Genomic DNA, 140,189 nt, shown 5'->3' on the forward strand with positions numbered 1-140,189 from the left:
TGCTATGGATCATACATGCAAAACAGATCTAGTGGTGAACAACCTGAGTGAAGTGTTCAACAAGATGATACTGGATGTTAGGGCTAAGCCTATAAGGACAATGTTTGAAGGGATTAGGACCAAGCAGATGATCAAGAGGCAGCAGACCAGAGAGAAGTTACAGATTAGCAGGTGGACAATCACACCCAATTATGCAGAGATTTTAGAAGAGAACAAGAAATGTGCCAAGTATTGCCAGGTTGATAGAGCAGGTGAAACAATATGGCAAGTTACCAGCAAAGAAAAAAATATTCTGTTGACATGGAAAAATGTACCTGTGATTGCAAGAGATGGAACATGTCAGGAGTACCTTGCAGTCATGCCATATCTGCAATGACAAAGCAAAAACTGCATCCTGAGGACTATGTTAGTGAATTTTTCAAGAAGACATTATATTTTGAGACATACAAAGAAATTATATACCCTATCCCTGGTCTAGATTGCTGGCCTCAAACAAACACACCAGACATTAAGCCTCCTGAAAAGGCAGGGAAAAAACAAACTGCAAGGAGGAAAGGGCAGCTTGAAGTTCCAGGTCCAAGAGATAGTAGTAGGATGGGGACTATAACATGTAGCAATTGTGGGCTAGAAGGGCACAAGTATACAAGTTGCCAGAAGGCTCTGAGGCCTAAGCTTCAGATGAGGAAAAACAAACATCAGGTAATTACATGACTTACAAGTTTCCTTTTTCCATGGTATTTACCTCACTAAATGTGTCCTGGTTCTTGAATGCAGGAAAACAGGGCAGTTTATGCAGATACACCAGCTACACCAGCTCAAGGCCATGCTACAACTGAAAGAAGAGCCAATCCTACCATATCAGTCCCTGCTGCAACAGCAAATAGAGCATCATATTCTGCTCCAGGACCTTCTGCATCAGCACCAGCCCCTGTTGGTACATCCAGAAGGGGCAGGCCTGCAGGTAGAGGGAGAAATTCTGGTTTCAGTGCACCAAGATCTGCCACAACTTCTGCACAAGGTTTGGCAGGGACCAAAAGGAAGAGGTATTCAAGCTCCAAATTGAAGGGCTACTTCTATGCAAGTGGTAACTAATGGTAAGTCTGAACTTAGTTTCTGAACTTAGTTTCTGCTCTTAGTTTCTGCTCTTACTTTCTGCACTTGTCTGAACTTGTCTGAAACTGAACTTGTGTGAAACTGAACTTGTCTAAGATGGGCTTGCTGCCCTGTTATGCTTTATTAATTTGGGCCTGGTACTGGGCTCGGTTATTGGATATCTCTGCCCACCCCCCTCCCAAGCCTGCCATTCCGTCTACAAAAGACGCAGCGATCGTACAACATCTTTCCCCTAGCCCAAAACCTAGCCACCGCGGAAGCACGCGGACCCTAGTTCAGCCAGAGATGGATCCAGCATTAGGAGAGGTAGTGGATGACCATGAGGAGGTTGATAGGGCTGCTGTGAGGGCCAATCGCAGAGCGCGTGCGCTGGAGCGACGGCGGAGGCTGGCTGCCAGGATTATGGCAGAACGCAACGCCAACGATGTCAAGCAGTTCAATGAGGCGTTCCCAGAAGGAACACACATCACAGATGACCTTGTCATCTGGTGGGCAAGAGACAGGGCAAGCTTCCATCGATTCCAAGTAACAAGGACTCGGTGGACTAGGATGTTGGCTGCGTCCGAAGCAAGAGAGGATTAGTTCTCCGCATGTTCTCTGCTTGCTCTGTGTTTTCTGTTTATGTATGTCTCTGAACTTATTTCTTCCTTCATACTACATTTGCCTGCACTTATTGTTGTTACTTCTGAATGTTCAGAGCGGCGTCATCTTCGTCGTCCGCAGAGTGAGAGAGCATGCAACAATGGAGATGCGGCAGCAAATTATCGTCATCTTCGTCGTCTGTATTAGTACTAAGTTTGCTTAAATCAGCTCGAACTATCTATGTTTTATGCGTTTTAATGCGTGGTACTGAAAGTTTCGTCTCTATCTATGTCTGAATCTGGTTAAGGATCATGCTATCTAAGCATTGCTGAATGTTTCTAAATTTGGTTTAAGTTTATGAATTAGCTTCACGTTCATGAATGTCTTGTAAATACTTGAGAATCTGGTTTGAGAGCATGCTACCTAACTTTCACTTTCCCGATGAGAAATGGCAGCAAATTATCACAAGTTTCAACACACTGAAACTGTGAACATTAAATACAGCACATCTACCACCTGTACAGACTAGTAAAATCTCCTCACTATTACTACTCCACTGCCACACAACACCTCCTCCCACTTAACTCCTCCATATAACTACTACTCCAGCACCTATCCACCTCACTTCTGCCGCACCCACAACTACTCCTCCTCTCCTTAGCTCCAACCATGGCTGGTTCTTCCTCTTCCCCTTCCCCAGACCCATGGCTAAACCCATTCCCAACTGGCAAGGGATGGGTTGCCATGCTTCTTGGTTCAGCACGCAGCGACTAAGAACTCTTCCTCGACTACATGAAGGTCGCCATGAGGTACACCAGCGCTATTGGGCTGGTAGATGCAGCAGAGGCAGTGAGGAAGAAGGCGACTAGCGAGGAGAAGCAGCGCATGGAGCAGCGCTATGGAAACCCAGGTAAGGTGGTCATGCCCATCGATATTCTCCTATGGGCAATGAAGGAGGCCGACTCCGGTGATGCTGGGCAGAGGCAGCGGTGGGCAGACCACCGCTATGTCGCTCCAGCACAAGCTACATCAAATGCAAACACAGCAGAGGTGCACGAAGACGACGATGACCTACAGATCGTCGCACAGCCAGCTATGCAGGCTTGCCGCCGTCCTCCTCCCATCATCGTCATCGATGAAGACGAAGAGGAAGAGGAGGTGGAGGTGCAGCCAAATCCCACCCAACTGAAGCAAGAGGTACGACGATCCGAACGCTTAGCAGGACAGACAACTAAGTGAATCTGAAACTATAAGTTTCAGATTCAGTTTCGTCAGTAGTTGAACTGTATAAGTTTCAGATTCAGTTTCGTCAGTAGTTGAACTACCTATGTCAGTTTCGTTAGTGTCAGTAATCTTCAGTTTTAGCAAGTATTGTGCTATCTATGTAATGCTACCTATGGTGCCTCCTATGTGAACTACCTACCTTTGTTCAGTGTTACCAAGTTTGTGCAATGTGTGAAATGTTACAACAAACTTCTCAAGACCATATTGCAGGTAGGATAAAAAAGACAGATAGAAACTGCAGCAGGCTTAGATAATAAGGTTCTTAACTTAGCATCAGGGCATTAAAGATAACATCATCTTAGAGCATTATAGATCAAGGCCATAACAACACCCCACACCACAACCAAAATGATCTGAAACCATAGACAATTCTTAGGCTTAGGCAGCTCATTAGCTAATATTAGTACTGAGATGCATATTTGCATCAGACTCCTTCATTGCTAGGCCAGTTATATATAAAGGCCTCATATTTACTTACCAACCATGCCTAAAAAATCACTCCTCCATGACAACTTCTTTGATCTTGTCCAGCTTTTCCTTGCACCCATGACCAGCCTTCAGTAGCTCAGAAATGACATGCTCTAGCTTCTTCTTCTCTTCTTTAAGGAGGTCTCTCTCCACTTGTATCTCCTTCATGGCCTTCCTGGTGTTTTGAATGATATCAGCTTGACTCTGCAGGATGCACCTCTGTTCTTTCTTCAGCTTAAGCTTCTCCATTTGAACCTCAATCTTTGCCTTCTCATCAAGCTAATGCTTCTTCTCCTTAAGTTCATTGATTGCCTGGCTTGTGTAATCCATGTCATGGGATTTCTTCCCATCCTGGTAATCAAATAGCTTGGATACATCATCCACAAGCTGACTGTACTGATTGGCAAGAGAATCCAGCTCCTTCTTCAGTTTCTCAGCCTCTATCTCATGAGCTTCTTTGTCTTGGACTCTACCAAGGTTCTCCTCATGATACATATCCCACAGCTTGGTTAAACACCTCTGCAGAATTACTGGCCAAGGGGCATCTACCCACTCCAGAACACCACAGTTCACACCATCCTGAAAATGCAGTGAAATATTAATGATACCTAAATCCAGTAAAATTCAGTTACATAATTCATACATACATATCAATGTTTGTCTGAATGCAGTAACAAAGAAATTCAGTTAGACCAATTTTAGATGTTCCCTAAATTCAGTTCCTATCAGAGATTTAGCTAACACATGAACACCACACCAGCTTTGTACTTCAATTTTCAGTAAACAGATACTGAAACAACAAGAATATCAATGTTGTTTGCACTATGTACCACCAAATAAATCTATACATGAAAACCACTAACAATTAGTTGCTCTTACCATAGTAGCACATCCAATGAATCTCCTTCCAGTGTCAGTCCCTTCAAATGCCACAAACCTGCCTGGTCTCTGCCTGTGCAGGATGCACCTACGGTCAGATTCAACCACAAGCCCACTGAAACTTGGATCTATCACCGTGTCAGGAGTTTGCTGCAGTACCAACCCCATATATATCAGCCACAACACCTCACACATAAGAACTACATGGAAGAGCAGAGTGAGCTCAAACCCTAACCCTAACCCTAGCATAGGAGAGAACAGAGTGAGCTCACTTACAAAATACTCCATTTGCATGCTGCTGTACTCATCCATGTACTCGTCATCGTCGGCGTCGGATGTCTCGTTGCTGTTGGGCTAGGAAGGCATCCTCGCGCCGCCGCATCGCAGTCGCCGGAGGAAACAGAGGAAGAAGAGAGAGCTCGGGGAGAGGAGTGAGTGAGTGAGGGTCGGCCGGTCGGTCGGTCATTTTGACCTAGCCCCTGGCTGGTTCCGACCGAGCCGGGCCACTAACGGCCGCGAGCGGCGTCCGTTAGCCGTTAGGGCCGCCATCGGCCTGCCATGTGGGCCATCCCTGTCAGTTAAGTGGTTAAAACGGCTAACTGGACGATCAACACGACTTGGTAGTTTTTTGCCACAAAATTTGAAATTTTCGGTAGTTATTAGTCACTTTTTTGAAAGTGGTAGTTCTGTGGGACGGATACCCCTAATGTGGTAGTTTTTTGTCAAATACTCCAATTTCTGTCTTGTCCAAGACAGGGGAATAAATACATGTACTTTGCTTCGAAAATAAAAACCGGGGTTTACTGCCTTACTTAAACTGGTTTCCTATTCCATGTATAAACGTGTAATTTTATGACTCAGCCACAGAACTCAAGTGCATGTAATCTTTCGGCAAATTTTTATGCCTGATGTATAGATTCTCTGTGTAGCAACGGTGCCACAGTTTCCATAGTACAATTAGCAAGCCTCACAATGTTCTATTTGGTGCTAGATTTCTGATTATTGACAGATATTTTTGTATACTGTATGCCCAGATATTTGTGACGGGTTTCTTGATCATACTTTTTAGTCTTGGAAGAAGACAACAAGGTGATGTTAGGTATCTTATATAGCTTTTCAGTATGTGATGTTGTTGTGTTGTTTAGGGTGAAAGTTGGCTTTCATAGTTTAGAACAAATAAAGCCTAGGAACATAATGGTCTTCAATGCCATTGGAATAGTTTTATTCTTACAATATTCATATTTGTTTGTACTCAGTGGTTTCAATTGTTGGGAAAAGGGGGGATGGATAGGGAAGAACAAAGGATATCGTATACTCTCTTTGGATTTAAGGCTAACCAATTTTTTGTTATTGAGTAGTGATACTACATAGAATCCTGTTTATTGCATTATAGTGTGTGTTCTTATGTGGTGTCTCCTTAATATAAAATGTATGTCATATTAGTATTGTGATGATCGTGAATTCTGGAAGAGGACTTGTCACCTGTACCTTTGGAATATTTACATGTCCATCACTCATTTTATTATCTATTATATTAGGGGGCAGGCTATATATCCTTTAGATTTGTCGACCCACGAAATAAGTAGCATAACCATCATTCTATCAGTGTAAATAGTATTGTGAGGTAGTTTAGTGGTCAACAAGGATTGTATAAGGATGGAAAACACACATTTAAGACAGTGTTCTTATTTTGTATTCTTCCTTAGCAGGCACTTCTTCTTGATCCTTCTCTGTTCTATTTCTCCCCCTTGTCATGGTAATATCTTGAGTCATCTTTGCAAGAGCTGCTAACAAAAAGTTGAAAATCTTAACAGGCTCGTATACCCAAAGTGGAAACTTGTTCCAGTGAACAAGTTCTCTAAGTTGAATATCTATGCAGTTCTGATTCTGAATGAGCATTTCTGAATGTATTAATTAATCACTTCTGAATCCTTCACAAACACCACACTGTAACCCTTGAAGTCATGTTAACGTTACTTCTTCATACTGGATCTAAACTTTTGGCTTTAAACTTCAATAGATATTTATTCTTCATACATGCCCATCTCATTTTATGTGTACGGAGGCTAACCACTATTTTTGTAATTCTGAATTGCAGGTCCATACTTGTCCTCTGTAAATGGTCATTCCATCAAAGTTAACATTATCGTGGTCATCATTGAGAAGCCGAACGGTAGCACCAAAATATAAAGTGAAGAGACCCACTTATCCAGAACAAGGTAGGTCATCATGCTGTCATACCATACATCAAATGGTATGCCACAAATACAATCGCCAATCTTAGAAAACTCAACGAACAGTAAGGAGATTGGCTTGTATGGACTCCCCATTCGCCCTCTCAGTACACAATCACCAATCTAAGTTGTTCGAATAAGAACTACTTCTTAGTTTCCATGTTCTGTTATAATGGTCCCTTTTTTTTCAAATCTGCAGATTTTAATTATGAATCTAATTCAGATTTGTTCCATGTTTTTTGTTTGTAGTAAAAATCTTACTAGAGGCAACTGGATATAGGAAACAAAGTGAACTACCAGTTTTCCATTGAACAATCACTACTCTGGTTTTATTGTGACGTGTACCTAAATTTATTCTTAGAGAAAACTTGACATGCAGACTGCATGTTCTTATGTATTGTTTTAGTAACAATGATTGCATAGTAATTCAGTTATAACTATGTAACAGAAGATGGCAGGAACAATGCTACAAATTCAAGTATGTACATGCCAAAGTTGATAGGTTTAACTCTAGGCATTGCATTACTATGTCATGTTGTACTATTCTTTAAAGAATTTGTAGGGGGTACTAGAAAATATGACTCGATGAGGGATGCATTGATTTAAAAAAAAACGGCCTGAAAGTATTGAGTTTAGTAAAATATTGTATAGCCTTCTCCTAGAAGTTTGATACACTTTTCAAGAAAACAATTTTTTTAATCATTAATCTATAACTTTTCTCATATTTGAACATCAGTGTTATTTGAGTTCGGTTACAAAAAGTGGCATGTTAAAAACTTAAAATAGGTGGCTTGATGCAACTTTTGCGAAGTTTGTTAAAAGAAACGCAATGACGGTGCATTTCATTCTCATATGTGGTCTTTTTACAGTCCAATGCATCCTTTGGAATGGGACTTGAGCAGGCAAGGGCAAATCGACAGATCTCACTATGGTGGTGTATCATAAAGCTCCCCAAGCAATTCAATTGGATATTTCTAGAGATCAATTACGGAAAATCATATAGGTACCCTCAGTTTATCTCATTTTGCGGTTATTTGAATGACTATGTATTGTTGTATTGCCGTGCTCCGCGGGTTGGCGTTGGCCGCCAACAACGACGAGGCTGACGGCTCGGGCGCGGGCGTCATCAACCTTAATCGGTGTCCTGTTTTTTCTTTTGTTTTTAGTTTTTGTTATGATCAGTGTCCTGTTTTTTTTTAATAAATTGCAATGAACGACCGAAGCTCGACGAAGATGTTCTAATCTCATTGTATTTGAGTGTCATTTATTTAGCTCTTCCAAAATTTATAATGTGGCTTCTTGTAACATGTCATTTTCATGTGTTTATGAAGATTGCAAAAAAAACAACAACTAGAATGAGCGATTGCCAACTTGACACCGCCCCAACTTCCTTTGAGGAGGCGCCACAAGGTGGCGCCCCAACCCTAGTACAAGATAGTACTGCACTATGATTACCCGCAAAAAACAAAAAACATAGCACTACTACTATGACAAATCAAAGGCCAATCTACGACCGACTGATCGATGCCGATCATGTACGTGCTGGGCCATGGCCGCCTTGCAAATCAGCAGTCTGCGCAGCGTCGTGCCATGCATGTTGCCGCAGCTGTGTCGGGACTTTACCCAAACCGCGTCCGTGCCGCACAGTAATACACCTCTGTAGACTTTACCCTAAACTACTACAGAACTATAAGACTTTTCGGATCAGCATAGTAGCACAGATTGTATGTATTGAAAGTGGAAGAACTGTCTTTTATTTATCAGCGGGCAACACAAGGGGCACGTGAAAGGTTGCACTGTGGTACTAGAAGCACTGGTTTCACAATATCTTTGAATTTTACACTCTTTTTTCAGCATGGCTGGTTCTCAGAATAACATTAACATGCTTCAGCGTTCTCCAGTATTCGCATGGCTTCCAGAAGGCCACTGCCTAGAGGGCAATTTTACGACCAATGGCCACCAGTACAACAAAGGGTACTACCTAGCTGATGGTATTTGTCCTCGGTGGTCAACTCTTGTGAAATCAATATTCAATCCGAAAGGAGAGAAAAGAACGAGATTTGCCCAAGCACAAGAGCTTTTGGTGTGCTTCAATCTCGATGGGCTATCGTTCGACACCCTGCACTAACATGGAGCATCGACAAACTTTGGAAGGTGATGACTGCTTGTGTGATCATGCACAATAAGACCGTGTGGAGTATGAGCGTCATGGCAACATCTACGACCAAGGGTTTCAATTTCAAGGTGGAAATGTTGTGCCTGAGCATCAAGAACAACAACGTTTGCACAATTTACCCAATTTCATCACAAAATGTGTGATTGGAAAACTCATATGCAACTTCAAAATGACTTGTTTGAGCACATGTGGGATCACATTGGCAACCGGTAGATGTATCGGTTCATTTTCTTTCAATATATGTTCGTGACAATTTAAATTTGGTTATAAACTTTATGTTTTTTATTTGGTTGTGAAACTATTTATTATTATGGTACTATGTGATTTATTTGGTTGTAATAAACTTATATGTAATGTTTCTTTTTAGTTAAAAAATGTCCGGAATCACACGTTGGAGTTAGACCTAAGAGCATCTACAGCCGGACTTGGCAAATCCACCCCTCAAACGCCAGCGGACATGCCTGGGCGCGTCCGCGGGCGTTTGAGGGGCGGATCCGCGGACAGTGACCAGTCACGCCTTAAATATTTGATTCTATAACCGAACACCTCAAATTAGAAACCTCAAATCCATATTATTACATGCAACACAAACCGATCTTTAAGCGGAGCTTGTCCGTTTCCATCGTGCCCATGTCCGGCGGCTGGCTGCGCTCTGCAGAGTGTTGGTCCGGTCGCTGGCGAGGTAGATTAGGGCATGAGACATGAGCCGGCTCATGGGACTCAAGGCGCCGCCGTCTCCCATGCCCTACTCTTCCTCGTCGGACCCCGCAACATGAACGGTGCCAGTGGACATCAGATCATCGAAGGATCCATTCTGGGACAAGCCGGCGACATCCAACACGACGCGGTTGCGGCGCCCGAACTGCTGCACCATACAGGGCGTTCGGCTATATGTCCTATATGAGGAGGAATATAAGTAAGGTCGGGTAGGCCATTGTGAGCCATATTCGATGTGGCGGACCCATCCAGACACCCCATACTCGTCCCATATTTCAACTGGATATAAGGGGTGCCAGTCAGTCCAAATGTTTGAGGCACATTTAAGACGCTCGTCTAAGTCAAATTTTCGCTACCGGTCAATGCCCAGACGTTCGTCTCGTACGTTTGAGGCGGGTTTAGGGTCCCGTCGTAGACGCTCTGAACACACGAGCAAAGTGGACATGCAGTAAAAAGATACTCACTCCATTTCAAAATGTAATGCGTCTGCACTTTTCAAGGTCCAACTTTGACCATAAATTTAACCAACGAGACCGATTGCGGTGGAAGCAAAAATTATACGGGTGAAATTGCAGCGGGAAAAAAGTTATTAGGCTATATATCGAGAGCAGCGATATGGCTCGTACTTGCATATATTATCATTATCTGAACCGTTGGATGGACCTGGTTGGTAGGTCTGGGAGCATTAACGAGGCATGTGGCGATCTGTGGAAAAGCATGTATTCAAACGAGCGTCTTACAGAGACGTAGAGGTATTCGTGTATCTAACAGCACTCGGCCCGCCTGTAGGTTACGGACGTGACGGAGTGGGACCAACGGTCCTTCTTTGATGGTGAAGTTGGACCATGGTCCAGATTCTTTTTCCCACAAGAATCGTGTCTCATCAAAAATTAAAAGGGCGGTGCTTCTTGGTATTTTTTACCAGACCTTAGCGAAATAGGCGAAATTCGTCATTTCGCAAAATTTTCGGAAAATTCCGGACGAAAAGGGTAAACCAAAATTTGAAATTTGGAACAAAAAATGGCCGAAATTTGAACGAAAAGGATCGAAATTTGCAAATCCTATTGAAATTAGGTAGAACAAGACTATAACACGGAAATTGTGGCCATGCTTGATGTTGTTGGCGCCGCCGTCGACTCACTGGATGCCCAAGTGCAGCCTCGACCTCATGTGGCCGCGATCAACGGCCGCCGTCGGCAGGGTTGGCGCGTGCACAGGCGCTGTCACGGCCGTGATCTGCAACCTCCATGGGAAGGAGGAGTGCTCGAGCCTTGAGGAGGGGGGCTATTGAAGGAGGAGGCTTGGCGGAGGCGGAGGTTGTGTTGACTATAGCCGCCACAGAAGGGAACAAAGAGAGGAAACGCGGAACTAGGGTTGGGGCTGGTTCAGCTTGAGATTTTATACCATAGAGAGGTGTGTGGGCTACTTTGGGCTGGGCTGGAAGTTCTACAAAGGCTGAAATATTTGACCGGCAATACTCCTACCGGGCCCAGGCGAAAAGGGCGAATTTCGGATGAAAATCGAAGATTCCGGACGAAATCCACTATGAGATTTGCAAAAAAATTGCATGGCTGATAATTGTTCGTGTGTGTGTTGGGTGGGGTGGGGGTGGGGGGGGGGAGGATGCGGTCTATGAGGGGTTGTGGTTGGATGATGTCAGCAAATCTTATGTTGTTGTAGGAGCTGGATGGCTGGCTCATGTGGGACGCATCGATGAAAACTACAGCTGATTTTGTCCCATGTGAAGGAAATATGCCCTAGAGGCAATAATAAAGTTATTATTTATTTCCTTATAATCATGATAAATGTTTATTATTCATGCTAGAATTGTATTAACCGGAAACATAATACATGTGTGAATACATAGACAAACAAAGTGTCACTAGTATGCCTCTACTTGACTAGCTCGTTAATCAAAGATGGTTATGTTTCCTAACCATGAACAATGAGTTGTTATTTGATTAACGGGATCACATCATTGAGAGAATGATCTGATTGACATGACCCATTCCATTAGCTTAGCACCCGATCGTTTAGTATGTTGCTATTGCTTTCTTCATGACTTATACATGTTCCTATAACTATGAGATTATGCAACTCCCGTTTACCGGAGGAACACTTTGGGTACTACCAAATGTCACAACGTAACTGGGTGATTATAAAGGAGTACTACAGGTGTCTCCAAAGGTACATGTTGGGTTGGCGTATTTCGAGATTAGGTTTTGTCACTCCGATCGTCGGAGAGGTATCTCTGGGCCCTCTCGGTAATGCACATCATTTAAGCCTTGCAAGCACTGCAACTAAATGAGTTAGTTGTGCGATGATGTATTACAGAACAAGTAAAGAGACTTGCCGGCAACGAGATTGAACTAGGTATTGGAATACCGACGATCGAATCTCGGGCAAGTAACATACCGATGACAAAGGGAACGACGTATGTTGTTATGCGGTCTGACCGATAAAGATCTTCGTAGAATATGTAGGAGCCAATATGGGCATCCAGGTTCCGCTAATTGGTTATTGACTGGAGACATGTCTCGGTCATGTCTACATTGTTCTCGAACCCGTAGGGTCCGCACGCTTAAGGTTACGATGACAGTTTTATTAGAGTTTATGCATTTTGATGTACCGAAGGTTGTTCGGAGTCCCGGATGTGATCACGGACATGACGAGGAGTCTCGAAATGGTCGAGACATAAAGATTGATATATTGGAAGCCTATGTTTGGATATCGGAAGTGTTCCGGGTGAAATCGGGATTTTACCGGAGTACCGGGAGGTTACCGGAACCCCCCGGGAGCTAAATGGGCCATGATGGGCCTTAGTGGAAAAGAGAAGAGGCAGCCCTACATGGGCCGCGGCCCCTCCCCTCCCTTGGTACGAATTGGACAAGGAGAGGGGCCGGCCCCTCTCTCTCTTTACCCCCCTCCACAAGTCCTATTCCAACTAGGATTGGGGGGGGGGGAATCCTACTCCCAGAGGGCCTAGAGGCAATAATAAAAGCATTATTATTATATTTCTCTGTTCATGATAATTGTCTTTATTCATGCTATAACTGTATTATCCGGAAATCGTAATACACGTGTGAATACATAGACCATAATATGTCCCTAGTAAGCCTCTAGTTGACTAGCTCGTTGATCAACAGATAGTCATGGTTTCCTGGCTATGGACATTGGATGTCATTGATAACGGGATCACATCATTAGGAGAATGATGTGATGGACAAGACCTAATCCTAAGCATAGCACAAGATCGTGTAGTTCGTTTGCTAGAGCTTTTCCAATGTCAAGTATCTTTTCCTTTGACCATGAGATCGTGTAACTCCCGGATACCGTAAGAGTGCTTTGGGTGTATCAAACGTCACAACGTAACTGGGTGACTATAAAGGTGCACTACAGGTATTTGTCTGTTGGGTTGACACGATGGATCGAGACTGGGATTTGTCACTCCATTAGATACTGAATGTCAAGTATCATTTCCTTAGACCATGAGATTCACTGTTCAACTGACTCCGGATACCGTAGGAGATGCTTTGGGTGTATCAAACGTCACAACGTAACTGGGTGACTATAAAGGTGCATTACAGGTATCTCCGAAAGTGTCTGTTGGGTTGACACGGATCGAGACTGGGATTTGTCACTCCATGATAACGGAGAGGTATCACTGGGCCCACTCGGTAATGCATCATCATTATGAGCTCAAGGTGACCAAGTGGTTGATCACGGGATCATGCATTACGGTACGAGTAAAGTGACTTGCCGGTAACGAGACTGAACAAGGTATTGGGATACCGATCGAGTCTCGGGCAAGTAACATACCGATTGACAAAGGGAATTGTATACGGGGTTGATTTAATCCTCGACATCGTGGTTCATCCGATGAGATCATCGTGGAGCATGTGGGAGCCAACATGGGTATCCAGATCCCGCTGTTGGTTATTGACCGGAGAGTCGTCGGTCATGTCTGCTTGTCTCCCGAACCCGTAGGGTCTACACACTTAAGGTTCGGTGACGCTAGGGTTGTGAAGATATGTATATGCAGTAACCCGAATGTTGTTCGGAGTCCCGGATGAGATCCCGGACGTCACGAGGAGTTCCGGAATGGTCCGGAGGTAAAGAATTATATATAGGAAGTGCTGTTTCGGCCATCGGGACAAGTTTCGGGGTCACCGGGTATTGTACCGGGACCACCGGAAGGGTCCCGGGGGTCCACCGGGTGGGGCCACCTGTCCCGGGGGGCCACATGGGCTGTAGGGGGTGCGCCTTGGCCTATATGGGCCAAGGGCACCAGCCCCTATAGGCCCATGCGCCTAGGGTTTCCATGGGAGGAGTCCCACTAGTGGGAAGGCACCCTGAGGTGCCTTGGGGGGGAGGGAAACCTCCCCTGGCCGCCGCACCTAGGAGATTGGATCTCCTAGGCTGGCGCACCCCCCCCTTGGCCCTCCTATATATAGTTGAGGAGAGGGAGGACTTCATACCTCAGCCTTTGGTGCTTCCCTCTCTCCCCGTTACTGTCTCTCTCTCGTAGTATAGGCGAAGCCCTGCTACTGTGACGCCCTGCATCCACCACCACGCCGTCGTGCTGCTGGATCTTCATCAACCTCTCCTTCCCCCCTTTCTGGATCAAGAAAGGAGGAGACGTCATCCGTTCCGTACGTGTGTTGAACGCGGAGGCACCGTCCGTTCGGTGCTAAGATCATCGGTGATTTGAATCACGTCGTGTTCGACTACATCATCCCCGTTCTTTGAACGCTTCCGCTCGCGATCTACAAGGTACGTAGATGCATCTAATCACTCGTTGCTAGATGAACTCCATAGATAGATCTTGGTGAACGTAGGAAAATTTTGTTTTCTGCAACGTTCCCCAACAGTGGCATCATGAGCTAGGTCTATGCGTAGTTCTTTAGCACGAGTAGAACACAAAGTAGTTGTGGGCGTTGATTTTGTTCAATATGCTTGCCGTTACTAGTCTTATCTTGATTCGGCGGCATCGTGGGATGAAGCGGCCCGGACCGACCTTACACGTACTCTTACGTGAGACAGGTTCCACCGACTGACATGCACTAGTTGCATAAGGTGGCTAGCGGGTGTCTGTCTCTCCTACTTTAGTCGGATCGGATTCGATGAAAAGGGTCCTTATGAAGGGTAAATAGCAATTGGCATATCACGTTGTGGTCTTTGCGTAGGTAAGAAACGTTCTTGCTAGAAACCCATAGCAGCCACGTAAAACATGCAAACAACAATTAGAGGACGTCTAACTTGTTTTTGCAGGGTATGCTATGTGATGTGATATGGCCAAAAGGATGTGATGAATGATATATGTGATGTATGAGATTGATCATGTTCTTGTAATAGGAATCACGACTTGCATGTCGATGAGTATGACGCGGACAGATGATCATGGAGCCCCAAGATGGAGATCAAAGGAGCTATGTGATATTGGCCATATCATGTCACTATTATTATTTGATTGCATGTGATGTTTATCATGTTTTGCATCTTGTTTACTTAGAACGACGGTAGTAAATAAGATGATCCCTCAACAATTTCAAGAAGTGTTCCTCCCCTAACTGTGCACCGTTGCTAAAGTTCGTCGTTTCGAAGCACCACGTGATGATCGGGTGTGATAGATCCTTACGTTCACATACAACGGGTGTAAGACAGTTTTACACATGCAAAACACTTAGGTTACTTGACGAGCCTAGCATGTACAGACATGGCCTCGGAACACAGAAGACCTAAAGGTCGAGCATGAGTCGTATAGAAGATACGATCAACATGAAGATGTTCACCGACGTTGACTAGTCCGTCTCACGTGATGATCGGACACGGCCTAGTTAACTCGGATCATGTAATACTTAGATGACTAGAGGGATGTCTATCTGTGGGAGTTCATTAATAATTTGATTAGATGAACTTAATTATCATGAACTTAGTCTAAAATCTTTACAATATGTCTTGTAGATCAAATGGCCAACGTTGTATTCAATTTCAACGCGTTCCTAGAGAAAACCAAGCTGAAAGACGATGGCAGCAACTATACGGACTGGGTCCGGAACCTGAGGATCATCCTCATAGCTGCCAAGAAAGATTATGTCCTACAAGCACCGCTAGGTGATCCACCGTCCCACAGAACCAAGACGTTATGAACGCTTGGCAGACACGTGTTGACGACTACTCCCTCGTTCAGTGCGGCATGCTTTACAGCTTAGAGCCGGGGCTCAAAAGCGTTTTGAGAGACATGGAGCATATGAGATGTTTGAAGAGCTAAAAATGGTTTTCAAGCTCATGCCCGGATCGAGAGATATGAAGTCTCCGATAAGTTCTTCAGCTGTAAGATGGAGGAAAATAGTTCTGTCAGTGAGCACATACTCACTATGTCTGGGTTGCATAACCGCTTGTCTCAGCTGGGAGTTAATCTCCCGGACGATGCGGTCATTGACAGAATCCTCCAGTCGCTTCCACCAAGCTACAAGAGCTTTGTGATGAACTTCAATATGCAGGGGATGGTAAAGACCATTCCTGAAGTATTTGCTATGCTGAAATCAGCAGAGGTAGAAGTCAAGAAGGAACATCAAGTGTTGATGTGAATAAAACCACTAAGTTCAAGAAGGGCAAGGGTAAAAAGAACTTCAAGAAGGACGGCAAAAGTTGCCGCGCCCGGCAAGCAAGCTGCCGGGAAGAAGTCAAGAGATGGACCCAAGCCTGAGACGAGTGCTTTTATTGCAAAGGGAAGGGTCACTGGAAGCGGAACTGCCCCAAATACTTAGCGGACAAGAAGGCTGGCAACACCAAAGGTATATATTGATATACATGTAATTGATGTGTACCTTACCAGTACTCGTAGTACTCCTGGGTATTTGATACCGGTGCGTTGCTCATATTTGTAACTCACGCAGGAGCTGCGGAATAAGCGAGACTGGCGAAGGACGAGGTGACGATGCGCGTCGGGAATGGTTCCAAGGTCGATGTGATCGCCGTCGGCACGCTGCCTCTACATTTACCTACGGGATTAGTTTTATAACCTCAATAATTGTTATTTAGTGCCAGCTTTGAGCATGAACATTGTATCAGGATCTCGTTTAATACGAGATGGCTACTCATTTAAATCCGAGAATAATGGTTGTTCTATTTATATGAGAGATATGTTTTATGGTCATGCTCCGATAGGTCAATGGTTTATTCTTAATGAATCTCGAGCGTAATGCTACACATATTCATAGTGTGAATACCAAAAGATGTAAGGTTGATAATGATAGTCCCACATACTTGTGGCACTGCCGCCTTGGTCACATAGGTGTCAAACGCATGAAGAAGCTCCATGCAGATGGACTTTTAGAGTCTCTTGATTACGAATCATTTGACACGTGCGAACCATGCCTCATGGGAAAATGACCAAGACTCCGTTCTCAGGAACAATGGAGCGAGCAACCAACTTATTGGAAATCATACATACTGATGTGTGCGGTCCAATGAGTGTTGAGGCTCGCGGTGGCTATCGTTATGTTCTCACCTCACTGATGACTTGAGTAGATATGGGTATGTCTACTTAATGAAACACAAGTCTGAAACCTTTGAAAAGTTCAAGGAATTTCAGAGTGAGGTTGAGAATCAACGTGACAGAAAATCAAGTTTCTACGATCAGATCGTGGAGGAGAATACTTGAGTCACGAATTTGGCACACACTTAAGAAAATGTGGAATAGTTTCACAACTCACGCCGCCTGGAACACCTCAGCGTAATGGTGTGTCCGAACGTCGTAATCGCACTCTATTAGATATGGTGCGATCTATGATGTCTCTTACCGATTTACCGCTATCATTTTGGGGCTATGCTTTAGAGACTGCCGCATTCACTTTAAATAGGGCTCCGTCGAAATCCGTTGAGACGAACCGTATGAATTATGGTTTGGGAAGAAGAACCTAAGCTGTCGTTTCTAAAAGTTTGGGGATGCGATGCTTATGTCAAGAAACTTCAACCTGAAAAGCTCGAACCCAAGTCGAAAATGCGTCTTCATAGGATACCCTAAAGAAACTATTGGGTATACCTTCTACCTCAGATCCGAAGGCAAGATCTTTGTTGCCAAGAATGGATCCTTTCTAGAGAAAGAGTTTCTCTCGAAAGAAGTAAGTGGGAGGAAAGTAGAACTTGATGAAGTATTGCCTCTTGAACCGGAAAATGGCGCAACTCAAGAAAATGTTCCTGAGGTGCCTGCACCGACTAGAGAGGAAGTTAATGATAATGATCAAGATACTTCTGATCAAGCTCCTACTGAAATTCGAAGGTCCACAAGGACACGTTCCGCACCAGAGTGGTACGGCAACCCTGTCTTGGAAATCATGTTGTTAGACAACGGTGAACCTTCGAACTATGAAGAAGCGATGGCGGGCGGATTCCGACAAATGGCTAGAAGCCATGAAATCCGAGATAGGATCCATGTATGAAAACGAAGTATGGACTTTGACTGACTTGCCCGTTGAACGGCGAGCCATAGAAAATAAATGGATCTTTAAGAAGAAGACAGACGCGGATGGTAATGTGACCATCTATAAAGCTAGGCTTGTCGCTAAGGGTTATCGACAAGTTCAAGGGGTTGACTACGATGAGACTTTCTCACCGGTAGCGAAGCTGAAGTCCGTCCGAATCATGTTAGCAATTTGCCGCATTCTATGATTATGAAATATGGCAAATGGATCTCAATAATTGTTATTTAGTGCCAAGTTTGAGCATGAAAATTGTATCAGGATCTCGTTTAATATGAGATGGCTACTCATTTAAATCCGAGAATAATGGTTGTTCTATTTATATGAGAGATATGTTTTATGGTCATGCTCTGATGGTGAATGGTTTATTCTTAATGAATCTCGAGCGTAATGCTACACATATTCATAGTGTGAGTACCAAAAGATGTAAGGTTGATAATGATAGTCCCACATACTTGTGGCACTACCGCCTTGGTCACATAGGTGTCAAACGCATGAAGAAGCTCCATGCAGATGGACTTTTAGAATCTCTTGATTACGAATCATTTGACACGTGCGAACCATGCCTCATGGGTAAAATGACCAAGACTCCGTTCTCAGGAACAATGGAGCGAGCAACCAACCTATTGGAAATCATACATACTGATGTGTGCGGTCCAATGAGTGTTGAGGCTCGCGGTGGTTATCGTTATGTTCTCACCCTCACTGATGACTTGAGTAGATATGGGTATGTCTACTTAATGAAACACAAGTCTGAGACCTTTGAAAGGTTCAAGGAATTTCAGAGTGAGGTTGAGAATCAACGTGACAGGAAAATCAAGTTCCTGCGATCAGATCGTGGAGGAGAATACTTGAGTCACGAATTTGGCACACACTTAAGAAAATGTGGAATAGTTTCACAACTCACGCCGCCTGGAACACCTCAGCGTAATGGTGTGTCCGAATGTCGTAATCGCACTCTATTAGATATGGTGCGATCTATGATGTCTCTTACCGATTTACCGCTATCTTTTTGGGGCTATACTTTAGAGACTGCCGCATTCACTTTAAATAGGGCTCCGTCGAAAACCGTTGAGACGACACCATATGAATTATGGTTTGGGAAGAAACCTAAGCTGTCGTTTCTAAAAGTTTGGGGATGCGATGCTTATGTCAAGAAACTTCAACCTGAAAAGCTCGAACCCAAGTCGGAAAAATGCGTCTTCATAGGATACCCTAAAGAAACTATTGGGTATACCTTCTACCTCAGATCCGAAGGCAAGATCTTTGTTGCCAAGAATGGATCCTTTCTAGAGAAGGAGTTTCTCTCGAAAGAAGTAAGTGGGAGGAAAGTAGAACTTGATGAAGTATTACCTCTTGAACCGGAAAATGGCGCAACTCAAGAAAATGTTCCTGAGGTGCCTGCACCGACTAGAGAGGAAGTTAATGATGATGATCATGAAACTTCAGATCAAGTTGCTACTGAACTTGGTAGGTCCACAAGGACACGTTCCGCACCAGAGTGGTACGGCAACCCTGTCTTGGAAATCATGTTGTTAGACAACGGTGAACCTTCAAACTATGAAGAAGCGATGGCGGACCCGGATTCCGACAAATGGCTGGAAGCCATGAAATCCGAGATAGGATCCATGTATGAAAACGAAGTATGGACTTTGACTGACTTGCCCGTTGAGCGGCGAGCCATAGAAAATAAATGGATCTTTAAGAAGAAGACAAACGCGGATGGTAATGTTACCATCTATAAAGCTCGACTTGTCGCTAAGGGTTATCGGTGTTGGAAATATGCCCTAGAGGCAATAATAAATTAGTTATTATTATATTTCCTTGTTCATGATAATCGTTTAGTATCCATGCTATAATTGTATTGATAGGAAACTCAGATACATGTGTGGATACATAGACAACACCATGTCCCTAGTAAGCCTCTAGTTGACTAGCTCGTTGATCAATAGATGGTTACGGTTTCCTGACCATGGACATTGGATGTCGTTGATAATGGGATCACATCATTAGGAGAATGATGTGATGGACAAGACCCAATCCTAAGCATAGCACTAGATCGTGTAGTTCGTATGCTAATGCTTTTCTAATGTCAAGTATCATTTCCTTAGACCATGAGATTGTGCAACTCCCGGATACCGTAGGAGTGCTTTGGGTGTGCCAAACGTCACAACGTAACTGGGTGGCTATAAAGGTACACTACAGGTATTTCCGAAAGTGTCTGTTGGGTTGGCACGAATCGAGATTGGGATTTGTCACTCCGTGTGACGGAGAGGTATCTCTGGGCCCACTCGGTAGGACATCATCATAATGTGCACAATGTGATCAAGGAGTTGATCACGGGATGATGTGTTACGGAACGAGTAAAGAGACTTGCCGGTAACGAGATTGAACAAGGTATTGGGATACCGACGATCGAATCTCGGGCAAGTATCGTACCGCTAGACAAAGGGAATTGTATACGGGATTGATTAAGTCCTTGACATCGTGGTTCATTCGATGAGATCATCGTGGAACATGTGGGAGCCAACATGGGTTTTCAGATCCCGCTGTTGGTTATTGGCCGGAGAGTCATCTCGGTCATGTCTGCATGTCTCCCGAACCCGTAGGGTCTACACACTTAAGGTTCGGTGACGCTAGGGTTATAGAGATATTAGTATGCGGTAACCCGAAAGTTGTTCGGAGTCCCGGATGAGATCCCGGACATCACGAGGAGTTCCGGAATGGTCCGGAGGTAAAGAATTATATATAGGAAGTGCTATTTCGGCCATCGGGACAAGTTTCGGGGTCACCGGTATTGTACCGGAACCACCGGAAGGGTCCCGGGGGTCCACCGGGTGGGGCCACCTGCCCCGGGGGGCCACATGGGCTGTAGGGGGTGCGCCTTGGCCTATATGGGCCAAGGGCACCAGCCCCAAGAGGCCCATGCGCCAAGAGAAGAGGGGAAAGGAAGAGTCCTAAAGGGGGAAGGCACCTCCGAGGTGCCTTGGGGAGGATGGACTCCTCCACCCCTTGGCCGCACCCTTCCTTGGAGGAAGGGGCAAGGCTGCGCCCTCCCCCTCTCCCTTGGCCCTATATATAGTGGGGGGGGGGGAGGGAGGGCAACGATACCCAAGCCCTGGCGCCTCCCTCTCCCTCCCATGACACATCTCTCTCCTCCTGCAGTGCTTGGCGAAGCCCTGTTGGAATCCCGCTACTTCCACCACCACGCCGTCATGCTGCTGGATCTCCATCAACCTCTCCTCCCCCTTGCTGGATCAAGAAGGAGGAGACGTCGCTGCTCCGTACGTGTGTTGAACGCGGAGGTGCCGTCCGTTCGGCGCTAGGATCATCGGTGATTTGGATCACGACGAGTACGACTCCATCAACCCCGTTCTCTTGAATGCTTCCGCGCGCGATCTACAAGGGTATGTAGATGCACTCCTCCCTCGTTGCTAGATGACTCCATAGATAGATCTTGGTGACATGCAGGAAAATTTTGAATTTATGCTACGTTCCCCAACAGTGGCATCATGAGCTAGGTCTATGCGTAGTTTCTATGCATGAGTAGAACACAAAGTAGTTGTGGGCGTTGATTTTGTTCAATATGCTTGCCGTTACTAGTCTTATCTTGATTCGGCGGCATCGTGGGATGAAGCGGCCTGGACCGACCTTACACGTACTGTTACGTGAGACTGGTTCCACCGATTGACATGCACTAGTTGCATAAGGTGGCTAGCGGGTGTCTGTCTCTCCCACTTTAGTCAGATCGGATTCGATGAAAAGGGTCCTTATGAAGGGTAAATAGCAATTGGCATATCACGTTGTGGTCTTTGCGTAGGTAAGAAACGTTCTTGCTAGAAACCCATAGCAGCCACGTAAAACATGCAAACAACAATTAGAGGACGTCTAACTTGTTTTTGCAGGGTATGCTATGTGATGTGATATGGCCAAAAGGATGTGATGAATGATATATGTGATGCATGAGATTGATCATGTTCTTGTAATAGGAATCACGACTTGCATGTCGATGAGTATGACAACCGGCAGGAGCCATAGGAGTTGTCTTAATTTGTTTATGACCTGCGTGTCAACATAAACGTCATGTAATTACTTTACTTTATTGCTAACCGTTAGCTGTAGTAGTAGAAGTAATAGTTGACGAGACAACTTCATGAAGACACGATGATGGAGATCATGGTGTCATGCCGGTGACAAGATGATCATGGAGCCCCAAGATGGAGATCAAAGGAGCTATATGATATTGGCCATATCATGTCACTATTATTTGATTGCATGTGATGTTTATCATGTTTATACATCTTATTTGCTTAGAACGACGGTAGTAAATAAGATGATCCCTCATTAGAATTTCAAGAATGTGTTCTCCCCTAACTGTGCACGGTTGCTAAAGTTCGTCGTTTCGAAGCACCACGTGATGATCGGGTGTGATAGATCCTTACGTTCACATACAACGGGTGTAAGACAGTTTTACACATGCAAAACACTTAGGGTTAACTTGACGAGCCTAGCATGTGCATAGACATGGCCTCGGAACACAAGAGACCGAAAGGTCGAGCATGAGTCGTATGGTAGATACGATCAACATGAAGATGTTCACCGATGATGACTAGTCCGTCTCACGTGATGATCGGACACGGCCTAGTTGACTCGGATCATGTAATCACTTAGATGACTAGAGGGATGTCTATCTGAGTGGGAGTTCATAAGATGAACTTAATTATCCTGAACATAGTCAAAAGGTCTTCGCAAATTATGTCATAGCTCGCGCTTCAGTTCTACTGTTTAGTTATGTTCCTAGAGAAAATTTAGTTGAAAGTTGAGAGTAGTAATTATGCGGACTAGGTCCGTAAACTGAGGATTGTCCTCATTGCTTCATAGAAGGCTTATGTCCTTAATGCACCGCTCAGTGTGCTGAACCTCGAACGTCGTCTGTGGATGTTGCGAACATCTGACATGCACGTTTTGATAACTACGTGATAGTTCAGTTAAACGGTTTAGAGTTGAGGCACCGAAGACGGGTTTTTGAAACGTCGCAAAACATATGAGATGTTTTGAGGGCTGAAATTGGGATTTCAGGCTCGTGCCCACGTCAAAAGGTATAAGACCTCCGACGATTTTCTTAGCCTACAAACTAAGGGAGAAAAGCTCAATTGTTGAGCTTGTGCTCAGATTGTCTGAGTACAACAATCATTTGAATCGGGTGGGAGTTGATCTTCCAGATATGAAAGTGATGTTTCTCCGAAGTCATTACCACCAAGCTGCTAGAGCTTCGTGATGAACTATAATATATCAGGGACATATATGATGATCCTTGAGATATTCGCGATGTTTGACACCGCGAAAGTAGAAATCAAGAAGGAGCATCAATTGTTGATGGTTGGTGAAACCACTAGTTTCAAGAAGGGCAAGGGAACAAAGGGATACTTCATGAAACAGCAATTCAGCTGCTGCTCTAGTGAAGAAACCCAAGGTTGAACCCAAACCCGAGACTAAGTGCTTCTGTAATAAGGGGAACAACCACTGGAGCAGAATTACCCTAGATACTTGGTAGATGAGAAGACTGGCAAGGTTGATAGAAGTATATTGGATATACATTGTGTTGATGTGTACTTTACTAGTACTCCTAGTAGCACCAGGGTATTAGATACCGGTTCGGTTGCTAAGTGTTAGTAACTCGAAATAAAAGCTACGGAATAAACGGAGACTAGCTAAAGGTGAGCTGACGATATGTGTTGGAAATGCTTCCAATGTTGATATGATCAAGCATCGCACGCTCCCTCTACCATCGAGATTGGTGTTTGCGTTGAGCATAGACATGATTGGATTATGTCTATCGCAATACGGTTATTCATTTAAAGAGAATAATGGTTACTCTGTTTATTTGAATAATACCTTCAATGGTCTTACACCTGAAATGAATGGTTTATTGAATCTCGATCGTAGTGATACACATGTTCATGCCAAAAGATAGTAATGATAGTACCACACAAATGTGGCACTGCAATTTGAGTCATATTGGTATAAAACGCATGAAGAAGTTCCATGTTGATGGATCTTTGGACTTACTCATTTTTGAAAGGATTGAGACATGCGAACCATGTTTGTTGGTAGATATGCATGAAGAAACTCTATACAGATGGATCGTTTGGACTCACTTGATTTAAAATCACTTGAGACATGCAAATCAACCACATGGGCAAGATGACTGAAAGCCTCGGTTTCAGTAAAATGGAACTAGAAAGCAACTTGTTGGAAGTAATACATTTTGATGTGTGCAATCCAATGAGTGCTGAGGCATGTAGTGGATATCGTTATGTTCTTACTTCACAGATGATTTGAGTAGATGTTGAGTATATTTACTTGATGAATCACGAGTCTGAATTATTGAAAGGTTCAAGTAATTTCAGGGTGAAGTTGAAAGATCGTCGTGACAAGAGGATAAAATATCTATGATATGATCATAGAGATGAATATCTGAATTACGAGTTTGGCACAGAATTAAGACATTGTGGAAATTGTTTCACAACTAATACAGCCTGGAACACCATAGTGTGATGGTGTGTCCGAACACCATAACTGCACCCTATTAGATATGATGCATACCATGATGTCTCTTATCAAATTACCACGATAGTTTATGGGTTAGGCATTAGAGACAACCACATTCACTTTAAATAGGGCACCACGTAATTCCGATGAGATGACACCGTATGAACTATGGTTTAGAGAAACCTAAGCTGTCATTCCTTAGAAGTTTGGGGCTGCGACGCTTATGTGAAAAAGTTTCAGGCTGATAAGCTCGAACCCAAAGCGGATAAATGCATCTTCATAGGACACCCAAAACAGTTGGGTATACCTCCTGTCTCAGATTCGAAAGCAATAAGGGATTGTTTCTAGAATCGGGTCCTTTCTCGAGGAAAAGTTTCTCTCGAAAGAATTGAGTGGGAGGATGGTGGAGACTTGATGAGGTTATTGAACCGTCTCTTCAACTAGCGTGTGGCAGGGCATAGGAAGTTGTTCCTGTGGCACCTACACCAATTGAAGTGGAAGCTTATGATAGTGATCATGAAACTTCAGATCAAGTCACTACCAAACCTCGTGGGATGACAAGGATGCGTACTACTTCAGAGTGGTACGTAATCCTGTCTTGGAAGTCATGTTGCTAGACAACAATGAACCTACGAGCTATGGAGAAGCGATGGTGGGCCCGGATTCCGATAAATGGCTCGAGGCCATAAAATCCGAGAGAGGATCCATATATGAAAACAAAGTGTAGACTTTGGAAGAACTACTTGATGGTCGTAAGGCTGTTAGGTACATATGGATTTTAAAAGGAAGACGGACAATGATGGTAAGTATCACCATTAAGAAAGCTCGACTTGTCGTTAAGATGTTTTCCGACAAGTTCAAGGAGTTGACTACGATGAGACTTTCTCACTCGTAGCGATGCTAAGAGTCTGTTGGAATTATATTAGCGATTACTGCATTATTTATGAAATCTTGCAGATAGGATGTCAAAACATTGTTTCCTCGACGATTTTCTTGAGGAAAGGTTGTATGTGATACAACCGGAAGGTTTTGTCAATCCTGAAAAGATGCTAATAAGTATGCAAAGCTCCAGCAATCCTTCTAAGGACTGGAGTAAGCATCTCGGAGTTGGAATGTATGCTTTGATGATGATCAAAGATTTTGGGTTTATACAAAGTTTATGAGAAACTTGTATTTCCAAAGAAGTGAGTGGGAGCACTATAGAATTTCTGATAAGTATATGTTGTTGACATATTGTTGATCAGAAATGACGTAGAATTTCTGGAAAGCATATAGGGTTATTTGGAAAGTGTTTTTCAATGGAAAGCCTGGATTAAGCTACTTGAACATTGAGCATCAAGATCTATAAGGATAGATCAAAACGCTTAATGGTACTTTCAAATGAGCACATACCTTGACATGATCTTGAAGGTGTTCAAGATGGATCAGTCAAAGAAGGAGTTCTTGCCTGAGTTGTAAGGTATGAAGTTAAGACTTAAAGCTCGACCACGGCAGAATAGAGAGAAAGGACGAAGGTCGTCCCCTATGCTTAAGACATAGGCTCTACAGTATGCTATGCTGTGTACCGCACCTGAAGTGTGCCTTGCCATGAGTCAGTCAAGGGGTACAAGAGTGATCCAAGAATGGATCACAGGACAGCGGTCAAAGTTATCCTTAGTAACTAGTGGACTAAGGAATTTTCTCGATTATGGAGGTGGTAAAAGAGTTCGTCGTAAAGGGTTACGCCGATGCAAACTTTGACACTAATCCAGATTATTCTGAGTAGTAAACTGGATTCGTATAGTGGAACAGTTATTTGGAATAGCTCCAAATGTAGCGTAGTAGTTGCATCTACAAGATGACATAGAGATTTGCGAAGTACATACGGATCTGAGAGATTCAGACCCGTTGACTATAACATCTCTCACAAAGCATAACATGTTCAAACCCAGAACTCATCGAGTGTTAATCACATGGTAATGTGAACTAGATTATTGACTCTAGTAAACTCTTTGGGTGTTAGTCACATGGGGATGTGACCTTGAGTGTTAATCACATATCGATGTGAACTAGATTATTGACTCTAGTGCAAGTGGGAGGACTGTTGGAAATATGCCTAGAGGCAATAATAAATTAGTTATTATTATATTTCCTTTGTTCATGATAATTCGTTTTATTATCCATGCTAGATTGTATTGATAGGAAACTCAGACATGTGTGGATACATAGACAACACCATGTCCCTAGTAAGCCTCTAGTTGACTAGCTCGTTGATCAATAGATGGTTACGGTTTCCTGACCATGGACATTGGATGTCGTTGATAACGGGATCACATCATTAGGAGAATGATGTGATGGACAAGACCCAATCCTAAGCCTAGCACAAGATCATGTAGTTCGTATGCTAAAGCTTTTCTAATGTCAAGTATCATTTCCTTAGACAATGAGATTGTGCAACTCCCGGATACCGTAGGAGTGCTTTGGGTATGCCAAACGTCACAACGTAACTGGGTGGCTATAAAGGTACACTACAGGGTATCTCCGAAAGTGTCTGTTGGGTTGGCACGAATCGAGACTGGGATTTGTCACTCCGTGTGACGGAGAGGTATCTCTGGGCCCACTCGGTAGGACATCATCATAATGTGCACAATGTGATCAAGGAGTTGATCATGGGATGATGTGTTACGGAACGAGTAAAGAGACTTGCCGGTAACGAGATTGAACAAGGTATCGGGATACCGACGATCGAATCTCGGGCAAGTATCGTACCGCTAGACAAAGGGAATTGTATACGGGATTGATTAAGTCCTTGACATCGTGGTTCATCCGATGAGATCATCGTGGAACATGTGGGAGCCAACATGGGTATCCAGATCCCGCTGTTGGTTATTGACCGGAGAGTCATCTCGGTCATGTCTGCATGTCTCCCGAACCCATAGGGTCTACACACTTAAGGTTCGGTGACGCTAGGGTTATAGAGATATTAGTATGCGGTAACCCGAAAGTTGTTCGGAGTCCCGGATGAGATCCTGGACGTCACGAGGAGTTCCGGAATGGTCCGGAGGTAAAGAATTATATATAGGAAGTGCTATTTCGGCCATCGGGACAAGTTTCGGGGTCACCGGTATTGTACCGGGACCACCGAAAGGGTCCCGGGGGTCCACCGGGTGGGGCCACCTGCCCCGGGGGGGCACATGGGCTGTAGGGGGTGCGCCTTGGCCTATATGGGCCAAGGGCACCAGCCCCAAGAGGCCCATGCGCCAAGAGAAGAGGGGAAAGGAAGAGTCCTAAAGGGGGAAGGCACCTCCGAGGTGCCTTGGGGAGGATGGACTCCTCCCCCCCTTGGCCGCACCCTTCCTTGGAGGAAGGGGCAAGGCTGCGCCCTCCCCCTCTCCCTTGGCCCTATATATAGTGGGGGGAAGGGAGGGCAACGATACCCAAGCCCTGGCGCCTCCCTCTCCCTCCCATGACACATCTCTCTCCTCCCGCAGTGCTTGGCGAAGCCCTGTTGGAATCCCGCTACTTCCACCACCACGCCGTCGTGCTGCTGGATCTCCATCAACCTCTCCTCCCCCTTGCTGGATCAAGAAGGAGGAGACGTCGCTGCTCCGTACGTGTGTTGAACGCGGAGGTGCCGTCCGTTCGGCGCTAGGATCATCGGTGATTTGGATCACGACGAGTACGACTCCATCAACCCCGTTCTCTTGAACGCTTCCGCGCGCGATCTACAAGGGTATGTAGATCCACTCCTCCCTCGTTGCTAGATGAATCCATAGATAGATCTTGGTGACACGTAGGAAAATTTTGAATTTATGCTACGTTCCCCAACAATCGGCAAGTTCAAGGGGTTGACTACGATGAGACTTCCTCACCGGTAGCGAAGCTGAAGTCCGTCTGAATCATGTTAGAAATTGCCGCATTCTATGATTATGAGATATGGCAAATGGACGTCAAAACGGCATTCCTTAATGGTTTCCTTAAGGAAGAATTGTATATGATGCAGCCGGAAGGTTTTGTCGATCCTAAGAATGCTGACAAGGTGTGCAAGCTCCAACGCTCGATTTATGGGCTGGTGCAAGCATCTCGGAGTTGGAACATTCGCTTTGATGAGATGATCAAAGCGTTTGGGTTTATGCAGACTTGTGGAGAAGCCTGCGTTTACAAGAAAGTGAGTGGGAGCTCTGTAGCATTTATCATATTATATGTAGATGACATACTTTTGATGGGAAATGATATAGAGCTTTTGGACAGCATTAAGGCCTACTTGAATAAGAGTTTTTCAATGAAGGACCTTGGAGAAGCTGCTTATATATTAGGCATCAAGATCTATAGAGATAGATCAAGACGCCTCATAGGTCTTTCACAAAGCACATACCTTGATAAGATATTGAAGAAGTTCAATATGGATCAGTCTAAGAAGGGGTTCTTGCCTGTGTTGCAAGGTGTGAAATTGAGCTCAGCTCAATGTCTGACTACGGCAGAAGATATAGAAGAGATGAGTGTCATCCCCTATGCCTCAGCCATAGGTTCTATTATGTATGCCATGCTGTGTACCAGACCTGATGTAAACCTTGCCGTAAGTTTGGTAGGTAGGTACCAAAGTAATCCCGGCAAGGAACACTGGACAGTGGTCAAGAATATCCTGAAGTACCTGAAAAGGACTAAGGAAATGTTTATCGTTTATGGAGGTGACGAATAGCTCATCGTAAAGGGTTACGTCGACGCTAGCTTCGACACAGATCTGGATGACTCTAAGTCACAAACCGGATACGTGTATATTTTGAATGGTGGGGCAGTAAGTTGGTGCAGTTGCAAGCAGAGCGTCGTGGCGGGATCTACATGTGAAGCGGAGTACATGGCAGCCTCGGAGGCAGCACATGAAGCAATTTGGGTGAAGGAGTTCATCACCGACCTAGGAGTCATACCCAATGCGTCGGGGCCGATCAAACTCTTCTGTGAAAACACTGGAGCTATTGCACTTGCTAAGGAGCCCAGGTTTCACAAGAAGACCAGGCACATCAAGCGTCGCTTCAACTTCATTCATGAAAATGTTCAAGATGGAGACATAGATATTTGTAAAGTACATATGGACCTGAATGTAGCAGATCCGTTGACTAAACCTCTCCCTAGAGCAAAACATGATCAACACCAGAATTCCATGGGTGTTCGATTCATCACAATGTAACTAGATTATTGACTCTAGTGCAAGTGGGAGACTGTTGGAAATATGCCCTAGAGGCAATAATAAAAGGATTATTATTATATTTCCTTGTTCATGATAATTGTCTTTTATTCATGCTATAATTGTGTTATCCGGAAATCGTAATACATGTGTGAATACATAGACACCAACATGTCCCTAGTAAGCCTCTAGTTGACTAGCTCGTTGATCAACAGATAGTCATGGTTTCCTGATTATGGACATTGAATGCCATTGATAACGAGATCACATCATTAGGAGAATGATGTGATGGACAAGACCCAATCCTAAACATAGCACAAGATCGTATAGTTCGTTTGCTAGAGTTTTTCCAATGTCAAGTATCTTTTCCTTAGACCATGAGATCGTGTAACTCCCGGATACCGTAGGAGTGCTTTGGGTGTACCAAACGTCACAACGTAACTGGGTGACTATAAAGGTATACTACGGGTATCTCCGAAAGTGTCTGTTGGGTTGACATGGATCAAGACTGGGATTTGTCACTCCGTATAACGGAGAGGTATCTCTGGGCCCACTCGGTAATGCATCATCATAATGAGCTCAAAGTGACCAAGTGTCTGGTCACGGGATCATGCATTACGGTACGAGTAAAGTGACTTACCGGTAACGAGATTGAACGAGGTATTGGGATACCGACGATCGAATCTCGGGCAAGTAACGTACCGGCTGACAAAGGGAATTGTATACGGGGTTGCGTGAATCCTCGACATCGTGGTTCATCCGATGAGATCATCGAGGAGCATGTGGGAGCCAACATGGGTATCCAGATCCCACTGTTGGTTATTGACCGAAGAGCCGTCTCGGTCATGTCTACATGTCTCCCGAGCCCGTAGGGTCTACACACTTAAGGTTCGGTGACACTAGGGTTGTAGAGATATGTATATGCAGTAACCCAAAAGTTGTTTGGAGTCCCGGATGAGATCCCGGATGTCACGAGGAGTTCCGGAATGGTCCGGAGGTAAAGAATTATATATAGGAAGTGCTATTTCGGCCATCGGGACAAGTTTCGGGGTCACCGGTATTGTACCGGGACCACCGGAAGGGTCCCGGGGTCCACCGGGTGGGGCCACCTATCCCGGAGGCCCCCATGGGATGAAGTGGGAGGGGAACCAGCCCCTAGTGGGCTGGTGCGCCCCCCTTGGGCCTTCCCCCTGCGCCTAGGGTTGGGAACCCTAGGGTGGGGGGCGCCCCACTTGCCTTGGGGGGCACTCCACCCCCCTTGGCCGCCGCCCCCTTGGGAGATTGGATCTCCAGGGCCGGCGCCCCCCTGGGGACCCTATATATAGAGGGGGGGAGGGAGGGCAGCCGCACCCATGCCCCTGGCGCCTCCCTCTCCCCTCCAACACCTCCTCCTCCTCCGTAGAGAACGGCGAAGCCCTGCTGCGGTGACTGCTGCATCCACCACCACGCCGTCGTGCTGCTGGATCTTCATCAACTTCTCCTCCCCCTTGCTGGATCAAGAAGGAGGAGACGTCACGCTGACCATACGTGTGTTGAACACGGAGGTGCCGTCCGTTCGGCGCTAGGATCTCCGGTGATTTGGATCACGTCGAGTACGACTTCCTCATCCCCGTTCTTTGAACGCTTCCGCGCGTGATCTACAAAGGTATGTAGATGCAATCCGATCACTCGTTGCTAGATGAACTCATAGATGGATCTTGGTGAAACCGTAGGAAAATTTTTGTTTTTTGCAACGTTCCCAGTTCACCATTGAAAGCTACTCCATTTCACGTGATGATCGGTTATGGTTTAGTTGATTTGGATCACGTGATCACTTAGAAGATTAGAGGGATATCTTTCTAAGTGGGAGTTCTTAAGTAATATGATTAATTGAACTTTAATTTATCATGAACTTAGTCCTGGTAGTATTAGCATATCTATGTTGTAGATCAATAGCTCGCGTTTAGCTCCCCTGTTTTATTTTTGATATGTTCCTAGAGAAAACTAAGTTGAAAGATGTTAGTAGCAATGATGCGGATTGGATCCGTGATCTAAGGTTTATCCTCATTGCTGCACAGAAGAATTATGTCTTTGATGCACCGCTAGGTGACAAACCTATTGCAGGAGCAGATGCAGATGTTATGAACATTTGGCTAGCTCAATATGATGACTACTTGATAGTTTAGTGCATCATGCTTAAATGGCTTAGAATCGGGACTTCAAAGACGTTTTGAACGTCATGGACCATATGAGATGTTCCAGGAGTTGAAGTTAATATTTCAAGAAAATACCTGAGTTGAGAGATATGAAGTCTCCAACAAGTTCTATAGCTAAAAGATGGAGGAGAATAGCTCAAGCAGTGAGCATGTGCTCAGATTGTCTGGGTACTACAATCACTTGAATCAAGTGGGAGTTAATCTTCTAGATAAAATAGTGATTGACAGAATTCTCTAGTCACCATCACCAAGTTAGTAGAACTTCGTGATGAACTATGATATGCAAGGGATAACGGAAACGATTCCCAAGCTCCTCGTAATGCTGAAATCGACGAAGGTAGAAATCAAGAAAAATATCAAGTGTTGATGGTAGACAAGACCAGTAGTTTCAAGAAAAGGGCAAAGGGAAGAAGGGGAACTTCAAGAAGAACGGCAAGCAAGTTGCTGCTCAAGTGAAGAAGCCCAAGTCTGATCCTAAGCCTGAGACTAAGTGCTTCTACTGCAAAGGGACTGGTCACTAGAAGCGGAACTGCCCCAAGTATTTGACGGATAAGAAGGATGGCAAAGTGAACAAAGGTATATTTGATATACAGATTATTGATGTGTATTTTACTAGTGTTCGTAGCAACCCCTCGGTATTTGATACTGGTTCAGTTGCTAAGAGTAGTAACTCGAAACGGGAGTTGCAGAATGAACATAGACTAGTTAAGGGTGAAGTGACGATGTGTGTTGGAAGTGGTTCCAAGATTGATATGATCATCATCGCACACTCCCTATACTTTTGGGATTAGTGTTGAACCTAAATAAGTGTTATTTGGTGTTTGCGTTGAGAATGAATATGATTTGATCATGTTTATTGCAATACAGTTATTCATTTAAGTAAGAGAATAAATTGTTGTCCTGTTTACATGAATAAAACCTTATATGGTTACACACCCAATGAAAATGGTTCGTTGGATCTCGATCGTAGTGATACACATATTCATAATATTGAAACCAAAAGATGCAAAGTTAATAATGATGGTGCAACTTATTTGTGGCACTGCCGTTTAGGTCATATTGGTGTAAAGCGCATGAAGAAAAACCATGCTGATGGGCTTTTGGAATCACTTGATTATGAACTAGTTGATGCTTGCGAACCATGCCTCATGGGCAAGATGACTAAGACTCCGTTCTTCGGAACAATGGAGTGAGCAACAGATTTGTTGAAAATCATACATACTGATGTATGTGGTCCGATGAATATTGAGGCTCGTGGCAGGTATCATTATTTTCTAATCTTCACAGATGATTTGAGCAGATATGAGTATATCTACTTGACGAAACACAAGTCTGAAACATTTGAAAAGTTCAAAGAATTTCAAAGTGAAGTGGAGAATCATCGTAACAAAAATAAAAGTTTCTACGATATGATCGCAGAAGTAAAATATTTGAGTTACTAGTTTGGCCTTCAGTTAAAAACAAATGTGAAATTGTTTCACTACTCACGCCACCTGGAACAGCACAGTGTAATGGTGTGTCCGAACGTCATAACCATACTTTATTAGATATGGTGTGATCTATGATGTCTCTTACCGATCTACCACTATCGTTTTGGGGTTATGCATTAGAGACAGCTGCATTCACGTGAACTAGGGCACCATCTAAATCCGTTGAGACAACACCATATGAACTATGGTTTGGCAAGAAACCTAAGCTGTCGTTTCTTAAAGTTTGAGGTTGCAATGCTTATATGAAAAAGTTTCAACCTGATAAGCTCTAACCCAAATCGGAGAAGTGCGTCTTCATAGGATACCCAAAAGAAAATGTTGGGTACACCTTCTATCACAGATCCGAAGGCAATATATTCGTTGCTTTGAATGGATCCTTTCTAGAGAAGGAGTTTCTCTCGAAAGAAGTGAGTGGGAGGAAAGTAGAACTTGATGAGATAACTGTACCTGCTCCCTTATTGGAAAGTAGTTCATCAGAGAAATATGTTACTGTGACTACTACACCGATTAGTGAGGAAGCTAATGATGATGATCATGTAACTTCAGATCAAGTTACTACTGAACCTCGTAGGTAAACCAGAGTGAGATCCGCACCAGAGTGGTACGGTAATCCTGTTCTGGAGGTCATGTTACTTGACCATGACGAGCCTACGAATTATGAGGAAGCGATGATGAGCCCAGATTCCACGAAATGGCTTGAGGCCATGAAATCTGAGATGAGATCCATGTATGAGAACAAAGTATGGACTTTGATTGACTTTCCCAATGATCGGTGAGCCATTGAGATTAAATGGATCTTCAAGAGAAAGATGGACGCTGATAGTAGTGTTACTATCTACAAAGCTAGAATTTTCGCAAAAAGGTTTTCGACAAGTTCAAGGTGTTGACTATGATGAGAGTTTCTCACTCGTATCTATGCTTAAGTCTGTCCGAATCATGTTAGCAATTGCCGCATTTTATGAAATCTAGCAAATGGATAAACAAAACTGCATTCCTTAATGAATTTATTAAAGAAGAGTTGTATATGATGCAACCAGAAGGTTTTGTCAATCCTAAAGGTACTAACAAAATATGCAAGCTCCAGCGATCCATCTATGGACTGGTGCAAGCATCTCGGAGTTGGAATATACGCTTTGATAAGTTGATCAAAGCATATAGTTTTATACAGACTTGTGGTGAAGCCTGTATTTACAAGAAAGTGAGTGGGAGCACTACAGCATTTCTGATAAGTATATGTGAATGACATATTGTTGATCAGAGATAATGTAGAATTATTCTACAAAGCATAAAGGAATGTTTGAAAGGAGTTTTTCAAAGAAAGACCTCGGTGAAGCTGCTTACATATTGAGCATCATGATCTATAGAGATAGATCAATACGCTTGATAAGTTTTTTCAATGAGTACATACCTTGATAAGATTTTGAAGTAGTTCAAAATGGAATAGTTAAAGAAGGAGTTCTTGCCTGTGTTAAGGTGTGAAGTTGAGTAAGACTCAAAACCCGACCACGGTAGAAGATAGAGAGAGAGAGAATGAAAGTCATTCCCTATGCCTCAGCCATAGGTTCTATAAAGTATGCCATGCTGTGTACCAGACCTATTGTATACCCTGCCCTGAGTTTGGCAAAGGAGTACAATAGTGATCTAGGAGTAGACCACTGGACATTGGTCAAAATTATCCTTAGTGGAATAAGGATATGTTTCTCGATTATGGAAGTGACAAAAGGTTCGTCGTAAAGGGTTACGTCGATGCAAATTTTGACACTGATCCAGATGACTCTAAATCTCAATCTGGATACATATTGAAAGTGGAAGCAATTAGTTAGAGTAGCTCTGTGCAGAGCATTGTTGACATAGAAATTTGCAAAATACTTACGGATCTGAATGTGGCAGACCCGTTGACTAAAATTCTCTCACAAGCAAAACATGATCACACCTCATTACTCTTTGGGTGTTAATCACATAGCGATGTGAACTAGATTATTGACTCTAGTAAACCCTTTGTGTTGGTCACATGTCGATGTGAACTATGGGTGTTAATCACATGATGATGTGAACTATTGATGTTAAATCACATGGCGATGTGAACTAGATTATTGACTCTAGTGCAAGTGGGAGACTGAAGGAAATATGCCCTAGAGGTAATAATAAAGTTATTATATATTTCCTGATATCATGATAAATGTTTATTATTCATGCTAGAATTGTATTAACCGGAAACATAATACATGTGTGAATACATAGACAAACAGAGTGTCACTAGTATGCCTCTACCTGACTAGCTCGTTGATTAAAGATGGTTATGTTTCCTAACCATAGACATGAGTTGTCATTTGATTAACGGGATCACATCATTAGGAGAATGATGTGATTGACTTGACCCATTCCGTTAGCATAGCACTTGATCGTTTAGTTTGTTGCTATTGCTTTCTTCATGACGTATACATGTTCCTATGACTATGAGATTATGCAACTCCCGTTTACCAGAGGAACACTTTGTGTGCTACCAAACGTCACAACGTAACTGGATGATTATAAAGATGCTCTACAGGTGTCTCCGAAGGTACTTGTTGGGTTGGTGTATTTCGAGATTAGGATTTGTCACTCCGATTGTCGGAGAGGTATCTCTGGGCCCTCTCGGTAATGCACATCACCTAAAGCCTTGCAAGCATTGCAACTAATGAGTTAGTTGCAGGATGATGTATTACGGAACGAGTAAAGAGACTTGCCGGTAACGAGATTGAACTAGGTATTGAGATACCGACGATCGAATCTCGGGCAAGTAACATACCGATGACAAAGGGAACAACGTATGTTGTTATGCGATCTGACCGATAAAGATCTTCGTAGAATATGTAGGAACCAATATGAGCATCCAGGTTTCGCTATTGGTTATTGACCGGAGACGTGTCTCGGTCATGTCTACATTGTTCTCGAACCCGTAGGGTCCGCACGCTTAACGTTACGATGACAGTTTCATTATGAGTTTATATATTTTGATGTACCGAAGGTTGTTCGGAGTCCCGGATGTGATCACAGACTTGACGAGGAGTCTTGAAATGGTCGAGACATAAAGATCGATATATTGGACGACTATGTTTGGACACCGGAAAGGTTCCGGGTAAGATTGGGACAATACCGGATCACCAGGAGGTTATCGGAACCCCCCGGGAGGTATATGGGCCTTATTGGGCCTTAGTGGAAAGGAGGGGAAAGGAGCAAGGGAGGGGGCGCGCCCCCCCAAGCCCAATCCGAATTGGGAAGGGGGCCGCCCCCCTTCCTTCCTCCCTCCTTCCTCTTCCTTCCCTCTCCTACTCCTAATAGGAAAAAGGGGAGTCCTACTCCCGGTGGGAGTTGGACTCCCCCCCTTGGGCGCGCCACCCTCCTTGGCCGGCCCCCTCCTCCACTCCTTTATATACGGGGGCAGGGGGGCACCCCAGAGACACAACAATTGATCATTGATCTCTTAGCCGTGTGCGGTGCCCCCCTCCACCATAATCCTCGATAATATTGTAGCGGTGCTTAGGCGAATCCCTGCGACGGTAGAACATCAAGATCGTCACCACGCCATCGTGCTGACGGAACTCATCCCCGACACTTTGCTGGATCGGAGTCCGGGGATCGTCTTCGAGCTGAACGTGTGCAAAAACTCGGAGGTGCCATAGTTTCGGTGCTTGATCGGTCGGGCCGTGAAGACGTACGACTACATCAACCGCGTTGTTATAACGCTTCCGCTTCCGGTCTACGAGGGTACGTAGACAACACTCTCCCCTCTCGTTGCTGTGCATCACCATGATCTTGCGTGTCCGTAGGAAATTTTTTGAAATTACTACGTTCCCCAACAGAGCCCACCAAGCTCCATCTCCTCAGCAGCAAACTTGAACGGGCACACCTCGAGGATCCTCGGCGGCGCCGCCATGGGAGAACGAGCGCGGGAGCGGCAGCGACGGCTGAGGGGTAGGATGAGGCAACCATGGCGGCCCGGTGGCTGGGGTGAGGTGCCAAAGCTGCCGGGGCAGCGGGGAGGCGCGGGATCTAGCATGAATCGGCCATCGACGACGGCGAAAAGGGATCATCAATTGGGAACTTTCTTGGTGGCGGTTGGGTTGTCGTGCAGCTGGTCGTTTTGTATCTGGCTTTACATCACCGGCGGTTGGTAATGTAAATTTGCATCGTGAAGTGTTGTATTTTACATCACTTAGAGCAGGTGATGTAAAAATTTATACAGAGATACGTGATTCAGGACTATGGTTCAGCCGAACCTATGGTCTATGCCGTACGATTTAACATCCTACTACATGTAGATCTGTGACATGCATGCCAACGGCATTTTTTAGTCAACCATGCATAGATCCACATGAGTAGACATGCATGCCAACTGCATTTTTTAATCAACCATGCATGAATCCTCATGAATAGTGTCTAGAAATCAATGGTGTCGAGCATAGGTTCGACTGAACCATGGTTCCGTAAAACATTTTCGAATTTATACATCTATATCAATCGTTCAAACAACGTTTTTAAGTTCTGATGATGTAAAATATAGTTATTTATGCATTTAGATCATCTATTAGAGATGCTCTGAACTTTTGGAGCAGATGTACATTGTTGATCGTCGCCGCTAGGGATTTGATCACACGTAGGACCTGGTCTTCAGTTTGGGACAAGGTGATATTTCCTTTGAGGCTCGTACTATACCAGATGTCATGCCCTCCCGCTGGTCTCCTGTTTGCCTACGTATGACCCGGTCGTACCACATTTTCTTTCCTGCGATAGATCATTGGTGATCTCTAATTGATTCGTACGTGCCCGCACTAACTACGCAACAAACAAGAAACCCTAGCACGCACGCACGCACAAACTCTTTCGCTTCTCTCCACCCAGATTGTTGACGCAGACGGCGGCCGCCGGCGACGAACCGGAAGCGAGGCGCGCGCGTACAGGGAAGACGATCATGCGGCGGCGCTGGTCGTCCGCGTTCCCAGACGACCTCCTCGCCGTCGTGTACGGCATGGTCGCCTCCCCGCGGGGCCGCGCGCGCTTCGCCGCCGTCTGCCGGTCGTGGCGGGCCGCGTCGCGTGCGCCGCCGCCCGCCGCCGCGCTGCCGTGGCTGCTCCTCGAGCCCTACGACTGCAGCAGGACGAAGCGCGTGCACATCCCCGAGGACGGCGCCATGGTGCGGCTCCGGCTCCCCAAGAGGTGCCGTAGGCAGCTAGTCGGCTGCCATGACGGCGGCTGGGTCATATCAACCGCGCCGCTCAAAATCGTCAACCTCTTCTCCGGCGCAAAGGTGGAGCTCCCCAAGGAGTGGTGGGTGGTCTTCTCTGAGAGCAAAATTGTGTTCTCCAAGCCGCCCATGTCGGATGACTGCATCCTCGCCGCCATGACCGAGGACCATGGCATCGTGCTCTGCAGGGTTAACTGTCCCAACAGCGTCTGGACGGGGCAACGATATGAATCCCGCATGACAATGGAGGACATCACGTCTTGCAATGGGGAGCTGTATGGCGTCACAAAGTACGAAGGGGAAGCCATCAAGTTCGAGATAGGCGTGAATGAGGATGGCGCGCCCGTGGTCACTGCCGAGACCCGGCTCAGCTGCTCCGTGTGGACGGATATCATCGGGTGGAAGACCAGTTACGTATTTGTTTTACGCGGCAAGCTTGCAATGGCGATGAGAACCTTGTGGTCACTAGACCATGAACCTTTCTTCAAGGTGTTTGAGCTCATCGACATCCATGGCGATGGACTAGCAGTGTCTTACAAACACAAGTGGATAGAGGTCACAAGCTTGGACGACCATGCCTTGTTCTTGGGGCGAACCTTCTCTATGGCGGTGCCCGTGCCGGCTCACAAAGGTGGCCATGTGGAGAGAAACCACATCTACTACTCATGTTGCTTGACTCAAAATGATATTGTCGCCGGTGATGCGTTAAGAACCTTCTCGAAAGACTTCAGCGACCAGACATATTACAGGGGAGACGACGAGAAGAAGGACAAAGCCAGCGATGGCGTGAAGAGGATCAAATCGACAGGATACTTCGTGAAGAGCAGTCCTTACGGTAGCACGTGGAATCTCCCTCCGATATGTAGCTAGTCTAAACTCTAGAGAGTCTCCGCCGGCGCTGGGAGGCGAAGAGGATGAGATGAGAGGAGAAGAGTGTGAGAGGAGAGGAGAAGAGGTGATGAAAGGAGAGTAGAGGATATACCATTTTAATTTGTATATAGACATGTCAATTAATGTGTAGTAGAGTTTAGCAGTATTGATAAAATAAAATAAAGGGTACAGAGAAAAGAATGAAAGGAAATTCTAAAATGAGAAGAAGTTGGTCGTACACAAATGTTATCTTTTGTTAAAATGTGGATATGCCTGGAAATATTTGCTAGTTATAGTTAATTGTTACTGTCCCCTAGACGGCGGCTAGGGTTTCATCTCCTCTCGGCGATTCCTGATCGCTGCTGAGTGCTATTTGGGTATCAGTGTTCAGAGAGAGTTCCCGTGTAGGATCGTGGTGATGGCGGCCCCCTCAGACGCTTGTTCGGCAACACGCGGTGGTTCTTGGGGAGGCAAGACGGGAGACCTAGATGACTTTTTTGGGCAACTCGATCTAGAGGACGAGGAGTTCGATGATCTGGTGGTCGAAGAGGAAGTGCCGGAGATCAACGATCGTGTACGATGGATGACTCTTGCTCGTGTGCACACCAGCAAGACCTTTAGCCAATCGGCTTTCTTCAAAGATATGAGGGCGGCATGGAATCCGGCGCAGCCGGTCAGATTCCGCCCGGTGGGTGCCAATCTCTTCGTGGTGCAAGCTTCGTGCCTGGGTGACTGGGAGCGGATCATGTTTCAGGGACCATGGTTATTCAGATTGTGGGCAGTACTGTTGCACCCGTATGATGGTTTCAGTAGAGCAGAGGATGCTCATATTGTACACATGCCTATTTGGCTCCAGATACACAAGCTACCAGATGGGTATTGTAGCCAAGACATAGTGGAGAAGCTGATTCGTAAAGCTGGGGAAATCTTGGAGTTTAGGCTCTCGGGGAACTCCAGAGGTGACTATGTAAGAATCAGAGTTAAGCATGATGTCAGAGTACCACTTACTAAGCATGTTAGCATCATCAAAGGGAAAGAGAGACAGATTTTTGCAGTAAGATATGAGAAGCTTGCGTGTTTTTGCAAGCATTGTGGCAAGATTGGACATGAATTCAAAGAGTGTGGTTCTGGTGTGTATACAGAGAAGGAATTAAAATTTGGGGACTGGCTATATGCAGATCCACCAAATATGAATAGAGCAGATAATAGAGGAGGAGGCAGTGGTGCAACTACTATTCCTAATGCTGTTGGTGGTGAGGTTCTCAGGGATACCGTGAGCAGTCCTATTAAGAATCGTGCTGATTGTTCTGGGTTTGCTGCTAATATAACTGTAGATCCGGCAAGTGAGAACATGGATGAGGACAAGGGTGAAAGGAAACGTCTAATGCTTGAGGACAATCAGGAAACTGGCAAGAGGAATTGAAGGAACACTTGTTGGCTATAACTTCTGGGAACGTTGAGGATAACCAGACTTCTTCCCCTACATCTAGCTCTAGTAAGAGAGTGCGGACAGGGTTGAACTCTGGTGTATTTTTAAGCACTTCGGCGGGTTCCCGAGAGGAGCCACGCCGGGAACAATGAATACCCTATTATGGAACTGCCGGGGAGGGGGGAATCGCCGGACAGTTCGTGAGGTGTTGGCCCTCGCCAAAACCAACTCCCCAAAGCTTGTCTTTCTTAGTGAGACAAGGCAAGCTGCTGAGAAGATGGAAAAATTGAGATGGAGGCTGGGTTTGAAAGGTTTTTGTGGAGTGAGTAGTTCTGGTTTGAGTGGTGGACTTGCATTATATTGGGATGAGGCTTTATTGGTAACAATATTGGAGTCTTGTCAACGTTTTATTGATGTAAGAGTGGATGATAGAGGAAGTGATAAGAAGTGGCGTATGACCTTTGTCTATGGCGAGCCAAGGGTAGAAAACCGTCACCTCATGTGGGATCATCTTACTCGTTTGAAAGCAATCTCGCAGGACCTGTGGCTCGTTTGTGGAGACTTTAACGAAGCCTTATGGCAGCATGAGCACATGTCCAAAAATCTCAGATCAGAGTCTCAAATGGCGGCGTTTCGGGACTGTCTTCAACTTTGTGAGTTGGAGGACTTGGGTTTTTCAGGAATGCCCTTCACATATGATAATGGGCACCTTGGTAACAGTAATGTGCGTGTACGTTTGGATCGGGTCTGTGCGGATGAAAACTGGCGGGATCTGTTTCCGTCAGCGAAAGTGTTACACCTGGTGTCTTCTTGCTCAGACCATTGCCCAATAATCATTGAGATGGTTCCGATGATTGTGGATCACAAGTGGAGAGGGACTGCTAGATACGAAATTATGTGGGAAAGGGATCCTACCCTGCCGGAAATTATTGCAAACGAATGGGAAAGGAACAAACCTCTTGGTAACTTGGGATCGGTGGCCACGTCGCAGAAGGAATTGTTGAGGAAGTTAAGGGAATGGAGCAGAACGAATTTTGCGCATGTTTTGCGAGATATTGAAAGACTGCGGTCTGAACTATCGGACCTACAGGGAAGTATTTCTGCCCGGTCTTTGATAAAACAGAAGATGAAGGAACTAGATGAGCTACTCTATAGGGAGGAAATGCTATGGTTGCAACGTTCACGAATAACTTGGTTGAAGGAAGGGGAGAGGAACACGGAGTACTTGCATCGAAGGGTCGTTTGGAGGGCTAGACGAAATCATATTCAGCGGCTGCGCAGAACGGATGGCACATGGTGCAATGCTCCCTCCGAGATGGAATTGATGACACGTTCCTATTTTCAGGAAGTGTTTACGAAGGACCCTACTCTAACTCATGATGTAGTGCTTGATTGTATACAAGAGAAGGTAACAGCAGAGATGAATGATATGTTGTGTGCTCCATTTTCCGAGAAGGAAATTTCAGATGCACTGTTCCAGATCGGTCCTTTAAAGGCTCCTGGTACGGATGGTTTTCCCGCTCGATTTTATCAACGTAACTGGGCAGTTGTGAAAGGTGAAATAATTGCAGCAGTGATGGATTTCTTCATAACGGGGGTGATGCCAGAAGGAGTAAATGACACGGCAATTGTTTTAATCCCCAAAGTTCAATTCCCAAAAGAACTCAAGGATTTCCAACCGATTAGCTTGTGTAATGTTATTTATAAGATAGTCTCCAAGTGCTTGGTTAACCGTTTGCGCCCTATTCTTTCTGCTTTAATTTCGGAGAACCAAAGTGCTTTTATTCCTGGGAGGCTAATCACGGACAACTCCATCATTGCATTCGAGTGTATGGATTATATTCAGTCAGTTGGAGATAATTCACCGGCATGTTGTGCATATAAATTGGACCTGTCCAAAGCATATGACAGGGTGGACTGGATTTTCCTTGAGAAGGCCCTAGGCAAGTGAGGTTTTTCTCAGAGATGGATTTCTTGGATCATGGCTTGTGTGTCTTCAGTGAAGTATTCTGTTAAATTAAATGGAAAACTTTTAGAGGCTTTTAACCCTTCCCGTGGCCTCAGACAAGGTGATCCTTTGTCCCCATTTCTATTTCTCTTTGTTGCTAATGCGTTATCTCGGTTGGTGAACAAAGCTGTTTCGGAGGAGGGTTTAGAAGGAGTTAAAATCTGTCGGCGTGCACCAACGATTTCACACTTGTTATTTGCGGACGATTCATTACTGTTCTTTCAAGCCACAGAACAGCAAGCTACTATGGTGAAAGGTTTGTTGAGCACTTATGCAAGGGCGACGGGTCAACTTATAAACCCATCAAAGTGTTCCATCCTTTTCTCTAGTAATTGTAATGAAGTGGTATCCTCTGAAGTGAAGAAGATCTTGGATGTTACAAGTGAAGTCTTTGAACCTAAATACCTTGGGTTACCAGTACCAGAAGGAAGAATGCACAAAGGAAGGTTTGAGACTACACAGGAAAGAATTCGTAAGAGGCTAGTTGACTGGAGTGAGCAGTTTATGTCTATAGGTAACAAGGAGATTTTGATCAAAGCAGTAGCTCAAGCGATACCCACTTATATTATCAGTGTTTTCCGATTACCTATGTCGGTTTGTGATGAACTCACCAAGATGATAAGGCAGTACTGGTGGGGAGTTGACAAGGGTAAAAGGAAATTGGCATGGTTGAGTTGGGATAAGTTGAGACTCCCCAAGTGCAAGGGGGGTATGGGGTTCAGAGACATGCGCGCTTTCAACCAAGATTAATTGAAACCCCTGACAGCTTATGCGCTCGTCTACTGAAATCAAAGTATTTTCCAAATGGCAGTCTACTGGATACTGTTTTCAGTGGACATTCTTCGGCTGTTTGGAAGGGCATATTGTATGGACTTGATCTTGTGAAGAGAGGTTATATCTGGAGGATAGGGGATGGAGCCTCAGTCAGAACGTGGAGGGATCCATGGATTCCCCGACGTGGTGATTTTAGACCGATTACTCCTAAGCGGAATTGTCGTTTTAACAGAGTTTCAGATTTTCTGGACAACAGTGGTGCTTGGATAATGGAATGTCTTGAGGAACATTTTTGGCCGATGGATATTGTGGAGATTGTTAAAATACGCACTTCCCCTCGCAACAGCAGTGATTTCATTGGATGGTTTCCTGACTCCTGAGGCACGTGGTATGTTTACGGTGAAGTCGGCGTATAAATTAGCAACTGAAGCTCATGACGAGGCTTTCGCTGGTGGGGCGTCTAGTGCCAGCCCAAATGGCAGCCGAACCATATGGAGCTCTATATGGAAGACTAATGTCCCACTTAAGATGAGGATCATGGCGTGGCGTACAGCAACAGGGTCTCTGGCCACTAACCTGGCCAAGAGTACAATATCCCAGGTGTTAGTACGTGTCCACTGTGTGGAGTTGAGCAAGAGAGCAGTTTTCATGCGCTTATTGCATGCAGGCATGCTCGGTGTGTATGGGAAGGTGTACGTAAGGTTTGGCCTTTACCTGATGATTCTATGCTAGTGGACATAGGAAAGGATTGGGTGCTTCAGCTTTTGGTAAAATGTTCAGAACATGTAAGAGACCTTGTAATTATGACTATATGGCGGATTTGGCAGCTACGCAATGACAGAACGCATGGGAAGGGTGAGTGCTCAGTGCAGGCAACAGTTGATTATCTGGACAGCTATTATAGATCTTTGAATCTTGTTAAGAAGTATAGCATGGAGGAGATTATAAAGGGGAAGATGGTGTCTGATGTGTGCAACCAGACTTGTAAGAACAATACCTGCCATACTCCCGTCAAGCATTGGCCTCCGCCATCGACAGGATGGGTAGCGCTTTCTGTGGACGGATCCTTCTCGGTTCACTGACGGGTGCGCGTCCGCTGGGATGGTACTTCGGAGTGAGAATGGTAAGTTGATCTTCGCTGCCTACAGATACATCTTCAACTATAATGATGCCTTAGAAGCAGAGATCCATGCGTTGATGCAAGGTATGGCATTGGCTATTCAGCACTCGGACAAGTCTGTCATTGCCCAATCAGATTCTATAAATGCCCTGGCCACTCTTGGAGGAAACACTTTGGTTAGATCGGCCTTCGGTCACTTAGATGCTGAGATTAAAGCTTTTATGGTTGATCGAGAGTTTGTTCCACTTAAGATTACTAGAGATCAAAATAGGGTAGCACATCAACTAGCTTTTTTATAGCCGTACTGAGGCTTGTACTGCGGTATGGTTGAATTCGACTCCTCCGTGTTGTGAGGATTTGATGGCTCGAGATTGTAACCCTATCATTATGAAATGAAACTCTCTTTTACCCCACAAAAAAAAAATTTGTTACTGTACATTGTTAGCTAGCTAGATACTCCCTCCGTCCCAAAATTCTTGTCTTAAATTTGTCTAAATACGGATGTATCAGGTCACGTTTTAGTATTAGGTACATCCGTATCTAGACAAATATAAGACAAGAATTTTGGGACGGAGGGAGTATATTAGTTGCTAGTTCGAAGACCTGTTCTCTCTGAGAGTTTAGGCAAGTTGGCTTATGAGCTTGGACTTCCACCACCTGAGGGAATAGTGATCCCATTCCCATGTATGGCACGAGGAGCCAGGGAAATGTGGATTATCCATGCCAGAGTCGGAAGACCACAATCTTATCCAAGGACGAAAGACTAAAGCAGGCTATGCAAGCACGAGATTCCAGAGGATTTCTCATTTCTGAGTACTGAACTGGAGTAAATTTGCGTCCAACCTAGTATGAAGGAAGACAAGTCAATGGACGAACCCTTAATAATGCTCAAGTATCTATTTATGTTTATCCGAGCATATATACTGACCGCAGTTTACATGGGAAAATCAATCGTCTGAACCTACCTTATATATACTGACTGTTGCTCTATACTACTCCCTTCGTTCCATATTACTCGTCGCAGGGAGTACTACATAAGTCATAATTCAAGATCATTACTAAGTGGCAATTTCATAACCTTTTTTTCGTGTGCAGAAAATCCAACCAAATGGGACGAGGAACCGAGGCCCTCTTACCTACAAGCGCATCATCATCTTTTCGGCTCCGTCAAATCCTTATTTATGTGAACAGCTCTTCAAAAAAGAACCAACATTACACTTATCTAGTTCAATCAAGGGGACAAAACAGGTTGTGTTGATTTCAGTCAAGGCCTCGCAGCCTCTCTGTCGAAAGAAATATGGTTGCAGGTTGTGGCACTCACAAGACACCTGCTGATGGTGCTGCTTCCCCTGCTCCTTCGCCCAGGAGGTCAGGACCGCCGACGCCTACCGGATTGTGCACTGCTTCGGCGGAGATGACGACGACCGAGAAGAACATCCCAGCAGCAGCTCCCGGGTCCAGATGCAACGACCACTGAGGTTTGCAGGTGTTTTTGCTTCAGATAGTGGGGTGACCAACGTCAACCCCAGTATCAGTATAATACCCTCTGCTGTGCCTGTTGGGATACATAAACAGCAAGTAAGATGTATGGCTAGATCACTAGGCTTAACTGTACATCTGAAAATTCACCCCCTTTTTTTTGCATTGTTGTACATGCCAACAAGGCAGCACGCATGAAAATGCAGTTTGGGGCACTCTTGTTGGGCAAAATATCAGTACAGAGTTTGTTTGCAGCAGAACAAAAAAAGAAACAAAAGAAACAAAAAACAGGAAATGCGCCCACCGTGGGGCTCGAACCCACGACCACAAGGTTAAGAGCCTTGCGCTCTACCAACTGAGCTAGACGGGCTTGCTGAGTGCTTGCTTCCAAGTAGATATATAATCTCTGCCATTCACGTGCACAAAGAAGAGATTATCTGCAGTTTCTCTCTCTCTCAACAAAGAAGAGATCACCTGCAGAAAATGAGGGGGAAAAATATTATGATGGATCAGCACACTGCTTCAAAGAAATGAAAGCCATGATGGCATCTTCAGAAAGCTCTGTCACCGAATGAATTCGAAGAAGAAAGAGAAGTGCGATGCCCCTTGGCTCCAGCGCCAATAGGACCATGGAATCTACTCCTACTAGAGGAACAACCCCTGACCGATAGAGAAAAATTATGCCTCTAGCTGGTTATCCCCGACAAATAAAAGCACACGCATTTTACAAATGATGATCAGATTTTTCTAATAGCTTGTTCCTGTTGCGCCTCAAATGCACGCCTTCTCTTCATAGTTAGGGCTGCCGCAGGGATCCCAGGAATTTCTCGCTGAACAAGTTCCTGATATCCATCATCTCTTGCAGTAAGAAGGTAGCATTAAGCCGCTAATGATGCTTTTGAACAGAAAGCAACTAATTATGTCAAAAGAAAGGTTGAGAAAATGGACAGATTACTATGATGGTTAAGAGTCTAACTTCACTTGCTGATTAGCTTTTCTAATCTCCAGGATAGGGAAGTGCGCAGGATCATATTTGAGACACCATTTCATTTCATCAACTGGACTATCTGATAGTTCAGAATTCTACAACTGATGATACTAAGCATGTACCTCTGGGATTTCTACTAAAAATGCAAGTTATATTTGTGTTATTCTAGCTTGACTGCGTACCAAATCCTTTGTAACATTGTTAATAGTTTCCTGTGACCTGGAGCGAAAGCACTAACGCCAACAACAATTCAGTGTCATCTTGGTTTGCAAATTGAAACCTACAGAATCAGATCTTATTTAGATCATACCATCATTATACTGAATTTGCTTGATTTGGAAGAATAGCACATTTACATGCCTTGAGATTTTCCTTTTGACTTCATGACACAATCACTTTGGATAACTCTTTGTGAGGGCAAAACTTGCAGGAACATAGAAACTTGGCACCTCAAAGGGCATTCTGTTGAAGTTCTAAATGCTCCACTATTGAAGGCATGCAACTGAATGACTGATACAAGACAAAACTGAGAGGTCATGTACCGGACTGTAGTATTGCTGTCACCAAAAATCTCCACAGCTGCATTGCCCATTCTTGAAATGATGAAATCTATTGGCATCTCTGACGATTATATCCCTTCTCCTGACTAAGCTCATGTACTTGATAACAGTATGGCAATCTCCACACACACGGAGATTCTTCGTAACAAAAATGGTCTTATCTTCACTAAGTGTGAGGACACCAAAAGCTATTGCTAGCTTTTCGCTGTGATAAAGAAGCGCCTTCTCCTTTTCCTCTTCCTCAAGATCTTGGAGAACAAAACTTGTATCAGCCTGGTAACCCAATTTATTAATATCTACCAGGATGTTATCCAGCTCTTGATATATCTCAGGTGACCGTGGATGAGATCTGTCCCCGCCAATAAATGCATGCAGAGAGCCATTTATCTCGATCCAACTGCAGCCAGGGCTCTTCTTGAACCCCTTCTCCTTCTGTATTATTCGAACTTCTGCTGCCTCGTCAAATCTCCCAGCCGCGCTGAACATGTTGGACAACAGAACAAAGTTACCAGTCCCCTCAGGTCCTAGTTTCTGGATCATCCTAGCTACTTGCTTTCCTAAATCGATGTTCTTATGAACCCGGCAAGCTGCAAGCAAGGCTCCCCATACACGAACATCTGCTTTCATTGGCATGCTCTGGATAAACTGATAGGCTTCATCAAGGAAACCCCCCCTCGCCAAAAGATCAACCATGCTGATATAGTGCTCCATCCTTGGAGTTATACCATACTTATGTGCCATCATGTGAAACCAGCGTTTCCCTTCAGTCACGAGCCCGGAATGGCTGCACGCCGAAATTAGGCAAATGAATGTGACGCCATCAGGTTCACAAGCGTGATTGTTCATGTCCAAGAACAGCGCAGTGGCTTCTTTCCCGAGCCCATGGATTCCGTATCCCGCAATCATAGTATTCCACGACACAATATCCCGAGCTGGCATGACATCAAAGATCTGTCTGGAGAGATCAATCCTTCCACACTTTGCATACATATCCATCAAGGCATTGCAGATAGAGGTCTCTGGTGCCATTCCACGAACTATGACGGAACCATGGCTGCACTTGCCATGCTGCAAAGCCGCCAGGTGTGCACACGCTGGGATGAGTGACACCATTGTGGCAACATCCGGCTGCACGTTGCAGGCCTGCATCTTCCTGAAGACGAGAAACGCTGCATCCGCCATGCCATTCTGCACATATCCTGATACGAGTGCACTGTAAGAGACCGTGTCCTTGGCCGCCATCTCATCAAAAAGGGCAGTAGCTTCGTCGATCAACCCAGCCTTGGCATACATCGAGAGGAGCGAGTTCCCGGCGGTCAGGTCAGAGTGGAGGCCAGATTTCGCAAGCAAGACATGAAGCTGTTTACCGATGTGGAGATCGGCCAGGCTGGCGCAGGCTCTGAGAGCGCTGGCGACGGAGGTCGGGGAAAGGAAGCCCAGTCCTTGTGCCAGCATGTCCTTGAACAGACCGAAGGCCTCCGTCATCCTGCCGCAAACCACAAAACCTCCAATGATGGCGCTCCAAGTAACATCGTTCCTGATGGGCATGGCCTCGAAGACCCTGCGTGCGTAGAGCAATTCCCCGCACTTTGCGTACATGTCCAGCAGCGCGGTGCCGACGAGCACCCCGTCCTTGTCGTGGAGAGAGGCACGGACGCTGTAGGCATGCACCGACTTTCCTTGACAGAGCGCGCTCTGCTGGGCGAGCAGCGGGAGGAGGGCGACGAGGGTGGAAGCGTTGGGCCTGAGGCTGGCGCATCCCTCCTGCATGCGGAGGAGGCACTCGAGCGCGTGGTGGTACATGCCGTGCAGCGCGTAGCCGGCAAGCATGGCGTTCCACGCGACGGCGTCCCTGGCGGGCATGGCGTGGAAGACGGCGGCGGCGGGGACGAAGCGGGCGCACTTCATGTAGAGGTCGATGAGGGCGGTGCACACGAAGAGGTCGGCGTGGAGGCCCGCGCGGGCGGCGTGGCGGTGGATGGCGCGGCCCGCGCGGAGGTCCTGGAGGACGGAGCAGGCCTTGAGGACGAAGGGGAAGGTGTACTTGTTGGGCGGGCAGCGGGCGTCGCGGAGCATGGCAGCGTAGAGGGCGAGCGCGCCGGCGGCGTGGGCGGGGCCGCGCCAGGAGTAGGCCCGGATGAGGGAGTTGTACGCGCGGGCGTCCGGGTCCGGCATTCGGTCGAACAGGTGGCGGGCGCGCGTGAGGTCGCCCCGGGCGATGTGGTCATCGAGGTCGAGCTGCTGCTGCTGCTGCTGTTGCTGGAGGTGGCATGGGTCGGAAGGTGGTGCGGCGGTGGAGAGGAGGCGGGCGGCTGCCGGAGGAGGAGGCGGGCGGCGTGGTGGTGCGGCGGCCGGTTTGAGTTTGGTGGCGGGAAGTCGCGGCCGCATCGCATGGTTTCTTTGGAACTGGACGAGACCAGAGAGGAAAGAGAGAAGACTTTGCTTCGTTACGTTTTTTTAGCACACTTTCTTTCGTCTAGTGGCCAGAAAGGGCCCATGCTTTGTCTGCTTGGGCCACTTTGGTTAGTATATGGGTCCAAGTCCTCGTTTAACCAACCTTTTTCTCTAAAAATGTGGGGTTTTTTAACTACATTGACAAAGTCACCACAGATGCATTTATATATATACAAGAAAAAAAAGATAAAATCACCACAGATGCATTTATTTATTTATTGGGGAGGGAGACCATCATGGCTAGCTTTATTAATATCAAACAAGAATTACATCGTTCACTAGTTGGGGAATTGAGAACCCAGGAGGTTCATACATCTAACTTGTCTGACACTTATTACAAAAACTGAACTTAGCTAGCTCATCATGGGCTACTGAATTTGCTTCACGAAAGCAATGGGCAAAGATGACCACATATGCATTTACTTATACAAGAAAAAAAATGGTTTCACTGATGTTTCCCCTTTCAGTTTTGGGAAGGTTTCGGAAGATTCCGCTGTTTTTTTCTGTGATTTTCTAGCTGTTTTCTTTTGGTTTTCATTATTTCTATTTTTTGTTTTTATATCTTTAATTCATGAAAAAATTGTGTATTCAGGAACATATATTTTTTTAGCATTTTCTAAATTCATGGATATTTAAAAAAATGTTCTCAACATTTTTAAATTCATAGGCATTTTTAAAAAATGTTTTCTAAATTCATAGCTATTTCCACCTAGTGGAATATTTGCTATCATGGGAGTAGGAAGGAAGGCCACTTTGTCGAGCATTACGCTCAAGCCACATCGAGGGCACAACGAGTATAATCAACTCGTTGAGCTGGTTTGTGTTTCAACTGTTAGGTTGATCTCTCTCCCGTTCGAACCCAACGGGTCGAACGGGCCTCTGACTCGCGCCCTGATCGGGGGCGCCCAACCAAACGAAGGTTAGTGGTCCTTGTGGCCCGCGCTATATAAACAGAGGTGGGAGCTGGGGCACGACTTGAGAGGTTGATAGTTGCCATAAACCCCATCGATAATTCCTTCCGATCTAGGGTTAGCGCGGCGCTCGCGGGAAGCTCCACCACCGCCACCATCCACTCTCTGCCATCACCGGCCACCGTCACCATGGCCGGCACCGGGAGTTCCTCATATGGACAAGGAGAAAGGTAGGTTCACCGGAAGATCTAGCCTACTCTGATCCAAAGAGATCTATCATCAACATCCAAGTAAAGGTTTGTTAAATCTTATTATTTCGGTGAAGTTTTGCAGAATATTCAAAGAGCAAGCCACTTTTCTAATCTTCCATACCTGGAAATTCGACAGGTGAATGGGGTACAAATTTTGGTTGCTCGGGTAGCACGTGATTAGTAGTTTTTTCTTTTTGTGACGATGCAAGTAGTAAAATTCCTGGACATGTATATTTACCAACAAAAATTATAGCATAGAAATATAAAGGTTTGATGCCATTGGTGGAGTACTACTCTACAATCCGTGTCGACGTGTCGTAACCGAGTAGGAGATACGTTGGATCTTTTTTCAGATGATGTTGGAGATTTCCAATCGATTTCGTGCATGTACCCAACAAACAAGTTAAACCTAGTTTGCGTTTTTCTCCACGATAGGTTTGTCCACTAACGATCGATGTCGAGGGAAAAGAAGCGTGCGCGTACAGCGAGGCCGGCCGCGCGGCGGCGCTGGTCGTCCGCGTTCCCGGACGACGTCCTCGCCGTTGTGTACCGCATGGTCACCTCCCTGCGCAACCGTGTGCGCTTCGCCGCCGTCTGCCGGTCGTGGCGGGCCGCGGCGCGAGGGGCGCCGCCCAGGGCCGCGCTGCCGTGGCTGCTCCTCGAGCCCTGCAATTGCAGCAGGTGGAAGCGCCTGCACTGCCCCGAGGATGGTGCCATGGTGTGGCTCCAGCTTCCCCGGGGCAGTAGGCGGCTCATCGGCTGCCATGACGGCGGCTGGGTCATCTCAACCGCGCCGCTCAGAATCGCCAACCTCTTCTCCGGCGCAAAGGTGACGCTCCCTGAGAAACCGGCGGGGGTCTTCTCCGAGAGCAAAGTTGTATTCTCCAACCCGCCCTCCTCGGGCGATTGTATCCTCGCCACCGTGAACGAGCACCGTGGCATCGCGCTTTGTAGGGTTGACGGTCCGGACAGCGTGTGGACGAGACAAGCATGCAAATCCTGCGGCACAATTGACGACATCACGTTTTGCAACGGCGAGCTGTATGGCCTCACGAAGTACAACGGGAAGGTAACCAAATTTGAGATGGGCGTGGATGAGCAGGGAGCGCCCGTGGTCACTGATGAGATCCATCTCATCTGCTCTGTGTGGATGGACAACATCGGGGAGAAGACCAGCTACATCTTTGATTTACGTGGCAAGCTTGCAATGGCCATTAGAACCCAGTGGTCACTAGACCACGAACCTTTCTTCAAGGTGTTTGAGCTCGTCGACATCCATGACGATGAACTAGCGGTGTCTGACAAGCACACGTGGATAGAGGTCACAAGCTTGGGTGATCACGCCTTGTTCTTAGGACAAACTTTCTCTAGGGCGGTGCCCGTGCCGGCAGACAAACTTGGTCACGTGGAGAGAAACCACATCTATTACTCTTGTTGCTTGAATCCAAGTGATGATGTCCCTAGTGGTGTGTTAAGAACGTTCTCGAATGGCTGCAGTCGCCAGAAATATTACAGGGGGGACGACAGGAAGAAGGACATCACCAACGATGACGTGAAGAGAATCAAATCAACAGGATATTTCGTCAAGGGCAGTCCTTACAGTAGCATGTGGATTCTCCCTCCGGATATGTAGCTAGTTTTTTTTTTTGCGAAAATTCTTGTATTACTCAAAACTCAGAATTACAATCACGGCGTACAATATCAAGGACTTCTCCGGGTCCTGACCCAAGCCATACCGCAGTATGAACTTGAACCCTACCAAAGTTGGCCATAAAATGACTAGCTAGATTTTGACTACGTCGAATATGAGTAACACAAGAACCACGTTCCTCTAGATTATCCTTGATCTCTTTGACCAAGAAAGCAAATTTAGACCTATTCGTAATAGCACTCTGCACCATCGTTACGGCTTCCAGACAATCAGATTCAACTTGGATGGGTAGATTGCTCTATTGGGAGGCCAACGTTAGGCCTTCCTTCATTGCCAAAATCTCCGTCTCTAGAACATCATCACAGGAGAATAGATGCCAACCTGGATATGTAGCTAGTCTTGATTCTAGGGAATCAACACATTAAGCTATCTTCAAGAGATACCGTATGCTTTGTCCGATCTAAAATGCAGAACTTTCGGGACATGCACATTGTCTTGAAGATGGTAATTTGACGTTACTTGATGTGAAAATAGTGTTGCCTTGCAGAAAAATAATTGTCTTGTAGAGCATGACATATACTTAATCGATTCCAAAATGCAAGCCCTTGTAGGACATGACATATCATGCTTACTTTCTTTGGTCCAAAATATACTCCTTGACATGCCATTGTGTTCAAGATCATGACATATGTCTTCTTGACATGCCATTGTGTTCAAGATGGTAGAGTATTTACCATTAGTTTACGTGCAGACATGTTGCAAATTCGTGTAACAACATAAATGACAGAGATAAATACTGAAATTAAGCTGGCATATATACACAAAGGAACTAGCATGACAAGCACCCTCGTCCAATAATCAGATCACACATGCAATAATTGACTACGATGTTTTCAAGATTATCAATCCTTCGAGATACTCCCTCCTTTCCGGTTTATAGGGCTTGTCTCAAAATCTTAGTTTTTTCATTTTATAAGGCTCAATTTGGTTGTTCCCCATCACAAGTTCAGATTCTAAGGTGCATTAAATAATTGCATATAAGTATTAAGAGAAAATTGACCAATGCATGTATTTTATGCATGCATGCATTGCAATTAATACATTGGTAAACATAAATTTTTGAGGAAAACAAAAACATTAATTTGGTGCTTTTGCAAATTACAAAAAGTATTCCACCACTCACCATTTACCTTGGTTGATGAGATTTTTGAATTGAGCTCTATAAACCGGAAAGGAGGGAGTAAAACCCAAGCCCCAATCAGGCAGTAAATGCCTACTTGTGTCCCCAACAATCCTAGTGAGGGTTACAATGTCACTGGCTTTCCATCACACAAAAAAAAACAATGTCACTGGCTTTGCTAGTTTAACAAGTAATTGGAATATTATGATATAAAGCCTATGTGTGTATATTTAGAATAAATAATTATTGAAAATTTAAGTGCAAGTAATGAGAATTTCAAGGTTTTCTTATGGAGGAAACTGGAGTGGGGCTCATACCATGAAATTAGTGGCACATAAATATAAGTATAGGCGTGCGAAATTGGTCAAATAGACAATAATAGCAAATTATGATATGTATAAGTTGGCTCATTTTATATAGGTAGTACATCCATAAATCCTAAATAACAACATCTATTGTATCTCATGGCTAATACTCCACACAAAGCAACTGAAACCAACGCATACATCCGAGTATCAAGTAATATTTCATTCACTCCTACGTCAACCCTGTTTTCATCCTTGGTGAGGCAAATTCGTTATCTTTTCTTCTCTTCTTATCACCAAGAATATTTTGCCAATTGAGTCTAGTCATCTAATGTGCAACGCTCCCACTACTGTTGTTTCATCTAAAGTGGCACATGATTAAACTCAAGAAGATGTGTGTAAAGTAAACACATCATCCACCTCCTACACGCATCTGTCCACTTCCTGTCTTCCCACACCACCCGCGTTGTCAACTACATTGATGTGTTTTGAACACTCTGTCACTGTCCCACTTAATTTGTGTTAGAGCAACTCCAACGCGTAGGTCCAAACGATTTTTTTTGTCCATTTGGATCGGCGTGTCCATCCCTTCTGTGTTTGGGTCGGCATTGCGCCCAACACGCGAACGCATTTTCGCCCTCACCGCCCGTTTGCGGCCATTTTTTAGCTTTTTTGGTGACATATAAAAAACAGGCCCAAATTCACATAATTCAAACAAAGTATAAATATCTCATAGTTTCACAACCAAATAAATATGTCATAGTTTACAAGTCAAATAAAAATATTGTCTCAAATACATTTGAAAGAAAAAATAGCCGATACATCTATTGGTTACCAACGTGAGCCACATGTGCCCAACCAAATCATCTTGCAGTTGAATGTGAGTTTCCCAATTACGCATTTGATGATGAAATTCGGTGAACTATGCAAGCGTTGTCGCTCCTCCATGCTCAAACACAACATTGTCACCCTGAAACTGAAGTCATTAATCGTAGATTTCATCCGGACACTCATCCTCTACAATCATGTTGTGCATAATTACACAAGCAGTCATTACCTCCCACAACTTCTTGGTGCTCCAAGTTCTAGAAGGATACCGAACGATGCCCCACCGACATTGAAGAACACCAAAGTCACGCTCCACATCCTTTCTAGCACTCTCTTGTGCTTGGGCAAATCTCTTCCTCTTCTCTCCTACAGGTTTAGGGATTGTCTTCACAAGAGTAGTCCACTGAGAATAGATATCGTCAGCTAGATAGTATCATTTGTTGTAGTGGTGGCCATTGATCTCAACATTGACCTCCGAGAAGTTGCCTTCTACAAGCCTTGCAAAGACCAGAGAGCGCTGAAGCACATTGATGTTCTTGTGAGATCCGACCATGCCGAAGAAAGAGTGCCAAATCCAGGGATCTTGTAAAGCCACGGCCTCAAGTATGACAGTGCAAGCTTTGGCATGGCCCCTATACTGCCCCTGCCAAGTAGAAGGGTAGTTCTTCTGCTCGTAGTTCATACAATCTATACTACCAAGCATCCTCGGAAAGCCCTTACTCACATTGATCGCCAACAACAAGGTTGTATCTGTAGCAGTTGGCTCTCCCAAGTACTCCAGGCCAAACACTTCTACCACATCCTTGCAGAACTTGCACATGGAGTTTGGCACGTGGACTTGCTCATTTGGATATACTCATCAATGAGATCACCGGGTACTCCGTATGCAAGCATCCGAATAGCTGCAGTGTATTTCTAATAAGAGGAGAAGCCAATTTTTCCCATGGCATCCTACTTGCACTCGAAATAGTTACAATACGCCACCACCCCCTCCCAGATACGGTTGAAAACATGTCCAGCCATCCGGAAACGGCGCCGGAATAGGTGGTGTTTGAAGAGCGGGTTAGGGGACTCGAAGAAGTCCTGCCAGAGTAGGCAATGGCCGCTCTCTCGGCTGCGATTCAACGTCGGAGTATGCCCCGGGATCGAGCCCCTGAACATCGGTCGCTGCCTACTAATGTGGTCATGGACGACCAAAGCAACATCCACAATCTCCTCATCGTCAGATGAAGAATCATTCGAATCGCAAATGAAATTATGGAAAAAGTACTCGTCGCCGAAGTCCATTTGTACCTTGCGAGCAAACCGTTGAACACCTTGTGGGCGTTGTGGAAGAAGCCAGCCGCTGAAGAGTCTCGCGCCTCTCCGAGACCAGGTAGCAGGCCTGTCGGCATGGTGCGAATATGGCGGCGTCCGACGAGCGAGGTAGCTGCGCTTGTGTGATGCCGGCAGGGGAGGCGAGGGGTAGTGGTGTCCACGTCAGGTTGCTGTGACGGCGGAGAAAACAATCCACCAAACGCCAGAGTATGGGGCCGTCGGGGGGTGGCGTGCTGCTGAGGGAGGTATGTGGGTGCAGGCGGCCGGCATCGGGCACCGAAACTGGGCGGCGGCGACGACGGATGGGGCGGCCCGGTGTGCTGGCTGTCGATGGGAGGAAGGGGGGAATGGCCAATATGCCACCGACTGACAGGCCAGGGGGTAACAAGGGCGGGCATGGCGCGCGTCCGCTGCGTGTTTGCGCCAACACAAACGCGGCTCAAAATGGGTCACGCGCAGACAAAAAGCGGACACTGATCCGTTTGCGTCGGCGCGTTGGGCTGACTTTTGTGTCTGTTCCAACCCAAACGAATCCGTGCGGGCAGTTTGGGTCGGCGCGTTGGAGTTGTTCCTATGCTTTGTGCAATGCAATATGTATGTCAAACTGTCAATGATGGTGATGGGCCTTGTGGAACATAAAAGTTCATACTTTTTGAAAGTTGGAGACGTAGGTTTTCATGAAGTTCCCGCTAATAGGTACCTGCGCAAGATGGATCAAACTCAACTGTTCCCATAAGGATCCTTCGTACTCTGTCCTCTTGGCCAGCCGGGAGAGCGGATCTGCTTTACCACTGAAATCGTTGCATCGATCATTTCTCTGGGACGCGACAAGACACTGAGCGAAACAACACTGAAATTTAATAAGGAGTAGTGCTGGAAATTGACAAACCAACTGAAGACCGAACCAAGTGAGTACATAGCATATAGCATAGCATGTCTTCCTCTCCTCTCCTACCTTGAGACAAGTAACAAAACATGCATATTATTGTACAGTACATAAAAAGCAAAAGATCACAGTGAAGGATTTCAGACTTCAGAGAATTCGACTTCAAAACCAACCTATTAGAATATATAGCACCTCATCTTGCCGCCGAGGATTTCAGACATGAACACGTTCGTACGCAGCACACATCCTCTCCTGAGAAGAAGAAAAAAAACGGAAGGAAACATTGACGAGTGAACTAACAATGGCATACCAGCTAGGATATGGTATCATCATCTGGTCCGTCCCTCTCCATCGTGGTCGTGGTCGCAGCTTCACCTGTAGATCTCTGCGTTGGAGGGGCTGCGCACGCACACCTTGGCGTACCTGTGGCAGGCCACGCAGTGGAGGTGCCACGTGCCCACGGACACCGTCGACGACGCGAACCGCGCGCCGCAGTGCACGCACTGCGCCGGGCACGGGAACCTCCTGCTGTTCCCGCTCCCCTGGCGCCCGGCGGCGTGTGCGTGTCCGTGCCGGACCCCTCGTCCTTGGGCGTGTGGGCGGCGGAGGCTGCCGGTGGCGGTGGTCCGCTGTGGGTGCCGGGCTTCGCGTCAGACGCCGGCGCGTGACGCGTCGTGTCCGCGCTGGCTCTCTCGGCCTTGGTTGCGTGGGCGGCTGGTGGCGGTGGCCGGCTGTGAGACGTGTCTCCGGCGCCGGCTCGCCGCCTGTCGTCGTCCCTGGGCGCGTTGTTGGCGGCGGGCGGCGGTGGTCGGGTGTGGTTGCTAGGCTTCGCGGCAGGAGCGGGAGGTGGTGGCGGGCGGGATCGCGGCGACGGCGTCGGGGCAGAGCGCGGCCTGGTGACTCCCGTGGCGCTGGCCGACCGAGAGCGCCCCCCACGCCTGCTGGAGCAGCTTGAACGCGCCGTCGGCGGCGGCGGAGCGGTTCTTGTCGGGGTGAAGAACGAGGCAGAGCCGGCGGTACCGCCGCTTGACGTCCTCGTGCGAGACACCGACGCCGCCACTCGGCAGCGACGTCCGGGCGCCGACGCTGAGGACGGCGTACCAGTTCCTGCCGCTGGCGCGGGAGACGGCCGCGGCGACGTGGACCTCGTAGGCGGCGAGGGCGTGCGCGAGCCCCTGGAGCGCCCGGCAGCGCGCCTGGGCCTCCCGCGCCGCCCGGAGCGCCCCGGCCACGTCGCCGACGAGGAAGCGCTGCTCGGCGAGCCTGTGAAGCCTCTCCGCCGCGTCCACCGCGTTGCCGCCGCTGCTCCTTCCGCCGGGCGCCATGGGATCGAAACCAAACATGTACTGTACGGACGTTACGCCGTGTCCATGGGGCAGCGCCCACCATATATGGAGTCCCGGAGCTCCGAATCCGATTCATATGTGAAGCTGAGGTACGAGGAAACAAATCTAATTTAATCCACGTCACTTACAAGATAGAGACCTCTTTAGTTTTAAAAAAAATCATAGGAATTCAGAGGAATCCATTCCGTAGGAATTTCTCTATAAATTTGGTTTAGTTTGTAGGAATGCAAACCATATGAATCTTCCCTATTTAGTTTGCATACAATTTCAAAGAAATTTTGCATCTGAGTACAACCTCATGGATATTTTCCTTTGTTTCTATTACCTTCGTTCGAAAATAACTGACGTGGTTTTAGTAACAGAGGGAATAGGAGTATATAACAACTATGGCATGCACCTAATCCTTCAGAAAATCTCCTACATTTTTCCTATATATAATCAAACAACTTGTACTACAAATTCATGTATTTTTTCAATTCATGTAGGATTTAACATGGCATGGTATCTCAATTCTAAGTTTTTTTTATATATCTATACATTTTTAGAATCATGTGAATCAAAGACACCCCAAGTCCCTAACACATTCATAGAAAGTGAGGCAAAGATAGTTTCCATATTTCACCTCAGCTTCTCACCATTATATTTTTCATATCCTTGCAAGAGAATTATATTTATTTTTTTCAGAGCACAACAGCATGGTACTCTGTTAAAGTCGATAGTGCATACACTGGTGTGATGCTTGTTGAGCACATGAGCACTATATATGTTGAGGCCGTGTCCTTTCGACATGAACACCTTCCAGTGTATCGTGGAAGATACACATGCGTTATTCTTGAAAGAGAAAACAGGCTATCGGGATTCGATCCGGTGCTGGATGCTCCCGTTGTCATCTGTCTTCATTGCAGTTCGCCGACTGGAGCTTCGTTGAGCCACAGGAAATGGATGAAATCGTAGAGCTGGGCGCTCACGCTCACCTGATCAAGAGGCGCGCAGAGCGCGTGTGCATGGTGAGATTGAGATGCAAGGGGATCAGATAAGTGACATCAAGCTTAACAGTAATTGATCGAACCTTGTATGGTGTTGGATTTAACTTCCTCAGATGGTCCGGCCTCATCCGTTCCAGCTGACGCATGCACCGACTCCTGTTCTCATTGAGGGATGGCAGCTCCTCCCTTTGTACGGCTTCGGCATTGACAAGAGGATAAAGATTGGGATCAATGTCCTTCTCAACTTGAGACACACAAGTTATGATTTATGACGTATACATTCAGATGGACCAGATTCAGTAGAAGCTACTCGAGTGGATACACATACATGAATGTCCAGGCCAGTAGCACTTCAACAACTCCTCGACATGCTGTGGAACAACATGAGCTCTCTTTGACTCGATGAAAGGGTGACGACACAGAATCCTCTCACCAACCTATCAAGGAATGCAATAATGATCAAGCCCACGAACATATAAATATCTGCTAACTAATTATAAGTAAATGTTTGGTAGCAGAGTTCTTAAGTGGACACATTATTTGATGCAGGCTTACTGCTCAAACGACATGAATATTGTTTACCTTTGGGCTTGGCTCGTCTTGTCCGGTCATTATATCAACTAAAGGATAACCTTCTTTTCCATACAATCTGTAGCATCGTTTTTTACATGGTATCGATACCTGGAGCACAGACCTACAAATTATTCATTCTGGTACACCAGAGGTTGCTAAAGCTATATCTTTTCACTTTGAATACTAGTAATGGGTACTAACATATATACCTTTGTGACATCTTCAGAGAGTTTAATACGAGGCTGTTTGTTAATTTCAACTAACTTGAATACACAACCAAGTGCTGCTTGTGCATAGCAGGTAACTAGGTAGGTGCCAATGCCAAATGAGTCTACCTCATGACCCTAAACAAAAAGTCAATAGTCATTCACCAAGCCATCTACCATGGTGAAGGCAGAAAAACAGATGTCTTTGAGCAGAGCAGATGTCTTCCATCAAATTCACAGGCATGTTAAGCGCTGGATTTCAATACAGCAAAAGTTTCATTCAGCAGATGATAGACTGATACCAAGTATTTTGAAGCAAACCTTAAACTTTGTAGTAAGTTGTCAATTGTCAGGACCAGCTGGGTAAGTTTTCTCTTAATATTTATCTAAAATTAGTTTTACAATTCTGGGCATACTTTTTACTCACTTTCATGGTTAATTAAAACCAACAAAGACTATCAGATGGCAAAACCACCAAATGACCAAAACCATTAACAAGTAGCAACCATCTGAATGTAAAATTGTTGAAAAGCTTTCAAGGTATTTCACTAGATAAATATAGAAACTTAATAATAGCTCGAAAGGTGTGGTATGCAGCAAACTATCTGGACTTCTAGAGTACAGCTTACCTGCTTGTTCAATGCATCAATTGTTTCCTCATTGAGATCATTGCTTGCTGTAATATTCGTTTTTCCAAAGCCAACAACCCCAAATTCTTTTTCAATTGCACAGAAGAACTTGCGTGTCTCAATAGACAGATATGCTAAATCACCAGAGTCTAACCTAATTCCAACTGCCTTATACCTGAAACGAAAAGTTTTCATTAATGCTTAACAACTAAGGTTTATGAATCAACAATAGATCCAAATTTCAGCTCAAATACGTAAGTGTGATAAGGAAGTCGAATATAGTCACTAGCCAGACCTGTCAACTAAATCCATCCCTTCTTTTAAATCATTTGTTGTTCAAACAGCAGCTAACATGTTGCAGGCAGATCTTACTCCTAAAGTTCAGCAAGGGATGTAATTAAATTCCTAAAGTTCAGCAAGGGATGTAATTAAATTCCTAAAGTAACCAAAAAATGCAATCAAGAAACCTAAATTTCTAAAGCAAAGGGATGAGGCGGTATAACCAGTTGGTGTTTCTGCTTATGCTCAAGATGCTTGTTCAAAATAGATGAGAGACTTGATAATAATTAATGTTACATATCACAACAAGGGTGCATGGTTGGTATCAAATGTCTACGCTGTGAGGTCTAGGATCAACAAGTTAGGCATCAGTGACCCATTAGGTATGAAAAATAAAGCTAGTCCAAGCATATGAATTCAAACATGCAACTTTTATGTATAATAATGGAAGAAAAACTCAAAATAAACAAACTATACGTATGTAGAAACTAGAAAGTATCTGAAAAGTATTAGCAAGGAAACACACCCAGGAGAAAGCTTCATTTTATTTTGTGTTATCATCAGCTATAACTTCACATGTAACAGAAGCAAGTTGGGCAAATAAGAAGAAAATACTAAAATATAAAGAAGTGGTGAGGCAATAGTACCCCATATCATTGAGAGCTAAAGCAACAGCGCAGAAGTTTGGCACTCCACTTCTCATGACCTAGCAACAATACATACTTAAACATCAACCATGCCCATATATAACCTGAGTTAATGCATTAGTTCTGTCAAGGTCAGTCCTGAAATAACTAGAGTTGTTAAAGTCAAGGGGACACATTTTCAAAAAAGGAAAATTATAGGGGAGGCCCCTACAGTAGCACATTTTAAATTTGCTTGGATAATAATTTAAAACAGTTACATGAACAGAAGATTCAACATATATGGGCTAGATATACATATTTTAATCCATAACCAGAAAAGAAGGAACATACAGAAACAAGTCAGTTTAAGCATGTCACCGAAAACATGTTTTAAGTAATGCCGTAGAAATCTGTAAGGCCATGCCGTGAACATACAGAAACAAGTCGGTTTAAGCAAGTCAGCTTAAAAAAAAACTCCTGAACAGATGAATATGTAGGCCATGCCGTAGAAAGCAAGTACACTAATGCAGAGCAAGATTAACTAACATCGTATGTGTCCACCAGGGCCAGGAAGGAGTTTGGAAATGCCAGTGCATATGATGTGAATGCAGCCAACTCACTTTGATTTGTCTCGCCAAAGGAACCACGCAATGAACTAGCATCCTGAAAAGAAGAATGTAAGGACAGATCTTGAATACTTGAACATAAATTACTAGCCATAAGTTCTATAGAAACAAGTTACAGAGGAATTATGTAGCAACTTGCAAGTAAGAGAACCTTCATGGATAAGTACAATATTTCTGATATGTAATCTGTATAATTTAAACTGTAAAGCCACGTTGTTAAGCTTAATAGTTTGCAGGTGGTACTTTGACAACTAGTCACCTCAACTTCAACTGTACCTCTTAATCTCTTATTCTAATAGGCCAGATAAGATGACAAGAATTGTATCAAGTTTGTTCACTAAAAAAGCATTTAAATAGGTACAGCCAATCACAAGCATCAAACAATGTTTAAATTATCAAGAGGAAAAGTCTATATAAAACTTCAGTAACATGAGCAAAGGGATTAACAAAATAACTGGTATTTTATCACACCTGAATCTTAACCAGCCAATTCTGCACTAGAGAGACAAAGTCTTCACATTTGTTCAAACCATCAGAGCTAGAAAGTGCTTTGTCAATGATTTCATCAAGACCCTACAGTCAACAAATACATTAGCAAAGAAGACCCCTGGTATAAAAGAGATTTAGTTCTCACCGGTAAAAAAATTGACGAAATTCAGGATCAAACAAATTTAATGAAAGTTGCAAGGTTCATGATGTAAAACATATATTGCATCTTGTACATTTACCTCATGGGTTTCTCTTTTAAATGGTCAGATCTATTGTGTCTTAACTGGGTGAAAATTAAGTGACTTAGATTTTTGCTCGTACTAGCCAGTAGCCAGATGCTATTATTAACTACTCCCTCTGTCCCATATTAGTTGTCGCTCAAACGGATGTATCTAGCACTGAAATACGTCTACATTTATTTCAGCAACAACTAATATGGAACGGAGGGAGTATTTAATAATCATACGCTTAGCTTTGCTCACCAAATATATATACTTTTTTTCACTATTTGCATTTGAATATCAATGTGACAATGTCAAAGGGATTGACTAATATCAACAGATTGATGAATGATTTATGTTCATCTATGTATTCAATACAAGTGCAACTGGTTAGGAAATTTTGGCCCAACTGCATACTCTATATCTGGATGGATCCTTCCTCAAAGTATGAAATAGTTGGTCCAAACTGGAATTGCGCGAGATGAAAAGAGGGGAACTAGAGAAAGAAGCAAGCTTGTGCTAGATGAACGGCAATAAACACAATCCATGTCGGATACATTCTGGAGAACATCAAGCTTATCCATGAAGAATTATTAGAACATGGCATATGTTTCTTTCCTGGACAGGAATGGTATTTCAACTATTAAACAACAAAGTTGAAGCAAGTCCCAAACACCAGCAAATTTATTCATAAGCATAGCAAGACCTGAAAGTAACTACTAACCAGGAAAGAGCTCACAAATGCATGTGAGTGAGTCCCACGTATTGGTATCCCAAACAACCTTCCTGCTGCAACATTGCTGCCCGGGTAGGAATGTCAGATTATTGCTTATTATGATGAATGTCTGTTTGGATAAGCATTGTACGGCCTTCGGTATAACTTCAAGTTGGTTCACATGTTCAAGTATTGAGTAAGAATATTTATCATCTAATGATGACTTAACATAGTTTTAAAACTATATAGTCCAGTTCAAGAAACCATGTGATCCTAATCTAGAGAGTTAACAATAGTTTGCATCAGTAGCAGAAGAGACCCAAATATATATCGCCTACCATGAGCACCCAGCAAATAATTTACAAAGCTAAGACCTATGAAGACATAACAAAAATGTTTGAATGCAGATAGAAAGAGACTATGGGAAAATTGTAAAGGTACATATTGTGCTCATTGTGTGAGCAGATCATACCTCGTTGCATCAAATCCTCCCATATAAGAATATCTTGATGCACTGATTCCTCCATCTGGCCCCTGATAGACATGTGCTCATAAGTCCATGTTAAGGATAATGAATCAAAAGAAGCAAAACGAAACAAAGTAAGACCCACTTGAGCCCGTCGAAGTCCAAATTCAAGTAAATTCTTTGGCTTCCCTGCTACAAGGCGGTGCCTTGCAGCATTTGTAGTAACCAATGAAGCATAGTTCACCAGACTTAAAAATGGAGTTTCAAGAAGTTGGACAACCTGGGACGAAAATTAAAAGGCAAAAGTAAACAAAAAGGTAAATACGACAATATGGATGTTTTTTTTTGCTAACCAGCTCCTGGTACTTACCGCAACAGGTCCTTCGATTATCATCAGTGGAACCTTAGGAAACACAGCAGAACCCTCAGGGATGGCATAAACCTCAACATCTGAGCAGTCAATTGAACTGAGGTACTCAAAGAAGCCATCCTACCAAAATAAAAGTAAGCATACAGGTTTAGTTGCACGCAAAGATGAAAATGGTTATCTAAACAAGAATGAGTTTACTTAAGAGTGACAATTAAAATTATATTTGGATTTTGTTTGCTCATTGGCATTTTGGATGGTGGATGGGTTCAGGGGGCATCCAGAAGGATCCCTTTAGCTTATTGTGAAGTACCCTGATCCTTCCACTTGTATGAGCATTCAACTCAACTAAACCCATTCATACACGAGCATGAGCATGATCTGGATAGAGTGCAGGATTCCCATAAAATGATCCACATTTTTTCTATAACATTGGCATTCCAATAATCCTACCTCACATGTAGGTAGTGCAGCCCGCAGAAAATTGATTTCCTCTTCTTTGAACTTGAAGTTGGCAATAAACCGTATACACTCTTCAAGGCCCCCAAAGACGGTGAACTCACCAGCAAAGGGGCTCTTCCGGAAGTAAAGATCAAAGCTGAAAACAGTAGGTTCACAATAAACATCAACAAGCATAAGAACATGATAATTCAATTACGCACATGGCTGGCCTCATCCATATGGTTATAATTAACACTGCGGCTATGCTTGATATAACCTCCAGAAACAGTAAGCTTGTAACATGTGCGTGCGATTGCTTGGTTATAGACTATTTGCATCGGTTTTTAACATTGGCAAGCAAGCTTGATACTTGGTTTACTGCTTGCTTTTATCAACGGTGGGTATCACTGAATCTATACACATATTCCATCAGCATAAGTTTTCGTCTCAGATTCCGCTTAGGCTGCATCAAACATGGTTTATTTATTTCTCTCAATAAAAACGACCGCCAATTTCTACTGTTCTGCAATAATGGAGCAACCGCCAAACTATCCACCACACAAGTTTTATCCATCGAACCTAATAGTCCCTTAAATGGAACACTTGACTAGCAAACTGAATTAACAGAGACATCACACGGGTCCAAATTTGACAGCACGAAAGCTCCCCGGAGCTCGAATCCGGGAGACGGCTGCACAGCACAGATCCTAAACTTCAGCAGCAAACTGGGCCGCCCCCGCGCCTGATTCGGCGGAGCCGGAAACTGCCCACTGTTCCTGAACCGTCACTCCGCCGCGGAGCTCAACAGCAAACGGCGCGTATGCAGTAGAGCGAGCGGGGGTTGGGTGAGTTTGAGGGTGCTTACACGGCGCGGTCGAGGTGCTTGCCGGCCTTCCAGTAGGCGTAGGCCATGGAGAACTGGTAGAGGTCGGTGAGCAGGGGCGTGACCATCGGGTTCGTCGGCCGCGGCACCGCGCCCCCGCCGCCGGCGCGCACGTCCCCGTTCGTCAGCGCCGCCGCGGCCATCTTCCCGAGAGGAGGGAGGGGGCGGAGCTGGAGAGCGGCGAGGTCGGAGTGGAGCGGGTGGAGGAGGGAGGGGAATCTCGCAGGCAGCCGATGGTACTGCGAAGGGGAAACTGGAGAAAGGGGAATCCTATTCCCCGCGCGGGTCGGCGGATAGCGACCAGACGCGCACCCCCACGTGCGGTAATATGCCAGCCCATTAGCCTGTTACTGAATTTTCTCTGTCCGTTTTCTGTCTCTCTTTTTGCCTTTTCATTTTCTTATTTTCTTACTAGAAAGAATGCCCGTGCGTTGCTACGGGATGGATGGGCAATGGTTGAAGAGAGGGTGGTGCACAGAGGACTTATGCTGAGTGCAATTTTTCACTACTTTGAGGCATATTCTTCAAGAGTTCATTTACTAATTAAAAGGATTTTCGAAGTAAGAGCACACATGATGTTTTTTGTATGATTGTATGACTTCAATGTGACATTGTAGATTAGACCGATAATATATAGTGACAACAGATATCTCACCAGTAAATTAACCATCGTATTGATGATAAAAAAATCATACACACAACTCTTATGTTGAGTTACTGATATCACATGGTAAAAATGTCATATACTTCGCCTAGTGTTCGAGCATGTTGTGTGTGTGCTCACTACGAAGTCCTTGTCGCATAAATGTATAACTTCCTGTGCTATCGCGATATATGTAGGATTTCTCCATCGCAGTTCAACCTTTGCTTCAAGCATGGCAGTATCTTTGATATCTTCTGAGGAAGTTGATCGTTCAGTTTATGCCTCCTTGGTGAATGAAATTAGACTTTTATTTCGTCTTAGACAAACTTGTATTACTCATGTATCGCGTGCCCAAAACAAAGCTAGTGATAATTTAGCTAGGTTTGCTCGAGTTGAGGGGCAAACTATGACCTGGCTAGGGTCTGGGCCAGAGGAAGTCTTGGGTATTTCCCTTGATGATTGTAAGGACATTGTCATTTGAGTAATACAAGTGTTCCCGCAAAAAAAAAGTTCAACCTTTGCTTAGTGTGTTGCGCCTCAGTTTTTGGTTCTTTTGTTTTGGTTGCATATTTGCGTTTTTCTGCCTTTTTTATGCACACTTTTTTATCTTCTGTGTTGGCTTCATGTTTGTATTTTTTTTCTTTTCTTGTGTGTATTTTTTTGCAACCGGGTCAAATTTTTAGTTCTTTTGCTTTGTTGATAGGCTTCACGTGACTTTTTCAGTTTTTCCTATTTTTCTTCATCGTTCATTCATACATACCACTCTTTATCTCCTTTTCTTATTTGTTCTTTGTCATCCATGACTCGAGATTGCCATCCAAATTGCTTTTCTGCATGAGAGTTTTGGATACTATATGAATCTGTTGTTTATTAAAAAAATTGATAAAAAATTGCATCATAAATTGAGCATATGTAGCGTTTTAATATAAAATTTGCATCATAAATTGAGCATACGTAGCTACTTATAAATAAATCTAATTGCGCTGGACATAAGCATCAGAATATACGTGTTGTTTCCATGCTAGAGTATCATGTTTTTCCTTGAAGCAATTTACATTGCAGAAAAATGATATTAAAGTAAAAGCATTGCTATATACTTCATGTTTTACGTCTGACTTCACTACGAAGTTGTAGATCAGTATGTCGATGAGTAATGCCAAAGCATACCACACCAGCATATTAACCATTGCACGGACATTAGACAATAAAAATGATGTATATGCAATACTTCAAAAGTAATTTTACATTAATGTTTGGGTAAAAAGGATGTATAAGTTGGTTTCCTTGTTCCTCCGTACCACCTTCAACATGACCATATTCAAGGACATCAAGCTTGTCATCTTGTTCCTGATTCGGAACATCAACCTTATTGAGAATGGTTAAAGACTCAGTGGCCATGACATGTAAATGCCTATGTTTTGGTGCCGATATTTTACTATGCACTCGTATAAACCGAAATCAGCAGCGCCCGGAGATAATTTATGTATTTATTTTATTGGTCGTCCAGATATACATGTTACCACCGTGTGTGACATGAGCTATGTAGTTAATATGAGTACGTCAAAAAACACAAATGGATGAAAAAAAAATGTAGAACCAAAACCAATCATGTGCATGTAGAATCAGAGAAGAAGAAAAAATGCATGCACGGCCGAGCGATTTGATGGGTAAAGAAGTGTGTCCCTCGTAGTCAGTTCTTTTCTTTCATCTACCTAGTTATTTATATTATCAAATCTAGCTAATCTCTATTTTGGTGAGTGCCCCTGTGTCCAGCCCACTCCGGTGTTCGTTGCAACAACTTATCCAGCTGTGGCTCAAAAAAAGAAAAAGAAAACGAAACGTGTCGTCCGAACCCACACGAACACTGTCTATCTGTCCAACACGTTTCGTTTCCTCATCTCTCCCCATGCCTTCTTCTTCTCCCCCATGCTCCCGATTCCCTTCCTCTCTTCTCTCCCCTACTCTCTATCCAACGAGGAACGACACTCCAATCCCTCTCAATGGCCGCCACGGCTTCAAGGCCTCCCCGCAGAGTTCTCGATCCAGATCAGATCAAGGCCACCACCGAGCCCCTCGGCCGCCTCCTCCTTCGTCTTCGCCCTCGCGCACGCCGCCCCACCCCCACCGGTGCTCCAGTGCCTCCCCGCGGTACCTCCTTCTCCCTCTCTTCCTCCCCTACATCTCAGTCCTGTCTTCTTCCCTTGGCAATGAGCAGAGGAAGCACGCAGGGAGCCTCGCTCCTGCTACCACCACGACCTTCGTCGTGCCGCCGCCACCTCCGAGTTCTTCGGCCGTTGGCGAACATCTCCCATGCGACCGCCGCCGCGACCCTATGCCTCGCCTCCATCATATGTGAGGATGATGACGACAGTGCCTCCATCGACCCGTCCCGGGCCGTCCCTCGCCTCGCTCGCGTGGGGCGCACCTGCGCGTGGACCGCCGGTCGGGCAAGCCGCCCCTCGCCGACGGGAGCGCCGGTGCCGCTCGCCTGAAGCATCTGATGGCGGCTGTGACATTGCTCTGATGGTGACCAGGACTCCTCTTTGCGTTCATTCTTATCCCCATCATCTGATTCAATTGTAAATCGTCACTCCGGACGCTGCTGGTTGTGCTAATTCAATTTCTTCGTGAAGGCCAAGGGCCTCGCCAAGCAGCGGGAGGACTTGCGGGCTAGGCTCGCCCGCCGCAAGCGCGCCTGCGAGCTCGCCCTCGTGCAGGCCAAGGCCACCTCTGGCGATTTCCTGTCCGCCGCGCTCTCTAACGCTTCGGCCCTTTCCTGGGCTCGGGCGGCATGGACGCCCGCCGCGACGCATCACGCCGTCCTTGGCTTCTGCAGCGTGGACGCCAGCGGCAAGCGGCGGCGCGTCCCCGGCGGTGGATGCCGGCAATGGATAAGTGGCGGTTGTGGCCAGTGGTCGCAAGGGGTTTTATGCAAAAACGAAACGTTATCTCATCCAGAACACACGTAAAATCCGACTACAGGTTAATTTCATATAAACCAAGGGGCTTTTATGCAAAAACGCGCGTGACGACATACAGGCAGAAACCCAATTCTCTTTATTATTAGGTAAAGATAAAGATTCTCTGTTCTTTCTTTTTCATGTTTATTTTCCTTGTTATTTCAATTGGCAAGGTTTTTGTGAAAATTTAGCGATTTTCAAATTAATATAATTTTTCAAAGGTCTATACTAATTTTTAAATTCGTGCTTTTCAAATGTGCAAACACTTTTTGAAATTTATGGACAATTTTGAAGATCCCAAGAATTTTTTGAACTTCACCAATATTTATTGAAATTTGTGAAATTTTATTCAATTTAAAATATTTTTTAAAATTCAAACATTTATCATCTTTGCAATCATTTAATGAAATTCGTGAAATTTCTTAAAATTTGGGAGTATTTTATGAAATTCGTGAACTTTTTTTGAATGCATGATCATTTCTTGAAATTCATGAATATTTTAAAAATCACGTTTTAATAATTCGCGAATATTTTCAAAATTTTGTGAACTTTTTTAGAATTCGCTAAAAAATTGAAATTCGTGTATATCTCTAAAATATTAACATTATCCAAATTCGTTAAAAATTGAATTTGGAACGTTTTTTGGAAACCTAGAACAATTTTATTTTAAAAAAAATCAAAATCATGAGTATTTTGTGAAATTCAGATTTTTTTAAAAAATCCTGACCATTTTTTTATAGAAGCTTAAAACAGGAAAATATGTAATTAAAAAGGAGGGGCACACCCACCCCAAATATGGGCTGGCCCAGAAGAGCGCGCGAGGGAGCAGGGGTTGCGCGTCACCCAGCATCGTATGCGCTAAATAGGGACAAGCTAATTAAGGGGCACCCTTCGGGGAAACCCAGCGGGTACTTTTGATGGGTTGTGAGTGAGGCACTTGGTTATTTTTTTTGAGCTGATGTATCCTTTATTAGAAGTTCAAAAACATAGGGATACAGATAATTTCGGGCAAGATGCTAAGCCACACGTGGCGCCCGGGACTTAGAGAAGCCGCAGCCTTCGCCAAGGCATGGGCTTCTCCATTGTGCTTTCTATTTTCATGTATAAACTCTACATCCTGGAATTGCCGCCGTTGATGTTTGATGTCTTGCAAGATGGAATGATAGTTGCAAGGAGCTTCAACTTGTATATTCGACACCACTTCCAGACAATCAGATGCAACACAGAAGGATTGACTATGTAAATCTGCTGCAAGTGAGAGAGCCTCACTACAAGCCTGAGCCTCAAGGATGGTAGGGTCAGATCGGCCTTCATAGATGACTGCTGAGGCCCCTAGATACTTACCCCGTTTGTCCCTGCATACCACTGCTGAGGCCGCTCTATCTCCAACCTTGGAAAACCCGGCGTCCACATTCATTTTAGCATCATGAAGCTCGGGCGGGAGCCAGTTGGAACGATTTGGAATCACGTGACCCCCATCTGTTGCATGCAGGTCCCTGCTATTTACATGCAGGTCCCTGGACACTACATGCAAGTCCTTGGGCCTTGATTTTCTGACTGGGAGCATGTCGAGTTCGGCTAAAAACTTCTTGATGAAAGTGTGGGTACTTAGTGGACTCTGAAATTGGTTGTCATGTATAGCCCGACGTCTTGCCCACCAGATGGCCCACATGGTGACCAGCGCTTGAGCTAGGTCCGTCGAAGGTAGTGTGTCAACAAGCCATAACATCCATAGCTTGGCATCCGTCTCTCTGTTTGAGATGATTGTTTCCAACAGATCCTCTTCGATGAGGGCCCAGACACACCGGGCCATGCGGCAGTCAAAGAGAGAATGGCGCCAAGTGTCGACTGTTGCGTGACAGATCGAGCACTCCGCCGAGTCAGTCATGCTTCGATGCTTCCGTACCTCTCCTGTTGGAATAGAAGTCTTCGCCAAACGCCAGGCAAAGATGCGTACTTTCGAGGGAACTACAGCGCCCCAAAGCGTAGACCAAGACCTGCGGTCTGAATCAACACGCGAGTGACCCTCGTTGTTTTCCAGCCAGTCCGTGCGTTGCTGTTTTGTTGCAGACAGGAGCTTGTATGCTGACCTGACAGTGAATATTCCCTTCCTTTCATAATGCCACGCCCAGAAGTCTTCCCGTACACGGGAGCTTAGCGGAATATTGCAAATTGCTTCCTTGTCCATCATGTAAAAGTGGGTCTCAAGCTTGTCCATGTCCCAAGATGATGTGATCGGGTCAATAAGTTCGGATACCATTTGAGGAGGGTTCAGCGTTTTGGGACATACCGGTCGAAGCTTGAAGTCTCGTGGTATCCAGTTATCACTCCAGATGTTAGTAAGTTCACCGGAGCCAATTCGTTTTACTAGTCCCAGTCGTAAGGTGTCTCTTCCTTCCATCAGGGAGCGCCAAAACTGTGAAGGGTTCTTGCCAAGTTCTGCTTCGAGGATTGATGAGGTAGGGTAGTAAACTACTTTAAGAATCCGAGCGCTCAGGGAGTTTGGCTCTTGGAGAAGTCGCCAAGCTTGCCTTGCAAGCAAGGCTAGGTTGAAAAGCTCGATATCGCGAAACCCCATACCTCCCATGAACTTCGGCTGCGTCATGACTTCCCACGATACCCAAGCGGTCTTTCTTCCTCCGTTTTTTGATCCCCACCAAAACTTCCTCAAGATGCCGTTGATGTGCTGGCATAAGCCTCTAGGGAGTTTGAAACACGCCATAGAGTATGTAGGAATAGCTTGAGCCACGGATTTTATTAGCACCTCCTTCCCTCCAACTGAAAGTGCTTTCTCCATCACGTGTGTAAAAAAACGTGTCGGCGCTGGGCGCACTCCGCGGGAACACGACTTTTCCTCTTTACTGACCACATTTTTGAGTTATTTGTTTTTCGATTTTTTCCCCAAGTTTATGGATTATGCTTGGTGTTTCCTATGTTTTTCTCAGAAAAAACTGTTTTTAAAAATGTGTGAAGCACAGATGTGCTTTTTTCCTTCTAAAAAGGTGAAAAGGACAACTCTACTTATAGTTTTTGGTTTTTTTTCCTGGTTTACGGTTTCTTTCTGGTTTCCTTTTTCCAAAAAAAATTGGGTCTTCCGTTGTTTTTTGTTTTTGGGAGGTTTCCTTCTTTCCCTGTTTTTCCCACTTGACCTATGCACTCCTCGATCACTAGTTAGTTAATGGATCCTGCATGGCAATTTTGAACCAATTTCCCCTATGACGGCTAAAATTTTGAAAATCTGCCTAAAAGGGCCAAACAATCGTATAGACGTGCAAAAAAGACCCATCACCCGTGCACGTGCGCATGCCACGTGCTCTGCTCCCCCAACCCCGCCCCCTCCTCCCAATTCAAATTATTAGAGAATGATTGATCGAAGTGTCTTATTCCATTGATGATCACACATTTATACAAGGGGAACCGGCGCTTATGAGAAGATGCGCCTGTTCGAGGGGATGCGAGGAGCGGATGCGACGGTTGCCTGGAGAGGTTCCCGCACGAACGAGGCGGCGGTTGCCTCGAGAGGATCCCGTGCATGCTGTTATTTACAACAAGGATTATCTCTAATAATTAAATCCTAACACTCCCCCTAATCCTTGCTTGTCCTTGTGACTGATCATCCTTTGGAATCATTTCCTCCAAAAACCCTGCGGGAAAAATTGAGGAGAAATATACAATATGCCATGAAAAACTCCTTCTAAAACCCAGTGGAAAAATAAGGAGAAAACGACATATATGTCCATGCTTGCATTGATATTGCCTCATTAAAAACCTTACATGAGAAACCATTTGAAAAAACTCATAAAGGAAAAGAGTGCAATATTAATGATCTTATGATCTTAACAGGTTACATCTTAGGAGATTTCTCCCCCTGAATTTTGCAAGTCTCGAAGTCGTCGCATACCAATTCCAGTTACATGTTTATGAAACAGAGAACTTGGTAAGGACTTAGTAAACAGATCAGCGAGATTGTCGCATGACTTCGTTTGCAAAATACTTATCTCCCCCTTTTCTTGCTGATCATGGGGATAAAATAATTTAGGAGAAATATGCTTCGTAATATTGCTCTTAATATAACCTGTTTGCATTTGTGCAATACAAGTAGCATTATCTTCATAGATAATGGTGGGTGATTTTAACGAACCAATCCCACTTGAACTTTGGACAAAGTTCATCATTCTGCGAAGCCATACACATTCTCGTGTTGCTTCGAACAAAGCAATTATCTCAGAATGATTGGTGGAGGTTGCCACTAAGGTTTGCTTTGTTGACTTCCAAGAGAAGGCCGTACCTCCATGTAAGAAGACAAAACCAGTCTGCGATTTGGCATCATGGGGATCTGATATGTATCCAGCATCGCAATACCCCACCATGGTTCTCTCTTGATTTTTCTGATAGAATAAACCAAGATCTTTGGTGCCCTGAAGATATCTGAAAATATTCTTCACACTAACCCAATGCCGTTTTGTTGGTGATGCGCTGTATCTAGCCAGTAAATTAACTGCAAATGCTATGTCAGGCCTGGTGCAGTTTGCTAGATACATTAGTGCTCCAATAGCACTGAGGTAAGGAAACTCAGGTCCTAATACCTCTTCATCATCACCCTTAGGTCTGAATGGGTCTTTATCTCTTTCAAGAGATTTGACGACCATAGGTGTTTTTGACGGGTATGCTTTATTCATATTGAACTTTTCCAATATCTTTTGGATATAAGCAGACTGATGAACAAGTATTCCTGAAGAAAAATGTTCAAGTTGCAAACCAAGACAAAATTTGGTTTTACCCAAATCTTTCATCTCGAATTCCGTCTTCAAATGATTACATGCCTCATGTATTTCTCGTGTAGTCCCAATGATGTTCAAGTCATCAACATACACGGAAATTATGCAAAATCCATCAGTGGATTTCTTGATAAACACACATGGGCAATCATTGTTGTTTGAGTAACCCTTCTTCAGAAGGAACTCACTTAGTCGGTTATACCACATTCTGCCCGACTGTCTCAAGCCGTATAATGACTTCAGTAGCTTTACGCAATACATGTTGCGATTAGCTTTTGGATCCGAAATCTTCAGTCCCTCAGGAACTTTCATATAGATATCCGTTTTAAGTGACCCATATAAGTATGTAGTCACCACATCCGTCAATTGGATATACAAATTCATTTGCACTGCCAGTGATATCAAGTATCGGTACATGATTCCACTCATCACAGGAGAATATGTTTCATCATAATCAATGTCGGGTCTCTGTGTAAACCCTTGTGCTACAAGCCTCGCTTTATATCTCACCACCTCATTGTTTTCGTTCCTTTTACGAACAAAAACCCATTTTCCCCCCACGGGGAAAACATTAGGAGGAGTAGGTATTGCTGCAGTAAATACCCCTCTCTTGGCAAGCGAGCGCAATTCGTCCTCTATTGTAACCTTCCAGTTGGACCAGTCTGAGCGTTTCATACACTCTGCCATGGACTTAGGTTCATGATCCAATGCCAGGTCATCTGCAATCTTTGAGGCGAAAAATATGTCGACAATTGTAGTCTTTCTATTGAATGATTCTCCTGATTCAACATAGTTGATGGAAATCTCATCAATACCTTCTGACTCATCGTGATTTCCCACAACAATCGAGTCAAGGTGTACCGATGTCCCAGCACCAATATTTGTGTGCACAGTTGTGCTGGGTTCTGGATGCATAAGATCCTTCAGGTGTCTTTCAACACTAGGTTGAATATCAACTCGCGGTTGACCTGCATTTACTATTTGAGGGATCCTCATTTCCCGCGGACGCTTCTGAGAAGCATTGTCCTTTTTTTCCAGTTTTCTCCCCCTCTTGGGCGGTCGAGTGGTCTTATGAGATATCTCAACTCTCTCTGGAACATTCATAGCAGGAACATGGGATTTAGTGACACCTTTATAATCAGTAAATGCATCTGGCAGATTATTGCAATATTTTGCAAATTAATAATCTTCTGAACTTCCAGTTCAGATTCATTTGTACGTGGATCTAACGACTGAATGCCTTTGACATTTCAATCTATTTCCCGGCATTCTTCGTGGTTCTTTTCTCCCCCTAATGCCGGAAAATTGTCCTCATCGAAGATACCATCAGCGTACCGGGCTGTAAATAGATCCCCTGTTAGAGGTTCCAGGTACTTTATAATCGACGGAGAATTGTACCCCACATAGATCCCCATTTTTCTATGTGGACCCATCGATGTACGCTGAGGTGGTGATATCGGTACGTACACAGCGCAACCGAATCTTCGAAGATGGGAAATACTTGGTTGATTTCCACGTACTAACTGCAACGGGGAGGCCGTATGATATGCAGTTGGTCGAATTTGTATCAACTCTGCGGCATGCAATACCGCATGTCCCCAACAAGATGTTGGAAGATTACAGTTCTGTAGGAATGGTCTTGCTATCAACTTGATCCTCTTGATAAGTGATTCCGCAAGACCATTTTGTGTGTGTACATATGGTACAGAATGCTCCACAGTTATGCCCAAAGCTAGGCAGTAATCATTGAATGCTCGTGAACTAAATTCAGCAGCATTATCCATTCTGATGGATTTTATCCTGTGTTCAGGATGATTTGCCCTCAGTTTAATGATTTGAGCGATCAGCTTTGCAAAAGCATGGTTCCTTGTTGATAATAGACACACATTGGACCATCTTGTTGATGCATCAATGAGCACCATAAAATATTTAAATGGTCCCGATAACGGTTGAATTGGACCACATATATCTCCTTGAATGCGTTCAAGAAAATTAAGTGGTTCATTCTTGATCTTCAGATATGAAGGTCTTGTGATTAATTTCCCAGTTGCACATGCAGTGCATACGAAATCCAAGGATTTGGGGAAATTAGCAACCGTTATGTTGTGTCCAGTTGAACCATCAATAATTTTTCTCATCATCCCCACACCAGGATGACCCAGGCGATCATGCCATATCTTGAACTTGTCAAGATTCTGAAAAATTATTTTGTATGCCAAATGTTGCTCTGGCTTGATGTATGTGTAATATAGTCCAGAAGATAGAGCAGGCAGTCTCTCAAGGATTTCCTTGTCGGATCCCTTCTGTTGAGTTATGAGTAGGCTTTCAACCGCATTGTCTTCATGAGTTTCAATGTGGTAGCCATTCATGCGGATATCCTTAAAACTCAACAGGGTACGAGTCGAATCCGGATATAATAAAGCCTCCTAGATTTCAAGTTTTGTACCATTCGGGAGTGTAAATGTGGCTTGACCAGAACCAACAATTACTGTGTCATGACCACCAATTGTCATAACACTTCCCGTACTCTTTTTGAGACTTCGGAAGTATTTAACTTCTCGTAGAATTGTGTTAGAGGCACCACTGTCCACTAAACAAATTTCCTCCTCCATTGGATTGTTTCTCGAAGTTTTCTATAGAGTAAAAGAATAAAATTCATTATTTATTCAATCTCATATAGAAATAACACATACATTACACACTATGTATGTCTGCTACATATTATAATACATTATGTTTAAGGACATAATTATTACAATACCATATGTCCGAGGACATAATTATTTTACAACACATAATATAACTAAGGACATATCACAATACTTATGACATTATTGGAAGATCAAAGCATATCCCCATATATGTCATTAGTAGAAGTGAAATCCACCATGTCTTCAACAGTAAGTGGTGGTCCTTCCTTTTGCTGAGCCTGATCTTGGTTCTCCATGTTCTCATGAACTTCGTTCTGATGAACGCCTTGAGAACTTTCAATCATTGGACCAGTGAAGTGAGCTTCGTACTAGTTCCCTTGAGCCTTCTTGCTCTTGCCAATTGATTGCTGATACAGCGTCACCAAATGCTTAGAAGTTGCACACTTCCTTGCATGATGAGTAGTACAACCACATCTGTAGCAAGCTTGAGAGCTGCTACCCTTATCATTTTTCTTAAAATGATTCTTGCCCTTTTGTACTCCATTGCTATTCTGATTCTCATTGCGTCTCCACTTTCCTTTAAACTTCCTATGGTTCCTTTTGGGACCATGAGACTTCTGAGTATTCTGAGAATTGAAATGTGCTTCAGGCAGCGGCAGTGTTCCCGTTGGACGGGACATATTATTCTTATCGAGAATTTCACTGTGCTTTTCTGCCTGAAGAAGTGCATATATCAACTCAGAATGCTTCTTGTATTTCTGCTGACGATGTTGTTCAGCAAGAATCCTCATATTAGGATGGAAAGTAGAAAGTGTCTTTTCAATGAGATCCGCATCAGAAACTGCACTGTTGCAGAATCTCAACTTTGAGTTGATTTAATGCACGGCAGAATTGTATGCTGCAACGGACTTAAAATCCTGGAAACGGATAAGTGCCCATTCTCTTTGCGCTTCAGGCAACATCACCGACCTTTGTTGATCATAACGCTCCTTTAAGGAGTTCCACAATGATAGAGGACTTTCCTCCATCATGTACTCTTCTTTCAGAGCAGGATCAAGGTGGTGTCGAATGAAGTGCAAAGAAGCATACTTTGCCGTATCTGCGATAGCAGGAGCACCTTGAGTAGGTGTGGTTATAGTGCTGATCAGATTCCTGGCCGCCAAGTTGATCTTGACATCCATGGCCCAGGTTAAATAGTTTCTGCCATCAATGGCAAGCTCAGCAAATTCCTTCTTGGATATGTCAGCCATATCCTGCATGAAAATATCATGCCCATTAATTTACACTTATGTAAATTAATTGTGTGTAAAATAAAATGCTTGAATCAAATATAAAGGTCTAGGAAAAGCCTAAACGACCCAAAATATGACTTTCTACAAAAGATAATCACCATAAAATGGCGTAGATCTTTGTTTTGTAGAACACATAGAGGTAGTCACCATGAAGTGGCATAGACACTCGTATGGCAATTTTCGTGCCATAATATGTGTGCTTTCATTTTTGCTTTGAGGTAATCACTACTAAGTAGCGTAGACCTTATTCTTATGGTACTTTGTACAACCTTGTGTTACTTAAAACACTTTGAAGGTAATCACTAGATGGTGTAGACCTCACAGTTGCGAACAAAGCTATATGTATTGCCATAAGTGCAATCCATAAGATATGCGCAAAAATTGAAAGTAGTCATATAATTTTCAAGCACAATCAACATGTAGCAATTAAAGATTGCATCCATAAACATGTTGACATTACATAAGCAGACATTACATAGTACTATGTTAGAAAATACTGTACAAAAACTGAAAAAACTAGAAGCTAATCAAAAAAGAAAACGAAAAATAATGGTAATAGGCTAAAACAGAACAACCTACTACCGTGGCAAAGTCACCTTCTTTCTTTTCGTTTTTTATTCTTTTTTTTCTCTGCTGCTCGTACAACATGGATTAGTGGCTAGTGTGCTGGCTGTCCAACAGCCATACACACGCACGAGCGGATAAGGGGAGGCGACGGGATACTTCGTTCCCATCGACAAATCATCCCCAATCCAACTCGAGCGGTGGCTGTCTGCACCACTACCACCAATCTCCGCCTCCAGCGACTGCCTCACCGGCGGGAGGTCGACGGCCCCGGCGCAGCATCTTCCTCCTCTGAAGAAGATCCACCAGGAAGCTACGTCCCAGGTGCGACGCCGTTGGAGTGGCCGTTGGCCAGTCCGAGAACCACCGCGCGGCTGCGTTGCAGCTCGGCCCGCGGCACTATGTGCCAGCGGCGGGGCGCCGATGGGCCAGTGGAGCTGCTTGCCCAGTTGTCGAAGACGTCCCCGAGTGCAGCAGCCCGCGCGGGGAGGCGCAGCCCGAGGCTAGCGCTCGACGAAGAAGCCCCAGCGCCGGCCGCCTCGTGCGCCGGCGTCGGAGATGGAAGACGCGGGGAGTCCGGCTGCTCGGGCTCCGCGGGCGGCACAGGCGACGCAGGTTCGGCCTCCTCCTAGACCTCGTAATCTTGTGGCGGGGGTGGTTGCAGGACCATCCATGGCCCCCAACCATGCACCGGGCACAGACGTGGTGGTGGAGGAGTTGCAAGTTCTGGCTCAACGTCGACGTCCACTGCGTCGTCCGCGGGCTCCAGTACCTCGTCCGCGTACAGGTTTGGAGCGGCCAGTCCGGCAAGAATCCAGGCCGGGAGCGGCGCCGCCGCCGGCATGGCCGGTTCGGGCGGAGCATTAGAAGGCCCAGCACCATCGCGACCTCGGGCGCCATGTCCAAGACGTGGTCCGCGGCGACGGAAACCGTTCCGGCGGCCTTCGAACCGGCGCAGATCACGGGCGTGGCGGTTGTGGCGGCGAAGTCCACCAACACAATAGCGACGGCGACGGCCCTGTCGGCGTCTACCGCCGCTACGAACCGGTGCTTATGAGAAGATGCGCTTGTTCGAGAGGATGCGAGGAGCGGATGCGATGGTTGCCTGGAGAGGTTCTCGCACGAACGAGGCGGCGGTTGCCTCGAGAGGATCCCGTGCATGCTGTTATTTACAACAAGGATTATCTCTAATAATTAAATCCTAACACAAATAAGAATCACCCACCCTTCCCCCACGGCATGCCTGGCGAGTTGTGCATGAGCCAGCTCACTCCTAAACGCATTGTGACGTGCTTGGCATGCGGAACCTCGCCTAGGGAGGTCTGCCACGGGCCAGACACAAGCCATCTAGCCTCATGGCGGGCTAGGCCGGTGACATGACGACCACGTGTGTTACTGGGTCGGCCTGCGATATTCGGCCAGATTTGCCTTATCTCTGTCTAGGCTCTTCTCTCAAAAGAAAAACAACAAAAATTCTCCGTCTCGGCCCATCCCTCCGCTGACCCACATCTGCGGCCCAGCCGCGCGCCGTTCGTTGCGACGGCCCAGCGTGGCGCAGGTCATATGAATGTTATGTCTCGCTTACAGTGAGTCTAACATTCGTCTCGCCTGAAGCTTCTCTACCGCACGCACGCGTATGGGCCGGCCCAACATTGTGTTACTCGCTTGTTTGTTTGTTGGTCTATTCACACCCCCCTCCCCCCCCCCCCCCCCCCCCCTTATATTTTTTTGTTTTTTCTTATTTCTTGTCCAGTTTTCCTTGGTTTTCTGTTTTTTCATCGTTACTTTGTTCCTTTTGTTTTTCTTTGGTTTCTTTCATGGTTTCCTTTGGTTTTTCTTTTCTTTCTCATTTTTCTTCTTTTTTTCTTTAGTTTTTGTTACTTTCTTTGTTTCTTTAGCAGTTTTTGCAGTTTTTATTCTTTTACACTTTTTTGGTTTTCTTTTTTTTCTTTGCTTTCCTATGTTTCTTTTTTGGTTTTCATTGGTTTTTCGTTCTTCTCTGTTTCTTCTGGTTTTTATTCTACATTTTTGTATACGTTAAGAATTTTCTTCTAATACATGTTTAACATTTTTTTATTCATGGTAGACATTTTTTCTATACAAAATTTTAACATTTTTCATAGGGCGACAGACAGACCACGGCGGTTTGACACAATGGCAAAGTAAGCGCAACAAAGCTATCGAAGATGGACTCGATCAGTAGGCTAGCTTCTTGCACGTCTTCAGTTACAAACACATTTGCCAACATCGAGCTTGTCGGATTCGATGCAGTAGTGAGGGGTGGCTATTTCCTCACAAGGAATATGGTACACTATGCGAGCGCTTGTTTCTTTTTGAAATTGTTTTTTTTTGTGGAATTTGCTAAAGTACAGTACAAAATCCACTGGGAATTTGTACTTCACCACTGGCATGTTTACCGGGCTAGATAAATTTGCTGCTACAAGAATGGTGACTGCTACCGTTATGTCGCACAAAGGTTTACAAGAGCTTACGAAACAGCGCAGCACTGTGCTCTAGCAAAACTGCTGAGGTACATGGATGCGCTGGAGTTCTATTAATTGAGTTGCACCATGGCGCGACTGGCTCACCCGCACTGTCTTTCCATGTGGCCACAACTCCTGTCGCAAGAACAAGTGCATGGTTGTGATCTGCAGATGGATGGAACTTCGTGTTCTAATATTTTTGCGAGCATCATATAGCGGATCCTCATGTTTGTATGCTGGGATTTATCGTTGCTTTCCTATGTTGATGGATTGGCGACGGAAACCAAGAGGCAATGAGCAAAGTCTTGTACACCAAAGATTTTGTAATAAAGAGAAAGCGGCTGAGTCTCTCCCTGTATCTGGTGTTAATTATTGTTATTATGCTCATGACTGTGCTATGTGCTTATGTGCTTGTCTGAATGGCGTGTTTGTTGGCTTATGTGATAGAACTACTTACAATTTTCAAGTGTGATCGGATGACTACGTTTCAGAACAAGTTTTGCAACAACTGTGACATATATCTTGAGTGACCTAAACATGAACTTTCCTCTGCATCACCACTGAAATCCATAAAAAATATGAACAGGAAATTTACAAAAAAATGTGATATATCACAACAAAAGTTACAGAAAATATCTGCTAATGTCTATAACGTCAGTTATTCATAGTGGAAATATATTTTATGATGAATGTGACAAAACTAATATGATGTTGTATATGTCGGCATATTTTTTCAGCAGACTTGATCAAGGAAAAGAGTTTTGACTTAATACAAGGCTGAAATTTTCAATAAATGTGGTACATATAATATACAACTTCTCACACAAATCATATGATTTCTTACACATTTTCTCTTGAATCAAAATCCATGTGATATTGTGCTTACTGTCAACTGGGTGATAATCTTTTCTTAGATCTATACAGTTAAGTGGGTTTGCCTCTTGGTGTATTTGTAGTTCGCATGACAACATTGAATTGATTTGTGCTATCTCCGTTGGAAATTGAGATACTTTAGGGAGATAAAGAAGATAAAGGCGAAGAAGGCGATGACGACCACGTGAAGGTACGTGATAAGGTTGAAGTAGTGGTCCTCGAGGCCAAGGTAGCCCTCGAGGAACTCCCGCACTGTCTGGTTTGGTTGTCCAGGTACAAGAATTGGCTCTGTCCGGTCACCAAGCTGGGAGAACATGAGTCCGTACACCGTCCATGCTGCTGGGTTTGCCCAATACACCCACCTCCACCAGACTGGGATCATCTGTGTCCACATTGTTTTTGTTCATCAGGTTAATCATGCACAATCTATCCTCCATCTTTTTGTTTTATTTATTTCGTTGAAGGAAAAACTCTATTTAAAATATGCAACATTGGTTTGTAAGGGTACTATATTAATATGAAGCTGGTATGAAATATGCAATCTATTGAGGGGTTAGTTGGGGATTCCATGACCCTAATTTCCCATGTTCTCTTAAGTATGTATTGTAGTTATAGTGAAAAATATTAGGAGGAGGGGCTGGGTAATAGTTGGTAGAGCGAGGGCCATACCTCTCTTCCGATCATGAAGCCGGAGAAGATGTTCCAAAAGATGAAGATAAGGAAGGACAATCCAGAAGCTATCTCAATGTTCGGTGTTAGTGCCACTGTCATCATCCCGAAGAGTGTGTAGTACATGTAGCTTAGCACCATGTAAAGTAGAAACCAAAAGAACTTATTGGCGGTCATCTGGAATCCAATCATTGTGTATACTATTGTCGCGAATATGAACACTTGGACAAGCATGTAAGGCAATTCAATTGCCACCCGCAGATAGAATTTTAACATCCTAGTTGAAAAAATATTGCCAAGCATTGTAGCTTTAGATTCTTAACTTAATTTTAGAGTGGACGCGTAAAGTATTATTACCTGAGCTATGGCATAGGCCAACGTAGAGTATGTGCCTGCTGCCTTTTCTCGGCAGAGAACAATCCTCTCTGTTGCCACAACCGGTTGTAAGATACAACAGTTGTTGAAGCCAAGAAACAATGCTGATCCGTATATAAGCCCTAGTATGTTGAATATATCTTGTTGTTGTTTACTGTTCCATAGGTAAAGAAAGTTATGACATAGTAGAGGTGTGATATATTTTTCATGAAAGAAATTCCTTAGGTTTTTTCATTCCTACTTACATGGTTGATCCAGTCTGCCAAAATACAATTCCAAACATAATTGATAGAACAAATGTGTTTAGGAATCGAACAACATTATGCTCTGGATTTTTCCAATATGCACATCTTTGTTTCCATAGGCAAGCGATGCATTGTGCCCTAAAGTTTAGCCAATATCTTGGAGGGAAATGTAGATCTTCTGTGTTTGGCGCTGGTTTTCCAAGCTCTTCAATAAGAAGTTTGTTCTCCCTGAAAGGTAAATATTAATCATATTATACTTTTTATTATTCAATTCAACTTACATCCCAATGGATGTAGCATTATGATTACATCATGTGTACCTATATAGGGAGGAGCTCCGATAAATTTCAGCATAGTCCACTCCAATCTCGTATTCCGTTGTGTGTGAACTGACATCCAACATCCATGATGCTGGGTTTTGTCCATCTTTTATTCTAGGAACACCGGGGATATCCTGTGTAAAGATTTTTTTAATAGTTTTGCTCTCCATCGAGAATGAACAATCAAAATTGGCCAATCTTATCTCAAAATATTTTATCATGTTGCTAGAAAGTCGACCTAGTGAACCACTATATATGATTTGACCACCTCTTTTCATGAGTAGAAGCTGCAATTTATCAAATTTAATTGAGTTAAGGAAGTAAATATCTATTACTTACTAATAATCTTATTGAAGCTTATGTTTAAAAATACATGTAAAAGGACACTTGTTTTTCATTGGCAAGTACTTCTATGCTACTATCAACGCATATAGAAAAGGAAATGTGAGGGCCAATTACATCAAATATTTCACTTTGGCACAAAAACATGGTGGGTTTCATTCCTTGTAATTGATAGGGTAGTTCTATTTTTATTTATTGTTGTTTCTTTCATTTTTCAAAAAATGATAGTTTTTGGTTATGTGTACTATTAGTTTGATGCTCTTTCTAGTCATTGATCTTCAAACCACCTAACTATTCAGTTCTTGCTTGTATTTTGTTAGAAATATTTTTGAGACATTTAATAATATGACTTATTCATACCTCATGAAAAGATTCAAATATCTCAATGCTTGGCTGATGAATTGTACAAACAATAGTTCGTCCAGTGTCTACTGTCTTTCTTACTGTCCTCATGACAATTGCCGCAGCACGGGCATCCAAGGCAGTGGTCGGCTCATCCATAAATATAATGGAAGGGCTAGAAACAAGCTCCACAACTATTGTTAGCCTTTTTCGTTGCTCAGCTGACAGGCCAGTTGCTCCTGCCAGACCCACCATGGTATTCTTCAGTCCTGTTAACTCAACTAGATCCATGACTTCATCTATAAATATCTGAAACAAATTTAATGGCATGTATTATGAGATATCATGTTATAGATTAAACTTCTAATGGTGTTAACAATCATACATACATCTCTTTGGCACGATTTAACTTTTAAAGGCAAGCGAAGCCACGCAGAAAACTGCAGTGACTCATATCCTTCCATGACTAGAAAACTGCAGTGAGATTAGGGGAGTGGATATCACTTTGTTCACAGTAGCCAGAGATCCTTGAAAATGTCTCCGGCTTCTTTGCATATCCTTCCATTGTGATAGTACCTTCAATATATCCTTCAGTTTTTCTTCCAGCCAAAACATCGAGCAATGCTGTCTTTCCAGCACCGGTGATTCCCATCAAAGCTGTTAGCACCCCTGGTCTGAAAGCACCACTAACATCTTGTAGCAACTGAAGCCTTTTATCGGTCACTCCATACTTCATCATCTCCTAGTGTAAGATATGGATTCCTATAGTGAACATGTGACTAGATGGATGCTACTATTTAGTTAGGTAAGTTCTGTTTGAGAGTATACCTTAGGCATTTCGACAAAATAGTTGATATGATCAAATACAAAGGAAAGAGGCTGAAATGGGAGAACACCTTGTGGAATTGACGCATTGCCAATTCCAACTATCTTATTTGTGCACTCAGTCATTACCTTCGTGGCTTTGTTGTTAACTTGATGCTTGTGTGGCGCTGCAAATCGTAAACAAACATGATAAATACCGACTATAACTATTGTTCAATACTTTTTTTTATATTTCTTTGATATACGTACAGTTCATGGACTCCAGTGCAAAGATACTGAGTATATTGAACACCAACGAGAATCCAAATAATACAGTGACACAAATCCAATACCAGTGCCAATCTGTGAGCAACCCCTGATCTTGAGGATAGCATCACCAACGGTATTAGCATTTTCATAATGAAATTCCTATCACAAGAGGATATCATCATTAGGTCACATCTATGCTATACATGGTATACATCGTATCCAAAATACTAGATGAATGATTGATTACCGTGGCCCATCTTTCATCAAGGAACTCATTTAGGGAGATTGCATTTTGTGCATAGGTGAATGGGGATGCCCAGTATCCCCATTGTAACCATTGTTGGAGATCGTCTATTCAATGTAAGAAGTTTATGAGAATCTTAGAAGCTTACTATGCACACATGTATTGTGTTATAGGTTTTCCATACATCTTACTTAAATTAAGCTAAATCGCATCCAACCTTTTGAAATGACGATGCCTCCAAATATGAAGATTGCTATAAGAGATGTGGTGGCAAGCACGTTGGCCATCACTAGTGTCCTTGCTACAGATGCTAATAAACGACACATGCCCATTGACATTTGATGCATGGAAAAAAGTACCAAGAAATGCTTCATGAATCTGCAAAAAGTAATTAAGGCAATCATTTTCTATCACTACAACTTATTTAAGCTACTGCGATAACCTAGATATTGAATTGACCAAGAGGAGATGTACCTAATAAAGGAAGGTGCGTAGCCAATCACATAGTAGGTTATGATGGTCCAAAGACTTGTTTGTACAAAAGATATTGGGATACTAAGAAGAAAACTTGGAGTAAGGATTGCCCATCCCGGCAATGCTAGAAAGTCTCTTTGCTTGTAGAAAGTGGGAAGTCGCTTTATTGTCACAGCAATTTCAGCCATACCATTGAAGTTTACTATCATAACAACCAAAAAGAGAGCTCCGATATACTTATTCGCATCAATAATAGATTTGTGGTTCATATTTGTTCGAAGAAAAATGGTTGATATCACCAAAGCAAGGATTGTTATCTGTATGGTCGTGAATATATGTAGCGGGGAGTTTCTTTTTAGAAGAAGTACTTCCCTTGAAAAGCATGCCTTAAAAATATTCCATTTGGAGAGACCTGGACTAGTTTTCGCCTCCTTTATCTCTACTCTATTGTTTATAACAAATAGTTTATCTTGTACAAGTCGAGGGAGATATGATGAATAGAAGGATTCTGCAAATTTTTTCAATTGGATGGTAGTGATACATATGTTCCTCACCAATCCAGTATTGCTTTTGGTCCATCTTTGAGGTCACCTGGACATATGGAATTTTTTGTTAGTTTATTACTATATGTTATTATGCACAAGTACACAATATAATAATGAATTTGTGGATGGAATTGTGACTCAATGCCTGCCACAGTTCGTACCTTTAATGTACTAGTCGTCCCAAAGTTATTCCAAATAGTAATTTGGCACTGATAGTTAAATCAACACTAATGTTTATCTAGTAATTCCTTCATAAAAAAATTAATGTAGTACCTCTTGAAGGAAATCAGCCATGTCTTTCCTGTTGGGGCATGTGAATCCCATGAACTCAAAGAAATCAGTAGCTTTTTCTCGAGGACCATGATATACAATTTGACCCTCGCATAAAAGGATTATGTCATCAAATAATTCCAATGTCTCGGGAGGTGGTTGAAGCAAGGAAATAACCACTGTGAGATCCATTAAATGAGCCATTTGTTGTATAACTTTTATTATCTCATATGTCGTGGTGCTATCAAGACCAGTTGAAATATCATCCATAAAGAAGCATCTTGCTAGACCAACTAGCATCTCTCCTGCATCAAGGAGTTCATCATGAAATGCAACAACAATAATACATTCACAAATAAGTGATTAATTAGGTCATCAATATTGTATTTGATGACATTGGCACTGGCACCATGTAATATGCTTTTGTTCTACATAGTTGGCACCATGTAATATGCTTTTCTTCTACATAGTTGATTAGCTGGCATACTTTTTTGTAGAATGGGTTAGTTGGTGTTATTAACATGTTGTTCAGTGAATATTATAGTTATATGTTACAAATCCACTACATTTTATGAGCACCTTGCAGTAGTCTAAGTGATTCTCAATTCCATCAAATAAGAGAAAAGGTTCATTCTGGTCACGTCGAGTTTAGTATGAGGTCAATGTAGAACTCCAATACCATTTAGCTGGAACCCTCGAATTTTAAGATTAGATTCTTTTGAATACTAAGATGGTTTTAAAGGGGATTGTGTGGATGCGGCATACGTGCGGAAAGTTTTGTGATGTCACACATGATGTGGTAGAGAACATATTATCGACGATGTTCACAAAGTACTTAATGACAGTATGTTGGATGCACATTTATTTGGATGACAGGGGCCAACTCGCTATAGTTGGAGGTGGATGATCTAGACAGGATGTCTAGATTGGATCTACTAATGAGCTATCATAACCTTCTAGTTTTTTTTATAGTTAAAGTAGTCATGCGCCCATCCTATAAGGCCCATATATGGAGGTGTTGGTCGGTGGCCGCCGTCCTCGGTCTTGATCTTCTTGGCATACAAGTTTTTGACTTCACCCTGTTTGGTAGTGGCATGACTCCTTTTAATGTAACATGTGGGTGGTCCACCTAGGGGAATTGGTTGCCCACGCAACCCCCCGCCCCTCAGGTGTGCCACATGAGAGGGGATGAATATGGGCCATAATATGACACACGCATCATAGGTAAGTGTTGATGCCACTTCCTCTTGACACATATAAATACCAAAATTCCTAATTCAGAAAGAGCATGACTTTTTGGCGGCCACCTACTAAGAATATCACTAGCGGGCCCTTTCAGACATGTCCCAAGTTTTGTTTTAAACTAACCAATTCCCCCGTAAGAGAACTTCCATTTTTGGGCCCCATTTATTGCCTTTTTGGAACTTTGGAAAAGCTTGAAAACTTCAGATTTTTTCTAACATAGGGAATTTCAAATTATGAAAATAGGGGATTTCAAATTTTATGAAGATCATAAAATTTACACGAAAAAATACATGGCGGGCTCCCATAGTTGTATCCATGTGATAACAACGCAAAACATGATGGAAAAGCTAGTATTCACCTAGTTTGGTCGGAGAGTGATTTAGTAATGGGAAGGTGAATGTGGACATGAACCACTCACTCTGTAGCCGTTTCATTTTAAAAGAGTTTAAAAATTATTCTAGAATCTGGACATTAGTGGTTTTTTTTTCAAATGGTCGAAGTTGATGCTAAAGGTCCAAGTCAGTCGAAATAACTAGGCAGGATATAGAAACTAAAGGATAACAACATCATTTATCATAATAACAACTTCTTAGCTAGAGTGTCAAATAGCACTGCATAGCTAGACATGCATTTAGATTTTTTATCCAGAATTGAACATAGATTATCTTAAGTAGAATACAATCTTTTTTCAATGTTTTGAATTTTTACCAAATTTTCAACATTTTTCATCACACCAATCACATTCTGAAGCACGTCACGTGCAACATTAGCAAAAATTGTCCACATCATACCGCATGTTAGAGGGAATGTTCACAAAAGAATTTTATTTCTCCCAAATGATAAATGTTTATAAAGGTTGGGAGTATCATATTTTACATCTCCTGGTTTAGCTTTGACCTCATATCTAAGCTCAGGGTTCAATTTGCAATAATTGCTCTAACATACATAAGGTTGCTCTGATTTAGTAGAATAAATATCAAATTTCAACCTGATATTGAAAACGTTTTTATGGACAACGGTAAAAAGTTCACGAGAAAGGGGTCATTTAATAGTATTGTCATTGTCGCACGTGCAATGCATGTTTTTTGCAAACATATAACACATTGGCTGAATTAGTTATTGCACACATGCAATGCATGTTGTTTGCAAACATATACCATGTACAGAATTAGTTACACTAGATGATTGCATGAACACACATGGTTGACAAAATAAAGCTATTCCAAGATCATCATTGCCGCCGATCATTAATTTCCCAAATTCACTCGAATGGGTTCCATTGGGGAGAAAGATGAAGGGAATGTGATGAGACAGTGATAGAGATAGAGTTGGTGGAGAAATTCTTGTGAATTATAATTTTGATAGATAGAAACAAATGAAAATTGAAACCATGGGACACAATATGCCATTTTATGATGTTTATTACACATATTAATTAGAAGAAAAACTATTAAACAAAATTAACGATGGCGAGAAAATTCTACTTGTTTACATCCATAGATCAGATTTGATGAGTTGTTATGGTAAATAGTACTCCCTCCATCCCATATTAATCAATGCTGAAATGGATGCATCTAGCACTGAAATACATATAGATACATTCATTTCAATGTCAATTAGTATGGGACAGAGGTAGCTAATCAAAACTTATTTTAATCGTTTAGTATAGATTTTTTTCATAGTGTCCTTTTGATTGAATATGTCCAGCAATTATGGTGTCATTTTGACACATTATTACACTATATCCTTATATGGTGCACTAATACTTTTTGTTAGTTGCGGAACATTATATAGAATAAAGGTCTGGTGAAGGTGGAAAAAATATTAGCTGTGTTGACTATTATAAAAAATATTCTGAAAGAGCACTCAAGGACGTGAAAACAAAGGGTGAAGAGCCTAAACCCTCCTTTCTATATTCCAACATGCCTTATGTGTGACATTAATTTAGCGCACAACATTTTTGTAATATGATGGCTAGAGTTTTGGACTATATACCTCTTAGCTATGGTATCATAATGGGTTACTCGTGTCTAAGTAGTTCCCTAAGGAGAATATTCCATTTTTGGCCCCTTAACTTATCAACTTCAAAACTAGACAACTTGCATCTTGAAATTTCCATTCCAAATGAATTTGATTCCTCGACCTTGCCAAAGCGGTTGTCGCCCTAACTCATCATGTTTTAACAAGTCATCACCGTGGTGGAAATCTACTAATTTAAATAGTACATGGCATTTCATCGACCATGTTTCCTGCACTACCACTAATAACGACAATGGCATGACAATTTGTGTTGATGGTTTAGTTCACAAGCGACGCTGATGTCCTGGCAAGAACCATCAACAACCAGGGTTGCCCAAGAGTGTGGGCATGAGAAGAATGCCAGATAGCATGTGTTTGGCGTTTAGCAGGTCCGGGCCTCTAGGACAGCTGCATTACAATGTACGAGAACCCCCTTGATAGCGGTTGGCTCAGCCCGTCGGCTGCCTCTAGTAGGTGCTCCACGGGCGGAGGTGGGAATGTGTGGGGGTGGTGCAACACCAAAGACAGAGGCGCCTACACGTGGGGAGAGGTCTGACCCCACGTCAGGTGGCATCGCCACATCACCTGAGGGAAGGGCAATGATACGTGCTTCTGTGTCCTTGTAGCTGACAAACATCTATGAGTGGTGTCCCAAGCGGTCACTACCTCTAGCGACATGCCATCATATGGCAGTACCTTCCAGAGGAAATGATGAGAATATGGTGCAGTGACATGCGATGACACAACCACGCTTGACAAATGTTTCTAGGCTAGTTCACAATATGGATGGAGCTGGTGTCGAACCATGGGTGCAGTTTGTGAAAGATGAGTTGGAGTGCATGTGAACACCATCTCACTCTATGTCGTGCGCATGTTGCAATGGTGAGAAGTGGTGGACCTAGAAAGTATTGTGAGTGAGGGAAAACTACTCGAGTGGGGGCATATTATCTAGAAATTCAAAGAATTTAAGCATATTTCGTGAAACAACACTAGCAAATATTATTGAATTTTTAAATCGTGAGTGGAGGGGCCCCCCACTCAACTAAACATGGGTCCGATCCTAACAGTGAGGGTGGTAAAAGGATGGGGAACTTGACACGGTCAGGCGCACGTGCGGCTTGAGACAGGGCCATGTCTTGCTAGCTAAAAGGGCCACCGGTGGCGACGGTGCATAACTCGCTGAACGGAGACGATTCATGGGGTGTAGTGTAGGCCGACAGGCCACATACCCTGGGTAGCGCTCTGTGCAGACATCACAAGAGTTCTCGACAAAATGTCCACACTATAGATATCCGGAAGGAAATAGAATTTTTGACACATGAGAGACAATTGTTCAATACCCTGCTGGGTCGGCATGGGAAAATTTGGTTCAGTCGAGGTACCAAACTTGTCCATATTTGTCTACTTTTGGCAACTTATTTGTGCAAAGTGGACTAGCTTTGAAATTCAGCGATGCAAAATCCACAAGTAGGTAAGTTAAGGGATCGGAAATTTAGTTTTCTCCATAAAGGTCAAGCTATCAGGGCAAAGTTGGTAGTAAATTTCAAGAGAGGCTAAAATTTCAAAACAGAGGAACAAAATACATGGCACAAAGTATAAAATGCTAACCAATTGTTGCCCTTTTCTTTTGTCCTCCCGATATGCCTCTTCTCATCTCATCCCCCACTAGGATATCAGCACACTCAGACAAACCAAGTATCTACATCACACAAATCTTGTGATTATGTTGTTAAGATAAATAACAGTTGTAAGTGCATCTAGTCCCACCCCTAGTTGGTTTTGGAGTATTGATGACAAACCTAATTGAGGGACTAATGTGTTTGTGAGAATTGCAGGATAACACAGGTAGAAGTCCCTCATTGATTTGGTTTTCCTACCAGAGATGACCCCTAAAAATGTATGAAGACATTGATGTCAAAGGTGGTATGTGAAGATATTCACATTGAAGACTATGACAAGAGAAGACATCGCATGAAGCCTATGGAGATCGAAGACTTAGATCTTTCGTAGTTCTTTTTCTTCCTTGTTGAGTCATAGGAACCATCGTACTATTAAGTGGGGTCCAAGAGAACCAGTCAGAATGACTGAAGTGATGCTTAACCAAAACCTATGTTTTCGAGTGAAGACTATGAGAGCGAATCTTTTCCAGAGTCGGACAAGTCAGCTTTGCTTGTAGCCCAAGTAAAGTTGCCGTGTGTGTTTGAAATCTGACCGTTGGAACACGTGTCAGTTCCTTAGTGGCCCAGGGTCATTTCGGACAAATCAGGTCGGGTTGCCTAGTGGCTATAAATAGCTCACCCCCTACAACCATAAACGGTTGGCTGCTCAGAGTTAGAGTATGGCTTTTGTCATTTGAGAGCAACCCACCTCGAAGCCTTTGAGAGAGAATTCCTTGCGAGGATAAAGCCCTAACCACCCAGAGCCAAAGAGTGTTAGGCATCACTTAAGTCTTCCTGTCTGTGTGATCTGAAGACTTATTACACTTGAGGACTGTGAATCCTCCAGCCGGTTAGGCGTCGCGCTCTGAGCATCCAAGAGTCGTTGTGGATCGCCGGTGAACGAAGTCTGTGAAGGTTTGGGAGTCTACCTTGAAGACTTACCAGAGTGATTGGGCGAGGTCTGCGTGACCTTAGCTCAAGGGGAATACGATGAGGACTGGGTGTCCTGAGCTGCGTGTTCAGGATTGGGTGTCCGGGACTGTGTGTCCTCAGATTTAAATACCTAGCCGCCCTAACCAGACGTACAGTTGTCACATCAACTGGAACTGGTCTAACAAATCATTGTCTTCAACGAGTCACTGGTTTCATCCTTCCCTTCCCTTTACTTACTGTTGGTCCTTGTGAAGTCATTGTATGATTGCACTATCTTTTGTCTTCACTGAGTGACTGCGTGTTCTGTTTGGCTTCATAATATCTTCCTACCTGATCCTAGCTACCTAGCTGCTATAGGTCATTGTGCTTTCACTTCATTGAATACTTGGCTATGGTTTGCCTAGTGTAGTCTACCTTCCGCTGCATGGTAATAGGTCTATTTCTATCGTTTGTCTTCGAAACTTCCACGTTTTGAAGACTTTCATAAAAATCGCCTATTCACCCCCTCTAGTCGATATAACGCACTTTCAATTGGTATCAGAGCAAGGTACTCCCTTGTTCTGTGTGATTCGGTTTAACCACCTGGAGTTTTAGCTATGTCGACTGCAGGGATAATTAAAGTCTGCGCTGCATGTCCCGTCTTTGATGGAACTGAATATCCCTCCGCGCATGCATCTTGAAGCCATTGACGTCGACCTATGGTATGTCGTCAAGAATGGCGTTCCTAAGGCTGGTGAAGGTGTCACCGCTGCTGATGTCAAGAAGTTCGTTCAACTGGACTCCACTACCAAGAACATCATCTGTGGTCATCTGACCAAAGGACAGTATGGCCGTGTAAGTGCTTTGGAAACATCTAAGCTAGTATGGGACTGGCTCTCCAAGGTCAATGAAGGCATCTCAACCCAGAGAGATCAGAGAATCAGCGTCCTTCGCAACCTCTTCAACCGCTTCAAGAGAAATGACAATGAGAATGTCCAGCTCACATTTGATCGACTCACTGATATCACAAATGAGCTTCAAGCTCTCGGCGCCACTGAGATCACTAAGCATGAAGTCGTCAAGACACTCCTGAGATCACTTGACAGCTTGTTTGACACCCTAGCCCTGATGATTCAAGAACGTCCTGACTTCAAGACACTCGATCCGTCTGACATACTTGAGAGGCTCAACACACACGAGTTTCAGCTTTCTGAAAAAAGAGACATCTACGGTCCCAACTATGGGCGAACTCGTGCCTTGAAGGCAAAAGCTGTCTCCACATCTGAAGAAGAATCCGACAGCAGTTCTGATGATCCTGAAGACATTGGAAATGAGCTTGCTATGCTTGTGAAGAAGTTCCAAAAATTCACCAAGAAGAAAGGCTTCAGAAAGTCTTCACGATCAAGCTCAATGACCTCGGAGCGCCACGATAATTGTGCGCCGTGTATGGGTCTAACACTTCCTATACGGTGGGTAACACCACCACCAAATGTTCTGTTTGAAGTGTTTCACTCATGGCGTTACATTTGCTATGTCTTCACATTTGGTTTGGCTTCAATCTCAACATGTGTTCATGATTATCTTCACTATGTTGATTATATATATATATACTAGTGTTCTGTTCTCTACAGCATTCACTTATAGCTATGTCTTCTTGTTGAATCTTTTGAACTAAGTGAATGTGATCGGACCCTAACCTCTCTATGCTTTCTATCTCAAACTCTAACTCTCCAAATCATATGCATTCTCTTGAAACTGTCAAATGTCTTCTCTGCGTCCTTGTCAGCAGAAGATACAGAGACAAACATTAAGTCCGCTTTCAATGCTAATTCCTTCACCTGAAACCCGGAGAAGTGGGAACGACCACCCGACAATCCAGGCGTGCGTGGGACGTGGAACAACCTCCGATATGCTGCATGATGGCCACGTGTTCCTCAGATGTGAATCTCCAGGGGCACCTGTGTAATAACACTGAGCCGCCCCTGTCCCTATAAATACACGCCACACCATAGTCATTATCTCTTCTTCCACTCTCGCACGAACCCTAGCGCCACCGCTAGCCCTCGACGACGCCGGCGATGAAGCACTTAGCTACCGCAACCTCTCCGACGCCGTCTTCACGCCGACCGCGGACATCGTCCTCTCCGCCGTCGCCGTAGGTGTCCTCCGTCGCCAAGTTAGGGCACAGACGATCGAACTGCTCGGCCTCCTCTTCCACTCCGTCTAGCAGTTCCTTGTGTGGTAAATAAAAACCTCCTTTTTACGGCCCCTTTGATCCTACAGATTCGTCACTTTCTACCACAAGTAGTTTCTGTTCATACATGTTGGATCCACTTCATACTGCATCTCATATTATGCCTAGTATGTTCACTTATGCTTCACAAAGTAGTTAGATTCCTCACTTGTACTGATCCGTGGATCCGTACAAATCTGGAACCAACTCCTTATCTATGAGTGAATGTCTTCGCATGATGAGGTCAATGTCTTCTAAACTGATTTATCTTCAAAATCTTCTGAGAATGCATATGACCTCTTCCCCTTCCCTCGCACCTTAATGCTGTCACAGGTACATGTCCGTGGGAGAATCCCTTGGTTCTCATAGTCTGCATTCATTTGCAGAATTCTTACAGTATCATATAAATTCTCCCGAAGCCAATTCCTGTTTGTCCAGCAAGCGAAAGCCTTTGAAGCCTTTGAACGTGTTGAAGCCATTCAGTTTAAAGTTCATGGCTACAGAGATATCTGTAAGGAAGGGAGGCAGACAGCGTCGTGGGGGAACATCAAGAGATTTGCCTGATGACCTCTCAGAGCTTTACAAGACAGATCCTGAAGAGGATTACAATCAGCGCAAGACCCGAATCCAATGGATTCGAAGATATTGGGTAGAACAATGGTTCAAATACCGGTTTGTGACCCAGGAATATGCTGAGAAAAATGCCATCAAGCAACCTTGGGGAGACATCCTATACAAAAATCTTCAACCCAGGTCCAGAGCTGAAGCCATTGAACAAGGCTTCTATCCCTGCATAGTCCGTGGACCACAGCCCGCGGATGCTGACCCATCATCACTGCTATGGTGTCGAGACGACAACCTTTTCAAGCGCAACTTCCAGTTTGCCCAGAATTCGGCGAAGCAGAACAAGAAGTCTTTGGGACTAGACTTCAACCCTGGTCCCTCTGCTCCCCGTGCCGATGGCACCCGCGAAGCTGAACCCAATATTGTTGGGCCCTTCTACAACCTGGAAGGTCTCATCACTCATATCGTGGTTCAAGGGACAGCCGTGGATGAGCCTGCAGATGACGCTGAATCTGATGAAGCGCCTACAGCGCCGAAGCCAAAGAAACTGAAGCAGCCTAAAGCTTCAAAGCCTGCCTCAGCACCAAAAATCTCACGGGCGAAGCCATTGGCTACTGCACCTCCTGAAGACAGTGTGCAGTCTGAAGATCTATCACGCATCTCCAAGCCCCAGAAAGTCAAGATGCCTCTGCCACACACCAGCCAAGAACTGACTGCTGCTGCTATTCTGCGCAGCGATGCCATTGATCTGTCCAGTGATGAAGATCTTGCAGATGACGCTCTTGAGCAACTGATCAAGAGCAAAGAAGAAGCATAAATCTTCAATGATTTGCCTCTCTTTGACGTGGCAATCATCCACAACTTCATTGATGAGTGGTTTGACACGCCCAACCTCAGCTTCGAAGATCTGCAACTTCCAATTGGCCTCAGTGTCGCCTTCCATGGCGCTATTGCTTCAGAGCTAGCTCTAGCTCAGCGCATCGTCAAACTGAAGCAAAATATTGACTTTGAGAAAGCTCAGTTCAAGAAGCATATGGCCAAGCTCAGCGTGCAAGAGGTGAAAAACTTCAAGATTATGCTGCACGAGCTCAAAGAAGCCTTTCTCAAGAAACGTGCAGAAGCTTAAGGTTCTCGTGAGCGCATGAAGGTCCTGGCTAACAAGAGTGTGCAAGCCTACAATGAGGCTGAGAAGCGCAAGGCCCTTGGTCATCCTGGCATCGACCCTAGGATGGCTGCAAAGCAGCAACAGAAGAAGAAGCCCGCTATAGCCGAACCCGACGCATCAAGGCAGGAAGCACATCCCATTGTCTTCCCAACCAGCATGACTGGCTCGAAGCCAAAAGACAGGTCTACCACTTCAGAACTGAAGAAGACAATGACTGCTGAGGCTGAAGCCAGAAAGAGGAAACATTCTGAAGCCTCTGATGCTGCTCCCTCCAAGAAGAAGCGGAAGACCAAGAAGGAACGGGCTGCTCCCACAGAGCCCTTACTTGTTGAACCCATCTCCATGGTTCGCCCTGCCGCTGAACATCAAGAGCGCCAACTGACTGTCCATGAGCCTACTTTCACAGAGGCTCATGAAGCTGAAGACTTTCCAGCAGCTGATCCCACTTCTGCTGAAGACATTGGTCACCATGACCATGTTGAAGATGATGCAGTTCTTCCTCAGATCGAGCACCAACAGGTATCATCGCCTGTGCTTACGCACAGCGAACTCATCAGCATTGGTCGTCCTCTGACGCCAATTGCTCAGGATGCATCATGGGCTGATCACCCACAAGAACAAGAAGAAGATGACCTTGAGGCCCAGCCAACTCCTTTTCCAAAAGCGTCGCCAGCGTTACGCAGGCTTCGCAAAGGACCAAGGCCTCCAGTCTTTGAATCTGAAGCTAAAGCTGCTGAAGACAGTCTGGCTGCATCAGCCGATGACACCCAAGAAGAAGAACGTGTCCCCACTCCCACAACTACTGAAGAAGCTGTTCTCGCAGAGAACGTGTCTGTGCCCGACCCTCCAGCTCATCATGTGGAGGTAGAAAATCTTGAGGCTGCCACCACCAACACCAATGAAGCCACTGACGCTGTCATGGCTGAAGCAAATGTGGAGCCTACACCAACCCAAGAACCAGAAGTCAGTGAAGCCAATGATGCTACTGCTTCTGTTCCTGCGCCTGCTGCTGGTCCTCAGTTTGACTATCATGTTGAGCACAGGCCTCAGGTACAGAAGCCAATTCCAAGGTTGCCCAGGTTTCCAGGTCTTGCATCAGCACCTGGATCCTTCAATGTCAACGGCTTCAAAGCAGACAACACTTTCTTCAACAGCTCCAAGAACCCCTACTCAAGGGAACGAATATCTTCTGATCGGTTCTGGAGCTATCCACAGCGAAGCTATTACTCCTGCATTCTGTACAATCAAGGTCGCATCTTCCCACATAAGCGTCTTGACACCGAAGCAATAGCTGGTCTGCCCTGTCTGGAAGAAGCTCTGGATTGCTTCAAAAAGGTTGGACTATTGCCTTTTGTCACCGACCAAGAGCACTGGAACGAAGAGTTGCTGCTCCAATTTTATGCCACACTTCACATACGTGGCTACAACAGAGATCCGAAGACTTGGGTCCTGGAATGGATGACAGGAAATGTTCATCACGAAGCCAAAACCTTTGATATCATTGAGCTCACTGGTCTGCCCACTCCTGGAGATCTCTATGAACCTGGCTGTCAGCTTCACAGTGAAGCTATGGAGAACATCTTTCAGAAGCCTGAACCGAACATGAGTCAGATGCTCAGTATGATGAAGCCCTTGCCACAAGATGCTGCATATCCTAAGGAGTTCTTTGTTGAAGACCTTGAGTATCTGCCAAGGACTATCTATCACATCATAAGGCGAACTCTCTGGCCCATCAAAGAGCATTCTCCACATGCCAAGCTGGAATGTGCAATGAAGACTTTGGTCTTCTATATTCTTCATGGCAAATGTTTCAATGCACAAGACTTCTTCATCCGCCAACTTGCTGCATCAGGCTCTGATCTTTTTGGCTTGAAGTTCTACGCTCCATGGATAATGCGGCTGATTAAACTCCACTCCGCTATCTCATATCAGCCATCTGCTCGCAATCATCGGATCTTTCTGCCTGATGTGGATATGTCCATTGAAGCCATTTATCCTGAGCCTGCCAAGGAGCCTCTTAGTCTTCAGAATGCGGAGCATCAAAGTTTCTCTCAGAACATTGAAGGAGTTGAAGTAGTCACTCGTGTTTATCCTCTGGCTGGAACTACACGTGCACCTCATCGTGCCCTTACTGAAGCCACCGAAAGCACTATTGCCCAACGACCCAAGAAGCAATCTCGTGTTCTCAATGACCGAGAGCTTCTGGTGGCTCTTCATCAGAAACAGGATAGGCATCATGACTGGCTGAAGCACCAAATGCAAAGCCTCTTGGTAGATGTTAACCGCATTCGCAATCTTGCCACAAAGAATGCCTTTGTTGCCCATGAAACCTCTCGACGCACATGGAAAGGGCTGACGCTTATGTGCTCTAAAGATGATCTTCAAGAGGATGGCTTCTCTGAACGCTTCAAGTTTGACTCCACACCTCCCCGAAGGGTAGTGCTGCGACGAACTCCATCTCTTGAAGACTCTGAGTTCTCTTCCTCTGCGGCAACTGTGAATGCCCGAGTGATCGAGGACGAAGACGATGCTACTTCACCACCCCCTCCTTCAGCACGCTTCGACACTGCTCCAAGTTCTTCTGCACCGCCGAACACCACCTACGACCCTGCTGCTTCACCTACTCTTCATGGGAACGAGTAGATGCTCTATGTATTCAAACCTTTTTGGTCCTTACTGACAAAAGGGGGAGAAGCATATGAGTTCGATAGTCTTCAAGCGGGTCCATATGGGCGGTTGCTTTATATTTTGCCTAGTGTTTACAACTCTCGTTTTGATACATTTGGTTCTTTGAGTTGTAACACTTAAACTCGATGGTCGTCTGCTACTTATTTGCTACTTTGTGATGCGATGATAAATTCCGCATGTGCGACGATAAACTCCGCACTTAGATCATTTTGCAGACGTCCATTTTCCATTATGCATGTCATTATCTTCACATACCTTCACATGCATAATGAATTGTCATCATAAGTTGAAGAGGATCTCCACAAGTACAACCTGCCATGTGCATTTACATTCCAAAAGCAAATTACTCATATGCACATCTTCAGGGGGAGCCCTTGCAACTTATGAAGACAATTCCTTATCCTTTACAATTTCACATATTATATTCCCCGTTGAAAACTTCAACTAGTTTGTCATCAATCACCAAAAAGGGGGAGATTGTAAGTGCATCTAGTCCCACCCCTAGTTGGTTTTGGAGTATTGATGACAAACCTAGTTGAGGGACTAATGTATTTGTGAGAATTGCAGGATAACACAGGTAGAAGTCCCTCGTTGATTCGGTTTTCCTACCAGAGATGACCCCTAAAAATGTATGAAGACATTGATGTCAAAGGTGGTATGTGAAGATATTCACATTGAAGACTATGACAAGACAAGACATCGCATGAAGCCTATGGAGCTCGAAGACTTAGATCTTCCGTAGTTCTTTTTCTTCCTTGTTGAGTCATAGGAACCACCGTACTGTTAAGTGGGGTCCAAGAGAACCAGTCAGAATGACTGAAGTGATGCTTAACCAAAACCTATGTCTTCGAGTGAAGACTATGAGAGCGAATCTTGTCCAGAGTCGGACAAGTCAGCTTTGCTTGTAGCCCAAGTAAAGTTGCCGTGTGTGTTTGAAATCTGACCGTTGGAACACGTGTCAGTTCCTTAGTGACCCAGGGTCATTTCGGACAAATCAGGTCAGGTTGCCTAGTGGCTATAAATAGCTCACCCCCTACAACCATAAACGGTTGGCTGCTCAGAGTTAGAGTACGGCTTTTGTCGTTTGAGAGCAACCCACCTCGAAGCCTTTGAGAGAGAATTCCTTGCGAGGATAAAGCCCTAACCACCCAGAGCCAAAGAGTGTTAGGCATCACTTAAGTCTTCCTGTCTGTGTGATCTGAAGACTTATTACAATTGAGGACTGTGAATCCTCCAGCCGGTTAGGTGTCGCGTTCTGAGCATCCAAGAGTCATTGTGGATCGTCGGTGAATGAAGTCTGTGAAGGTTTGGGAGTCTACCTTGAAGACTTACCAGAGTGATTGGGCGAGGTCTGTGTGACCTTAGCTCAAGGGGAATATGGTGAGGACTGGGTGTCCTGAGCTGCGTGTTCAGGACTGGGTGTCCGGGACTGTGTGTCCTCAGTTTTAAATACCTAGCCGCCCTAACCAGACGTACAGTTGTCACAGCAACTGGAACTGGTCTAAAAAATCATTGTCTTCAACGAGTCACTGGTTTCATCCTTCCCTTCCCTTTACTTACTATTGGTCCTTGTGAAGTCATTGTATGATTGCACTATCTTTTGTCTTCACTGAGTGACTGCGTGTTCTGTTTGGCTTCATAATATCTTCCTACCTGATCCTAACTACCTAGCTGCTATAGGTCATTATGCTTTCACTTCATTGAATACTTGACTATGGTTTGCCTAGTGTAGTCTACCTTCCGCTGCATGGTAATAGGTCTATTTCTATCGTTTGTCTTCGAAACTTCCAAGTTTTGAAGACTTTCATAAAAATCGCCTATTCACCCCCCTCTAGTCGATATAACGCTAAAATGGTCAAGTAGGTAAGTTAAGGGATCGGGAATTTAGTTTTCTCCATAAAGGTCAAGCTATCAGGGCAAAGTTGGTAGTAAATTTCAAGAGAGGCTAAAATTTCAACAAAGAGGAACAAAATACATGGCACAAAGTATAAAATGCTAACCAATTGTTGCCCTTTTCTTTTGTCCTCCCGATATGCCTCTTCTCATCTCACCCCCACTAGGATATCAGCACACTCAGACAAACCAAGTATCTACATCACACAAATCTTGTGATTATGTTGTCAAGATAAATAATAGTAGATTGAAAAGTTACTGGTACCTTGATAATATAGTTCATTGTAAGGTTAGTTCCTTCTCCAAATGTCGTAGCCTGTAGATAACATATCTTAAGTGGTTGGGGAGATAAATGTAATTATTAAAAATTGAGAAAATCGAAGTAACCACCTTAATAAATGCGTCAAGATTTGGTTTCACTTCATTGAGCTCACCCTGCTTTCTTCTTACTGATTGTCCCATCATCTCTACGTTTAACATTCCAAATACAGGAATCGTATTGATTACTATCCATGTAGATGAAAAATAAAGGATACCTTTACCATCTACATGGGAGCTTTTTGAGTTCCACTTTATGCATTTTGTTACAAAATTAATCTCGTTCATAAGCACATAATCTTGATCTATATGTAAGACCTATAATATGAATAGCACACCATGCTTAGGACAATGACTTACCAAATTCATTAATGGTTCCCAACATATTGGACGAGAAATCAATTGTCTCTCTGACAGTCATCTCAGCATGGTGAACATCATACTGGCTAATGTAAGCATGCATGTGTTGAGGTGTTGAGCAATTCACTTCTTCTTCATTGTATGTGATTTTTCCTTTGCGCTAGTAAGATATTTTACATCAAGAAAAATGCAATTTCCATTAGACCACGTATGTAGGTGTTTTTGGTGGTATGTACATAACCCAGCCTACCTTTAGGGATGAATCCAACTTTCCTGCCAATGCCTTCAAAAATGTTGTCTTCCCAGAACCGGGCGCTCCGAGAAGAAGTGTCATCCTAGTTATGTTCATACTACAACTTTTCAGGATCTTAGGTCCGTAAATTAATAAGTCATGAACTTTCAGTTGTGGTACTATGCGAAGATGTCATTCCTTGGAACAATTTGTTTGAGGTACAAAATGTATTCTTACTTTTACGCTAGTAAAAAGTATGCATATATACCTTGATGGTCGAATTTTGCCGCTTGCTTCATTTATGATTTTGATTGCTCCTTTCCTTCTAGAATACATGTGAAAAAATGACACCAAATCCTACACAAATAACAATCAAAAGATTATTTGAACCGCATGCACGCAGTTTCCTCACATTTGTATAGAATAGTCAATCACAGCGGGCTCGAATGCACACGAAATTAATAACTTCACATATAGGGTATGGAGGTACAATAGAATGCGTGGTTGACAAAACTCTAACAACTTATTTGCTGCAAGAACATCGTTTCACGAAAGCAACATGACACATTTGGAGACCTAATTCCACCTCCATTTCTAACGAGGATAGTCTTTCTCTAGTGGTTTGACCTATGAGCTGCAACCAATGTGAGGTTTTGCCGCCAACATGCATCAGTGTCCCATAAAACAATGAGATGGGTGTTGGGGAGGGTCGCGTCCCAACCATTCATGCAACATTGAAAAATGCGCTCCTGAGTCAAGCAAGTGTGAGGTGTCTTGCCACTTCATCTAGGTGAACAGACGGTCGAGGGGGAAGCATTGTGAGGGGGTCTCTTGATATCACATCTTTATTTTAACGAACAAATGATGTTTTTTTCATTTTCCACTATGTGCACCCATTAGAAAATAGAATTAATAACTATATCAAACAAACATGGCATCCAATTTTAGCTACTCGGAAAGCTAATAGGGTATATTTTTAGTCTTATGATTTGTTTGACACATGTTTTATCCACGTTTGGACCTTGCAACCAAACAACTTCCAATAAAATAAGTCCACGGAAGTGTACGAGGTCACCGCCATTTGTTTTTAATGCATGCCTAGTTCTGTCGGCCATAAGGACATTGCAAATAGGTAGTCCAAGCATGTTGCCTTGTAGGGCCGGCTAGGCTCAGACACTTTGGAGTTAAATCGGGTGCCCTATAGAGTTATGTGCTCCTTCTTCAAGAGGTGGGTTCCTAAGGAGTGAGGTTGCAGTCCTCTAAAAAACATAGATGGATAATGTGCCATGGCTTGGAATGGAAATATTGAATGACAAATAAATTAGGACAACGGGGCCAACTTGGTAGTAGCCTCAACTTTAGGGCGTGATTAATGTTGGTATGAGGTGTGGTTTCAAAATATCCAACCTAGCATAATAGTTGGTTTTAGGGTTGGATAGTTTGACGTAGATGACGACTGTGTGATGCGTGGATCTGGCACACAACTTTTTTTATGAGCCGGTGACAATGAGAAAAATCCTGAAATCACGAACTTGTTGTAGAACATGCTAGCATGTTCCTAATTTGGAAATTCATGTGCTTACTAGGCCCGTCAATGAGGGTGTGTGTGACTTGAGCGGCCACATAGGGTCCCCAAAACCATGGGCCCCCATTAGAGAGATTTTTTACAGTAAAATTGTTATCTGGTCATGGCAGTTGTGGTCTTATTTTCTTGTCACCTGGGAAACAAGAAAATGCTAGATGGGCTGGCTTAAGCTTGGAGGATAGGAAGACCAAACCATGGCAAAGCTTTGAATTTCTGCTTCCAATCCGATAATGGAACCCGCTCACTTATTTTCCATCCAGTTGCGCAAATGAAACATTAAGTAGTAGGCAATGATGCTCGATCAATTTGATTGCGAAGACGAAAACAAGACAACCAACAATACAAACAACAAAGCCTTGCACGGGGAGCTATTTATTGATTTGTTGTGACCGACTTGCAACTTGACGATGAAAATCAAATTCCTCATGTTAATGTTTATGACAGTCTTGGTAATGAAGTTGTAGAGGTTGACAATCATGATGCAGAAATTGATGAAGTGGATGATGGTAACATTATCATTAAGGGGAGATGCTAATATTGCCCATGGAGGTTGTTGGTAGTACTGCCAATGAAGGTGATATTGTTAATTCTGTTGATGAAAGTAGTAGTTCTAATATTTCTGATAACATCCATAATCCTTTTCAACACGATATATTTGACCAAGAACTTGGGATGCAATTGGTACCGAATGATAGATATTTAGGTGCTAAAAGAAACTTGTTTATTGAGCATGGTCCTATGTAGAGGCACCCGGGAGCTGTTACACCTTTCTCTTATGTGATTGGGTTGCTTCACTACTCTCATTGAGTCATTGTTACCCCGAGCTAGCTAGGCCAAGGTTCATGCTTGACCGAAGCACATGGTTTCGATTCGGGGCGACTTTAATTAGAGCATCTCCAGCAGTAGGAACCACAGGATTTGCTCCACTTAGCTACGCAACAACAAGTTCCTAGCTGTCATCGTAATTGTTAACCCTTAATCCGAGCGCATGGCTCACGCTTTCCAGGAGCACATTATTTCGGTTCGGGTCAACTTTGCATCTGTTAGGGCATTTCCAACATGGATCATCGCAATGTATCCGTCGGCGCCCATGGCCTACGCCTTCGGGTATGGTGTCTCCGCCATCAACCTCTTCCCAATCCACCCATTCCACGCCATTTCCATTAACGAATATTTTAAGTCAACCGGTGCGAACATGGCAATCTGTATACAAATTATCATTCCAAATTTGAACCTACTGATAATTGTATTAACAATGTCACGCATACCACACCATTTTTGTTAACAAATACTCCCGCCGTTTCTAAATATTTGTCTTTCTACAGATTTCAACAAGTGACTACATACGGAGCAAAATAAGTGGATCTACAATAAAAAAATATGATGCAGAAATTGTAGAGGTTAATGTTTATGACAGTCTTGGTAATGAAGTTGTAGAGGTTGACAATCATGATGCAGAAATTGATGAAGTTGATGATGGTAACATTATCATTAAGGGGAGATGCTAATATTGCCCATGGAGGTTGTTTGTAGTACTGCCAATGAAGGTGATATTGTTAATTCTGTTGATGAAAGTAGTAGTTCTAATATTTCTGATAACATCCATAATCCTTTTCAACACGATATATTTGACCAAGAACTTGGGATGCAATTGGTACCGAATGATAGATATTTAGGTGCTAAAAGAAACTTGTTTATTGAGCATGGTCCTAGAAATAAATTGTCTAGAAGGTTTTTTACCTACCATACACTAGATTTCTATCTAATGGATAAAAGTGTGACACATGATGGCTTGTACACAAGAAAGATATTGACAAAGTAATTATTTTATGCAAATTATTAAGATAGGGGCTCATGGGAAGGTAGTTTGCAAATTGGAGCTTTAATAAAGGAGTCATCTTGGTAGTAGACTTAAAGAGCATGAAACTAGTAGAAAACATAGTCACAAATATGATTACATGGTGTGCATTGCAGCTTAGGTTGCAAAAGAATAAAAAAATAAAGTTGCTAAGCGAAGAAAGGGATAATTGGAGAAAAGTTTTGTTCACGATTCTTTTAAAGGTAAAATTTCTTGCACATCATAATATTGCATTTCATGGGAGTAATAGGACTAATTCTAATGTTAGTTGAATTTGAGCCAGTTTTCAAAGAGCATGTTGACTGCATCACCAATGATAAATTTTGTGACAATTGTCTTGGTCGTTCTATCTAGAGTGAGTTAAATTTGCTCGCTGCTACAATCAGGTCTGAAATAATTGAAAAGGCAAAATAAGCAAAGTACTTATTGGTTATACTTGATTGCATTCCTGATGCAAGCCACCAAGAAAATATGTATTTGATAATTAGGAACATTGACGCATCTTCAGGTTCTTTTTACATTAAACAATCCTTCTTTGGTTTTATGGATGTGAATGATACTCTTGGATAAGGATTATTTGTTGTTGTAAAAAGGGAAGGCTTGACCCTGATGTGGACAACGTAAGAGCACAAAATATGATAATAGGTTGAATTTGAAAGGAAAATTTCTAGGGGCACAAAAGAAACATATGTAGATAAGAAAAGAGTTTAGCTTGTGGTTGTCATAGTATGACTCTATGTGATATGGCAAAGTCTTATTAAAAAGCAACATATTTTTTGGAGTTATCCAACGCATCTATACGACATTTGCTAATTCTAATACAACAAAAAAAATTCATAGCTAACATAACACATGATTGACTCTCATGTCATTGCCATCGAACCATTAGGACAGTCCTGTTGATGGTGTTAAGGCTATAAGATCTCAACTACCAGAAGTAAGGGATTCCTTACTACAAGTGGATGAAAGTGATAAAGAACCATCGACAAGTACTGGAGGTCAATCGTTGGCCGAAATAATCTTTGTGGCTTTGAATTTTGAGTGTCAGTAATCACATGGTATGAAATACTATCTGCTGCTAATTTGATCAACAAATAGTTATGATCAAAGGATATGGTTATCAATATTGCACTTGAATTTGCACATGGCCTTATTTCCTTTTTCACTAGGTATAGAGTAACTGGATTTTCAAAAGCATTGGAATACTAAAAAAATCAATGGAGATGGATATTCGTCTAGAATTCCGCACCAAACATAATATCAAAAGAAAAAAAGTAGATTTGATGAGGATGTAGATGATGATCTGTGGAGGAGTCATGTAGGGTCAATTCTTGTATACATTCCGTTGATCAAGCTATCATTTCACTCACTAAGGAATTTAAACAATATAAGAGGTACGATAAACATTTGGTTTCTTGCTTACTTCAGATAGATTGTGATCCTTGGACAACAAGTTTGATGCTTGCTTGTGTTAATATTGAAGGTGCACTTACAAGCGGAGAACATACACATATTGATGTACTTTTTGGTGAGGTAATTTTCCATGAGGACCCACTTAATAAATATATGGTTTTTGTTGATATTCTAAATATTTTGAAGAAGTACTCCTTGATCTCTTTTTATTCTAAAATTAACTCCAAATGCAGCGCACGTTAGGCCACGCCACTCTAAAAGGAGCATACATTAGATTATATCGAGGATCGGTCAAGATTGTTAGATCTTGACAATTGGAGCTTACGAATGCTCATGTATTTTGGTTAAAAGATGTCCCTAGGTGAAAGGGTGCCTCTTTGGGGAATACATGCCCCTTGGTCTTTGTGGAAAGACACGTTTCTTTCTGAAAAATTGCCTCTCCGTAAAAATACGCGCTCCTTGGTGGAATGATATCTTTTCATAGAAATACTTATTAGAAAGGATTTAAAATAAGTACATATCTTTTGTGTCAACGCGTTACAAAAACCAGCTTGTATGTTCCTTCCAAAAGATGTGACCATTGACATTGATTTAATCATGCTAGGCAATTATTGTACCATTATAATTTGTGGTTTGGACACAATATAACTTGAAAAGGATGTCTTTGAGAATATTAGTTATGAAGAAATGATTGAAGATTTAATGTCAATATAAATATTAGAGAAATGTTGCTTTTCGGCAGAACGTGAGGTTAATTTATTGCTTTATTACCATCATTACTACTTTAGCATTACTATTTGATATATTTCATAAATATTGTACCGAATAACGCGCATTTTAAGTTATATAGTTGAGCGGGAGTATACTTTAGTTATGTTAGTTTTTCATTTAAATGAACCTTTTGACATTTAGGGACCTATTTTGATTTTCACCCCAGGGTGTGAAATTTCTGGAGATGTCCCTGGTGCTTACGCCCAACTAGTTGTGTTCATTATTAGTAATAAGCATATATATCTCTACAAGAAACTTCTAGGTGAGTATATTACTCAAAACCACCCCTTTTTTGTGCAGGATTCCTGGAAAACAAGTGTTTCTTCTAATTTTTAAAAAAGAAAAGCCTGAAAGAAAGAGATGGGAGACAGGAGGAAGCAGGGAGAAGAAGAGAACAACTAAGCAGGTGGGGCTTATACATGGTGTACACACTCGCTTCGTACATGGTCTATGCTACAACGAGCAGAGTACGAACCGCTGTTCAAGGCGGTGTGTACGCGATAGAAGCAGGTGGCTACGGAGGTTTTTTTTTTCTAACATGGGTGCCAGTATAACCTACAGATTGATCCACCACTTCTTTCGACGTAGGCATAGTGTCGGTCTATATGTCTAGTATTGTTGATTTGTCGGTTTTGTGTTATGTCTTTTTGTCAGACTTTCGTGTTTGGCTGTGTGTATCTAGTTATGCAGAGGTCGGGTGTTACTCATAATGATCTGCATTCGCTCGATGCTACATCTTGAAGTAATGAAATCGCCCTTTATCAAAAAAGCAGGTGGGGCTTATGTCCACCTCAATATAGTGGCCACATACGATGGCATGCCACTCCTAATTTGAAGTTCCAGGGTCGTCGTATTCGTTACTAGAACGCTCTAAACCAAAGTGATTTTTGGGACCACTCATCCCAAAAGTGGTGTTTAAAAAAATTGAAATGGTGGTGGTCACCTAGAAGTGTGCTCCAAATGTAATGGCTTTAAGTATTTACTCAGGCAAAAACAATCCCCGCCCCACTCATATATTGAATTGTTTTCTCCTGTAACACTATAAATTATGGATTGTTTTAAAAAAGGTCATGTACGAACGTCAAGTACATACATATGCGTGTATTATTTGTTGTGTCTCTAGGGAAAGCAATGCCTGAGAAATAACATTAAGTTCAGGTGTTGACGTCGAACTACACAAGTCCGCTTGTGCTGGAGGTGATCCACATCCTCCTCAAGCACGGCTTGGCCCAGGTTGCTACAGCTTCGTGGATCCTCGTTTTTTTTTTTGAAAAAGAGAATTCTGTCTCGAATTACATTATATTTTTTTTATACAAGGCCATCTCATTTTTCGTATCAAACTTTGACTTATAATTTTGGTTATCAAAATATGAATTGAATGTCATCGAAAATATATCATCGGAAAGTTGTTTGAAATGTGCATAACACCTTTTATGGCATGAACTCATTTTTAGTGGTAAAGTTAATTGTTAGTTAGACATACAAATATGAAGTGGCCTTGTGTAAGGAAGTGAATGGAGTAATATATAAAACAATTAAAGAAGCTAAGCAAGGGCTGCTGCCGTGCATTTGAAGTGCTTTGCATGAATCCATTTCTAGCTGACATGTGTTTGATTTTTTATTTGGTTAATTATTGGATTTTTCCTTTTGTGTTTTGCTACTGATTTTTTAACGCAGTACAACGTAGATGTTCACATACACACACCCATATGAACGTGCGCATGCACACTCTACCTCAATTAATACCTCCGAGATACTGAGCCGGCGCAACATGTTGAGATTGACGAAGTCAACGCAGATGTCTTGGTAGTCGATGTTGATGCCCACATACGCACATACACACCTATGAACGCGCGCACACACACCGTAACTCTATGAGCACCTCCGAGATACTGAGCCGACACAATATCTTGAGATTGACAAAGTCACCACAGACGTCTTCGTAGCACACTTTGATGCCCACGTACACACACATACACTCACCCCTATGAACACACGCATACACACTCTACTTCTATGAGCATCTCCGAGATACCGAGCCAGCACAACATCTTGAGATTGACGAAGTCACTACAGGCGCCTTCGTAGTCGACAGTGACATCTCCTCCTACTGAACAAACATCGCCGAAAAGGCTGAAATAAATCTATGAAAATGCGAGCACTCGTGGCATAGTCTAAGACGTGAACCCTAGTGGGATGGTACCATCAGAAGGAAGCTAACCATGTGAGCTACGCTCAGTTCGCGCTACCCGTGTTTTGATGCGTGTTCGTTTGGTTGGTTCACAGCTTTGACTCGGTGTCAAAAAGGAATACACTGCTTTACAACTACACCTTTTTAAAAATAGTTATCTTTATGCCAGCTTTATACTTTTAATAAATTATATTTGTTATCTCGGTCCAGATTATCGAATTCTTTCTTAGACATCAACTTCACCATATATGAAGAAAATCCCATTCTCACCTTGGCAATAGTTAGTTTTAGTTGTCAATTTTCTAATTTTATTTCTCGATGTTTCCGCCATGCAAAAGAACTAGGTATGCAAATTTGTATCTTATATAATACTACAAATAACGCAATGTAATTTCTCAGACTTCAAATGTATAGATGAATTGTTTTTCAAGTGATCGGTATTCCAGATAGCAATTCCAGTTCTTAAGGGTGTACCAACACATTGTTTCGATGCTCCGTGCAAGTTTCTCCGGCCCTCCTTCCACATATTGACAACAAGCATTTTCACTTCAAAGATGAATCTTCTTGGATTATCAAGCAAACATACGATCAGTTCAAAAGTTCTTTCTAGCATTGTCCTATAGCTAGTTAGCTAGGCATGCATGTTTGACATTTCCAACTTTTCTTCATATGATATATTTGTCATGTGTATCCATTTGAAAGAATTGAGTATATTGATTATCATCTACCATGGAAAAGACAAAGCTTGCCTGTCCATATGAGCATTGTTGTGGCAATTTTTGTGTGTGTCCTCTTTTCTTACATGAAACAACTATCTTCCAGTACTAGCCTTGATTCATTTGCTACTAAATACCATTGTTAGCAACTAAATCAGCAAGCAGGGAAAAAAAATTCTCTTTATGTGGGTCAAAGCAAAATTCGAATTAACATAAGGTTGGTTCTTTGGCAACATTTTAATATGGCGATCAAGCAAATTTAATCTTTTGCAGAAAGAACTCTTTTCAGTGTTAGATTGCCTTGGATAATGAGCTATTTCAGGTTTGGTGAGTTTAGTTATTAGTTTCTCTTCTTTTATCCCTTAGTGGTTAGAAGCAATCGGTGATATTTTTAGATGACATAAGCTCACTTTATCGTGGCACTATAATTGGAACTAACTCTACCAATAATTTCAGACTTGTGGTTAAGGTAAATTTGATGTTTTGGTTCAATAAGTCATAAACAAAACCATGGATTAATATCTTTTTCCTCAAATATTTAGAGCCATAGAGAACGTTTAAATGATAACGTGAACACATTATTTTCCATGGCATATAAGGATCTGTTGTAAGCCCATGTTCACTGAGTATGGTGTCATTTTTGTAAAAAAAATCATCAGAATTACCCATTAGAGTTCCAGAAAATGCCACGAGAAGGGAACCTAAAGCTGACTTTTTGACGCCTTTGCATAGGTTACCTTGAACACTTACAAGCATGCGAGCAGCTTCTCCATGGTCTGCTTCCTACTTGGAGTAGCTATTTGAAGATTTCAGAGTAAAAAAAAAAGGAATGTACTATCACAACTGGAGAGTCAAACGATCTGTGTTACTAGAAGATCTCACTGTTTTAGCCTGTCAATCTTCTATTTCACATTTCCTTATGATAGCTTAACTGTAAAGAAACTATTGCACTTCACTGGATTTTCTTTTTTAATAAGCAAATTTGTCTCATCTAGCCACTGCAATGTATCCCCATAATATTTTAACCTGATATACTTTTCCACTCATCCGACATGTGTACTATGTTGTTATAGTTTTTGAGCAGCAACAACAATTGTATAAGTCAAGAGCAGTTGCACGGACGCGGTGTGCCGCCGCCCCTTTGCCCGCTAGTTGAAATCACGTTGTCTGTTAGAAACTGCATAAGCAGAGGCTAGAGAGCTAAAAGTGAAGGATGCATGAACTAGAGGTCTTGGGCTTCCACATGCATGTCGTACCTCAACAGTCAAGACATAGCAGTTCACGAAAGGTAACTAGGCAGTTCACCAAAACTAAGATCTGCTTATATACATCACAGCGATCAACTGACCAGGACTAGGAGTAGGAGCGATGCAAAGCAGCAACTGACTAGGAGCAGGGAAACAGGCTGAGAGGCGTCAGCTCGCCATGATTCTATTTATTCACGCCTACCCGGCCGCCAGCAACGCACCACTTTGAAGATCGTGTCTACAGTTTGAGGAGATGGTAGGAGGGCAACAGGCTGGTCGATCGCCGGCCAAAACGATGCGGACATACCTGTGCGGCGTTGACGGCGCAGTTGAGCAGCGTCGGCAGCTCCCGGCGGCCGATGCGGACGTGTGCCTCCACGGCGAGATCCTCGAACCGCACCTCCACCTTGGGCCCGGCGACTCCCAGACTGCATGCGATGGAAAGCACAACTGTTATTGCAAGTAAAAGACACACAGTTGCTACATATCTACGTATATATATGGTGCTGAACTTTCCATATACTCCTCCATATATGTATGTACCTTTCCTTTTTTTGCCGGAGCATCTGGAGGAAGCGGCGGTTGTCCTCATGGCTGAGCGGCAGCGGCGGCCCGGGTTTAGACTGCCCGGCCTCACAGCTGCGCTTGGTACTCGTCGCCGGGGACGACGGCATTTCCGCCGCGCTTACTTTGCGAGCCGTGCACTTGGGGTGGGGGTGGGGGGTGGCTGCTGCTTGCCCTCGGCGTGCATGCGCCTGGATTAATTATAGATCGAGGATCAGGCGATCAGCGACGCACGCTAGTAGTAACTTAAGAGAGTCTTGGGTTCGATCGATAGCAACGTTTCCACCTCCCTCGTGTGATTTCATTATTTCTCCATCCACAAGAGGCACCGCCATGCCATCGAGCTGGCTGGCATCACCAAGTAGGCTCGAGTATGGTTAATGGTTAATCATATCAGAAGGCATGCATGGTTCACGTTTGCCAGATGCACATGCATGGTTTGATTCAGGGCCGGCCGCCGACTTCATTTTGATCCTCAGCTACTTAAAAACCTCAAAACAAGCTGACGCCCCGCTTATATATATAAAGCAATAAAGACCGTATATGATGGAACGATACAAGATTGAGAGGTAGCCCTCTAACAAAGCCGATCCTGAAATATCGGGAGCACGACTACACTACCGAAAGAGAACACAATGAAGCCAGAGTACAATGCCACGCCACACCCTAGCACATCTAGTCTGCACGACAACATCCTAAGAGGGGGAACAACGTCGAGCGTCGCTTCGGACGAGTCTGAATCGGACATGTGTCTTCACCTGGAGCCCTGACACGGAGAGGAGAACCACAATGACAGCTCACCCGAGCCATCACGATGATGCCAAAGCGTGGAGCTTTCGCTCAGTAGCTCAGTTGAGCCATCACGATGACGCGAGGCCATACGACGCGAATTCCCACTCCCAGATTCGGATCTGGGCGACGCATATGCCAACGACATGAAATGCGCCCAAGCCAACAGCCGCAACACCTCTCGTTGCCCACATGACTGAAAGGGTAAGCCACCGGAGAGCCAACCATGGGACCACCGTCCAGGGTCGCTGCCCCCGCATCCCTGCCCCGAGATATCACCACCCGACCACCTCATGGCACGTCAAACACAACAGGAAGAGTAGAAGGCATTCCATCCACTCCTAGCCCGTCATCAGTCTCTGGATCTGGGTCCACACCTCCACTGTAGGAGGCGTCGACACCTGGATCCCCGGACAAGTCCTGGTGGACCGTGGGGGACACGATCCTAAGGCTACCGACAACCGCCGTGTAGCCCGCGCAGGCCAAGCCCTTGGCCAGGCCTTGGTAAACCAACACGATGCCTAATCCGTGGCCATCGGTGTCGATCCATAGGACGGGGTGGCTCACATCCACACCAGCCCCACACGCTGTCGGCACCGACCCGGGAGAAGGGAAGCCGCCACGTCGCCAGCCGGACCACAGCCACCGCGTCTCCGTCGCCACCACCAATCCACATCACCGTCCCATCCCGACTAGGCCCACGAGCAGACGAAGCACATGAGAGGATCCACTGCAACCATCAGTTGCTGCTGTTGCCCGAGCGAGAGCAGAGCACCACCACGTCTAGCCACCACCACAGGCACACGACACAATAGCCATTGGCCCGCGCCGCCGTGGCCCGCTCCACCTGCCGGACAGATCTAGCCACTGCAGCTCAGGCGAGCACCACCACCACCACAATGGCCCCTACACGAGAAATCCATTCCGACGAGCAGCCACGCCGCGATACCCAACGCCAGTGCCGAGCCCAGGCCGGACAGGGGTAGCTCGTGCTGCCCCATCATGTGAGAGGAAAAATACACCCGCCGGCGCCAGCGCCGGTCTAGCTTCTCCTGGCCGAGCCCCTTGGCGGCGGCGACGGGGGAGGAGGGAGGATGCCGACTCTTGGTGGCGGAGATCGAGGGCCCTCCCCGTCACCTCGCGGGGGCAGCGCGGGAAGGGATAGGGTTCGGGCGAGAGGAAGTTTTGACCCGATCCTTAGCTACTTAATTAGATAGAGCATCAAAAGGGGTAGTAACAAGCACGTAAGTCTTGGGTCCCTCCTATCTATCTGATGAGACAGGACTTTCAACACCCGGGTGTCCCTACATCCTCTATGAACAATAATTCAAAAAAAATTAAAAACATTCAAAAATCTCTGAAACTTTGGGACATCAAACATGATCAAACTTGCGATGATCTTGAAAAGTTTCAGCTTAAAATAACATTCGAGGAGCCCTCACCTAAAAAAACCAAAATCACTGTTCAAAGTTTATGTACACCTTTGAGTGGTGATTTTTTTTTGGTGATGCCTCCACGAAGGTTTTTGTGCCTGAAACTTTACAAGAACATCAAATATTTGATCATATTTGATCCCTGGATGTTTCAGATTTTTTCGATATTTTTTTTAACAAACTTACAGTTCATGAGGGTGTAGAGGCACCCGGGAGCTGTTACACCTTTCTCTTATGTGATTGGGTTGCTTCACTACTCTCATTGAGTCATTGTTACCCCGAGCTAGCTAGGCCAAGGTTCATGCTTGACCGAAGCACATGGTTTCGATTCGGGGCGACTTTAATTAGAGCATCTCCAGCAGTAGGAACCACAGGATTTGCTCCACTTAGCTACACAACAACAAGTTCCTAGCTGTCACCGTAATTGTTAACCCTTAATCCGAGCGCATGGCTCACGCTTGCCAGGAGCACATTATTTCGGTTCGGGTCAACTTTGCATCTGTTAGGGCATTTCCAACGTGGATCATCGCAATGTATCCGTCGGCGCCCATGGCCTACGCCTTCGGGTATGGTGTCTCCGCCATCAACCTCTTCCCAATCCGCCCATTCCACGCCATTTTCATTAACGAATATTTTAAGTCAACCGGTGCGAACATGGCAATTCGTATACAAATTATCATTCCAAATTTGAACCTACTGATAATTGTATTAACAATGTCACGCATACCACACCATTTTTGTTAACAAATACTCCCGCCGTTTCTAAATATTTGTCTTTCTACAGATTTCAACAAGTGACTACATACGGAGCAAAATAAGTGGATCTACAATAAAAAAATATGTCTATATACATCCATATGTGATAGTCCATTCGGAATCTCTAAAAAGACAAATATTTAGGAACGGAGGGAGTATTTCATATCAATGGCACACATAGATGAGTTGGATTACCACGCATGTGACAGGTAACCTATGTGCTACTTTCGATGCTACTACATACGGCTATAAGATAGCTGATTTCTCAGCCAAATCTTCCCATCCACTGGAGTACCAAACAGAATCATCAACATACTTTGAGAACTACAGGACTAGCGTACGGTATCTCTCTCTCTCTCTCTCAAATCCAAATTAACTACTCCCTCATCCATAATAATTGTCATGGTTTTAGTTAAAATTCGAACTCAAACCATGAACAATTATTATGGATATCGGAGGGAGTAGTTCTTTTGAGGGAATAAGAAATTTATGCGCTTAGGGTGTGTTCGGATCTCCTCCAGCTTCACAAAACTTCTTAAATCCAGCTTCTTTTCGTGGCTTCTAGCTTCACCTGGCGATCCAGAAAACGTTCTGCTTGAATCGACAGCTTCTTGTAGCGCTGGAGCCCAGCTGGGAGGGTTGTGGCCCATTTGGCACCGACTGGGCCGGCTAGAGGCAGCTAATTCAGGCCCAGTGCATCGATTCACGTGGGAAGAGGTGTACCGATTCGCTGCAGATCGCTACATTCTTTTCTTTGAGCGAGGGGGCAGCGAACCGTTTTCTTTGGCGGTGGCAACACCTTGTAAATTGAGCAAACTTCCGATTCTCCAATCCGTGGAGCTGGGCCGACGCTGCTTCCCGTTTTTGCACTGCAATCAGTCGGAGCTTCCTGAAGCTAGCTTCTCGGAGATATTTCGTTCGGCTCAGATCTGCTCCAAGAATTTATGAAGCATGGAGTGGGAGGAGCTCAGAACACGCCCTTAATACCCTCTGGTCCTCAAATTAAGTCAGTGCCGGCTGGTATATTTACCTTTTCTGAGGCAATAAATTGTGACTTATAAAACGAAAAAACAGAAAAATTGAGATAAACCCTATAAACCGGAAGGAATGGAGTACTAATTAACTTACCACATTTTCCATGGTGTAGTTTAGTCTATGTACTCCCCTTAAAATTATTTGTCCCGCGCTAACCATATATATATAAGCATGTACAGTCCGCAGTGCACACAACTAATAACTGCACCCCTCATTTCCTTACTAGTTGGACTTGGAGATGGACATTTCTGTTGCTCAATATGTAGCTTTCTATGGGGTTATACTTGTGATTGGATGGCTATTACACTGGGTATACAGATGGATTAACCCAGTTTGCAACGGGGTTCTTCCTCCCGGCTCCATGGGAGTGCCAATTATTGGCGAGACCTTGGACTTCCTCAAGGCAAGCCCTTCATTGGACATCCCAGACTTTTTGAAACTAAGGATGAAAAGGTAACGTGTACCACTTGTTGAATTAATCATACTACTACTATTTACTCCCCCCGTTCCTAAATACAAGTCTTTATAGAGATTTCACTATGGACTACATACGGAGCAAAATAAGTGAATCTACCCTCTAAAATGCATCTATATACATCCGTGTGTGGTCTATAGTGAAATCTCTACAAAAACTTATATTTAGGAGTTGTCATTTCTCATCATTGCAAAAAAGTAAACATACGATGGACCTGATTCTCCATAGTACTAGTATATATATCGTCCTAGCTAGTGCTTCGGGTTAATTACTGGTTGTGCAGGTACGGCCCAGTTTTCAAGACAAGCTTGCTGGGTCAGCCTGCAGTTATTTCCACCGACACAGAGGTCAATCGATTTGTGTTTCAGCACGAGGACACCTTGTTCACTATCGGGTACCCTTGGGTAGTGACTAAGATATTCGGTGAGAAGAGCATCCAAGTCTTCCATGGCACAATCCACAAGTTCGTTCGGAGATGCACCTTCACACTGCTCGGCCTCCAAAGCCTCAGAGAGGTGCTCCTTCCTGAGATGGAGGGCGCCGTCAGGGAAGGCCTTGCTGCATGGGCCACCAAGCCGAGCGTCGACGTGCGCGGCGGTGCGCCTGACGTAAGTGCATGCCTTGCCCTTGGTTTCAAACCCATTTCTCCTTTCTGTAATTTGAGTTGCTCCTGCATGCATGGTGTATATACAAATGGGGATGCTATCTACGGAGTACTATCTATCTATCTATCTATCTATCTATCTATCTATCTATCTATCTATCTATCTATCTATCTATTTGTTGATATATATTGCAGCTTCTGTTCGAGATGGTGACGAGGAGGTGCGTTGGTTTCGCTTCCACCAAGTCAAGAGAACTGAGGGACAAGTTCGATGCGCTTTTCACAGGATTGTTCTCCTTTCCAATATATTTCCCAGGGACACCATTTTACCGATGCATGCAGGTAGGTATACAAATTGTTTGTTTGCAAGATCTCAAGTGCTCAATTATATTTTGAGTTTGGACTGAGAAACCTGGATTAAAATGCCCTACTCTACTTGTATAGCCTTCAATTAAGAGATACTTTAATTAATAATATGCTTGCGCGTGTAGGCCAGGAAAAATGTGCAGAAGATACTACGGGATACGTTGGCGGAGAGGTTAAGTACACCAGGGAAGAAACATGGCGACCTCCTTGACGTAATTGTCCAAGAGCTGCAGGGTGAAGGGCCGTTAATAAGTGAGAGTTTTGCTGTTGATTTGGTCTCCATGTTGTTGTTCTCCAGCGTCTTCACGTTATCAGGAATAATCGCTGTAGCATTCAAATCACTCCATGACAACCCGGACGTTGTCCATGCCCTCCAGGTTGGTTGTATTAATTATATGATACTTTTTATATATACTGGTATTATCAAGATTTTAGTTGTATTACTCATGCTTGTAGACCCACGACATATATAATGAAACACAATGATCGAGTAGAAAGATAAGATCCTCAAGACAAGCAAAACAGTAACATCTTGAAACTTGCACTTCATCACACAGAAAGAGAACCGAGCTATGCTCAAGGATCGAAAGGGCGGGTGCTCTGGGCTCACATGGGAGGAGTACAAGTCATTAACATTCACTAATCAGGTAAACATTCAAAATCATTTAACATAACTGGATTCATCGCTGGTACTCCAATCCCTCTACTCGGGTTTAATTTATATACTACTCTCTCTGTTCCTAAATATAAGACATTTTATGGATTTCAATATGACTACATACGGAGCAAAATGAGTAAATCTACACTCTAAAATATGTTTATATACAACCGTATATAGTCTCTGCATGCATCACAACTGGATTCATCACCAGTACCTGTAGTTTCTAAGTTTGACTAAATTTTCCTTTTCAACTGAAGGTGACCAATGAGATTATTCGAATAAGCAATGCCGTAGTTGGAATATTCAGAAAAACTCTCACCGATGTACAAGTCAACGGTGAACACTCATAAACATCAACGCAATATAGTAATTTTTTTTGTTCACTAACAAAGCAGTAGAGTTACATAGAAATGTGTTGATTCCTTCTTCCCGTAGGCTACACAATTCCAGCCGGGTGGCAGGTCATTGTGAACCCCATGGCAGTTCATCTCAACGAAGAATTGTTCGAAGATCCACTGAAATTTAACCCATGGAGGTGGATGGTTAGTGAAGACATTGAAATGGCTGCATTATTTCAATTATATTCCCAATTTTCTACCTGAGAGATTCTGTCGGAACTAACGTTGTGGGTGTAAATAAATTTGACAAATCTGAAAATGCAGGATGAGTCAAAGCGCAGCACAATGTTGAAGAATTTCTTGCCATTCGGAGCAGGCATCAGGGCATGTCCTGCCGCAGAGTTTGTCAAGCTGTTTGTATCACTTACCCTCCATATTTTGGTGATGGAGTATAGGTGCATACTTTTTGCAGTTCAAAGCATGTTGCCTTTAATTAGATCATGCACCGTGCTTGTTGATATGCAGTGTGTAATTTTACCTTTCTACGCAGATGGGAAGAAATGAAAGGAGCTGATGCATTTCGTAGCGCGGATGTTATGTTCCCGCACGGCTATCACATTCGACTCAGAACAAAGGACGGCAAAATTAATTGATGCAGATACCAAATGGAACGCTTATCAAACTTCTCAGGATGTCAAGGTTTAGCCGGACATGACGAGGGCGGGACCGCGCGCTTCTCTTCTTGAAGATGTTATTGCTAAAGAAGTCGATTTAGTCGCATATGTGTTGAATTCATATCTTGTAATGGTTCTGTCATAGTGGTCCATGTTATGTACATTATTTGTTGATGGCTTTGACCTCGTTGTCTTGCATCAAGTTAAATAAATATGGTTATTTGCATCATAATGACGAAGAGACCCTAGCTAGTACAGAAACAAGCTTCCGGACGGTTTTCATACATGGGCCTGACACGGTTTTTTATTCCGCCTCAAAGCCTATGTGCTAACTCTAGTAGAAAAACCCATTACAGGATTTTCCTATCTCCGGCGTCTGGACCAGGAACGCACCAACTATATTTCCAAAATACCAGCAGCATCCAGCCGGCGGGGGGACGTCGTAGATCGTATGATGACTAGCAACATCCGGAGATTTTAAACGCTGCTAGTGTGGTGTTGCATGCTTGCGTACAAATGTAAACAGCTAGCAGCGTCCGAGGAAACTAAACGTCGCGGGTAGGTACACTACTGGCAGCGTTCATATTATCTGCCTATGCTAGTAAGGTTAGTTGGTCTAAAAGATATGTTTAATTTATATATTTATTTAGAAATCCTTTTAAAATTAAGTTGTTGTCTTCTAATTTGTAGTTCACACTATGTTATCATCTGTTCATACAAGTTGGAAGGCAAAAGAAACAACGACAACAGCATTTAGGAGCAATGAAACGCAGCTAGCGTACACAGTAGCAGTGTCTAGTATCACTAAAACGCTGCTAAGATTTCATGAATTTTTGGTAGTTTTCCAATATTATGTTAATTAACAGTTAAGTACATACTAAAATTATTTGTTCATATAAATAGGAAGGCAAAAGACAAATGGTTGTGCTTAAATACCTAAATGTGGAACCTTTACCAACATCGTTTGTTTGCTGGCAAACGCAGCTAGTGCTCTACCGGAGAACAAATAGTTTTAGCAGCGTTTGTTCCACGGCAGACGCTGCTAAATGGCAAATTATATTTAATATATTATGTGTGACCATCTTATTTAAGAGCAGCCTTGATGTTAATATGGTGCACATTGCTTATATACAATTTTTGTGTATCACCATCCCATTGTTAAAAGTCTTGCAAGAACTTGAGCCTTCTGAGGGCACTTGGATTCTCGGCCGTCGGATTGCTTGTCCAAACGAATCCCGCCCGTTGGATCTTCAGACGGAACAATCCTGACCGTCGGATCGAGTCTAATGTGACAATCAATGAATAGTCTCCAAACTTGCTACACCCGCGGTGCCGCGCTAACTCTCAATGACACGCGGGAGCCAGGTGTGGTGCGCCGTACCCGTTAGTGACTGCAGGGGCGGATCTGTCCGGTGTTGTCTGCTTGTGCGGGATAAATTGTGCCACCACGTGTGAATGTAGCTACCCGTCGAGGGCATTTACGAGATTTCATATGATGTTCCTTGCGTGGCGTGCTATAGGTGGCTGCATTGTGGCTAATGCATGGGCGCTTAGATGAGGTGCTAAGTGCATTATAAATCTTAGCAACCAGTCTCCCCAATGTATAGGTGCTTAACTTTTGTATCTAAGCTTCCCTCATGGAATTATTTATAATAATTAAACTCCTTCATGTATTGGTTGGTAGTCATTTTACATAGATTCTTGTGCTTAGCACCGTTTCTTCCCGGGGTCATCGTAATACTCTCTTTTCTCTTTACTTGCTTTGCCACATCATTTTTACTAGTACATGTTGGAGCACTTGGAAGGGCGTAAGGGCGAGGAATAGACCGATTGGGTGAGAGACTGGTAACCCACGCCATGACCATCCTTTCCGCCACGACCCGCCCCTTCTCCTCACCGCTTGTCGAGCGGATGATGCACCCGGCGCCGCTGCTCTAACGGAGAAGCGTGTCAATTTCGGTGCTTGGTTCTCCTCCCCGACAGTCACCGGCCGCACAAGAGGTCGAGCGCGAGCTTGTGGCAACCCACACTTGAGCCCAAGCATTGCCTAGGTCGCCGTCGACACCTACTAGCGTGAGCTCGCCTTGGTCTTAGTCCCCATCTCCTCCATGCTCGGCACGAGTGCGGGTCACCGCTGAACTGCATAAGGCGGGGCTGTAGCCCACGCCCCCGCTTTCCCCTTCGCCCAGACAACCAAGCCCTTCACCACCGAGCTCCTCTAGGCCACCACCTCCGCCCCTCCTATTCGCCGCCAGCCACTGGCCATCGGACCCTCCTTCCTTATCACGTTGACGGAGCGTCGCCGGTTGTCGACCCTCCTGCTTGAACCCGAAGAGGTTGCGAAACGCCCGGAGGCCTCGTCCCATCTTGTGATCTGACACCAAATCACATTGTTTCTTGCCGCCATTACCACTGTAGCAACATGGGAGAGGTTTCTTTCTTGATTCTTAGGTTACTCTTCTCTTTCTACTAGATTGGTGATGTTCTGTTGTTCATCTAGGTCTCGTGTTACTATTTTGGCCTTATCAAACTTATTGTCCTTTTGCTCATCTAGGTTTAATTCTTTGTGCTATGCTGGATGTGGTTAGTGTTGGGGAACGCAGTAATTTCAAAAAAATTCCTACGCACACGCAAGATCATGGTGATGCATAGCAACGAGAGGGAAGATTGTTGTCCACGTACCCTCGTAGACCATAAGCGGAAGCGTTATGACAACACGGTTGATGTAGTCGTACGTCTTCATGATCAACCGATCCTAGCACCGAAGGTATGGCACCTCCGCGATCTGCACACGTTCGGCTCGGTGACGTCCCACGAACTCACGATCCAGCAGAGTGTCGAGGGAGAGCTTCGTCAGCACGACGACGTGATGACGGTGATGATGATGCTACCAGAACAGGGCTTCGCCTAAGCACCGCTACGATATGACTGAGGTGGATTATGGTGAAGGGGGGCACCGCACACGGTTAAGAGATCAATGATCAACTTGTGTGTCTATGGGGTGTCCCCTGGCCACCACGTATATAAAGGATGGAGGGAGGAGAAGGCGGGCCCTCATAGGGCGCGCCCAAACCGTGGAGTCCTACTAGGACTAGGGAGTCCTAGTAGGATTCCACCTCCCACATGGAATAGGAAAAAGGGAAGGGAGAAGGAGAAGGAAGGAAGGGGGTGCCCCCTTTCCCTAGTCCAATTCGAACGAGTCCATGGGGAAGGGGCGCGGCAACCCTTGAGGCCTTTCTCTCTTTTCCCTATGGCCCATTAAGACCCAATACGAATTCCTGTAACTCTTCGGTACTCTGAAAAATACCCGAATCACTCGGAACCTTTTCGATGTCCGAATATAGCCTGACAATATATTGATCTTTACGACTCGACCATTTCGAGACTCCTCGTCATGTCCCCGATCTCATCTAGGACTACATCGGTCATCAAATCACATAACTCATAATACAAATCGCCACAGAACGTTAAGCATGCGGACCCTACGGGTTCGAGAACTATGTAGACATGACCGAGAGTCATCTCCGGTCAATAACCAATAGCGGAACCTGGATGCTCATATTGGTTCCGACATATTCTACGAAGATCTTTATCGGTCAAACCGCATAACAACATATGTTGTTCCCTTTGTCATCGGTATGTTACTTGCCCGAGATTCGATCGTCGGTATCTCAATACCTAGTTCAATCTCGTTACCGGCAAGTCTCTTTACTCGTTCCGTAATGCATCATGCCGCAAATAACTCATTAGTCACATTGCTTGCAAGGCTTATAGTGATGTGCATTACCGAAAGGGCCCAGAGATACCTCTCCGACAATCGGAGTGAAAAATCCTAATATCGATCTATGCCAACTCAACAAAAACCATCGGAGACACTTGTAGAGCACCTTTATAATCACCCATTTACGTTGTGACGTTTGGTAGCACACAAAGTGTTCCTCCGGTATTCGGGAGTTGCATGATCTCATAGTCATAGGAACATGTATAAGTTATGGAGAAAGCAATAGCAACAAACTAAACGATTGATACGTCTCCAACGTATCTATAATTTTTGATTGCTCCATGCTATATTATCTACTATTTTGGACTATATTGGGCTTTATTTTCCACTTTTATATTATTTTTGGGACTAACCTATTAACCGGAGGCCCAGCCCAGAATTGCTGTTTTTTTTTGCCTATTTCAGTGTTTCGAAGAAACGGAATATCAAACGGAGTCCAAACGGAATGAAACCTTCGGGAACGTGATTTTCTCACCGAACGTGATCCAGGAGACTTGGAACCTACGCCAAAGCATCAGAGAGGCGGTCACGAGGGTGGGGGGCGCCCCCCTAGGGTGCGCCCCCTGCCTCGTGGGCCCCTCGAAGCTCCACCGACGTACTCCTTCCTCCTATATATACCTACGTACCCCCAAACGATCAGAACAGGAGCCAAAAACCTAATTTCACCGCCGCAACTTTCTGTATCCACGAGATCCCATCTTGGGGCCTGTTCCGGAGCTCCGCCGGAGAGGGCCGTCATCATGGAGGGCTTCTACATCATCATAGCCTCTCCGATGAAGTGTGAGTAGTTTACCTCAGACCTTCGGGTCCATAGTTAGTAGCTAGATGGCTTCTTCTCTCTTTTTGGATCTCAACACAAAGTTCTCCCCCTCTCTTGTGGAGATCTATTCGATCTAATCTTCTTTTTGCGGTGTGTTTGTTGATACCGATGAATTGTGGGTTTATGATCAAGTATATCTATGAATAATATTTGAATCTTCTCTGAATTCTTTTATGTATGATTGGTTATCTTTGCAAGTCTCTTCGAATTATCCGTTTGGTTTGGCCAACTAGATTGGTAGTTCTCACCATGGGAGAAGTGCTTAGCTTTGGGTTCGATCTTGCGGTGTCCTTTCCCAGCGACAGAAGGGGCAGCAAGGCACGTATTGCATCGTTGCCATCGAGAATAACAAGATGGGGTTTATTTCATATTGCATGAATTTATCTCTCTACATCATGTCATCTTGCTTAAGGCGTTACTCTGTTTTTAACTTAATAGTCTAGATGCATGCTGGATAGCGGTCAATGAGTGGAGTAATAGTAGTAGATGCAGAATCGTTTCGGTCTACTTGTCACGGACGTGATGCCTATATACATGATCATGCCTAGATATTCTCATAAGTATGCTCAATTCTGTCAATTGCTCAACAGTAATTTGTTCACCCACCGTAGAATACTTATGCTCTTGAGAGAAGCCACTAGTGAAACCTATAGCCCCCGGGTCTATTCTCATCAGATCAATCTCCATCATTTTAATCTTGCTTTGCTTTTTACTTTGCTTTTACTTTTCACTTTGCATCTCTATACCAAAAATACCAAAAATATTATATCTATCAGATCTCACTCTCGTAAGTGACCGTGAAGGGATTGACAACCCCTAATCACGTTGGTTGCGAGTAGCTATCGTTTTGTGCAGGTACGAGGGACTTGAGTGTGGCCTCCTACTGGATTGATACCTTGGTTCTCAAAAACTGAGGGAAATACTTACGCTACTCTGCTGCATCATCCCTTCCTCTTCGGGGAAAACCAACACAAGCTCAAGACGTAGCAATGATCATCGTGCTAAGCTAACGGATGGGTCAACTCAATCACATCATTCTCTAATGATGTGATCCCGTTAATCAAATGACAACTCATGTCTATGGTTTAGGAAACATAACCATCATTGATTCAACGAGCTAGTCAAGTAGACGCAAACTAGTGGAACTCTGTTTATCTATGTATTCACACATGTACTAAGTTTTCGGTTAATACAATTCTAGCATAAATAATAAACATTTATCATGATATAACTCTACTTTAAGCAAGATGACATGATGTGGACAAAGTAAACTCAAGCAATATGAATAAAACCCATCGTTTTATCCTTAGTAGCAACAATACAATATGTGCCTGACTACTTCTTCTGTCACGAGGTGAGGACACCACAAATTGAACCCACTACAAAGTGCCTCTCCTACTGAAGATAAATCAATCTAGTTGGTCAAACCAAACAGATAGATCGGATAGAAATACAAAACTATCATAATCATGCATAATAAAGTTCAGAAAAGATTCAGTTACTTTCAATGAATAATCTGATCATAAACCCACAATTCAGCGGATTCCAACAAACACACCGCTTCAAAAGAAGATTACATCGGATAGAACTCCAAGTAGATCGAGGAGAACATTGTATTGAATATCAAAGAGAGAGAGAGAGAAGAAGTCATCTAGCTACTACCTATGGACCCATAGGTCTGTGGTGAACTACTCACATGTCATCAGTAGGGCACTAAGGTTGATGTAAAAGCCCTCCGTGATCGATTCCCCCTCCATCAGAGTATCGGAAAAGGCCTCCAGATGGGATCACGGAAGAACAGAAGCTTGCGGTGGCGGAAGAATTGTTTCGGGTGGCTCTATGGGGGTTTCCCAATATTTGCGAATTTATAGAAGTGGAATTAGGTCAGACGAAGCCATGTGGGGCCCACAAGGCATCAGGGAATGCCCTGTTGTCTTGTTGTCTCCTCGTTTGCCGTCTGCTCTCCTCCCGGAGCTTCTAGGGTCTCTTTTGTTCAGAAAAAATCATCAAAAAGTTTCGTAGCGTTTTGACACTATTTGGTACTGATTTTCTGTAAAATCAAAAATAAGTGAAAACAACAACTAGCACTGGGTAATGGGGTAGTTCCTAAAAAATGATATAAAATTACATATAAATGCATATAAATTATTCAAGATTGATAATCTAATAGCATGAAACAATTAAAAATTGTAGATACGTTGGAGACGTATCAATATTCACTAAGTGTTAATACTTTCTTCCAGTTCTCTATTAAAATGAGCACCTTAATTACCTTAGATTTCCATTAGGACCCCGCTCTCATGGGAGGGTAGGACAAAATATGTTACACAAGTTATACATGCCTACATGTGATCAATGAATTTGAGCTATTGTGTATCGCTCTAGGTTGTGACTATTACATGATTGATGTCATCCAAATATCCATCGCTACACCATGCCTACGCTTTGCTCATGTTGTCTTTGCGAAGTTACTAATGTTGTTTCTACTGTTCCAACTGCTACTGTTATAATTACTATTGCCACTGCTACTGTTACCGCTACTATCAAAATTATCATATTATTGTGCTGCAGAGAAACAACTTCTCATATGTGGTTGAATTTACAACTCAACTGCTAAGTCTTATAAATATTCTTTGGCTTCCCTTGTGTCAAATCAATACATTTGGGTGAAATACTACCCTTAAAAACTGTTGTGATCCCCTATACTTGTGGGTTATTAGCCTCCTCCTACCTTAACTCCTCAATTTTAAGAAGTTAAGAAGAAGTGGTTCCTAGCCAAACTCCTAAAACTTGCTAAAAATAGCACATAATTTCATTTCAAACACAAATACAAACTACTCAATTATATTATTAACAAAGGTAACACATCATACGCATCATAATTAGATGATTTATCACTACATAACATACTTCGACAACTTTAAAGTAGTCCTCGTCGTCAGAGATCTTGTCCCAATTCAAGTCGGTGTAAGAGGAAATAGGGATCACCCCCACCCACCACCAGCACCATCGGAGGGATCGGCCTCACCATCATTGTTGCTAAGCGTCTTGGACTCAAACAACACTTGTTCCTCGGCGACAAGCTCTAGATTCTTCATGATGAGCTCAGGCCATATAGGCTGTCCATGCACTTAGCCTCGAGCTGGGAGGCCACTTGAGGCTTGACGAAGTCTGGGACATGGCTATTGAGGGGAAGCTTACCTTCACTCCTCTGTCGTAGTAGCGGACCACTGCCATGTCGTACGCATGCGCCCTTGCTTCGCAGACTAGAATGTGCAGAGTTGAAGAGGTAGGTTTAGGGTTTTGCGTGGGTGGCTAACATCCAGCCTCATGTCTCAATATATAGATGATTAGAATACAATTACATACGTATACAAATACGTGTACATGTACAATATGCTAGACCCTATTTTACATGCCCTCTCAATCTGAACTACACACAAGATTGAGATTGGTTCTAAAGCAGTCTAGCATCTGTCGAGTAGTGGGTTTCGTAAATACATCCGCTAGCTGATCATCAGTTGAGATGAACCTGAATTCTAGTTTACCAACAGCTACTCGTTCTCTCACAAAATGGAAATCAATCTCAATGTGTTTGGTCCGAGCATGAAACACTGGATTCGCTATCAGGTAAGTTGCCCCTAAGTTATCACAACATAATATGGGTGTGCGCTGTCGTGTGACTCTAAGTTCTGTGAGAACTGTGTCTATCTAAATGGCTTCGGCTACACTGCTACCTCTTGAGCACCGCATTGGTTTTCCCTTGAAGAGGAAAGTGTGATGCAGTAAAGTAGCGTAAGTATTTCCCTCAGTTTTTGAGAACCAAGGTATCAATCCAGTAGGAGATCATGCTCAAGTCCCACGCACCTTCACAAACAAATAAGAACCTTGCAACCAACATGATAAAGGGGTTCTCAAGCCTTCTCGGTCACTTACGAGAGTAAGATCTGATAGATATGATAGGATAATATTTTTGGTATTTTTATGATAAAGAGAAATAAAGATGCAAAGTAAAATAAACGGCAAAGGAAATAACTAAGTATTGGAAGATTAATATGATGGAAGATAGACCCGGGGGCCATAGGTTTTACTAGTGGCTTCTCTCAAGAGCATAAGTATTATGGTGGGTAAACGAATTACTGTCGAGCAATTGATAGAATTGAGCATAGTTATGAGAATATCTAGGTATGATCATGTATATAGGCATCACGTCCGAGATAAGTAGACCGACTCCTGCCTGCATCTACTACTATTACTCCACATATCGACCGCTATCCAGAATGCATCTAGAGTATTAAGTTCATAAGAACAGAGTAATGCTTTAAGGAAGACGACATGATGTAGAGGGATAAACTCATGCAATATGATATAAACCCCATCTTTTTATCCTCGATGGCAACAATATAATACGTATCGGTTCCTTTTCTGTCACTAGGATTGAACACCGCAAGATTGAACCCAAAGCTAAGCACTTCTCCCATGGCAAGAAAGATCAATCTAGTAGGCCAAACCAAACTGATAATTTGAAGAGACTCGCAAAGATAAACCAATCGTACATAAAAAAATTCAGAGGAGAATCAAATATTGTTCATAGATAATCTGGATCATAAACCCACAATTCATCGGATCTCGACAAACACACCGCAAAAGAAGATTACATCGAATAGATCTCCAAGACAATCGAGGAGAACTTTGTATTGAGATCCAAAGAGAGAGAAGAAGCCATCTAGCTACTAGCTATGGACCCGTAGGTCTGAATTAAACTACTCACACATCACCGGAGAGGCCATGGAGTTGATGTAGAGGCCCTCCGTGATCAATTCGCCCTCCGACGGAGCTCCGGAAAAGGCCCCGAGATGGGATCTATTCGATGTAATCTTCTTTTGCAGTGTGTTTGTTGAGACCGATGAATTGTGGGTTTATGATCAAGTTTATCTATGAACAATATTTGAATCTTCTCTGAATTCTTTTATGTATGATTGGTTATCTTTGCAAGTCTCTTCGAATTATCAGTTTGGTTTGGTCTACTAGATTGATCTTTCTTGCAATGGGAGAGGTGCTTAGCTTTGGGTTCAATCTTGCTGTGTCCATTCCCATTGACAATAGGGGCAGCAAGGCACGTATTGTATTGTTGCCATCGAGGATAACAAGATGGGGTTTTTATCATATTGCATGAATTTACCCCTCTACATCATGTCATCTTGCTTAAGGTGTTACTCTGTTCTTATGAACTTAATACTCTAGATGCATGCTGGATAGCGGTCGATGTGTGGAGTAATAGTAGTAGATGCAGGCAGGAGTCGGTCTACTTGTCTTGGACATGATGCAAAAGAAGAAAGATGTTGATAATGATATTGTTAAATTGAAGTTATTTCCTTTTTCGCTTAGAGATCATGCTAAAGCTTGGTTTTTTGTCTTTCCCTAAAAATAGTATTGATTCTTGGAATAAGTGCAAAGATGCTTTTATCTCTAAGTATTTTCCTCCCGCTAAGATTATCTCTCTTAGAAACGATATTATGAATTTTAAGCAACTTGATCATGAACATGTTGCACAAGCTTGGGAGAGGATGAAATTAATGATACGTAATTGCCCAACACATGGTTTGAATTTGTGGATGATTATACAAATTTTTTATGCCGTTTTGAATTTTGCTTCTAGAAATCTTTTAGATTCGGCCGCGGGAGGCACTTTTATGGAAATCACTTTAGGATAAGCTACTAAACTCCTAGATAACATTATGGTTAATTATTCTCAATGGCACACTGAAAGATCTACTAATAAAAAAGTGCATGCGATAGAAGAAATTAATGTTTTGAGTGGAAAGATGGATGAACTTATGAAATTATTTGCTAATAAAAGTGTTTCTTCTGATCCTAATGATATGCCTTTGTCTACTTTGATTGAGAATAATAATGAATCTATGGATGTGAATTTTGTTGGTAGGAATAATTTTGGTAACAACGCGTATAGAGGAAACTTTAATCATAGGGCGTATCCTAGTAATTCCTCTAATAATTATGGTAATTCCTACAACAATTCTTATGGAAATTATAATAAGATGCCCTCTGATTTTGAATCTAATATTAAAGAATTTATTACTTCGCAAAAGAATTGCAATGCTTTGATTGAAGAAAAATTGCTTAAGATTGATGAGTTGGCTAGGAACGTTGATAGAATTTCTCTTGATGTTGATTCTTCAAAACTTAGATCTATTCCACCTAAGCATGATATCAATGAGTCTCTCAAAGCCATGAGAATTTCCATCGATGAGTGCAAGGAAAGAACTGCTAGGATGCGTGCTAAGAAAGATTCCTTTATAAAAGTGTGTTCTTCTTGTTTCCATGATAATAAAGATGAAGATATAAAAGTTATTGATGTGTCCCCTATTAAATATTTGTTTTGCAATATGAATCTTGATAATGATGGGACTGAATATGATCCACCTTTACCTAGAAGGCGTTCCAAAAATTCAGAGTTTTTAGATCTTAATGCTAAAATTGATAAAAGTGGGATTGAAGAGATCAAAACTCTAGATGTTAATCAACCTACTATTTTGGATTTCAAGGAATTTAATTATGATAATTGCTCTTTGATAGATTGTATTTCCTTGTTTCAATCCGTGCTAAATTCTCCTCATGCTTATAGTCAAAATAAAGCTTTTACCAAACATATCGTTGATGCTTTGATGCAATCTTATGAAGAAAAACTTGAGTTGGAAGTTTCTATCCCTAGAAAACTTTATGATGAGTGGGAACCTACTATTAAAATTAAAATTAAAGATCATGAATGCTATGCTTTGTGTGATTTGGGTGCTAGTGTTTCCACGATTCCAAAGACTTCGTGTGATTTGTTAGGTTTCCGTGATTTTGATGATTGCTCTTTAAACTTGCACCTTGTGGAGTCCACTATTAAGAAACCTATGGGAAGAATTAATGATGTTCTTATTGTTGCAAATAGGAATTATGTGCCCGTAGATTTTATCGTTCTTGATATAGATTGCAATCCTTCATGTCCTATTATTCTTGGTAGACCTTTCCTTAGAACGATTGGTGCAATTATTGATATGAAGGAAGGAAATATTAGATTCTAATTTACGTTAAGGAAAGGCATGAAACACTTTCCTAGAAATAATATTAAATTACCTTATGAATCTATTATGAGAGCCACTTATGGATTGCCTACCAAAGATGGCAATACCTAGATCTATCCTTACTTTTTATGCCTAGCTAGGGGCGTTAAACGATAGCGCTTGTTGTGAGGCAACCCAATTTTATTTTTATTCCTTGATTTTTGCTCCTGTTTAGTAATAAATAATTTATCTAGACTCTGTTTTGGTTGTGTTTTTTGTGTTTAATTAGTGTTTGTTCCAAGTAGAACCGTTGGGAAGACTTGGGGAAAGTCTTGTTAATCTTGCTGTAAAAAACAGAAACTTTAGCGCTCAGGAGAACTGCTGCAATTTTTATTTGGAAACTGATATTTAGTTAATTCGTTTTTCAGATGATTAATAGATAAATTCCTCACGTCCAGCAATTTATTTTAGAATTTTTGGGGTTCCAGATCTTGCGCTAGCTACAGATTACTACAGAGTGTTCTGTTTTTGACAGATTCTGTTTTTCGTGTGTTGTTTGCTTATTTTGATGAATCTATGGCTAGTAAAATAGTTTATAAACCATAGAGAAGTTGGAATACAGTAGATTTAACACCAATATAAATAAATAATGAGTTCATTACTGTACCTTGAAGTGGTCTTTTGTTTTCTTTCGCTAACGGAGCTCACGAGATTTTCTACTTTAAGTTTTGTGTTGTGAAGTTTTCAAGTTTTGGATAAGGATTTGATGGATTATGGAACAAGGAGTGGCAAGATACTAAGCTTGGGGATGCCCATGGAACCCCCAAGATAATCTAAGGACACCAAAAAGCCAAATCTTGGGGATGCCCCGGAAGGCATCCCCTCTTTCGTCTACTTCCATCGGTAACTTTACTTGGAGCTATATTTTTATTCACCACATGATATGTGTTTTGCTTGGAGCGTCTTGTATGATTTGAGTCTTTGCTTTTTAGTTTACCACAATCATCTTTTCTTTACACACCTTTGGAGAGAGACACACATGATTCGAAAATTATTAGAATACTCTATGTGCTTCACTTATATCTTTTGAGTTATATAGTTTTGCTCTAGTACTTCACTTATATCTTTTAGAGCACGGTGGTGGATTTGTTTTATAGAAACTATTGATCTCTCATGCTTCACTTAGATTATTTTGAGAGTCTTAAATATCATGGTAATTTGCTTAAATAATCCTAATATGCTAGGTATTCAAGATTAGTAAAAATTTCTTATGAGTGTTTTGAATACTAAGAGAAGTTTGATGCTTGATGGTTGTTTTGAGATATGGAGGTAGTGATACTAAAGTTGTGCTAGTTGAGTAGTTGTGAAATTGAGAAATACTTGTGTTGAAGTTTGCAAGTCCCGTAGCATGCACGTATGGTAAATTTTATGTAACAAATTTGAAACATGAGGTGTTCTTTGATTGTCTTCCTTATGAGTGGCGGTCGGGGACGAGCGATGGTCTTTTCCTACCAATCTACCCCCCTAGGAGCATGCGCGTAGTGCTTGGTTTCTGATGACTTGCAGATTTTTGCAATAAGTATGTGATTTCTTTATGACTAATGTTGAGTACATGGATTATACGCACTCTCACCTTTCCATCATTGCTAGCCTCTTTGGTACCATGCATTGCAGTTTCTCACATTGAGAGTTGGTGCAAACTTCGCCGGTGCATCCAAACCCCATGATATGATACGATCTTTCACACATAAACCTCCTTATATCATCCTCAAAACAGCCACCATACCTACCTATTATGGCATTTCCATAGCCATTCCGAGATATATTGCCATGCAACTTTCCACCATCCTGTTTATCATGACACATTCATCATTGTCATATTGCTTAGCATGATCATGCAGTTTACATAGTATTTGTGGCAAATCCACCGTTCATAATTCTTTCATACATGTCACTCTTGGTTCATTGCATATCCCGGTACACCGCCGGAGGCATTCATATAGAGTCATACCTTGTTCTAGTATCGAGTTGTAATCATTGAGTTGTAAAGAAATAGAAGTGTGATGATCATCATTTAATAGAGCATTGTCCCAATAAAAAAAGAGAAAGGCCAAATAAAAAAAGGCCCAAAAAAGGAAATGAAAAGGGACAACGCTACTATCTTTTTTTCCACACTTGTGCTTCAAAGTAGCACCGTGATCTTCATGATAGAGAGTCTCTTGTTTTGTCACTTTCATATACTTGTGGGAATTTTTCATTATAGAACTTGGCTTGTATATTCCAATAATGGGTGATACGTCTCCGTCGTATCTACTTTTCCATAAACTTTTGCCCTTGTTTTGGACTCTAACCTGCATGATTTGAATGGAACTAACCCGGACTGACACTGTTTTCAGCAGAATTACCATGGTGTTATTTATGTGCAGAAACAAACGTTCTTGAAATGACCTGAAACTTCACGGAGCAACTTTTCAGAAAATATGAAAAATAACTGCAAAAGATGAAGGCCAGGGGCCCACCACCTCTCCACGAGGGTGGGGGGCGCACCTGCCCCCTAGGGTGTGCCCCCTACCTCGTGGGCCCCTTGTTGCCTCTCCGACTCCAACTCCAACTCCACATATTGAGTTTCGGGGAGAAAAAAATCAGAGAGAAGAAATCACCACGTTTTACGATACGGAGCCGCCGCCAAGCCCTAAAACCTCTCGGGAGGGCTGGTCTGGAGTTCGTTCGGGGCTCCGGAGAGGGGAATCCGTCGCCATCGTCATCATCAACCATCCCCATCACCAATTTCATGATGCTCACCGCCGTGCGTGAGTAATTCCATCGTAGGCTTGCTGGACGGTGATGGGTTGGATGAGATCTATCATGTAATCGAGTTAGTTTTGTTAGGGTTTGATCCCTAGTGTTCACTATGTTCTGAGATTGATGTTGCTATGACTTTGCTATGCTTAATGCTTGTCACTAGGGCCCGAGTGCCATGATTTCAGATCTGAACCTATTATGTTTTCATCAATATATGAGTGTTCTTTATCCTATCTTGCAAGTCTATAGTAACCTATTATGTGTTATGATCCATTAACCCCGAAGTGACAATAATCGGGATACTTACCGGTGATGACCGTAGTTTGAGGAGTTCATGTATTCACTATGTGTTAATGCTTTTTGTTTTGGTTCTCTATTAAAAGGAGGCCTTAATATCCCTTAGTTTCCGTAAGGACCCCGCTGCCACAGGAGGGTAGGACAAAAGATGTTATGCAAGTTCTTTTCCATAAGCACGTATGACTATATTCGGAATACATGCCTACATTATATCAATGAACTGGAGCCAGTTCTACGTCACCCTAGGTTATGACTGTTACATGATGAACCGCATCCGGCATAATTCTCCATCACTGATCCATTGCCTACGAGCTTTCCATATATTGTTCTTTTCTTATTTACTTTCTTGTTGCTATTGCTATCATCACTACAAAATACCAAAAACATTACTTTTACTATTGTTACCTTTTGCTACCGTTACCACTACTATCATATTACCTTGCTACTAAATACTTTGCTGCAGATACTAAGTTTCCAGGTGTGGTAGAATTGACAACTCAACTGCTAATACTTGAGAATATTCTTTGGCTCCCCTTGTGTCGAATCAATAAATTTGGGTTGAATACTCTACCCTCGAAAACTGTTGCTATACTTGTGGGTTATCAATGGGCCTCCTCAAGTGCCCTAGGTCTTCGTGAGCAAGCAAGTTGGATGCACACCCACTAGTTTCTTTTGTTGAGCTTTCATACATTTATAGCTCTAGTGCATCCGTTGCATAGCAATCCCTACTCCTTGCATTAAAATCATTTGATTGACATCTCCATAGCCCATTGATTAGACTCGTTGATGTGAGACTTTATCCTTTTTGTCTTCTCCACATAACCCCCATCATTACACTCTATTCCACCCATAGTGCTATATCCATGGCTCACGCTCATGTATTGCGTGAAGGTTTATAAAGTTTGCGATTACTAAAGTATGAAACAATTGCTTGGCTTGTCATCGGGGTTGTGCATGATGAGAGCATTCTTGTGTGACGAAAATGGGGCATGACTGTCGGTGTCAAAACCGGCGGATCTCAGGTAGGGGGTCCCGAACTGTGCGTCTAGGCCGGATGGTAACAGGAGGCAGGGGACACGATGTTTTACCCAGGTTCGGGCCCTCTTGATGGAGGTAAAACCCTACGTCCTGGTTGATTAATATTGATGATATGGGTAGTACAAGAGTAGATCTACCACAAGATCAGAGAGGCTAAACCCTAGAAGCTAGTCTATGGTATGATTGTATGTTGTGATTGTTGTCCTACGGACTAAAACCCTTCGGTTTATATAGACACCGGAGAGGGTTAGGGTTACACAAGGTCGGTTACAAAGGAGGAGATATCCATATCCGTATTTCCTAGCTTGCCTTCCACGCCAAGTAGAGTCCCATCCGGACACGAGATGAAGTCTTCAATCTTGTATCTTCATAGTCCAACAGTCCGGCCAAAGGATATAGTCCGGCTGTCCGGACACCCCCTAATCCAGGACTCCCTCAGTAGCCCCTGAACCAGGCTTCAATGACGATGAGTCCAGCGCGCAGCATTGTCTTCGGCATTGCAAGGCGGGTTCCTTCTCCGAATACATCATAGAAGAACTTGAATACGAGGATAGTGTCCGACCCTGCAAAATAAGTTCCACATACCACCGTAGATAGAATAATATTTTCGCAAATCCAATTTGCTGACTTTTTTTGGCAGCATGACGTTATGTCATGGCCCAGTGATTATTCGAACCGTTTTTCTTCAACCAGCTCCACACATAACGTGAAGCGGTTTCTTGACACGTCTTGTCAAAGCAGAGATCGTGTTCCCCCAATTACGGGATTCTCATTAATGCGGTCGTGGGTAACCCAACCGTGTCTAGGACTCCTAGATTATAGGCAAGTCCTAAACGGCTACGGAGAGGACGCTTGATATTCACCCTCTTTATAAAGGGACACGGTTTTCGCTTTTTCCCTCTCATGCTCAATCGAACCCTTCCCCCGCCTCGAGTTCCAACACCCAAAGCCCAGGTTAGGTGCTCCGGATCTTCAATCATGTCCGGATCCAGCCTTCAAGGCCGATGGATGCCCTCCTCCATGACGGAAGAGGACATCAAGAAGTTGAGGGAGGCTAGATACCTGACCACCGAGGTTTCACATCGGCTTCCTGCTCGAGGGCAGGTCGTCCCTACTCCCGAACCCAACGAGAACGTCGTGTTCGTCTCCCACTTCCTCCGAGGCCTACGCCTCACTCTGGATCCCTTCGTCAGGGGTTTGATGTTCTATTACGGGCTAGATTTCCACAATCTAGCTCCAGACTCCTTTCTCCACATCTCGACATTTATTGTCGTGTGTGAGGCCTTCCTCCGCATTACCCCTCACTTCGGCCTGTGGCTCAAGACCTTTGAAGTGAAGCCGAAGATGATCGAGGGGCAACATGCAGCGTGCAGAGGTGCATCAATAGGCAAGATGGCAGGAGCTCCATGGCCGAAAGGTTCCTTTCTAGAGGTGTCCGAATTATGGCAACGGGAGTGGTTTTACGTCACAGCTCCCAGAAGTGCCAAGTGGGCGGCTGCCCCCACTTTCCGCTCGGGCCCCCCAATAGGACTAATGTCATGGATTAGCAGAGGTCTGAGCCGGGGTCCAGCCAAGTACGTGCATATACTGCAAAGCCGCATTCGAGATCTCTTCGAGGGAGATTTTAATTTGGTCGTGGTAATACAAGTTATGTTGGTTCGTCAAGTCCAGCCTTGCAAACGCCGGGCCCTTCGCTTGTGAGAGTTCAACCCAGAAGGACCGCGTGCCATTCAAAGTTTCCTCGGCCTGACGCACGAGGAGATGTACAAGTCATTCTTCGGACCTCAAATAGAGTGTCCGGATGCTACTAAGGACGTGGGCCTGAGCAGTAACCGCGTCGCCGAACAAGTAAGAAATCCTCTAGCTGAACACACTGTCATTTATTCATCATGAAGTTATTTCTGAGAGTTCGCTCTTTGACCACGACTGGATAACAACAGTTCGGTGTTTGGCCCCCCTCCCTGAGGGTTTGGAAAATCCGGTATTGGAAAAGATGCTCGAGCTCGCACCTTGCCCGGAGCCCTTGAAGGAAGATACGGGGGGATAATACGGGCGGATGCGGGCCCCCATCGCTGCCAGTTCCCACCGAGGGAATGAGCGTCTCCATGAAGGAGGATAACTAGGGGAGGAAAAGGACTGCTTCCGAGGATCCGGAAGCCGAGGCCTCCAAACGGGAGAAGAAGTTTCCCACAGAGGGTCCCGCCTCGGGGGGTGCTTTTGCCGCACAAAGTCCGAGGGGGGACAGCCCTCCAACGAGTCATAAGTGATCCAAAAAATACTTTCATAGTGAAGGTATACTATCTTTCTTCTGAGAAAATAACCACCGCATATATCTTGCAGTTCGGGCCTTAGCCCCTCTCAGCTGAGCTCGTCTTCGGGGGATCTTCTTCTAGAGATGATGGAGAGCGAAACGCCGCCCCCGGACTCCTCCGCTCAAGAATCGGGCGACCCCGAAGTGTCGTCACGGAGGGCCTCTCCGGATATGGTGAGGCCAGAAGATAATCCCATAGACCCCTGAAGTCCCCAACATCTGGCTCCCGAAGAGAGCAAACAAAAGAGTCCGGCACCGTCTGGTATGCGGTCGGACGTTCTGAGGGAGCTGGTGGGGCGAGCGGCCATCTCAGAAGAACACCATACGCTGATGAGTATGGTGATGGAGAGAATTTCGTCCGCCGAAAGCGGATTACATGAAGCCTTTATAAGTCTACTGACAGGCTTTGAGGTACGTGAGATAATATGTGATAGTACCGCACATGTTAGGTGTGCCCTGTGTAGATACACTAGTAGAAAAAGGGTAAAATGTGAAGCACATTAGTGCCGGTTTGAATTTGAGCCGGCACTAATGTGACCATTAGTGCCGGTTCCAACGGCTAGGCGGACGGGCATCATTAGTACCGATTCATGCCACGAACCGGTACTAATGAGGCCAGTGCGGCTGTGGTCAGGCTGGGGCCCCCACGAAGACCTTTAGTACCGGTTCATGGCATGAACCGGTACTAGAGTTTCTTAGTAAGCTTATTTTTAGTCCCACCTCGCCAAGAGAGAGGCAGTATGAGCGGTTTATAAGCCGTGAGTGCAGAGACAATGACGAAGAGGCGCAATGCTCACCTGCACGTTGATTAGCTTCAAGCCTTTCGGAATAGCATAGATTGCACTGAGCTATGTGCAGTGCAGTCTACACTATTCTGAAAGGCTTGAAGCAAATTAACCATCATTGCACCTCTTTTTTATTTTTAATAACTTATTTGAACTCCAGACACCATTTGTGTTCAGTATGCAGCATTCAAAGCGACGTCATCAATTTCCAACATGTTCTGACATCATTTGTTGTTTTCGGTCATTTACCTAATTGTTTAGAGAGCTAAATGACCGTGAAATTGAAAATCACTACAAAATGAATTCTGAAAATGTTGAAACTTGGCATGGTATCATCGTTTCACCCGCATAGCATGTGCGAAAGAGTAGAGAGGGTCACGGCAAAAACTGGACGCACTTCGTGTACAAACTGGACAAACTCTTTCCGAGTATCAGGGTTTCGGACGAGAACTCATCTGTTACACGGGCACTTCAATGTTTTTTAAACTTATTTGAACTCCGGACTTCTTTTGTGTTCAGTATGCAGCATTCAAAGCGACGTCATCAATTACAAACATGTTCTGACATCATTTATTGTTTTCGGTCATTTACCTAATTATTTAGAGAGCTAAATGACCGTGAAATTGAAAATCACTACAAAATGAATTCTGAAAATGTTGAAACTTGGCATGGTATCATCGTTTCACCCGCATAGCATGTGCGAAAGAGTAGAGAGGGTCACGGCAAAAACTGGACGCACTTCGTGTACAAACTGGACAAACTCTTTCCGAGTATCAGGGTTTCGGACGAGAACTCATCTGTTACACGGGCACTTCAATGTTTTTTAAACTTATTTGAACTCCGGACTTCTTTTGTGTTCAGTATGCAGCATTCAAAGCGACGTCATCAATTTCCAACATGTTCTGACATCATTTGTTGTTTGTCGGTCATTTACCTAATTATTTAGAGAGCAAAAT

At 43.8% G+C, this 140,189-nt stretch overlaps 6 protein-coding genes, 1 non-coding gene and 1 pseudogene across 8 annotated transcripts; 2 read left to right on the plus strand and 6 right to left on the minus strand.

Annotated features, from left to right (window-relative positions):
• Window positions 1–46,535: 46,535 nt before the first annotated feature.
• Window positions 46,536–46,608, minus strand: TRNAK-CUU. The gene has a single exon. It is a non-coding gene; the product is annotated as a tRNA-Lys (tRNA).
• Window positions 46,609–47,268: 660 nt separating this feature from the next.
• On the minus strand, window positions 47,269–50,216 carry LOC125553056 (pentatricopeptide repeat-containing protein At3g16610-like). The gene has a single exon (XM_048716808.1). It carries the CDS (start codon window positions 50,172–50,174, stop codon window positions 47,787–47,789), a length of 2,388 nt encoding a protein of 795 aa, XP_048572765.1. The 5' UTR covers window positions 50,175–50,216; the 3' UTR covers window positions 47,269–47,786.
• Window positions 50,217–57,579: 7,363 nt separating this feature from the next.
• Window positions 57,580–59,371, minus strand: LOC125553058 (dnaJ homolog subfamily B member 12-like). The gene is made up of 2 exons (XM_048716811.1): window positions 57,743–59,371; window positions 57,580–57,638 (listed from the first exon to the last, which is right to left on the minus strand). Exon 1 carries the CDS (start codon window positions 58,910–58,912, stop codon window positions 58,391–58,393), a length of 522 nt encoding a protein of 173 aa, XP_048572768.1. The 5' UTR covers window positions 58,913–59,371; the 3' UTR covers window positions 57,580–57,638; window positions 57,743–58,390.
• Window positions 59,372–59,504: 133 nt separating this feature from the next.
• Window positions 59,505–66,699, minus strand: LOC125553057 (nicotinate phosphoribosyltransferase 1-like). 2 transcript variants are annotated; one of them, XM_048716809.1, is made up of 15 exons: window positions 66,405–66,699; window positions 65,552–65,696; window positions 65,102–65,221; window positions 64,877–65,011; window positions 64,738–64,799; window positions 64,275–64,350; window positions 63,312–63,413; window positions 62,761–62,877; window positions 62,236–62,294; window positions 61,310–61,484; window positions 60,684–60,818; window positions 60,484–60,582; window positions 60,230–60,338; window positions 59,985–60,097; window positions 59,505–59,889 (listed from the first exon to the last, which is right to left on the minus strand). In XM_048716809.1, exons 1-15 carry the CDS (start codon window positions 66,563–66,565, stop codon window positions 59,812–59,814), a joined length of 1,686 nt encoding a protein of 561 aa, XP_048572766.1. In that variant the 5' UTR covers window positions 66,566–66,699; the 3' UTR covers window positions 59,505–59,811. The 2 variants fall into 2 exon arrangements, with proteins under 2 accessions (XP_048572766.1, XP_048572767.1); XM_048716810.1 differs by lacking the exon at window positions 60,684–60,818.
• Window positions 66,700–79,967: 13,268 nt separating this feature from the next.
• Window positions 79,968–80,530, plus strand: LOC125553059. The gene has a single exon (XM_048716812.1). It carries the CDS (start codon window positions 79,996–79,998, stop codon window positions 80,365–80,367), a length of 372 nt encoding a protein of 123 aa, XP_048572769.1. The 5' UTR covers window positions 79,968–79,995; the 3' UTR covers window positions 80,368–80,530.
• Window positions 80,531–81,220: 690 nt separating this feature from the next.
• Window positions 81,221–87,866, minus strand: LOC125553060 (annotated as a pseudogene).
• A 4,567-nt stretch (window positions 87,867–92,433) lies between these two features.
• LOC125554940 (ABC transporter G family member 45-like) lies at window positions 92,434–113,308 on the minus strand. Its single transcript, XM_048718299.1, has 8 exons — window positions 113,178–113,308; window positions 112,942–113,062; window positions 103,122–103,210; window positions 102,872–102,956; window positions 102,622–102,781; window positions 102,334–102,449; window positions 102,209–102,259; window positions 92,434–92,529 (listed from the first exon to the last, which is right to left on the minus strand). The coding sequence occupies exons 1-8, from the start codon at window positions 113,306–113,308 to the stop codon at window positions 92,434–92,436; spliced, it is 849 nt and encodes a 282-aa protein (XP_048574256.1).
• Window positions 113,309–117,449: 4,141 nt separating this feature from the next.
• On the plus strand, window positions 117,450–120,308 carry LOC125554942 (cytochrome P450 87A3-like). Its single transcript, XM_048718300.1, has 9 exons — window positions 117,450–117,664; window positions 117,970–118,294; window positions 118,486–118,632; window positions 118,782–119,033; window positions 119,214–119,303; window positions 119,575–119,653; window positions 119,753–119,859; window positions 119,980–120,110; window positions 120,206–120,308. Exons 1-9 carry the CDS (start codon window positions 117,450–117,452, stop codon window positions 120,306–120,308), a joined length of 1,449 nt encoding a protein of 482 aa, XP_048574257.1.
• The last annotated feature ends 19,881 nt before the right edge of the window (window positions 120,309–140,189 follow it).

Source organism: Triticum urartu, chromosome 4 (genome assembly GCF_003073215.2).
Source record: "Triticum urartu cultivar G1812 chromosome 4, Tu2.1, whole genome shotgun sequence".
Lineage (NCBI taxonomy): Eukaryota > Viridiplantae > Streptophyta > Magnoliopsida > Poales > Poaceae > Triticum > Triticum urartu.

What these genes read in the sequence shown, in the direction of transcription:
- LOC125553056 (XM_048716808.1), bottom strand. Translation starts at nt 50,174, where the DNA reads ATGCGGCCGCGACTTCCCGCCACCAAACTCAAACCGGCCGCCGCACCA.
- LOC125553058 (XM_048716811.1), bottom strand. Translation starts at nt 58,912, where the DNA reads ATGTTTGGTTTCGATCCCATGGCGCCCGGCGGAAGGAGCAGCGGCGGC.
- LOC125553057 (XM_048716809.1), bottom strand. Translation starts at nt 66,565, where the DNA reads ATGGCCGCGGCGGCGCTGACGAACGGGGACGTGCGCGCCGGCGGCGGG. An exon ending in CTGCACTACCTACATGTGAG is followed by an intron (nt 65,222 to 65,551) that starts GTAGGATTATTG and finishes TTATTTTGGTAG; the next exon opens with GATGGCTTCTTTGAGTACCT. An exon ending in TAATCGAAGGACCTGTTGCG is followed by an intron (nt 65,012 to 65,101) that starts GTAAGTACCAGG and finishes TTTTCGTCCCAG; the next exon opens with GTTGTCCAACTTCTTGAAAC.
- LOC125553059 (XM_048716812.1), top strand. Translation starts at nt 79,996, where the DNA reads ATGCACCGGGCACAGACGTGGTGGTGGAGGAGTTGCAAGTTCTGGCTC.
- LOC125554940 (XM_048718299.1), bottom strand. Translation starts at nt 113,308, where the DNA reads ATGCCGTCGTCCCCGGCGACGAGTACCAAGCGCAGCTGTGAGGCCGGG. An exon ending in CTCCGGCAAAAAAAGGAAAG is followed by an intron (nt 113,063 to 113,177) that starts GTACATACATAT and finishes CATCGCATGCAG; the next exon opens with TCTGGGAGTCGCCGGGCCCA. An exon ending in GCGCCGTCAACGCCGCACAG is followed by an intron (nt 103,211 to 112,941) that starts GTATGTCCGCAT and finishes TTATTTGTGTAG; the next exon opens with GATTTGGTGTCATTTTTTCA.
- LOC125554942 (XM_048718300.1), top strand. Translation starts at nt 117,450, where the DNA reads ATGGACATTTCTGTTGCTCAATATGTAGCTTTCTATGGGGTTATACTT. An exon ending in TTGAAACTAAGGATGAAAAG is followed by an intron (nt 117,665 to 117,969) that starts GTAACGTGTACC and finishes CTGGTTGTGCAG; the next exon opens with GTACGGCCCAGTTTTCAAGA. An exon ending in CACCGATGTACAAGTCAACG is followed by an intron (nt 119,654 to 119,752) that starts GTGAACACTCAT and finishes TTCTTCCCGTAG; the next exon opens with GCTACACAATTCCAGCCGGG.